The sequence below is a fragment of the Drosophila serrata genome, unplaced genomic scaffold (assembly GCF_035046125.1).
Source record: "Drosophila serrata isolate PLE 108 unplaced genomic scaffold, ASM3504612v1 contig_240, whole genome shotgun sequence".
NCBI classification, from domain to species: domain Eukaryota; kingdom Metazoa; phylum Arthropoda; class Insecta; order Diptera; family Drosophilidae; genus Drosophila; species Drosophila serrata.
This window is the reverse complement of record NW_028257138.1, coordinates 7,426,758-7,570,936: the sequence shown is the minus strand read 5'-3', so window position 1 is coordinate 7,570,936 and position 144,179 is coordinate 7,426,758. Positions and strand designations below refer to the sequence as shown.

General features: G+C 36.3%; 10 protein-coding genes and 2 long non-coding RNA genes across 20 annotated transcripts; 5 read left to right on the top strand and 7 right to left on the bottom strand.

Moving 5' to 3' along the window:
* The first annotated feature begins 14,480 nt into the window (after window positions 1-14,480).
* On the top strand, window positions 14,481-18,729 carry LOC110183129 (beta-1,4-glucuronyltransferase 1). The gene is made up of 5 exons (XM_086831002.1): window positions 14,481-14,754; window positions 14,813-15,705; window positions 15,764-15,960; window positions 16,022-16,134; window positions 16,193-18,729. The coding sequence occupies exons 1-5, from the start codon at window positions 14,485-14,487 to the stop codon at window positions 16,388-16,390; spliced, it is 1,671 nt and encodes a 556-aa protein (XP_086687128.1). The 5' UTR covers window positions 14,481-14,484; the 3' UTR covers window positions 16,391-18,729.
* A 440-nt stretch (window positions 18,730-19,169) lies between these two features.
* Window positions 19,170-23,267, top strand: obst-E (obstructor-E). Of its 2 annotated transcripts, none has more exons than XM_020951310.2 (2): window positions 19,170-19,639; window positions 22,443-23,267. In XM_020951310.2, the coding sequence occupies exons 1-2, from the start codon at window positions 19,585-19,587 to the stop codon at window positions 23,117-23,119; spliced, it is 732 nt and encodes a 243-aa protein (XP_020806969.2). In that variant the 5' UTR covers window positions 19,170-19,584; the 3' UTR covers window positions 23,120-23,267. The 2 variants fall into 2 exon arrangements, with proteins under 2 accessions (XP_020806969.2, XP_020806970.2); XM_020951311.2 differs by lacking the exon at window positions 22,443-23,267 and adding an exon at window positions 21,525-22,349 and having other exon boundaries at window positions 19,265-19,639.
* Window positions 23,268-49,881: 26,614 nt separating this feature from the next.
* LOC110183122 (neuroguidin) lies at window positions 49,882-99,567 on the bottom strand. Its single transcript, XM_020951313.2, has 5 exons — window positions 99,513-99,567; window positions 98,594-99,360; window positions 50,563-51,251; window positions 50,310-50,497; window positions 49,882-50,243 (listed from the first exon to the last, which is right to left on the bottom strand). Exons 2-5 carry the CDS (start codon window positions 98,600-98,602, stop codon window positions 50,101-50,103), a joined length of 1,029 nt encoding a protein of 342 aa, XP_020806972.2. The 5' UTR covers window positions 98,603-99,360; window positions 99,513-99,567; the 3' UTR covers window positions 49,882-50,100.
* LOC110183081 (phospholipase B1, membrane-associated) lies at window positions 69,008-74,177 on the bottom strand. Its single transcript, XM_086831000.1, has one exon. The coding sequence runs from the start codon at window positions 70,798-70,800 to the stop codon at window positions 69,469-69,471; it is 1,332 nt and encodes a 443-aa protein (XP_086687126.1). The 5' UTR covers window positions 70,801-74,177; the 3' UTR covers window positions 69,008-69,468.
* On the top strand, window positions 79,946-88,408 carry LOC110183121 (ABC transporter G family member 20). The gene is made up of 10 exons (XM_020951312.2): window positions 79,946-80,252; window positions 85,044-85,161; window positions 85,241-85,663; window positions 85,726-85,819; window positions 85,887-86,233; window positions 86,297-86,712; window positions 86,771-86,957; window positions 87,180-87,445; window positions 87,505-87,591; window positions 87,658-88,408. Exons 2-10 carry the CDS (start codon window positions 85,058-85,060, stop codon window positions 87,867-87,869), a joined length of 2,136 nt encoding a protein of 711 aa, XP_020806971.1. The 5' UTR covers window positions 79,946-80,252; window positions 85,044-85,057; the 3' UTR covers window positions 87,870-88,408.
* Window positions 99,568-100,243: 676 nt separating the features above from the next.
* On the bottom strand, window positions 100,244-107,998 carry Cul3 (cullin 3). 7 transcript variants are annotated; one of them, XM_020951309.2, is made up of 11 exons: window positions 107,790-107,998; window positions 106,696-107,021; window positions 103,705-104,088; window positions 102,886-103,647; window positions 102,653-102,823; window positions 102,417-102,587; window positions 102,232-102,346; window positions 102,025-102,167; window positions 101,739-101,962; window positions 101,534-101,672; window positions 100,244-101,469 (listed from the first exon to the last, which is right to left on the bottom strand). In XM_020951309.2, the coding sequence occupies exons 2-11, from the start codon at window positions 106,753-106,755 to the stop codon at window positions 101,317-101,319; spliced, it is 2,322 nt and encodes a 773-aa protein (XP_020806968.1). In that variant the 5' UTR covers window positions 106,756-107,021; window positions 107,790-107,998; the 3' UTR covers window positions 100,244-101,316. The 7 variants fall into 7 exon arrangements, with proteins under 7 accessions (XP_020806968.1, XP_086687122.1, XP_086687120.1 ...); XM_086830996.1 differs by lacking the exon at window positions 107,790-107,998 and adding an exon at window positions 107,589-107,751; XM_086830994.1 differs by lacking the exon at window positions 107,790-107,998 and adding an exon at window positions 107,478-107,747.
* Window positions 107,999-110,519: 2,521 nt separating this feature from the next.
* On the bottom strand, window positions 110,520-112,530 carry UK114 (reactive intermediate imine deaminase A homolog UK114). The gene is made up of 3 exons (XM_020951324.2): window positions 111,495-112,530; window positions 111,193-111,422; window positions 110,520-110,721 (listed from the first exon to the last, which is right to left on the bottom strand). The coding sequence occupies exons 1-3, from the start codon at window positions 111,557-111,559 to the stop codon at window positions 110,600-110,602; spliced, it is 417 nt and encodes a 138-aa protein (XP_020806983.1). The 5' UTR covers window positions 111,560-112,530; the 3' UTR covers window positions 110,520-110,599.
* A 1,793-nt stretch (window positions 112,531-114,323) lies between these two features.
* On the bottom strand, window positions 114,324-140,197 carry LOC147644024 (uncharacterized). Of its 2 annotated transcripts, none has more exons than XR_015271238.1 (5): window positions 140,060-140,197; window positions 121,011-121,303; window positions 120,757-120,918; window positions 115,392-115,606; window positions 114,324-115,026 (listed from the first exon to the last, which is right to left on the bottom strand). It is a non-coding gene; the product is annotated as an uncharacterized LOC147644024 (long non-coding RNA). The 2 variants fall into 2 exon arrangements; XR_015271239.1 differs by lacking the exon at window positions 140,060-140,197 and adding an exon at window positions 124,007-124,428.
* LOC110183123 (uncharacterized) lies at window positions 127,153-128,145 on the top strand. The gene has a single exon (XM_020951314.2). It carries the CDS (start codon window positions 127,173-127,175, stop codon window positions 128,049-128,051), a length of 879 nt encoding a protein of 292 aa, XP_020806973.2. The 5' UTR covers window positions 127,153-127,172; the 3' UTR covers window positions 128,052-128,145.
* LOC147644025 (uncharacterized) lies at window positions 136,460-138,082 on the bottom strand. Its single transcript, XM_086831169.1, has one exon. The coding sequence runs from the start codon at window positions 137,199-137,201 to the stop codon at window positions 136,716-136,718; it is 486 nt and encodes a 161-aa protein (XP_086687295.1). The 5' UTR covers window positions 137,202-138,082; the 3' UTR covers window positions 136,460-136,715.
* Window positions 140,198-140,307: 110 nt separating the features above from the next.
* Window positions 140,308-140,842, bottom strand: LOC147644023 (uncharacterized). The gene is made up of 3 exons (XR_015271240.1): window positions 140,815-140,842; window positions 140,444-140,758; window positions 140,308-140,376 (listed from the first exon to the last, which is right to left on the bottom strand). It is a non-coding gene; the product is annotated as an uncharacterized LOC147644023 (long non-coding RNA).
* Window positions 140,843-141,402: 560 nt separating this feature from the next.
* LOC110183135 (uncharacterized) lies at window positions 141,403-143,393 on the top strand. Its single transcript, XM_020951325.2, has one exon. It carries the CDS (start codon window positions 141,911-141,913, stop codon window positions 143,261-143,263), a length of 1,353 nt encoding a protein of 450 aa, XP_020806984.2. The 5' UTR covers window positions 141,403-141,910; the 3' UTR covers window positions 143,264-143,393.
* Window positions 143,394-144,179: the final 786 nt, after the last annotated feature.

The following is a 144,179-nucleotide window of genomic DNA, read 5'->3' as shown; positions in this document are numbered from 1 at the left end:
CTTATCGCATAGCTGCTGCTGCTTCTGCGTCTGCTTCTGCTTTTGCTACTTCTGCTTCTGCTTTTGCTACTTCTGCTTCGGTGGCTGCCACTTCAGCGGCGGCTGCTTGGAGCTCGGTTTCCATTTGGGAAATGGGCAAACAATGGCCACTGATAAAGGCCAGCGAAAGAGTAGAAGCTATTGCTATGGCTCTACAAATGTGAGCCAGTCGTCTGTGAAATGAAAGTAGCTGGGACAAAAAACACCACCACAACCACCAGCAGCAGACTGTAAGTCGACAATGCCCAGTTACAAGCTGCACTGCATCCATGCCAGCTTATGCGTCTGCTTCTGCGTCTAGGTCTGGGTTTGGATCCGAGTCTGGAGTCTGAGTCTGGGGATTTCTTTTCTTTTATCATCGGCTGTCAGACGGGCGGTGTGACAAGCGAATCGAAACTGCTTTCAAGAGTTTTCTACTTGGAAAATATATGTAACTATTACGTTTCCTGCTGCAAAAGCGGCTGACTTTTGTTGTTTTGAATTTATGGCAAACAAGTCAATTGTTTCCATTATGTTTATGTAATTGCAAACGAAAGACAAGGTTAGCTTTACACTTGAAGAATGTATGATACTTCCGGTGAGAGAAGCTATTGTGAATATAAAGAGCAAGGGAAATACCTTTTCTTGTAGTAACTTTATTTATATTAATTATTATTATAACTGTTTTTTATAATGAAATACAAATTGATGTATTTAATTAGGAGAATATGTATACCAGTTAACTATATTCAATTGGAAACCTAAATGAGCTTCTTTTATAACCCTGATGTTTAAAGGTAGATCATAAGTAGGCTTAAAATAGTAATAATATTTATATAATTTCTTTGACAAATCCAAGCTTAAAAATAGCATAACTAGGCCATAAAAGCATTAATTTTTTATCTGAAACCTTTCCTATGATCGCTTTTATTAGATTAGATCGACTCGTCTGTTGATGCTGATCAATAATATATATTATTTATAGGGTCGGAAATGAATCCTTCACTGGTTTATAAGCTCATGACTTAAATTAAAATTATAAATCTTTAAATATTACAGTAAAGTACGTTTAAGGTAAATATACTTCGTTTTGTGCATCTTTCTTGTTTTCCTGAAAGTGTATTTAACCGCATAGTGCATCCACTGGCATGGAAGTCTTGGCATTAAGACTCCTTGAGCTCTGCGAGATGCTGCCGTGGATTAGATGACAGATTAGTTAAATGCGCATGAAATGAGGAGCCAGAGTCCGGAGTTGTAGTTCTCGCCTCCTGCAGAATGCTTCCTACTTGGACCATGTGGAGGCTGGGAGGCGTGGCAATAATGTCTTTATTCCATAATCAGGCGCTCGCGCAAATTGCCTCTATTAATAGGCGTTGTAATTGTCAGGTGCATGCAGGTGATTATCTAATGACTCGGACCCCAGGGTCAGGTTGCCGAATTAAGATGCATCATCAAGAGTGGATCTCTCCTGGGGACTAACGTGTTGATGGATATTAAATTTAAAAGTGACAGCCGCATTAATGAGCTCATGAATTAACGCACTTAAGGGTCGTTAAAGTTCAACTCACACTCTAGACCTAATTTTTAACAAGCCTAAGGCTTTGTAATGCCACTGATATGTGTTAAAGGTGACCTCTGCCCGTCCTTGAACTAGTTGGTAATGACTTCTGGCACATAAATTTATTATAATGAGTGTCGGGGGTCCATTATTGGTCAACCCTAGGGGTCATAATCGCCCAATCACAACCACAAAAGGCATTCCATAAACAACTTCCTGGTTTGGTTCGGTTCATTTTCCAACCGCAAAGAAATTCGAGAAACCTCTGGAATTTGCTAGAAAGAAATTGCAATAATTGCAATCCCCAACCAACTTCAGATGGAAGTGCCAATTGAATTGTATTTTCATTCGGATTACTCTTTGTGAGAATTTTCACAGCCAACATGGTCTGCATCTCACGCATCGTCTGCTTTCGAGGCTATTTCGAGATACAAACAGAGATTCTTTTATGAAAATATGACTAGAAATATTTCAAAGAATAAAGCAGATCTTCTCTTTGTATTTTTATTATCAAAAAAGTAGATAAATTAGCTAATGGTTCCTAGTTTTCCTTTGTCTCTTTAGTTACTAGCCTAGAATTAACGCCTTGCCATATTTTTCCATAACAATGGCAAGCCCTATAAATATATTTATCTATCTCTTAATGCGATTTCTTTACATTTCATTACCTTCGAATGATCATAAAGCAAGCTTTTCACGCAAATATTTGTGCATAAACTACTTGCTGAAAGGTTGTGAAAGATGTGGAGAAACCCTCCCATTGATTCCACTTCATTGAATTGGCCTATTCCCTCTACTATTATTTGCCTTTCTGTGCTGAAGTCCTTGCTGATAGGATTAATACACCCACCGCATGTGCACACACGACAAAATACATTCGAAATGCAAACCAAAAACCAAATCCGCAACAAAATGAAATGAAAGAATGCTGAAACACATAAAAATGTTTTACTTGCTACCCGCCGCCCACTTTAGTGCACACACCTTTCCCCACCCAAAAAGTATCCTGTATCCAGGAGAGAAGGGTAGAGGACAAGGAGCAAACAGGACGAACAATGGGCACACCAAAATGTTATACAAATATGCTACAAGCGACTTGAATACTTGAACACTAGGGGTTCTTGTTTCGTTTTGTTTGTGGATTGGTTTTATGCGAAAGCCGAAATGCGGTGCCGTGACTGTGTTTATATAGAAAGAATCACAACAGTTCGTTTCACTAAAAGTGCGCTACAAAAACAAAAAAAAGTAGAGTTCAATGGCCACTTGAACTTCTAATACAGTTCAGATCGATTTATATCGAGTTTATTTGAGAAAATCAAAGCATTGTTTAGGAATTGCATTTAATGGGGTAAAATATCCTGCAATTTTTGAACAAAGAGTTTGTAAATATGATTCTGGATTAGAAATTTGTATACATCTACTATCTAACCAAACATATTTTAATCCTCTTTTAGCAGAGAACTTTTCTAAACAGTTTTCATATGTTAGAAGCGAACCTGCTGCACTCTCTCCTCTAAAAGAAAGCAATCTGTGTATGATCTACTATATAATCATGTCTCGATTTATGTATTCAATCAAACTGATTAAACTTAAAGTTAGAAAAACTCCCTCAACAATGATCTAAAAAGTTTAGCTTCTCTATTGTTTTCATTATAATCAACATGTGAGATAAACAGCTTTATAAAAGTGGCTCCTCCGCAACCGTAAAGTTTTCATTTATTCCAAACTCAACTTGGACTGGGAAAACTCAACTCCTACCTCCTCCTACCACAAAGAGATATTAAATGTAGATATTTAAGGAGCAGATTCTACACCCTCTCCCCCCACCACATCCACATATTTTCCACCTGGTAATTTCAGTGCAGTTCAGTGAGTGGGAGTGAAGGTGAAGCATACGGAAAGCCCAAAGACAAGGAAAATGTTGAACGCGCTTTTTGCACGTGCTGCTGCCATTTGCCATTTGGCTTTCCCGTCCGCATAAATAAATAAAAGTGCGCAGAGTGCGTCTGTGTGTTTAGTTTTGTATCTATAAACAGACAGGAAAACTAAATGATTTTAGGGAAATTAATTAAATGGAAATATAATGAAGGGAAATGTGAAATAACTCATTTCTACAACTGGAAATTTGCGCTTGAAAGTTAAAGTCTTATAGGTTTTATAATAAGTAAAGTTTTTGACTTTTTTTCCAAGTATTTCAATGCTTTAAAATATAACTTAATGCTTATTAAATCCAGATTTTTTTTAAATTAATATTTTTCATGATTTATCTTACTTTCTTTAAGTGTATCACTGTTTCTGGTTGTCTGCTTGTAGCTGCTCCTGTTCTTACTTCTGTTGCCTACTTAAAGGCGCTTTCCTGCGTCAGCCTCGGGCTTTCACGCTTTCCACGTTTTTCACATCTTCCGGCTCATCCTGTACCCCTGCCCGCTCCTCCTCCCCTCCCCGCTGCCATCGTGACACTGTTGCGGAAACGCACTTACTTTTTACATCTCATATTATATTCATGCCGCGTGTGCAGGACGTAACGAAAATTGTTTTTACTCCTTTCTGCTGCCAGAAGGTAATGCGCCAAGTCCATCAAAGGTAAACCTCTGTTGTTATTATTGTTATTGTTGTTGTCCTCCCCTCTCCATGAAGCACTTGCTAATTAGCTCTCACTGAGTGCTAATCATGTAAGTCAACAATTGAATGCGGACAATGCCAGTACGTAGATACATTTTCCCCCTTTCGAAGCCTATAGAGCAACCTGCCGGCTTTTCGATAGCGGCGTCACTTTTAGCTGCAAACCCACACACCGAGCCCCCTCGGACCAATCAATTAGTCGTGGGGAAAATCACATAATGCATGTAAACGATAATGAAAATGACATTAGTACGGGCCACACGCAAAACGTCAAACGGGGTAGCAGGGCAACAACAACAGTGGCAAGAACCTCAGAGATGCAGATACATTCCGCATTCCCAAGAGGCGGAAAAAATAAGGGAAATAATGTGGCTTTGTCAAGCTGAAGTTTGTATACTCTTGCCTGGGAAGTATTGTGAAGTTTAGGTAATAGAAAATTAATTTATTACTCGTTTTACAAGCTATAAAATTAAGAGAGTATTTAAATATCGGAAATATCGAATTTCGGGTACATATACATAATATTTCACTTTAATTTTAGGAAGTAGCTTACTTTTTGTATAGATTAACAACTTTTCCTGCTGTTTTAACATGATTCAACTCAGTTATATCGTTTTTGAAGACTCTTTGTTTGAATTCTTATTACAAATCCTTACACCAAATTCACATACTCTCTGTAAGGGTATAAAACTGAGCGAACAGGGCGACTAGGGAACGTAATTAATGAAATTAAGCTGACAAACTGCGAGCGTGCTTTTTGTGTGCCTGAGCCTGTGAATGTATCTGTATCTGTGCGTGCAAAATGTATCTATGTGAATTGGTTTGGCTTTGCGTGAGGGCCGGGGCAACGCATATCGCGTCAAGTTTTTCAGCTCAATTTTTCCGCCACAACTACTCCTCTTTCACCGCCCCGACCCCATGACCTCCCACCACAAGATACAAATTATAATCGATCCGAGCGGCACCTGCGATGGAGGGGCGCCAACTGTCTTTCATTATGCGCATTAATGTCACGCATTTGCATTCGTATAAAACCCCCACCAATGACCCCTACCCTCCCCCGAAAAGGAAAACCAGCAGACAAAAGCTTTGAAAATGGTCAGATACAATTAAATTGATGATAGAGGAGTGGGGTCTAGGCCCACGAACAATGAGAGCATATTAGTTGGGAGGCTGGCTGAATCTAATGGCATATAATTGGGCGCTTGTCTCGTCTGAGGCTGTCAAGAGACTATTCGCATTTGACCCAGAAGCTAGAAGAGTAGTTGGAGGGAAAATTATTTTGTTGGCCAACTGAATACCAAATCACAGAAGGGGCGTCTTTTGAGATATTCAAAGAGCCTTTAACGTATTTACTATGTATGATTAAAGGCACAGACACTGAGGATACTGAATGAACTGTATTGAATAATACAATTTCAGGCCCATTTTTACTAGTCTTATGACCTTTTCAAGCTTAAAATATTAAACGCATTTAAGACTAAGTTGTATTATATATGGAAAATAAGTAAAGATATATAAAGGTGCTTCAGAAATTAGAAAAAAAAACCACTTGAAAAGGTATACAAAATTATGTTTGTACATCCCTAAAAAAGATCAAATTTACACTAAATGGGGCACAAAATAAGACGTAATTTTACAAGTTTCAAAATTCCTGGTGAGTTCTAGAGAATATTTTTAATATACAAAAGTACTAGTCATCCCAAAACTATACTAATTTTCAATCTATTTCAATATTTGTGTCATCCTAGAGCAATCCTACTGTTATCTTGAAAGCAATATAAATTATTAATGACATCATAAAGGACAAACTAACTATTGGTTTGCTTTGCCATTCAATAACTGCCGAATTTTGTTTTATCAAAGTTTTTAATAAACCAAAAAATCATCTGTATTTCAGAGTTCTATCTAGACTTTATTATCATTTGGTTTGCTCTCCATTTTTCTTTCTTTTTTTGTGGGTGTTGTGCGAATTTATTGGTTTTTGGTTCATAACTTTAGTTTTTTATATTTCGGTCGCGTGATACATGCGCGCCGCTAAATAGGCAAAACAGTACAAAAAAGAACACAAAATAGTAAAAAATGGCTGGGTCAATATACATACATACAAACATAGAACGTGGCTCTGTCTGGGTCGAAATCGGTGGTATATAATATATATAACTATATATATATGGGGTGCACACACCCACAAAGACTTCGACTACGGCTTGTGGCGTGTTTGTTTGCCTTTCGCTTTCGCTGCGTCTTTCTTTCGACGGTCTCTTTTTGGCCAAAAGTGTCATTAGTGCCAATGCACTCCACGGCGTTGACGTTGTCGCCGGCTCTTGGCTGTTGGCAGTTGGTTCCGAATTGTGTTACGCGTCTATGAGGTCAAAACCAATCGATTTTTTTCTCGCCTGTTTTTCTTCTTTTTTATGCTTTTCATTTTCCTGTTTTTTTTTCCTCTCCCCCCATTTTCCTCATTTTCCTCATTTCCACACATTTCCTCTTTCTATATTGGCCGAGCACTCTCACGTGCTGCTGCCGATAATGGCTTGCATGTGAGATGGCCCCAAAAATGGTGTTATTCCGGGCATACGTTGCGTATGAGCATTGTTTCTTTGAAGTCTCTGAAGTCGCAACTTGTGTCATTGGAAGTGCACTCTGTTTATTTATTTATTTTGTTTTTTTTTTAAGCTCTAGCCACTTTTGGGGGAATTTGGTAGTGACATAACAAGTTTAGTATCTTCTTGCTTAAGAAATGCTTTTAATGGCTATAGAAAAAGAGTGAGTTTAGAAAAGTAAAAGAGTGTTACGCTTCATACTGCAAGTTTTTAATATAGTTTCAGCTGATATATAAAAGATTTTATTGTAAAATATAAAAAAGGAGTCCCAAAGCATCATAAGACTATTTAAAGAATTTAATAAAAAATAAAAAAAGACTTAAAGTAACTTTTAAATTCATTAAATTATGAAATAAAACATGAATTCAAAATTAATTCCTAATAAAACCCCACAGATCCACTTCCCCCTTTTGAACTTTAATAAATTTCGAAATAAGCTTATTACCAGGAATATATCTATGTATATAGCCTTACAAAAGATGAAAAGTAAGCTTGATTAGATATTTCCGTGACCATTGTCATTATATCTATGTGGTCACAATAATTGCCTTATAGTATGGGCTTTTTTACAGAGCCTTGACAAATAATTATCGCTGTAAATATAACAATAAAGCGTGATATGGAATGATATATTGATGAATTAGTAGAGCCATGTGCAACTAATAGACCAATAATTTACTCATAGAAAAACTACAAGCCACTTAAAATCGATATGCTCTATTTCTAGGTTTAGTTTCTTTCCCTGTCATTTATATTTAAGGACCGCAACTAGTTTATTGCTCAGTTGCATCGCAATTACCATTTCTAAGTTTGTTTCGTGTTTTTTTGTATTTTGTTTGTGGCGTGAGGATTGTTGTTGGTCAACCTGACCTATTTTTGGTTTTCCCATTTTCCCCTATAAAACTAGTTTCCTTTTTTACTTTGGTATTTTATTTATGACATTGAACAATTTTGTGATACATTAAACATACTAACTTTATAGTTGTACTCTTTAAAGGCACTTAATAATATTATTAAAAAGCATAGGAATAATAAGGAACCTAATTTGTATTTTGTACTTAACTCAATACCTTCTTGGATTTGTTTTCCATTCTTTCCTGGTCTTATTATATCTTAAAACATGACTAAAAAAATAATGAAACTAAGTTATTAAAGAGATATCTAATTGAAGATATTTAAAAACCAATACAAACATTGTTCCGTTCTGTCTTAAATAAACATTTCTTAATGTTTTAACGTTTAGCGTTTTGCTGTTAAAATACCTGTTCTATAAAAAACTCTATTTGCTATGAGAAAAAGTATTTATGGCTTAAAGCCATCACAGTTCGATCACTTGGACAAATTTTTACTACTGGCGATACCTGGAGATTGATGGGCCTAATTAAGATTCAAGAAAATTTAAGCACGTTCTGTACGGTAGTTTAATCTTTGGCTTGATATTCCTTAACTCTCTATTTTTAGCACCCAATTGGCATTGCTAATGAAACAACACTGTCTTGTTTCTTGGCCGAGTGCCGTTAGGGGAGATAAATTTTGCAGGAAAGTTGAGTTTTTTTTTACGAGGCGGCATAAAATCCGCAAAGGGAACCCTCAACGAACCTTAACCACAGAATCGAGCGTCTCTAATATCCGCAAAAAAAGGGAAAGAAAGAAAACACCTTCCTTGGCTATAACTCATTTCGGTGTCGTTTCCGCTGTCCAACGGAATGAACTAATATAAATTGAATATTTTATGGCTATGTTTGTGTATCTTCTTCCTTTGGCAAACACATCGTGACAGGTATTTTTGGACATTCATCACTTCGCAGGTGACAGCCTGTAGAGTATCCACTCATCTTGAGTCCCTTGAGTCCCTCCTTCTGAGTGAAACTTATTATATTTTGGTCATCGAAGGTATCATCATTAAATGCACATAAAAAACTCTTGCCACTCTTGGCTATCTGACTTGGCTTTCACCTGGATGGAATTTATTAATGCGCAATTATCGATAATTATCTGTTTATCTATTGACTGAACACGCTCTGGGTGGTTCTTGTATATGTACATATATGTATCTACCTTCCGTTTATGTCATGTATTGTGTTGATTTTTCCCGAGTAAATTGCCAATTTAAATGTAATTTATTTGTAATTAGTCAAGGGGAGAGGTAATGTCTCTCTAACACTTAATACCTTAAAAAATATTAAAATAATAGCAATGAGTTAAGGGACCATGTCATAGATTCTAGAAAAGCTGTAGTTATAACTACTTAGGTATTTAAAGTAAGGAGGAATTACAAAATAAGAGAGGAAACTAAATTCTCGAAGCTGAAGCTTAGATACTTTTGGAGTTCGCAATTGAATTATAGGATCAAATTGGAAACCGATCTTAGCTCAACTCTACATACTCGCGTTTTTTAAACGATAGTTTTATATGCCAATTTTTGTGACAAATCAATAATGGTATAATATTGGATTAGGTTTAAGCTGATAGTTCCTTTTACCATTAATGCCTTTTCATTATGGGTTTTTAATATGCAGATTATATTATTGATTTTTTGCCTTAAAAGGCTTTCCAAAGTCAAATATATATCGTTCCAGCTAGTTTTAAATATAAATGATGTTCAGTTTTGCAAAGCTTTTGCAAATGAACTGAATCTCACCCACAATTCGATGGGGCCTCGAATTAACCCCACTCTCCAGCAGATGCCAGCTAGCCCAATCACTTCATAAACTTCCTCGCCAAAAATAACCAAGGAAAAAATACGAGAGGTAGAGCAGGGCAAAGAAACAAACAACGTTTTCATAAACGATTCTTCGCCGGGGCCCTGGCGTCAAAGAAATTTTCTTGAAAGAGGCAAAACACGAAAACGGAAAATAATAAGACATTCCATTGCTCAGTGCCTCAGTCAGTCCTCGGGTACTGGTCACTGGGTGCTCTGTGCTCTGGGTACTTGGTGCTCTGTGCTCTGTGCTCCCAAACCAGCTGGAAATACTCAGCGACGGGCCAGCGCAATCTAATTAGACATAATAAGGCAAACAGCCGGTGGAGGGAGAGTAGGGGGAACCTTTTGGGGCCATCGAATTTGACCAGGGAGTTTTGGTTTTGTCAGCCTCAGACTCTGACTCTGACTCTGGCTCCATCACTGTTGCCAGGCGATGGTAACCGGTAACTGGTTACTGACCAAACGACCCAGCGAAACGATGCCTCCGAACGGACTAACGAGTATGGTCGAGATCGTAGTCCGGACTTTTCCGGCCATACTGTGCTTGGTGCTCTGTGCTCTCTGTGCTATTAAAATATATTACAGCAGCAATTTCATCCGACTTTATTTTTGCGCTTTAGTTGCTAGTTGCGAGCCGCAGCGTTCTCCTTGGTGTATATAACTTAATTTTTATGGTCATGCAAGTCAATTGCAGTTTGGCATTTCTTCGATGGATTTTTCGCTCCATGGAATCGCCATCCTGACCGTCGCCATCATCTTCGTCATCATCATAGTCGCCTCCGTCATCATCTGTTCATGTTTTGGAGTTGCGATTGCTAAGGTTACGCTTAGAAAAATCTTACTAAAAACTAACATAATTTATTATTATTTAAACTAGATTTTGGTAAATGTAGAGACTTTTATTAAGAGGATCTAAAAACAAAATTTGTAGAAGAAAAAAATACAATATTGTGTTACTAGAAGTTTTCCATTTATTTGGGTTAATAGATTTGTTATCTTAGTAATGAATGTTAATTGATTTTAGGTCGAGATTTGATTTAATCTCTTTATTTAATCCCTTATTTAATTCTTGATCTATTCCTAAATACATAATAATACATAATACATTGAGACTCGATTTTAGCATGACAGATCATTATAAAGATTTATCGATAAAACCACAAATATCTCCTCAGTATATAACAAGACGTGAAGTTTTTTACTATTTAACTTATAGTGTTACCTATCCCATAAATATTTACAATTACTTGCTAATTTTAGTTTCGAGTGTAGACTAGAAAAGTCGTAAAATGAGACGCAGCACAAAATTGTTTGCTCAAATGGCAAATGACTGTGAGTCCAGGCAAAAGTCGCACCCGGATGGCATAGGAAGCTATTATTTCACTTTGGCTATGGATATGGGAGCTCTCTAACAAAAAGATTGTAATAGTCAAAAAGTCAATAAGTAACTCGATTCTTAACAATACCAAAACCAAGTAAGCATATAAGCTTGAAATCGAGTTTAATTTTTAGGTTCAGACTTTAAGGAATAAGAACATTTTAAATGAATTTATAAATATTTAATTAAAATCCTCAATTATACTATAGTTCCCCTAATCTCATAGTCAAAAAATGATCCCAAAAACGGATTAATCTCGATGTAGCTGGCTGCCCACATTCATTGTGGGTTTCAAGCTCATTGTTACCAACGAAACGTGTGTCGCACTTCGTCTTAATTTATTTGTTTGTCACAATTTCAGTTGGCAAATTGGAAACTCGTAAAAATTCTCACGTTTTGCTCCAAATTTTGTACGTCAGACTGCTTTTCAGCTTTTCTGTTTTGCATAATCACCATAGCCGCCACAAGTCACACAACCAACACACACGCCTCAGCCAGCAAAATCAGAAACAAAGCCGGGACGAAACACAAAAAAAGTATATATAGATATAGAAAAAGAACCCACAAAAATCATAAAAACATAGCAAACTGTCAGTCGTCGAAGCTGTAGTTGGTAGACACGATTATGATGCCAAATGTGATCGTAAAAGCGAACTGAAGCCCAGACTTGTTGCCGAGCAGTGTTTCTCCAGTGGGCTTTAGGTTTTTTGTACCCTAGGATTGAAAAAGGCAAGGGGTAGTCTTGAAATTTATCATTATTATAATATATAATATCAAATAATTGATATATAGTAGGAATAGCATCGACGTTAAACATAAATAACCTCAATAACCTTTTATTCAGAAGCTTAAAACACAATGGAGGAGTCATTCCCGACCCTATAAATCATATATATTCTTGATCAGCATCAACAGCTGAGTCGATCTAGGCAAGTCTGGAAGAAATCTAAATTTTTTAAAATATTCCCAATTAAAATTGTCAAAATTTGTCAAAAAATTCAATTTTCTAAAATTTAAATTGAGTATGCAGGTTTATTAACTTTACTAGAACTTGCATTGGAACGGATTCCGAATAGAATTGAATGGATTTTTGACTGAGTTATGGTGATTTCAAATGCGGTCTCCAGATCAATTTGCAAATTTCAAGAGTATTACAAACTTTGGCTTCCCGAAGTTAGCTTTCCTTCTGGTTTTGAATCATATGAATAATATATGTGTATATATATTAAAATTAGATGTAATGTTTGTATATCAAACTAAGATCTTTCCCTCTTAGACTTTCTGTTAAAAGAACTACTGGTCTCTAAGTAAAGGGTATTTCATGGTCAAGACTTTTGCAACCTTAGCATTCATTCTTGTTTCTGCTTTTATCAAATTGCCCGCCGGCCAGACCGCAGATTGTGATGCTGTTTGTTGTTTTTGACGGTGGGTCGCCGGTTGTTTCGGTGTTCAGTTGTTCAGCCAGAGAAGTGGTTGTAGTTGCTATTCCCTGGCGGGAACACACAGTTTCCTGTGTGCGTGGAGTGCGGATTACTATTACTTGGGGGACTTCTCTTGGAGCCACCATTGCTGGTGCCGCTGGGGGCTATGCAAATTCATCATCCAGCAATGCCCTAGAAACACACAAAACCGGTGGCTGTTATTGTTACCCTCCTCTAGGATGGATGGATCATACGATCCATACATCCATCCATCCATCTATCCATCTATCCACTTGTCGATGGTGCAATGAACCCAAACTCGGCCCAATCCAATGGATAGTTTTGAAAATTCGGCGCTCGTGTGGACCCCCAAGGTGAGCTGAGTTCGCTAATGAATGAATCCGTCATCTCCAGAAGCTGCCCATGAATTTTGTATTTATAAGAAAAAAGATCTGTACACTTAACGATCACTTCGATGAGGTTCCAACCTAATTGGAACCTCTGCGAAAATGTGAAGTGACACGAACAAAAGGCTTTATAAAGATGCTTGGTGCGTGGAAACATTATTCTTGAAATGATTTTTTAAACAAATTTGGCACACAAGTTTACGTACTCATGCCTGAGCCTTAAATGGAGGAAAGTTTCTCTGGAAATTGGGTTGGTGATAGAAGCAAAAATAGTTTTTAAAATACTCCCAGTAAATCAGAATATTTATATGAAATATTTCCCTAATATATTCCCTGCCTCCTCTGACTAATGCTAATGATATTTTTCCGCTGCCAAAAGTCATTGCACTTTTGCAAAAATTTTAATTCCGGGAGACAGCACGCAAATTTATGACGAAACCCGTTCTCCAGCTCACCTCGTTGTTGGGTGCTGGTTAGTAATTTTTAAATGCCATTTAACAACCGAAAAATAAAAATAAAAAATTTAATTGCGTCTGGGGTAAACAAAAAAACATGTACACATATATTTGCAGTGGAGAAGGTACGTAGCAGCCACTTCCTGTGCGACATTTTATTTTGTTAATTACGCTAAATGATAACTAATCATGGAAATTAGATAACGCTATGCAAACAAACACTCTACGTAAGTGGAGACATAGAACAAAAATATTACTCGAAATGTAGGGGAAAATCAGCCAGAGAATTACTAATTCAAACAGTCTCACTCGAAGGGTCCAACACTTTGGACTTTCAGCTCGGAAATGGAGTCTGCAAAAAGGCAAGAACTTAAGATACAGATTCTAAATCAAATTTAAATCAGAAGATAAATAAAAGCATAGTAATTATTGCATTAAGTAATTGTTAAATTCTACAAAAAGGAAGTGTATGTTGTTTTTTGCGAACGGAAGAGAAAAATTAATTAAAATAATAACAGTAATGAATTACTTACCAATTTAAGAGCTTATTAATGAAAAGTTTGAAAAGTGTTCAACTGCTTAAATTCCAGTGAGTGTTTTATGCATGAAATATCTGCTCTAAAATTATTTAAACCGATTAAAACTGATTAAGATATAAAGTAGTTCTATAAAACTATATAGTTCCGGTTGTGATAATAAAGTTTGCCCCAATTATTTGAGGGCAATGAGTGTTTAACGACTAGTTAAAGCAAACAAGAAAATATGAAAAAAGAAAAAAAAGAAAGAAAGAAAACTCGAAATATGAAAATGTATGCGAAAATCTAATTTTTAAAAAATCATAACAAAGCCAAAAATGCATTAATTTCAATTCGGAAACCTTTCCTATGCTAGTTTTTATTTGGTTAATAAATGTGCATACTCAATTTAAAATTAAAAAAAAAAATTAAATTTTTGCCAATTTGTAACCCTTTTTATTTGCAAAAATTTGCTGCCCAATAATTCTAGAAAATATATAAATAAAATAAAGAATAAACCTTTCTTTATTATAAATGTGACTTCAATAGCTCTAAAACTTTAGTTGGTGAACTAGTGCCATCTATCGTTATGTTAGCAGACTTGAGTTGTTGGACTATGCCGCCAGGTGTCGCGTTTTGTGATAACGTTTAGAATGCAAAATAAGTGTTAAATTTAAAAATGAATTACTTACAAGCTAGTTTCTGGCTCAAATAATAACCAATTTCCTTAAATATTATATATATAAATAAATAAATGTATAATTAATCAATTTCCTTATTTTTTTAATTGCAGCTACAACATGCGTTTTGAGCCCTTGGGCCAGAAAATGTTCACCCGCCGAAACTGGTTGCTGCGATGCAGCATCCTCATCAACGTGGCGGTAATCTTGTATATAGGCAGCCAATTAATGATTGGCGGTGGCAATAACTTTACAAACGGCGGAGGATTCATGCTGCAGGATCAACAGCCAGTGCAGGCGATGCTGCAGGTGAATGGAGCCCTAGCGGCGTCACAGGTGCAGCAACAGTCGCAGGCGCAACAACAGCCGACGCCCAAGAATCCCCCAAATGTAAGTTTCAAATTTGCTTCTTTAAACGTTACAATTAACAAAACATTTTTACTTTCAGCAGGTTGGCGAGGTCTTCGAATCGGAGGAGAAGCTACAGGTCAATGCTGTCGATTCTCCAGTGGCTGCTGCAGGGGCGGCGGCTGCACCTGCTCAAGCTCCTGATGCCGCCGCCGCAGCTCCTCCAGCTGTGGCCAATGAGAGTGGCAACGGTGGCAGTGATCCCTCTCAGGTCATTGGCAACATTGGTGCCGGCGGCATAGGCCTCCCAGCCGAGGTGAACAACACCCAAGCGGAGGGTTACATTGTCACCGGTGACGAAAAGGAGCTAGAGGAGCGAGTGCGTTCGCTAATAAACTGCTTCGACCATGACTATCACCAGCAGACGCTGCAACGCGGCGACTTCTGGGTGCTCCAGAACTATGTCCGAGCAGAACATGGTGAAATCAAGTGCCACGAATCCATTACGTACACCACGCATGCGGATTACACCTTTCTGGACAATCTAGTGCCGCTGCTGGAGCGCTGGAATGCCCCCGTAAGCATTGCCATGCATGCTCCCGGCACGGATTTTCAGCCCACACTGGACTCCATCCGTTACCTGCGTGAATGCCTTCCCGGCAGCCACCTGGTTAGGGCCTATACCACCTTCCACATCTACTTTGGCACCAAGCACATACCCAAATCGGTGCCCAAGCCTCACGATGTCTTCAAAACCGGCTATAATTGCTCCCTGCCGGCTCCGTACTTTAATGTCAGCTCGGGTCACCTGTACAAGGCGCAGAAGAAGCTGCTGTATCCAGTCAATGTGGGACGTAACATAGCTCGCGATGCGGCGCTAACCCACTTTATACTGGCCTCCGACATTGAGCTGTATCCCAATCCTGGTCTGGTCAAGAAATTCCTGGAGATGATAGCCCGCAATGAGCAGTATTTGCGACGCAAGGCGCCCAGGTACATCTTGTTATCTTTACTATATAGATTCCTAACTAAACATTATCCTATTTTTTAGAGTATTTCCTTTGGCCATCTTCGAGGTGGAGGAGAACTCACCTGTGCCGCATGACAAAACCGAGCTGCAGGAGTTCCTGCGCAGCGGCAAGGCCATACCCTTTCACAAGCGAGTCTGTGCCAGCTGCCATGGAGTGCCCAAGTCCAAGGAATGGATGTCTGCCAATGAAACGGACGAGCTGAGCGTGTTTCACATAGGTATTTAGCGTATTCCCTGAATGAAATCAAAAATCTAAAGCTATATACTCCCTCTCCACAGGCAAGCGAACGGGTTACTATGTCCACTGGGAGCCCATCTATATTGGCACACATGCAGATCCGCATTACGATGAGCGGCTCAGTTGGGAGGGCAAAAGCGACAAGATGCCACAGGTTAGTCTACGCTTCAATAAATGCAAACATTGGTTAACTTTGTAACTTCTTTTTCTAGGGCTATGCTCTGTGCGTTTTGGACTACGAGTTCCATATACTGGACAATGCCTTCCTCGTGCACAAGCCTGGCATCAAAGTGCTGAAAAAGGACAACCGGCGGGCCATGCTCTCGGGGAAAACGAATCAACTGATACGAAAGATCATCTATCCGGAGCTTAAGATCATGTACGGCATGCGCAAGGGCTGTGCGATATAGTAACTAATTCTGAGACCGAGCTGAGCTCAGCCAGATGACTTGGACTTGGCGCAGGCGAAAAGACTACAACCAACAACACTATTACTATTTGCAATGCTATAGATCGAAGGGAACACCTCAATGGCATTGGATGCGCACTGCAAGTGTGTGTGTTTTACGATTAGCTAAAGATAGAGAGAGAGTTAGCTTAGCCCTAGGTTTAAATAGAGCCTTACGTAGCTAGTTAGGCTTAGCGCGATAGCGATCAGGTTATGAGTGTGTGTGACGTCGTCAGGTAGACCTGCTGTTGGTCAGGATATTCCCATTGACGTAGTTAGAAGAGGAGGCTTTCTCCAACTCAAGATGGAAACTACTTCCAAAAGCTTCCTGTAAATATTATATACATCAAACACACAAATGATTTTGACAACTTGAAGTCACTACTTCCCTTCCTCTGCTCTCGGCTCTCGAGTGTTGAGCCGAGTTTCCACTACTCATAGGCAGTCATTATCAGTTACTTTTAGTCCTAGCCATTAAATTAAGTTTATCGTTTAGTTAGCTGAATTCTCTTTCCATACACATCCATTCACGAGAGTTGAATCTGTTGGTTTTTATATGCTTTTGCTTATCGAAATACTCAAACCGAGTCTAACCATTTTAATGTGTTTTCATATTTGCCATAGTTTAAAACACACACACACTCCTTTCCTTGGGCAATGTAGACTTACTGCAGAGACCAAAACGTAGACTAGACCTTTTTGCCGGGCCAAAACAACAAGTTTCGACTTGGGGGGGAAGCGCGTTGAATTGCTACGTATTACATAGACTTTGAGAGTTAAATCGTAATAGAGTTAATGATACAATTAGAAGGCTAAAGACATGTTTCAACCGACAAACAACAAAAAACCACAATTAATATTACAATTTATACACACACAACACTCTGAGAATTGATTTGTTCAGGCAAAGCAATTATGGCAAATGAAACTTGCGATTTCGATGAAACTAAAAAAACAGGAGACGCAAGTAAACCGTGATATTTGTACTAGTAAAGCGAAGGCAGAGTTTGGAGATGTTAAACCTAATTAGTAAGGAGTAAGAGGCAGAGACCCGTATGCATTAAACCTAACCGTAACATTAGTTTTGTATATGTTTTTTATTAGTGTTATTGGATATTAAGTCAGACTTGTGCACATATAAATGTTAAAAACATATTTGTGAAATCGAATCCGCGATTCGGTTCCGAGGAGTGAAATGCTGAAGGTTTTTGTTGAGTAGGCCTTATCGATATATAAATATATATATAGTATGAGCGTAGTGTTTAAGCGAGTTTTAGGAATAGTACTTAGCTGAGAAACAGCAGATTTTGCGTATGTTGTTGAACATTAAACACACAAACAGAAACACAAAACAAAAATTGACTTGGGAACAACATGCAACACAGCAATTGGTGTATTTGTATTTATTTGTCATGGGGTTTGGTTTAGCTAGAAACCCCCCTTTCGGCTGATCCAACTCTTAGTTAGTTTTATTCGCTCAACAAATTTACGTAGAACCTTGACTTTATACTTTCACCTAGTAAGACTTAAATATCACTAAACCTAAACCTAAAATAAAGTTGTTACAGCAGAGTAGCCAAGAGCAGGAATAACAAAAACACGAATAGAATAAACAATTTGAAGTACATTTGTATGAATTATAAAGTGTAAAAGTGCCTTAGACAAAACGAAGAATATGGAATATGATATATGTATTATGAAATATAAAATATGAGAATTGAAATATTTATATGAACCCCAGCTGGATCCCGAGTTTCCCTTTTTCAAATTGGCAACGTCGTTTTGTGTTTGCAAGAGAGCATATTTTTGTATGTACATAAACGGAACGGAATAATGTATTAAACTATATATTTGTACATAGATAGTAAATCAAAGTGGTTTATTTTTTATATATATACCTATCTTCGAGTCGCTGTCAGTTGAAGTATTTGTATTCCTACTTAATGAGTCTTCTTAATGATGAGGATGCCCAGCCTGCCAATTGTTTAATTCCTTTTAGTTCTTAGTCCTTAGTTTATCCTTTGTCTTTGATCGCAGCATTTCGACATATATAGTGGATATATATAAATATATATTTTTCAAATACGAAAATACGCATACATATGTCTATAGATATATACGTACATGTATGTATATTTTTTGTAAGAGTTAAGTGCAAATCTGCTGAGCATGGACTACTAGCTAAAATCTAAGGAAAAGCTACACAAACACAAAAAGAAATAATAAATTAAAAACGAAGACAACTGATGGAAGTATACATATAAAAATGTCAAAATAAAGAGAACTAATTTAAAAATGAAACAGAAACGTGTATTTATCTATCAAAGATACGCTGATTAAATGATAAACATTTGCGTAAGCCAAGAATTTTGCCAAAAAAAATAAAGAAGTAATATACCTGTTTTTCCAGCTCATGACATTTGCTGCATCTTTCGTCATTACTTAATTTAAGGTATTCAAACACGCTTTTTGAGTTCTTTTGAAAATCCTAAAACCAAGATCATTGTCAGATTTGTCGTGATTGGTACGGCCTCCCTCAGGGGCGCAGTCGGCCTTGACTTTAAGTTGGATTTTCTGGTTTCTTTTGATTTTGGTGATTTTTTTTCGTTCGACGAAAACAAAAGTGCGAAATATGCAAATCGAAAAAAAGTGGCTGCCATATTAACATAAATTAAATACAACTTTAGTTACTTTTGATTAATATTTAAGACAGTTGCTAGCTGAGAAACCGAGAGCAGAACTTGCTGGGCTCTTCAACTGACTCATCTGAAGCTTTTTTTCCACTGAAATTTATGCCATCTGATCTGGCTTCGTTATTTATTGACATGTTTGCTTTTATTGCAGTGGAGACTAAGGCTGAGACTGAGACTGAGACTGAGTCTGAGACGGAGGCAAAAGCTGTTGCGAATCCATCCAAAAAAAACCGCTTGAGGAAGATCAGAGACAAGCTCCCGGGCCTCGTCTCAGCTCATCTTGTGGAAGCTTCGGCTGAGTCTGTCGCTTGCCATTTTACCAGTTAATATCTGCGTTGCGTTTCTAGCGCAAAACAGTCGAAATTGTCAGCTCGTTGGCAGAGCATCGCGTCAGCAGCTCTCCTTTATTTTGAATTTAAGTGCCCACAGGGATCAAAAGGATATATACACACTCACACTCAAAATGGCCAAAACATTTATCAGTGCTTTCCTGTGTCTAGCCATGTTTGGCTCAATGGGTTAGTACCTTATATAAATTATACAATAACAAAAGACTTTGGTCACAAACTTTTGCACATTCAAAACGGTTGTGGAGCAATAATATATAAGTTGTGTAGAAATGCCAAGGGGTGACAAAAATATATAGTATTTGCTGGCAAAAAACAGTGTAAAATTGAGCAATAAACCTACTTAACAGGTTTATTTATTTCAAGTGTGAATATTTAGAGATGTGAAGTAATAAATTATCAACTTTAAGACCAATTTGAGCTGTTGACTCTATTAAAAGTTAGGCATAACATTATTAAACCTTAAAAGCTTTGGGATATAAAATCCATAATATAAAGTCTAGACCTTTCAATGACCAGTTTAATTGATAGACTTTAATTACACCTGAGTTAGGCGCCGCTTTTAAAATTAAAGGTAGACACTGCACCCACTTGGAGAATAGAAACCCCACAATGACATCAATGACACCGATATATTCCCACACTTATTTTACATAATCTTCAATTACACACATAGCGCACTCGATCGAGCAACGTCATTGTGCCATTAGGCAACTTTCAGTTGGGAGATTGTGCTATATTCATCCAGTTCACAAAAATATTTCCCCACAATACCAGGAAATCTCACGAATGCGAAAGAGCATTGCTCGTAAGTAATGCGGAATGGAAAACGAATCACTAAAGTTGTAAAGAAGTACCTCCCTCTGACATTTCTTTGAATATTTCAAGGTCAGGCCATGCAGTAATTTCCCAAAATTTAATTCACACGCTTCGGAGGCTGTGAGGGAGAAACAAAAATCAATATTGCATAACCTTTGGATGTCGCATTGTTTGATTCGGTGGCCAAGAAACGGGTTTATCCGGCGGATAGCGGTCAGACATGTTAAAGGGGGGACGGAGCAGAGCCAGAGGCGACACATCATCATCGATCTCAATGCGTGCACAGCCGGTTGTTGTGACCTTTAAGAGCCTCTTAGTGTTTTTTTTCTTTTAGGGGAAGCTCTTTGAATTCAGTTCAACATCTTCAACATCTTTAGCAGCAGCAGAAGATGCTGGAAGTTGTGAAGAATTTACGAGTTTGTGTGCAATATTAGAGCTATGTAAATGCATGGGAAAATATTTTGGAATATACATTTATAATCAGACTATTACTCTGATTAGTTTACTACAGAGTCATTGTAAATAAAATAGCAATCACAAAAATATAAATTAAAGGAAATAGGGGATAGTATGAATTGGTTGGAATATTCCTAAAGGAAATATAAAATAATATAATACTGGGCATTATAAAGCACATAAATCTATGTTTTTATATGACCATTTTTTTACAAGGTTCTGACTAAAATTATAATACAGTTCCTTTATCTTAAGGCTAAGTTTTTGCACCAAAACCTAGAGATCCTAAGATCAGTACAACTTAAATAACATGTATCAAATTATGTAGATATAATATTTAATTAACTTAAAATACTACTTCCTCTTTAATACTACAATTAAGCACACAAAAAACCCCTCATTCAATTAGTATTATTATTCATAAGAAGCACAAAAATAAACAAATCCCCGGCACTAGTAATCATAGTTTGTAGTAATCCCATTAAAAGCACTAAAAACGTAATTAACATTTCGCGTACAATTCGCATGGGTTCAACAATCGGGGTGTGAACCGTGCGATTCATTTAAAGATTCAAGAGCCGCGTCTGTAATAACGAGAGGAGAGCCATTGTCATGTTGGGTGTTGCCCCACGACCAGCCAACCCTCTCACAGTTAAATGCAAAAATATATCGAATAGATAACGAAAATAAAGGCAGTCTCATCATATAAATCATTAGAGGTAAGCTCGTCATCCTCGCCTCCGATTAAGCCGCATTAACCATCATCTGTTGTATCTTACAGCCGCCGCAGCAGGTGGTGCATGCCGTGAGGCCAATGGAACTGCTCCTGTCTCTGGATCCTGCGATGCCTACATCGAGTGCAAGAATGGTGTGGCCGAGGAGAAGCTCTGTCCCGATGGTCTGCTGTACAATGAGAAGTCCACCGGTTATCCCTGCGGCTATCCCATCGATGTGGAGTGCACCCAGGGTCAGGCCCGTCTGCAGGCTGCCCAGCCCACGGAGGATTGCCCCCATCAGTTTGGTTACTATCGCATGGGTGACTCTAGCCACTGCGGTCAGTTCATGAACTGTGCTGCCGGAAAAGGATTCGTCTTCGACTGCCCCGAGGGTCTGGCCTGGAATCCGGCCACCTACAAGTGCGATTGGCCCGATCAGGTCGAGGATTGCGATGCCGAGGCTTTCCTGGGCTTCAGCTGCCCGGCTCCTGCTCCTAAATCAGAGTTGCTGGGCGAGCAGGAGGAGGACTATACCTTCCATCCCTCGCAGGACAATTGCCAGGTTTACTTCATCTGCATTGAGGGACGACCACGTCGCATTGGTTGTGGCGAGGATCAGGCCTTTAATCAGGAGCTGAAGCAATGCGATGATATTGACAATGTGCCCAACTGCAGCAGTGCCATTAGAGAGAAGGGTGCCCAGATCAAGGCTGCCCGTCAGCATGCCAAGAGGAACTGAGTCCCACGAACTAAATAACCAAGAACATGCCATATATATAGACATTTATATAGGCAACAGGTTGCTCGAGTTTTCTAGTCTGTAGTTAAAGATCTTGGCAAAAATTGATTGCTTGTCACAAATAATAAACAAAAAATCGTTGAAACAAAAAGGAAACTATAGAATATGTTATACTAGGGGGTTGGGTTATTCTTTATGAAACAATATCCTACAATTTTAACCCCTGAATTCTTTATAATTACAGTTCTTGCCTCACCCGAGTGCCCCACTCCCAATGGAAGATTCGCCTCTGGCGATCAATGCGATGCCTATACAGAATGCCAGGATGATGTCCCGGTGGCCAAACTGTGTCCCGATGGTCTGCTTTTCCATCAGCGGACCAAGGCCACCGGAGAATGCACATACGCCCCGTATTCCACCTGCAAGGAAAGGGCACGTCTGCAGCCTGCTAATGGCACGGACGAGTGTCCTCGCCAGTTTGGTTTCTATCCCAATGGAGATGAGACCAAGTGCGGAGTCTATCGCAACTGTGCCCATGGTGTGGCCAGTCTGACCAAGTGCCCTGAGGGATTGGCCTTCAATGAGGAGACCTATCAATGCGATTGGCCAGATCTTGTGGCCAATTGCAATGCCGAGGCCTTCTTGGGCTTCAACTGTCCTGCTGCTGATCCCGTCGATGGCATTGCTCCCGAAGTGGATGTCAGTCCGGAGGGAGAGCTTCGTTACTACCGTCACCCGCAGACCTGCAAGAAGTACTTTGTGTGCGTCAATGGACATCCGCGTCTCTACAATTGCGGCAAGTATCTGGCCTTCAACTCGGAGTCCAAGCTGTGTGACTTCTACAACAAGGTCCCCGAATGCTATGCCCTGCTCAAGGAGAAGCAGCGACTCAAGGCGGAGAAGCAGCAGGTGCAGGTCTAGGACTTGGGAGGACTTCCGTTGAATTCCCAAAGGCGTCACAGAGGCTGCAAGCTCAACACATATTCCTGTGCAATAATAATCATCTTGTAAATATATAACTACTTGTTGTTTGTGGTTGGAATAAATGAATAAAATATGTATGAGTAAATTTTATTTGTTTACTTTGGGTATAATTAGATACGGTTGATTTCTTCGGTATACCAGGCTATAAACAGGAGCTATCAGGTAAGTATATATACAATATACAGCAGACCTAAACACATTTATAAAATAACATTTTAGCAAAACAATAACAAAAAAAATAGTGTCAAGCGTGTAGTGTTAGTGTAAAAATAAATAAATAAAGCTGAGAGACTTAAATGAGCGTTTTGTGGAGTAGGAATGTATAAATAACATAAGAAAGAAAAATAACATTTGCCATCCAACGTTAATATATCCTTTCAGTTTGCAATTAAATTATAGGATCTAATTAGGAAACCATCATAACAAAGCTTAACATATAAGCATTCACTGAATCTATATTTTTATGCCAATTTTTCCTAAAAATCAAATTGACTCGTAACTCGTAACTAAGCCAAAAATGCATTGATTTCAATTCGGAAAGCGTTCCTATGCTAGTTTTTATTGGGCTAATAAATCTGCATACTCAGTTTTTAATTTTAGAAAATTGAATTTTTTGCCAATTTTTGACAATTTTAATGATGTAACCCCTTATCAGTTTTTGCAAAAATGGAAATATTTTTAAAATGTTCGATTTCTTCCAGACATGCCTAGATCGATTCAGCTGTTGATGCTGATCAAGAATATATATGATTTATAGGGTCGGAAATGACTCCTTCACTGCTTTACAAGCTTCGGACTAAAGTTATAATACCATATTTTATCTATTTTACGCCAATTTTTGCTAAAAATCAAATTTTAAAAAATTCATAGCAAAGCGAAAAAAGGGTTTATTTTAATTCGGAAAGCTGTTCCGTGCTAGTTTTTATCACGTTAACAAATTTGCATACTCAAAGAAAAATGTTTGTAAATGGAAATGACTAAAATTATAATCCCATTCTTTGAGTAGGTATTTTTTATATTTTTATGCCAATTTTTCCTAAAAATCAAATTGAAAAAAGCCTGTAACTAAGCCAAAAATGCATTGATGTCAATTCGGAAAGCGTTCCTATGCTAGTTTTATTGGGCTAATAAATCTGCATACTCAGTTTTTAATTTTAGAAAATTGAATTTTTTGCCAATTTTTGACAATTTTAATGATGTAACCCCTTATCATTTTTTGCAAAAATGGAAATATTTTTAAAATGTTCGATTTCTTCCAGACATGCATAGATCGATTCAGCTGTTGATGCTGATCAAGAATATATATGATTTATAGGGTCGGAAATGACTCCTTCACTGCTTTACAAGCTTCGGACTAAAGTTATAATACCATATTTTATCTATTTTACGCCAATTTGTGCTAAAAATCAAATTTTAAAAAATTCATAGCAAAGCGAAAAAAGGGTTTATTTTAATTCGGCAAGCTGTCCCGTGCTAGTTTTTATCACGTTAACAAATCTGCATACTCAAAGAAAAATGTTTGTAAATGGAAATGACTAAAATTATAATCCCATTCTTTGAGTAGGTATTTTTTATATTTTTATGCCAATTTTTCCTAAAAATCAAATTGAAAAAAGCCCGTAACTACGCCAAAAATGCATTGATTTCAATTCGGAAAGCGTTCCTATGCTAGTTTTTATTGGGCTAATAAATCTGCATACTCAGTTAGAAAATTGAATTTTTTGCCAATTTTTGACAATTTTAATGATGTAACCCCTTATCATTTTTTGCAAAAATGGAAATATTTTTAAAATGTTCGATTTCTTCCAGACATGCCTAGATCGATTCAGCTGTTGATGCTGATCAAGAATATATATGATTTATAGGGTCGGAAATGACTCCTTCACTGCTTTACAAGCTTCGGACTAAAGTTATAATACCATATTTTATCTATTTTACGCCAATTTTTGCTAAAAATCAAATTTTAAAAAATTCATAGCAAAGCGAAAAAAGGGTTTATTTTAATTCGGAAAGCTGTTCCGTGCTAGTTTTTATCACGTTAACAAATCTGCATACTCAAAGAAAAATGTTTGTAAATGGAAATGACTAAAATTATAATCCCATTCTTTGAGTAGGTATTTTTTATATTTTTATGCCAATTTTTCCTAAAAATCAAATTGAAAAAAGCCCGTAACTACGCCAAAAATGCATTCATTTCAATTCGGAAAGCGTTCCTATGCTAGTTTTTATTGGGCTAATAAATCTGCATACTCAGTTTTTAATTTTAGAAAATTGAATTTTTTGCCAATTTTTGACAATTTTAATGATGTAACCCCTTATCATTTTTTGCAAAAATGGAAATATTTTTAAAATGTTCGATTTCTTCCAGACATGCCTAGATCGATTCAGCTGTTGATGCTGATCAAGAATATATATGATTTATAGGGTCGGAAATGACTCCTTCACTGCTTTACAAGCTTCGGACTAAAGTTATAATACCATATTTTATCTATTTTACGCCAATTTGTGCTAAAAATCAAATTTTAAAAAATTCATAGCAAAGCGAAAAAAGGGTTTATTTTAATTCGGCAAGCTGTCCCGTGCTAGTTTTTATCACGTTAACAAATCTGCATACTCAAAGAAAAATGTTTGTAAATGGAAATGACTAAAATTATAATCCCATTCTTTGAGTAGGTATTTTTTATATTTTTATGCCAATTTTTCCTAAAAATCAAATTGAAAAAAGCCCGTAACTACGCCAAAAATGCATTGATTTCAATTCGGAAAGCGTTCCTATGCTAGTTTTTATTGGGCTAATAAATCTGCATACTCAGTTAGAAAATTGAATTTTTTGCCAATTTTTGACAATTTTAATGATGTAACCCCTTATCATTTTTTGCAAAAATGGAAATATTTTTAAAATGTTCGATTTCTTCCAGACATGCCTAGATCGATTCAGCTGTTGATGCTGATCAAGAATATATATGATTTATAGGGTCGGAAATGACTCCTTCACTGCTTTACAAGCTTCGGACTAAAGTTATAATACCATATTTTATCTATTTTACGCCAATTTTTGCTAAAAATCAAATTTTAAAAAATTCATAGCAAAGCGAAAAAAGGGTTTATTTTAATTCGGAAAGCTGTTCCGTGCTAGTTTTTATCACGTTAACAAATCTGCATACTCAAAGAAAAATGTTTGTAAATGGAAATGACTAAAATTATAATCCCATTCTTTGAGTAGGTATTTTTTATATTTTTATGCCAATTTTTCCTAAAAATCAAATTGAAAAAAGCCCGTAACTACGCCAAAAATGCATTCATTTCAATTCGGAAAGCGTTCCTATGCTAGTTTTTATTGGGCTAATAAATCTGCATACTCAGTTTTTAATTTTAGAAAATTGAATTTTTTGCCAATTTTTGACAATTTTAATGATGTAACCCCTTATCATTTTTTGCAAAAATGGAAATATTTTTAAAATGTTCGATTTCTTCCAGACATGCCTAGATCGATTCAGCTGTTGATGCTGATCAAGAATATATATGATTTATAGGGTCGGAAATGACTCCTTCACTGCTTTACAAGCTTCGGACTAAAGTTATAATACCATATTTTATCTATTTTACGCCAATTTTTGCTAAAAATCAAATTTTAAAAAATTCATAGCAAAGCGAAAAAAGGGTTTATTTTAATTCGGCAAGCTGTCCCGTGCTAGTTTTTATCACGTTAACAAATCTGCATACTCAAAGAAAAATGTTTGTAAATGGAAATGACTAAAATTATAATCCCATTCTTTGAGTTGGTATTTTTTATATTTTTATGCCAATTTTTCCTAAAAATCAAATTGAAAACAGCCCGTAACTAAGCCAAAAATGCATTGATTTCAATTCGGAAAGCGTTCCTATGCTAGTTTTTATTGGGCTAATAAATCTGCATACTCAGTTTTTAATTTTAGAAAATTGAATTTTTTGCCAATTTTTGACAATTTTAATGATGTAACCCCTTATCATTTTTTGCAAAAATGGAAATATTTTTAAAATGTTCGATTTTTTCCAGACATGCCTAGATCGATTCAGCTGTTGATGCTGATCAAGAATATATATGATTTATAGGGTCGGAAATGACTCCTTCACTGCTTTACAAGCTTCGGACTAAAGTTATAATACCATATTTTATCTATTTTTACGCCAATTTTTGCTAAAAATCAAATTTTAAAAAATTCATAGCAAAGCGAAACAAGGGTTTATTTTAATTCGGAAAGCTGTTCCGTGCTAGTTTTTATCACGTTAACAAATCTGCATACTCAAAGAAAAATGTTTGTAAATGGAAATGACTAAAATTATAATCCCATTCTTTGAGTAGGTATTTTTTATATTTTTATGCCAATTTTTCCTAAAAATCAAATTGAAAAAAGCCCGTAACTACGCCAAAAATGCATTCATTTCAATTCGGAAAGCGTTCCTATGCTAGTTTTTATTGGGCTAATAAATCTGCATACTCAGTTTTTAATTTTAGAAAATTGAATTTTTTGCCAATTTTTGACAATTTTAATGATGTAACCCCTTATCATTTTTTGCAAAAATGGAAATATTTTTAAAATGTTCGATTTTTTCCAGACATGCCTAGATCGATTCAGCTGTTGATGCTGATCAAGAATATATATGATTTATAGGGTCGGAAATGACTCCTTCACTGCTTTACAAGCTTCGGACTAAAGTTATAATACCATATTTTATCTATTTTACGCCAATTTTTGCTAAAAATCAAATTTTAAAAAATTCATAGCAAAGCGAAACAAGGGTTTATTTTAATTCGGAAAGCTGTTCCGTGCTAGTTTTTATCACGTTAACAAATCTGCATACTCAAAGAAAAATGTTTGTAAATGGAAATGACTAAAATTATAATCCCATTCTTTGAGTAGGTATTTTTTATATTTTTATGCCAATTTTTCCTAAAAATCAAATTGAAAACAGCCCGTAACTAAGCCAAAAATGCATTGATTTCAATTCGGAAAGCGTTCCTATGCTAGTTTTTATTGGGCTAATAAATCTGCATACTCAGTTAGAAAATTGAATTTTTTGCCAATTTTTGACAATTTTAATGATGTAACCCCTTATCATTTTTTGCAAAAATGGAAATATTTTTAAAATGTTCGATTTCTTCCAGACATGCCTAGATCGATTCAGCTGTTGATGCTGATCAAGAATATATATGATTTATAGGGTCGGAAATGACTCCTTCACTGCTTTACAAGCTTCGGACTAAAGTTATAATACCATATTTTATCTATTTTACGCCAATTTGTGCTAAAAATCAAATTTTAAAAAATTCATAGCAAAGCGAAAAAAGGGTTTATTTTAATTCGGCAAGCTGTCCCGTGCTAGTTTTTATCACGTTAACAAATCTGCATACTCAAAGAAAAATGTTTGTAAATGGAAATGACTAAAATTATAATCCCATTCTTTGAGTAGGTATTTTTTATATTTTTATGCCAATTTTTCCTAAAAATCAAATTGAAAACAGCCCGTAACTAAGCCAAAAATGCATTGATTTCAATTCGGAAAGCGTTCCTATGCTAGTTTTTATTGGGCTAATAAATCTGGATACTCAGTTTTTAATTTTAGAAAATTGAATTTTTTGCCAATTTTTGACAATTTTAATGATGTAACCCCTTATCATTTTTTGCAAAAATGGAAATATTTTTAAAATGTTCGATTTCTTCCAGACATGCCTAGATCGATTCAGCTGTTGATGCTGATCAAGAATATATATGATTTATAGGGTCGGAAATGACTCCTTCACTGCTTTACAAGCTTCGGACTAAAGTTATAATACCATATTTTATCTATTTTACGCCAATTTTTGCTAAAAATCAAATTTTAAAAAATTCATAGCAAAGCGAAAAAAGGGTTTATTTTAATTCGGCAAGCTGTCCCGTGCTAGTTTTTATCACGTTAACAAATCTGCATACTCAAAGAAAAATGTTTGTAAATGGAAATGACTAAAATTATAATCCCATTCTTTGAGTTGGTATTTTTTATATTTTTATGCCAATTTTTCCTAAAAATCAAATTGAAAACAGCCCGTAACTAAGCCAAAAATGCATTGATTTCAATTCGGAAAGCGTTCTTATGCTAGTTTTTATTGGGCTAATAAATCTGCATACTCAGTTTTTAATTTTAGAAAATTGAATTTTTTGCCAATTTTTGACAATTTTAATGATGTAACCCCTTATCATTTTTTGCAAAAATGGAAATATTTTTAAAATGTTCGATTTCTTCCAGACATGCCTAGATCGATTCAGCTGTTGATGCTGATCAAGAATATATATGATTTATAGGGTCGGAAATGACTCCTTCACTGCTTTACAAGCTTCGGACTAAAGTTATAATACCATATTTTATCTATTTTACGCCAATTTGTGCTAAAAATCAAATTTTAAAAAATTCATAGCAAAGCGAAAAAAGGGTTTATTTTAATTCGGAAAGCTGTTCCGTGCTAGTTTTTATCACGTTAACAAATCTGCATACTCAAAGAAAAATGTTTGTAAATGGAAATGACTAAAATTATAATCCCATTCTTTGAGTAGGTATTTTTTATATTTTTATGCCAATTTTTCCTAAAAATCAAATTGAAAACAGCCCGTAACTAAGCCAAAAATGCATTGATTTCAATTCGGAAAGCGTTCCTATGCTAGTTTTTATTGGGCTAATAAATCTGCATACTCAGTTTTTAATTTTAGAAAATTGAATTTTTTGCCAATTTTTGACAATTTTAATGATGTAACCCCTTATCATTTTTTGCAAAAATGGAAATATTTTTAAAATGTTCGATTTCTTCCAGACATGCCTAGATCGATTCAGCTGTTGATGCTGATCAAGAATATATATGATTTATAGGGTCGGAAATGACTCCTTCACTGCTTTACAAGCTTCGGACTAAAGTTATAATACCATATTTTATCTATTTTACGCCAATTTGTGCTAAAAATCAAATTTTCGCTAGTTTTTATCACGTTAACAAATCTGCATACTCAAAGAAAAATGTTTGTAAATGGAAATGACTAAAATTATAATCCCATTCTTTGAGTAGGTATTTTTTATATTTTTATGCCAATTTTTCCTAAAAATCAAATTGAAAACAGCCCGTAACTAAGCCAAAAATGCATTGATTTCAATTCGGAAAGCGTTCCTATGCTAGTTTTTATTGGGCTAATAAATCTGCATACTCAGTTTTTAATTTTAGAAAATTGAATTTTTTGCCAATTTTTGACAATTTTAATGATGTAACCCCTTATCATTTTTTGCAAAAATGGAAATATTTTTAAAATGTTCGATTTCTTCCAGACATGCCTAGATCGATTCAGCTGTTGATGCTGATCAAGAATATATATGATTTATAGGGTCGGAAATGACTCCTTCACTGCTTTACAAGCTTCGGACTAAAGTTATAATACCATATTTTATCTATTTTACGCCAATTTTTGCTAAAAATCAAATTTTAAAAAATTCATAGCAAAGCGAAAAAAGGGTTTATTTTAATTCGGCAAGCTGTCCCGTGCTAGTTTTTATCACGTTAACAAATCTGCATACTCAAAGAAAAATGTTTGTAAATGGAAATGACTAAAATTATAATCCCATTCTTTGAGTTGGTATTTTTTATATTTTTATGCCAATTTTTCCTAAAAATCAAATTGAAAACAGCCCGTAACTAAGCCAAAAATGCATTGATTTCAATTCGGAAAGCGTTCTTATGCTAGTTTTTATTGGGCTAATAAATCTGCATACTCAGTTTTTAATTTTAGAAAATTGAATTTTTTGCCAATTTTTGACAATTTTAATGATGTAACCCCTTATCATTTTTTGCAAAAATGGAAATATTTTTAAAATGTTCGATTTCTTCCAGACATGCCTAGATCGATTCAGCTGTTGATGCTGATCAAGAATATATATGATTTATAGGGTCGGAAATGACTCCTTCACTGCTTTACAAGCTTCGGACTAAAGTTATAATACCATATTTTATCTATTTTACGCCAATTTTTGCTAAAAATCAAATTTTAAAAAATTCATAGCAAAGCGAAAAAAGGGTTTATTTTAATTCGGAAAGCTGTTCCGTGCTAGTTTTTATCACGTTAACAAATCTGCATACTCAAAGAAAAATGTTTGTAAATGGAAATGACTAAAATTATAATCCCATTCTTTGAGTTGGTATTTTTTATATTTTTATGCCAATTTTTCCTAAAAATCAAATTGAAAACAGCCCGTAACTAAGCCAAAAATGCATTGATTTCAATTCGGAAAGCGTTCTTATGCTAGTTTTTATTGGGCTAATAAATCTGCATACTCAGTTTTTAATTTTAGAAAATTGAATTTTTTGCCAATTTTTGACAATTTTAATGATGTAACCCCTTATCATTTTTTGCAAAAATGGAAATATTTTTAAAATGTTCGATTTCTTCCAGACATGCCTAGATCGATTCAGCTGTTGATGCTGATCAAGAATATATATGATTTATAGGGTCGGAAATGACTCCTTCACTGCTTTACAAGCTTCGGACTAAAGTTATAATACCATATTTTATCTATTTTACGCCAATTTTTGCTAAAAATCAAATTTTAAAAAATTCATAGCAAAGCGAAAAAAGGGTTTATTTTAATTCGGAAAGCTGTTCCGTGCTAGTTTTTATCACGTTAACAAATCTGCATACTCAAAGAAAAATGTTTGTAAATGGAAATGACTAAAATTATAATCCCATTCTTTGAGTAGGTATTTTTTATATTTTTATGCCAATTTTTCCTAAAAATCAAATTGAAAAAAGCCCGTAACTACGCCAAAAATGCATTCATTTCAATTCGGAAAGCGTTCCTATGCTAGTTTTTATTGGGCTAATAAATCTGCATACTCAGTTAGAAAATTGAATTTTTTGCCAATTTTTGACAATTTTAATGATGTAACCCCTTATCATTTTTTGCAAAAATGGAAATATTTTTAAAAATTTCGATTTCTTCCAGACATGCCTAGATCGATTCAGCTGTTGATGCTGATCAAGAATATATATGATTTATAGGGTCGGAAATGACTCCTTCACTGCTTTACAAGCTTCGGACTAAAGTTATAATACCATATTTTATCTATTTTACGCCAATTTTTGCTAAAAATCAAATTTTAAAAAATTCATAGCAAAGCGAAAAAAGGGTTTATTTTAATTCGGAAAGCTGTTCCGTGCTAGTTTTTATCACGTTAACAAATCTGCATACTCAAAGAAAAATGTTTGTAAATGGAAATGACTAAAATTATAATCCCATTCTTTGAGTTGGTATTTTTTATATTTTTATGCCAATTTTTCCTAAAAATCAAATTGAAAACAGCCCGTAACTAAGCCAAAAATGCATTGATTTCAATTCGGAAAGCGTTCCTATGCTAGTTTTTATTGGGCTAATAAATCTGCATACTCAGTTTTTAATTTTAGAAAATTGAATTTTTTGCCAATTTTTGACAATTTTAATGATGTAACCCCTTATCATTTTTTGCAAAAATGGAAATATTTTTAAAATGTTCGATTTCTTCCAGACATGCCTAGATCGATTCAGCTGTTGATGCTGATCAAGAATATATATGATTTATAGGGTCGGAAATGACTCCTTCACTGCTTTACAAGCTTCGGACTAAAGTTATAATACCATATTTTACCTATTTTACGCCAATTTGTGCTAAAAATCAAATTTTAAAAAATTCATAGCAAAGCGAAAAAAGGGTTTATTTTAATTCGGCAAGCTGTCCCGTGCTAGTTTTTATCACGTTAACAAATCTGCATACTCAAAGAAAAATGTTTGTAAATGGAAATGACTAAAATTATAATCCCATTCTTTGAGTTGGTATTTTTTATATTTTTATGCCAATTTTTCCTAAAATTTCAATTTCAATTCGGAAAGCGTTCCTATGCTAGTTTTTATTGGGCTAATAAATCTGCATACTCAGTTTTTAATTTTAGAAAATTGAATTTTTTGCCAATTTTTGACAATTTTAATGATGTAACCCCTTATCATTTTTTGCAAAAATGGAAATATTTTTAAAATGTTCGATTTCTTCCAGACATGCCTAGATCGATTCAGCTGTTGATGCTGATCAAGAATATATATGATTTATAGGGTCGGAAATGACTCCTTCACTGCTTTACAAGCTTCGGACTAAAGTTATAATACCATATTTTATCTATTTTACGCCAATTTTTGCTAAAAATCAAATTTTAAAAAATTCATAGCAAAGCGAAAAAAGGGTTTATTTTAATTCGGCAAGCTGTCCCGTGCTAGTTTTTATCACGTTAACAAATCTGCATACTCAAAGAAAAATGTTTGTAAATGGAAATGACTAAAATTATAATCCCATTCTTTGAGTTGGTATTTTTTATATTTTTATGCCAATTTTTCCTAAAAATCAAATTGAAAACAGCCCGTAACTAAGCCAAAAATGCATTGATTTCAATTCGGAAAGCGTTCCTATGCTAGTTTTTATTGGGCTAATAAATCTGCATACTCAGTTTTTAATTTTAGAAAATTGAATTTTTTGCCAATTTTTGACAATTTTAATGATGTAACCCCTTATCATTTTTTGCAAAAATGGAAATATTTTTAAAATGTTCGATTTCTTCCAGACATGCCTAGATCGATTCAGCTGTTGATGCTGATCAAGAATATATATGATTTATAGGGTCGGAAATGACTCCTTCACTGCTTTACAAGCTTCGGACTAAAGTTATAATACCATATTTTACCTATTTTACGCCAATTTGTGCTAAAAATCAAATTTTAAAAAATTCATAGCAAAGCGAAAAAAGGGTTTATTTTAATTCGGCAAGCTGTCCCGTGCTAGTTTTTATCACGTTAACAAATCTGCATACTCAAAGAAAAATGTTTGTAAATGGAAATGACTAAAATTATAATCCCATTCTTTGAGTTGGTATTTTTTATATTTTTATGCCAATTTTTCCTAAAAATCAAATTGAAAACAGCCCGTAACTAAGCCAAAAATGCATTGATTTCAATTCGGAAAGCGTTCCTATGCTAGTTTTTATTGGGCTAATAAATCTGCATACTCAGTTTTTAATTTTAGAAAATTGAATTTTTTGCCAATTTTTGACAATTTTAATGATGTAACCCCTTATCATTTTTTGCAAAAATGGAAATATTTTTAAAAATTTCGATTTCTTCCAGACATGCCTAGATCGATTCAGCTGTTGATGCTGATCAAGAATATATATGATTTATAGGGTCGGAAATGACTCCTTCACTGCTTTACAAGCTTCGGACTAAAGTTATAATACCATATTTTATCTATTTTACGCCAATTTTTGCTAAAAATCAAATTTTAAAAAATTCATAGCAAAGCGAAAAAAGGGTTTATTTTAATTCGGAAAGCTGTTCCGTGCTAGTTTTTATCACGTTAACAAATCTGCATACTCAAAGAAAAATGTTTGTAAATGGAAATGACTAAAATTATAATCCCATTCTTTGAGTAGGTATTTTTTATATTTTTATGCGAATTTTTCCTAAAAATCAAATTGAAAAAAGCCCGTAACTAAGCCAAAAATGCATTCATTTCAATTCGGAAAGCGTTCCTATGCTAGTTTTTATTGGGCTAATAAATCTGCATACTCAGTTTTTAATTTTAGAAAATTGAATTTTTTGCCAATTTTTGACAATTTTAATGATGTAACCCCTTATCATTTTTTGCAAAAATGGAAATATTTTTAAAATGTTCGATTTCTTCCAGACATGCCTAGATCGATTCAGCTGTTGATGCTGATCAAGAATATATATGATTTATAGGGTCGGAAATGACTCCTTCACTGCTTTACAAGCTTCGGACTAAAGTTATAATACCATATTTTACCTATTTTACGCCAATTTGTGCTAAAAATCAAATTTTAAAAAATTCATAGCAAAGCGAAAAAAGGGTTTATTTTAATTCGGCAAGCTGTCCCGTGCTAGTTTTTATCACGTTAACAAATCTGCATACTCAAAGAAAAATGTTTGTAAATGGAAATGACTAAAATTATAATCCCATTCTTTGAGTTGGTATTTTTTATATTTTTATGCCAATTTTTCCTAAAAATCAAATTGAAAACAGCCCGTAACTAAGCCAAAAATGCATTGATTTCAATTCGGAAAGCGTTCCTATGCTAGTTTTTATTGGGCTAATAAATCTGCATACTCAGTTTTTAATTTTAGAAAATTGAATTTTTTGCCAATTTTTGACAATTTTAATGATGTAACCCCTTATCATTTTTTGCAAAAATGGAAATATTTTTAAAAATTTCGATTTCTTCCAGACATGCCTAGATCGATTCAGCTGTTGATGCTGATCAAGAATATATATGATTTATAGGGTCGGAAATGACTCCTTCACTGCTTTACAAGCTTCGGACTAAAGTTATAATACCATATTTTATCTATTTTACGCCAATTTTTGCTAAAAATCAAATTTTAAAAAATTCATAGCAAAGCGAAAAAAGGGTTTATTTTAATTCGGAAAGCTGTTCCGTGCTAGTTTTTATCACGTTAACAAATCTGCATACTCAAAGAAAAATGTTTGTAAATGGAAATGACTAAAATTATAATCCCATTCTTTGAGTAGGTATTTTTTATATTTTTATGCGAATTTTTCCTAAAAATCAAATTGAAAAAAGCCCGTAACTAAGCCAAAAATGCATTCATTTCAATTCGGAAAGCGTTCCTATGTTAGTTTTTATTGGGCTAATAAATCTGCATACTCAGTTTTTAATTTTAGAAAATTGAATTTTTTGCCAATTTTTGACAATTTTAATGATGTAACCCCTTATCATTTTTTGCAAAAATGGAAATATTTTTAAAATGTTCGATTTCTTCCAGACATGCCTAGATCGATTCAGCTGTTGATGCTGATCAAGAATATATATGATTTATAGGGTCGGAAATGACTCCTTCACTGCTTTACAAGCTTCGGACTAAAGTTATAATACCATATTTTATCTATTTTACGCCAATTTTTGCTAAAAATCAAATTTTAAAAAATTCATAGCAAAGCGAAACAAGGGTTTATTTTAATTCGGAAAGCTGTTCCGTGCTAGTTTTTATCACGTTAACAAATCTGCATACTCAAAGAAAAATGTTTGTAAATGGAAATGACTAAAATTATAATCCCATTCTTTGAGTAGGTATTTTTTATATTTTTATGCCAATTTTTCCTAAAAATCAAATTGAAAAAAGCCCGTAACTAAGCCAAAAATGCATTGATTTCAATTCGGAAAGCGTTCCTATGCTAGTTTTTATTGGGCTAATAAATCTGCATACTCAGTTTTTAATTTTAGAAAATTGAATTTTTTGCCAATTTTTGACAATTTTAATGATGTAACCCCTTATCATTTTTTGCAAAAATGGAAATATTTTTAAAATGTTCGATTTCTTCCAGACATGCCTAGATCGATTCAGCTGTTGATGCTGATCAAGAATATATATGATTTATAGGGTCGGAAATGACTCCTTCACTGCTTTACAAGCTTCGGACTAAAGTTATAATACCATATTTTATCTATTTTACGCCAATTTTTGCTAAAAATCAAATTTTAAAAAATTCATAGCAAAGCGAAAAAAGGGTTTATTTTAATTCGGTAAGCTGTCCCGTGCTAGTTTTTATCACGTTAACAAATCTGCATACTCAAAGAAAAATGTTTGTAAATGGAAATGACTAAAATTATAATCCCATTCTTTGAGTTGGTATTTTTTATATTTTTATGCCAATTTTTCCTAAAAATCAAATTGAAAACAGCCCGTAACTAAGCCAAAAATGCATTGATTTCAATTCGGAAAGCGTTCCTATGCTAGTTTTTATTGGGCTAATAAATCTGCATACTCAGTTTTTAATTTTAGAAAATTGAATTTTTTTGCCAATTTTTGACAATTTTAATGATGTAACCCCTTATCATTTTTTGCAAAAATGGAAATATTTTTAAAATGTTCGATTTCTTCCAGACATGCCTAGATCGATTCAGCTGTTGATGCTGATCAAGAATATATATGATTTATAGGGTCGGAAATGACTCCTTCACTGCTTTACAAGCTTCGGACTAAAGTTATAATACCATATTTTATCTATTTTACGCCAATTTTTGCTAAAAATCAAATTTTAAAAAATTCATAGCAAAGCGAAAAAAGGGTTTATTTTAATTCGGAAAGCTGTTCCGTGCTAGTTTTTATCACGTTAACAAATCTGCATACTCAAAGAAAAATGTTTGTAAATGGAAATGACTAAAATTATAATCCCATTCTTTGAGTTGGTATTTTTTATATTTTTATGCCAATTTTTCCTAAAAATCAAATTGAAAAAGCCCGTAACTAAGCCAAAAATGCATTGATTTCAATTCCGAAAGCGTTCCTATGCTAGTTTTTATTGGGCTAATAAATCTGCATACTCAGTTTTTAATTTTAGAAAATTGAATTTTTTGCCAATTTTTGACAATTTTAATGATGTAACCCCTTATCATTTTTTGCAAAAATGGAAATATTTTTAAAATGTTCGATTTCTGCCAGACATGCCTAGATCGATTCAGCTGTTGATGCTGATCAAGAATATATATGATTTATAGGGTCGGAAATGACTCCTTCACTGCTTTACAAGCTTCGGACTAAAGTTATAATACCATATTTTACCTATTTTACGCCAATTTGTGCTAAAAATCAAATTTTAAAAAATTCATAGCAAAGCGAAAAAAGGGTTTATTTTAATTCGGCAAGCTGTCCCGTGCTAGTTTTTATCACGTTAACAAATCTGCATACTCAAAGAAAAATGTTTGTAAATGGAAATGACTAAAATTATAATCCCATTCTTTGAGTTGGTATTTTTTATATTTTTATGCCAATTTTTCCTAAAAATCAAATTGAAAACAGCCCGTAACTAAGCCAAAAATGCATTGATTTCAATTCGGAAAGCGTTCCTATGCTAGTTTTTATTGGGCTAATAAATCTGCATACTCAGTTTTTAATTTTAGAAAATTGAATTTTTTGCCAATTTTTGACAATTTTAATGATGTAACCCCTTATCATTTTTTGCAAAAATGGAAATATTTTTCAAAATTTCGATTTCTTCCAGACATGCCTAGATCGATTCAGCTGTTGATGCTGATCAAGAATATATATGATTTATAGGGTCGGAAATGACTCCTTCACTGCTTTACAAGCTTCGGACTAAAGTTATAATACCATATTTTATCTATTTTACGCCAATTTTTGCTAAAAATCAAATTTTAAAAAATTCATAGCAAAGCGAAAAAAGGGTTTATTTTAATTCGGAAAGCTGTTCCGTGCTAGTTTTTATCACGTTAACAAATCTGCATACTCAAAGAAAAATGTTTGTAAATGGAAATGACTAAAATTATAATCCCATTCTTTGAGTAGGTATTTTTTATATTTTTATGCCAATTTTTCCTAAAAATCAAATTGAAAAAAGCCCGTAACTAAGCCAAAAATGCATTCATTTCAATTCGGAAAGCGTTCCTATGCTAGTTTTTATTGGGCTAATAAATCTGCATACTCAGTTTTTAATTTTAGAAAATTGAATTTTTTGCCAATTTTTGACAATTTTAATGATGTAACCCCTTATCATTTTTTGCAAAAATGGAAATATTTTTAAAATGTTCGATTTCTTCCAGACATGCCTAGATCGATTCAGCTGTTGATGCTGATCAAGAATATATATGATTTATAGGGTCGGAAATGACTCCTTCACTGCTTTACAAGCTTCGGACTAAAGTTATAATACCATATTTTATCTATTTTACGCCAATTTTTGCTAAAAATCAAATTTTAAAAAATTCATAGCAAAGCGAAAAAAGGGTTTATTTTAATTCGGAAAGCTGTCCCGTGTTAGTTTTAATCACGTTAACAAATCTGCATACTCAAAGAAAAATGTTTGTAAATGGAAATGACTAAAATTATAATCCCATTCTTTGAGTAGGTATTTTTTATATTTTTATGCCAATTTTTCCTAAAAGTCAAATTGAGAAAAACCCATAACTAAGCCAAAAATGCATTGATTTCAATTCGGAAAGCGTTCCTATGCTAGTTTTTATTGGGCTAATAAATCTGCATACTCAGTTTTTAATTTTAGAAAATTGAATTTTTTGCCAATTTTTGACAATTTTAATGATGTAACCCCTTATCATTTTTTGCAAAAATGGAAATATTTTTAAAATGTTCGATTTCTTCCAGACATGCCTAGATCGATTCAGCTGTTGATGCTGATCAAGAATATATATGATTTATAGGGTCGGAAATGACTCCTTCACTGCTTTACAAGCTTCGGACTAAAGTTATAATACCATATTTTATCTATTTTACGCCAATTTTTGCTAAAAATCAAATTTTAAAAAATTCATAGCAAAGCGAAACAAGGGTTTATTTTAATTCGGAAAGCTGTTCCGTGCTAGTTTTTATCACGTTAACAAATCTGCATACTCAAAGAAAAATGTTTGTAAATGGAAATGACTAAAATTATAATCCCATTCTTTGAGTAGGTATTTTTTATATTTTTATGCCAATTTTTCCTAAAACTCAAATTGAAAAAAGCCCGTAACTACGCCAAAAATGCATTCATTTCAATTCGGAAAGCGCTCCTATGCTAGTTTTTATTGGGCTAATAAATCTGCATACTCAGTTTTTAATTTTAGAAAATTGAATTTTTTGCCAATTTTTGACAATTTTAATGATGTAACCCCTTATCATTTTTTGCAAAAATGGAAATATTTTTAAAATGTTCGATTTCTTCCAGACATGCCTAGATCGATTCAGCTGTTGATGCTGATCAAGAATATATATGATTTATAGGGTCGGAAATGACTCCTTCACTGCTTTACAAGCTTCGGACTAAAGTTATAATACCATATTTTATCTATTTTACGCCAATTTTTGCTAAAAATCAAATTTTAAAAAATTCATAGCAAAGCGAAAAAAGTGTTTATTTTAATTCGGAAAGCTGTTCCGTGCTAGTTTTTATCACGTTAACAAATCTGCATACTCAAAGAAAAATGTTTGTAAATGTAAATGACTAAAATTATAATCCCATTCTTTGAGTAGGTATTTTTTATATTTCTATGCCAATTTTTCCTAAAAATCAAATTGAAAAAAGCCCGTAACTAAGCCAAAAATGCATTGATTTCAATTCGGAAAGCGTTCCTATGCTAGTTTTTATTGGGCTAATAAATCTGCATACTCAGTTTTTAATTTTAGAAAATTGAATTTTTTGCCAATTTTTGACAATTTTAATGATGTAACCCCTTATCATTTTTTGCAAAAATGGAAATATTTTTAAAATGTTCGATTTCTTCCAGACATGCCTAGATCGATTCAGCTGTTGATGCTGATCAAGAATATATATGATTTATAGGGTCGGAAATGACTCCTTCACTGCTTTACAAGCTTCGGACTAAAGTTATAATACCATATTTTATCTATTTTACGCCAATTTTTGCTAAAAATCAAATTTTAAAAAATTCATAGCAAAGCGAAAAAAGGGTTTATTTTAATTCGGAAAGCTGTTCCGTGCTACTTTTTATCACGTTAACAAATCTGCATACTCAAAGAAAAATGTTTGTAAATGGAAATGACTAAAATTATAATCCCATTCTTTGAGTAGGTATTTTTTATATTTTTATGCCAATTTTTCCTAAAAATCAAATTGAAAAAAGCCCGTAACTAAGCCAAAAATGCATTGATTTCAATTCGGAAAGCGTTCCTATGCTAGTTTTTATTGGGCTAATAAATCTGCATACTCAGTTTTTAATTTTAGAAAATTGATTTTTTTTGCCAATTTTTGACAATTTTAATGATGTAACCCCTTATCATTTTTTGCAAAAATGGAAATATTTTTAAAAAAGGGTTTATTTTAATTCGGAAAGCTGTCCCGTGCTAGTTTTTATCACGTTAACAAATCTGCATACTCAAAGAAAAATGTTTGTAAATGGAAATGACTAAAATTATAATCCCATTCTTTGAGTAGGTATTTTTTATATTTTTATGCCAATTTTTCCTAAAAATCAAATTGAAAAAAGCCCGTAACTACGCCAAAAATGCATTGATTTCAATTCGGAAAGCGTTCCTATGCTAGTTTTTATTGGGCTAATAAATCTGCATACTCAGTTTTTAATTTTAGAAAATTGAATTTTTTGCCAATTTTTGACAATTTTAATGATGTAACCCCTTATCATTTTTTGCAAAAATGGAAATATTTTTAAAATGTTCGATTTCTTCCAGACATGCCTAGATCGATTCAGCTGTTGATGCTGATCAAGAATATATATGATTTATAGGGTCGGAAATGACTCCTTCACTGCTTTACAAGCTTCGGACTAAAGTTATAATACCATATTTTATCTATTTTACGCGAATTTTGCTAAAATTCAAATTATAAAAAATTCATAACAAAGCGAAAAAAGGGTTTATTTTAATTCGGCAAGCTGTCCCGTGCTAGTTTTTATCACGTGAACAAATCTGCATACTCAAAGAAAAATGTTTGTAAATGGAAATGACTAAAATTATAATCCCATTCTTTGAGTTGGTATTTTTTATATTTTTATGCCAATTTTTCCTAAAAATCAAATTGAAAAAAGCCCGTAACTAGGCCAAAAATGCATTGATTTCGATTCGGAAAGCGTTCCTATGCTAGTTTTTATTGGGCTAATAAATCTGCATACTCAGTTTTTAATTTTAGAAAATTGATTTTTTTGCCAATTTTTGACAATTTTAATGATGTAACCCCTTATCATTTTTTGCAAAAATGGAAATATTTTTAAAAAAGGGTTTATTTTAATTCGGCAAGCTGTCCCGTGCTAGTTTTTATCACGTTAACAAATCTGCATACTCAAAGAAAAATGTTTGTAAATGGAAATGACTAAAATTATAATCCCATTCTTTGAGTTGGTATTTTTTATAATTTTATGCCAATTCTTCCTAAAAATCAAATTGAAAACAGCCCGTAACTAAGCCAAAAATGCATTGATTTCAATTCGGAAAGCGTTCCTATGCTAGTTTTTATTGGGCTAATAAATCTGCATACTCAGTTTTTAATTTTAGAAAATTGAATTTTTTGCCAATTTTTGACAATTTTAATGATGTAACCCCTTATCATTTTTTGCAAAAATGGAAATATTTTTAAAAATTTCGATTTCTTCCAGACATGCCTAGATCGATTCAGCTGTTGATGCTGATCAAGAATATATATGATTTATAGGGTCGGAAATGACTCCTTCACTGCTTTACAAGCTTCGGACTAAAGTTATAATACCATATTTTATCTATTTTACGCGAATTTTGCTAAAATTCAAATTATAAAAAATTCATAACAAAGCGAAAAAAGGGTTTATTTTAATTCGGCAAGCTGTCCCGTGCTAGTTTTTATCACGTTAACAAATCTGCATACTCAAAGAAAAATGTTTGTAAATGGAAATGACTAAAATTATAATCCCATTCTTTGAGTTGGTATTTTTTATATTTTTATGCCAATTTTTCCTAAAAATCAAATTGAAAAAAGCCCGTAACTAGGCCAAAAATGCATTGATTTCGATTCGGAAAGCGTTCCTATGCTAGTTTTTATTGGGCTAATAAATCTGCATACTCAGTTTTTAATTTTAGAAAATTGATTTTTTTGCCAATTTTTGACAATTTTAATGATGTAACCCCTTATCATTTTTTGCAAAAATGGAAATATTTTTAAAAAAGGGTTTATTTTAATTCGGCAAGCTGTCCCGTGCTAGTTTTTATCACGTTAACAAATCTGCATACTCAAAGAAAAATGTTTGTAAATGGAAATGACTAAAATTATAATCCCATTCTTTGAGTTGGTATTTTTTATATTTTTATGCCAATTCTTCCTAAAAATCAAATTGAAAACAGCCCGTAACTAAGCCAAAAATGCATTGATTTCAATTCGGAAAGCGTTCCTATGCTAGTTTTTATTGGGCTAATAAATCTGCATACTCAGTTTTTAATTTTAGAAAATTGAATTTTTTGCCAATTTTTGACAATTTTAATGATGTAACCCCTTATCATTTTTTGCAAAAATGGAAATATTTTTAAAAGTTTCTATTTCTTCCAGACATGCCTAGATCGATTCAGCTGTTGATGCTGATCAAGAATATATATGATTTATAGGGTCGGAAATGACTCATTCACTGCTTTACAAGCTTCGGACTAAAGTTATAATACCATATTTTATCTATTTTACGCCAATTTTTGCTAAAAATCAAATTTTAAAAAATTCATAGCAAAGCGAAAAAAGGGTTTATTTTAATTCGGAAAGCTGTTCCGTGCTAGTTTTTATCACGTTAACAAATCTGCATACTCAAAGAAAAATGTTTGTAAATGTAAATGACTAAAATTATAATCCCATTCTTTGAGTAGGTATTTTTTATATTTTTATGCCAATTTTTCCTAAAAATCAAATTGAAAAAAGCCCGTAACTAAGCCAAAAATGCATTGATTTCAATTCGGAAAGCGTTCCTATGCTAGTTTTTATTGGGCTAATAAATCTGCATACTCAGTTTTTAATTTTAGAAAATTGAATTTTTTGCCAATTTTAATGATGTAACCCCTTATCATTTTTTGCAAAAATGGAAATATTTTTAAAAATTTCGATTTCTTCCAGACATGCCTAGATCGATTCAGCTGTTGATGCTGATCAAGAATATATATGATTTATAGGGTCGGAAATGACTCCTTCACTGCTTTACAAGCTTCGGACTAAAGTTATAATACCATATTTTATCTATTTTACGCCAATTTTTGCTAAAAATCAAATTTTAAAAAATTCATAGCAAAGCGAAAAAAGGGTTTATTTTAATTCGGAAAGCTGTTCCGTGCTAGTTTTTATCACGTTAACAAATCTGCATACTCAAAGAAAAATGTTTGTAAATGGAAATGACTAAAATTATAATCCCATTCTTTGAGTAGGTATTTTTTATATTTTTATGCCAATTTTTCCTAAAAATCAAATTGAAAAAAGCCCGTAACTAAGCCAAAAATGCATTGATTTCAATTCGGAAAGCGTTCCTATGCTAGTTTTTATTGGGCTAATAAATCTGCATACTCAGTTTTTAATTTTAGAAAATTGAATTTTTTGCCAATCTTTGACAATTTTAATGATGTAACCCCTTATCATTTTTTGCAAAAATGGAAATATTTTTAAAAATTTCGATTTCTTCCAGACATGCCTAGATCGATTCAGCTGTTGATGCTGATCAAGAATATATATGATTTATAGGGTCGGAAATGACTCCTTCACTGCTTTACAAGCTTCGGACTAAAGTTATAATACCATATTTTATCTATTTTACGCCAATTTTTGCTAAAAATCAAATTTTAAAAAATTCATAGCAAAGCGAAACAAGGGTTTATTTTAATTCGGAAAGCTGTTCCGTGCTAGTTTTTATCACGTTAACAAATCTGCATACTCAAAGAAAAATGTTTGTAAATGGAAATGACTAAAATTATAATCCCATTCTTTGAGTAGGTATTTTTTATATTTTCATGCCAATTTTTCCTAAAAATCAATTTGAAAAAAGCCCGTAACTAAGCCAAAAATGCATTGATTTCAATTCGGAAAGCGTTCCTATGCTAGTTTTTATTGGGCTAATAAATCTGCATACTCAATTAGAAAATTGAATTTTTTGCCAATTTTTGACAATTTTAATGATGTAACCCCTTATCATTTTTTGCAAAAATGGAAATATTTTTAAAATGTTCGATTTCTTCCAGACATGCCTAGATCGATTCAGCTGTTGATGCTGATCAAGAATATATATGATTTATAGGGTCGGAAATGACTCCTTCACTGATTTACAAGCTTCGGACTAAAGTTATAATACCATATTTTATCTATTTTACGCCAATTTTTGCTAAAAATCAAATTTTAAAAAATTCATAGCAAAGCGAAAAAAGGGTTTATTTTAATTCGGAAAGCTGTCCCGTGCTAGTTTTTATCACGTTAACAAATCTGCATACTCAAAGAAAAATGTTTGTAAATGGAAATGACTAAAATTATAATCCCATTCTTTGAGTAGGTATTTTTTATATATTTATGCCAATTTTTCCTAAAAATCAAATTGAAAAAAGCCCGTAACTAAGCCAAAAATGCATTGATTTCAATTCGGAAAGCGTTCCTATGCTAGTTTTTATTGGGCTAATAAATCTGCATACTCAGTTTTTAATTTTAGAAAATTGAATTTTTTGCCAATTTTTGACAATTTTAATGATGTAACCCCTTATCATTTTTTGCAAAAATGGAAATATTTTTAAAATGTTCGATTTCTTCCAGACATGCATAGATCGATTCAGCTGTTGATGCTGATCAAGAATATATATGATTTATAGGGTCGGAAATGACTCCTTCACTGCTTTACAAGCTTCGGACTAAAGTTATAATACCATATTTTATCTATTTTACGCCAATTTTTGCTAAAATTCAAATTTAAAAAAATTCATAGCAAAGCGAAAAAAGGGTTTATTTTAATTCGGAAAGCTGTAAATTATAATCCCATTCTTTGAGTAGGTATTTTTTATATTTTTATGCCAATTTTTCCTAAAAGTCAAATTGAGAAAAACCCATAACTAAGCCAAAAATGCATTGATTTCAATTCGGAAAGCGTTCCTATGCTAGTTTTTATTGGGCTAATAAATCTGCATACTCAGTTTTTAATTTTAGAAAATTGAATTTTTTGCCAATTTTTGACAATTTTAATGATGTAACCCCTTATCATTTTTTGCAAAAATGGAAATATTTTTAAAATGTTCGATTTTTTCCAGACATGCCTAGATCGATTCAGCTGTTGATGCTGATCAAGAATATATATGATTTATAGGGTCGGAAATGACTCCTTCACTGCTTTACAAGCTTCGGACTAAAGTTATAATACCATATTTTATCTATTTTACGCCAATTTTTGCTAAAAATCAAATTTTAAAAAATTCATAGCAAAGCGAAAAAAGGGTTTATTTTAATTCGGAAAGCTGTCCCGTGTTAGTTTTAATCACGTTAACAAATCTGCATACTCAAAGAAAAATGTTTGTAAATGGAAATGACTAAAATTATAATCCCATTCTTTGAGTAGGTATTTTTTATATTTTTATGCCAATTTTTCCTAAAACTCAAATTGAACAAAGCCCGTAACTACGCCAAAAATGCATTCATTTCAATTCGGAAAGCGTTCCTATGCTAGTTTTTATTGGGCTAATAAATCTGCATACTCAGTTTTTAATTTTAGAAAATTGAATTTTTTGCCAATTTTTGACAATTTTAATGATGTAACCCCTTATCATTTTTTGCAAAAATGGAAATATTTTTAAAATGTTCGATTTCTTCCAGACATGCCTAGATCGATTCAGCTGTTGATGCTGATCAAGAATATATATGATTTATAGGGTCGGAAATGACTCCTTCACTGCTTTACAAGCTTCGGACTAAAGTTATAATACCATATTTTATCTATTTTACGCCAATTTTTGCTAAAAATCAAATTTTAAAAAATTCATAGCAAAGCGAAACAAGGGTTTATTTTAATTCGGAAAGCTGTTCCGTGCTAGTTTTTATCACGTTAACAAATCTGCATACTCAAAGAAAAATGTTTGTAAATGGAAATGACTAAAATTATAATCCCATTCTTTGAGTAGGTATTTTTTATATTTTTATGCCAATTTTTCCTAAAAATCAAATTGAAAAAAGCCCGTAACTAAGCCAAAAATGCATTGATGCTATGCTATGTTTTTATTGGGCTAATAAATCTGCATACTCAGTTTTTAATTTTAGAAAATTGAATTTTTTGCCAATTTTCGACTATTTTAACGTGTAACCTTATCTATTTTCAATTTAAAATAAATATTGTTTGCTAATTTTCATTCCTCTAACTTAAGAATGTCGTTAATAAAAAGAATAATTCCGTTCCCTGGTAAAAAAATAATTAAACACATTTCGTTATTTCGTTTTTTTCTGTTTTGTTTTTAATTTGTAATTTATCATCAGTTTCAGAGTTTTTTTGGGTTTTCGAAATTGAGTGTGTTAGTGTTAATAATAGTTTGCTTATCAGTAATTGGTATTAATTAATTTTAAATTAAACTTAGATCCATTTTACATATATGTCTGATGGCCAACCACTGACCAGCATTTAAAGATTGCATCGTAAACACACATTTATCATGCTCGTCCTCATCCCGCCCCTCCTACTGATCCTCAATTCAATATCAATTTTTACAAAGTTTTTCCTTTTAGTTTCTTTTAAAAGAAAACAAATTTGAGAACCAATGTTTTGTGTTTTGTTTTGTTTTTTGAAATAATTTAAGCTCGAATTTCGTATTGTGTTGATTTAAAAACATTCACTTCTGTATCTCTGGGTATTTATCACTAAGTAACCAATTAATTTCGCACAGAACTGCATAGAGTTTGCTTAAGAACTAAATCCCTTTCCGTTGATCCAATCCTCTGATTCGGTTTCCCCTTCTTTGGCTATAAAAATTAAATTACATTTAGGTTATATGCTTTTTGAACTTTTGCACTATTTTGTTGTAGATGTTTTTTTGTTTTTCATTGTTTTCTTTTATTTGTTTGTAATTTGTTTTATCCTTTTACTGCTGCTGCTGCTGTGTGAGTTTCGATTTGTTGTTCGTTACATTAAATTACAACAAATAATTGGTAGTTAAGATTAGTGTTTTGTTTGGTTTTACAAATTTTAGTTTCACTTCGATTCGTATCGTTTCATTTTTTTTTGCTTTGTGGTGCTTGGCTAAGGCGACTTTTGTTCGGTTGCTTTCACTTTGTTGTTTTAGTTGTCTTTACATTTTGCAATATATTTAACTTTTTGTATCTGTCCGTGTTCATGCGTTTTCCGTCTTCCGCTTTTCACATTGTCATGTAATACGTACACACAAAAAAATGGGAACAATTTGCACTTGAATGGAAATCGTAATGGTAAAAAATATAAATGTAAATATATTTCAAACCGAAGAGAACAAAGTCTAGATCATGTTTTTGGTCAGAAAAAAGACATGGAACAAAGGACAAAACGAAAATACACATTTTAGTCGTTCTTTAAAAATTTGTGCTAGAAATTCGGCTATTAAAATTATTTAAGTTCGTACATACACTTGGAGAAAAAGTACACATCGTCGCTTCGTTTCATCGTTTTGTTTTTCTTTCTTTCTTTCGTTACATTTTGGTTTTCACTTTAACATATTCAGTCTTTCAGCTTTCAACATAAATAAATTAATTAAATTAATTTATTTGATTACATTTAAAAACATCTTGTGTTGCTTGTTGGATTGCTGCCTGTAAATAATTTCGAGTTCTATTGCATTTATGTGGTAATTTCTCGCTTGTCTGCCTTATACGCTTGCGTTGTCTTTAAAATTTATAGCCAAAAAGTTGTTTCAAGAGAATTTTGAAAAAATTTCACATACCGGTCAAAGTTGGTTGTAAAAGCCAAAAGTTTGCTTTGCTTGTTTCCATTGCTGCCTTACTTAACTTAATTGCTACGCTTTCTGTATTTATCATTTACATTTAGTTGTAGTAATTATTATATATTTTGTAATATAGTTTTTCGATCTCAATCCCTTCCTTCCCTCCTTCCCTCACGTAAACTGCCTTCGGTTTGGGTTTTACTTTTCATCAATTTAAAATCTTTTCACGTGGACGTAGCATCTATTCGTTCTCCAAAATGGTTTTGCTTAACCTTAATTTAATCGTTATATATATATAAGAAATATATAAAATTTTGTGTCTAAATTCAGTTGTTTTTAGGAGTTTTTTGTTTTTTGTTTGAAACTAAAACCACTTTCCGTTACATTTCGTCTGAAAGCTTTCTCAAATATCGTTTCAATTTGTATTTATTTGGTTTTCTATGTTTTGTTTTTTTGGGTGGGGCTTACGTTATCGTAGTTCTATATAGTCTTTATTGCGATCATTGCTTTTATATACGCCAACTGAAAGTTTGTTGTCTAAATTGTTTCTCATTTCGTACGTTTCTTACTGTGTAAACCGGTCTCTTGTTAAGGCATCTGCTTTTTGTCACTGAAGTGGTAGGTTTTTGTTTCGTTTTTAGTTTTGGTTTTGCATTTTTTGGGGTTTTATTTTCAATATCTTTTCAGCTGCATTGGAATTTTGGATTAATTTCTATTTCAACTTAGGATTTTTCGTATAATTTAAAGACTCCGAAAGTTGATTTTATATTTGCCCAAACGTTCTTTTTTAGATTTGACTCCTAAAAACAACGAAATACATTTGTTATTCATTAGTGAATAATTTTGCTGTGCCTTAAGTTACAATTTTAATTTGAAAAGTGTTTCGTTCTTTCGCTTTTGGTTTTTGCGTTGTAATATAGTTACTAGACAAAGTTTCTCGATTTAAATTCAATTTAGAATTTAGAATTTCGATTTTTCATATTTTTGGGGATTTCTTAATTTAGATTCTCCTCGCATATATCTCTTACTAAACTTAAATTTGCATTACTGTTCGGCCTAAAATTGTATGCAGTTTACAATGCGTATTTGTTATTCTTTCTTTTTTTTTATAGATTACTTTGAATATTAATTATTTTTACGCATATAATGCCCTTGCTGGATACGGCTTCCTAATTGTTAACCTGAAAACTTAAAATAAACTAAAATACAAGTCTTATGATTAAATACAAAATAAATAAAAACACATGTTTATGTTGCAAAATCAAAGAAAAGTTTAATTTCAATTAAAAAACTTAACATTATACAATGAAATATCAACCGAGGTTTCTTTTGAACACAAAAAATATATATAAAAAAGCATAAATTTTTCAAACAAATCTTAAGGAATATATATTCATGTTTTTATATTGTTATATTCCTTTTGTAAACTAAATCTTTTTGTCACTATATTTAGTGGTGGCTTGCGATTAATGGAACTTTCGCTTTTTGCCACCACGCTGCTTCTTGCCCTTGCCCTTGCCCTTCTTGGCCAGTTTACGCTTTTTGCTGCCATCACCACGCATCGCGGATTCCCGACTGATTTCCCCAAGAATTTCATCGCCAAGTGTGCCTGTGAATAGAATTAAAGTATCCTTAATTAGTAAAGATCAGTTAAAGTACTATATTAATCACTTACCCAACGTGGTCAGCTTGCGTTGCCGATGCTTCTCCGCCTTGGTCACCGGCAGACGCATCAAATAGGTCTCCTCGTACTCCTGCTTCTCCTTTTGCGCATGGGAAAGAATCTGTTGAGCCCGGGAGCCAGATGATATCTCTGTGGGGGCATCCAAATACTCTTCCTTCAGATCTTGCAGCATGGAGGAACTAAGGGGAAATAATTAATAATAATAATTACTATTAGCTCCACTAGAAACTCTTAACAAACTCACGTGATGGCCCGCTTCTTGGCCCTCTCAAGAGCCTTCTTCTCCTTGTCCGCATCACGCTCATCGCCATCGTAGTACACAGGCTTAATGCGTGGCGGCACATAGACTCCAGATTTTCCAGCTGTGGCTGCCTTTCGAGGCTTTTTCGCTGGTCCTGCCCCATCCTCGTCCTCCTCATCCTCATCCTCATCACTGTCGCTGCCTGCCTCCGCCTCATCCTCATCGTCATCGTCATGGGCACCATCCCGGCCTGCTCCAGCCGCACTGCTCATCATATCATCCGGATTTGGTTTATAGAGTATGGGATCTGTACTGCTCGACACTCCAGTGGTGGCTGTCTTAACCAGCTTATCGATCTGATAGCGTAGCTTGTGATCTATGGGTCGAATCTTCTCCAGCACTGTGCGTATTTCGATAAGTCTTTCGATGGAGGGATCACCCTCAATGGTCTCGCCAGAGCATTTGCGGAGCACCACATAGGTCAGGTTAATCAAGTAGTCGAGCAGCATGTGATACTTTACTTCAAGGAAACTCAATCCATATTCTGTGGTAAGTTCCCCGCGTTTCACCCGCTGCAACATGCCTTCCACAAGATCTGTGACCTGTTTTACATTGCTATTCATCTCTCCCAGCAGCTGAATGGCCTGGGGAATGTCCTGCTGACCCTGAACCTCGCAATCGTAGTCGAGTGCCTTTAAAGAAACATTTTGAGACATGAAATTAATCTGTAATTTAGTTTAAATACAAATGTAGAAAGCAATAATGAGCTTACCATGCTGTTGCTCAGATATTTTCTATGCAACTAAATATAATGTGTGATATTTTGGTTTATACAGCATGCACTTGTTCAGATCTGCTCAGCATTCCACCAAACAAAATAGAAGGAGTTTGGGTATTATACACATGACACTCCCCATTCGGTTATGTGTCGCGAAACTCATTTGCATATTTTATTGGTTGCCATTTAATTATTTGCATTTTACAACATTTTTGGCCACACACTCCAGTCACTCCCCCTTCGTTCAACCCAATTCCCAACCCCATTTGGGGGGCAGCTGCTCTTTGACCCGGCTTATGCTGCATTTATTTTCAATTAATATTAATAAAGCAGGCGACGCAGGACCCTGGGTTCAGTCGGGGGATTTGTCTATTTTAGAGATTAATTGCAAAATAGCATGGATCGCACAATTTTTTTTTGTACTTTGTTTGGTTTGATTTTGTCATTGGTGGTCTGTGAATTTTGTCTGCAGTTTACAAAGCAATTTACCAAATAATTATTTTGATAGCAAAATTGCTGGTCGAGTGCAGAGCAGCCCGCAGGTTTTATGGCACTTTTTGCCTTGAAATTTGCATATTATTATTGGCAAATTATTTTAATTGCATTTTGTGGCCAGGCATCTATATATATATACATATATATATATGTATATACATGCATAAAACAATGTGAATTCCTTTTAAAATGTGGCTAAAATGGAAAATGGACGGCTGAGGCTCTCAATTTCCATACATATTATATAATCAGCAGTACAGTTGATTCAAAAGGCGGGTCTAATTAAATGTGAAAATAACAAATGGTATTCATTTGCAGTTGGGAACAAATATGAAATTTTATTTATAATATATTGAAGGAATAATAATTTGTGTATGAAAATGTAAGAAGAAAACAGTGGTTAGCACGAGCCTCTGGAATTGATCTCGAGATCTCCAGCTCGCAGATCTGAAGATTTGCCTTTGCACCACATTTATCCTTGAATTAATTTGATTGAAGTGGCTTTATAATGCCTTGGGAATATGCAGACTTTTTTGGTAATAAAGTACAAAATTTTGTTTTCAGGGATCATCTTTAATTAGAAATGAAGCCCTCGCTACCAAAAATAATAATGACAATGGAGACAACTCTACAGGTAGAAGAAGCTTTATTTTAAGCGCTCTTCACCTGAAACTCTCTTAGGAAACAAAGAAGATATATATAAAATTTTAATTCCCAAATCATCAAAAATGTTAAATAATCTACATTTCCTTAAAATCATTTAACTATACCACAATATATGATTTAACCTTACTTAGACTATCCTACGTAAGACATAAATAATAAAATAATAATAAATATATACTGAAACCTGAGCTAAAGACCTAGCTTAGCTATTTTTCCTATTTGTTAGCTCTTTATAAATAAATTAAAATTTAAATCGTCTTAAAATCAAAATGTTATAATTTGAAATAAACAGTATAGAAATAAATAAAAGATTGCCAAGATATAATTAAAATCACCCCAAGAATGTAAAACTAAACAGAAACATGGCCTTTTAGTCGCTTTTCCCATTTATTCTAAACTGAATTAATATATTTGCATATGTTTTCATTAATCCCTATAAATTTTAATGATTCTACAAGCCTCAAAAAATGCAACATTGCATTTCAAATTCCCTAATCACTTGGCATTTGACATCGAACGGAGTGTAAGCCTGTAATGCTAACAATATAAACGTAATTACACCCTGTGACACGCACTTGACTAACGTGGAAAATAGTCAAACCTTCCGGGTTTTTGGGCAGCAACAACAACAAAAGCGTTGAATAAAACGCGGGCATATTTTAGCAGCAAAAACAGCCAATTGCAGTTAGGATGCATTCCAACTGGCTGCCATTTCGATATAGATCCCAATCCAGGACCAGGGGTCCGAAATGACCCGAAATGAGATGAGATGGGGCAGCATAACGAGGCCTCCCCATTAAAAACACCAGCAATAACAACCAAAACGGGGGGAGGAGGAGCAGGAGGAGGAGGAACCAACAACATGGTCCTGGGACCTGCCAAAAGCAATTACAACAAAATGGCAAACTATAGTTTTTGGATCCTACACATTACCCTAACCAAAACTGGACTCTGCACACACACACACCCCATCCCTTTGCGTAGCGAAATGATTTAAAATTCGACGGGCTTTTTGTGTAATTTTCGAATGGGGAAAACAACAACAAAAACGACAGCAAACAATGCAATTGTTGTTAATGTTTGTTGTAGTTGCAATTGCAATTGCAGTCGCAGTTGCAGCATTAACCGTTATTTAGCAATGGATTTTATATGTGTGCGAGTGTGTGTTTGAGGGTCTGGAAATGCGCCAGTAAGTAGGCAATGCAAATGCAATTGAATGCATTTCTGGGTGGCAAAAGGGACACCTCCCTTTTGGTTTTTACATATATACACATGCGCTGTACGTGCTGTCAACACTATATATATATATGTAGATATATATTTATATATATATATATAGAGGTATATATGTGTATATACATATATGACCATCCGCAGAATGCGAATAAACAAACAATTTTTCCCTGGCATTTTTGCCAGCGCATGAATAAAATATAAAATGCAATTTCTGTTTGTTTGCCTGGCCAGGTTATAGGGTTCCCCCTCTTTCTCTCTGCCAACACACACCACACTCACACACCCTCACACCCCAAAATCGCAGAATTTAATGACAGCATTTGATGGCGTCTGACTGCCTCTTTTGACCATTACCATTCTCATTCCCATTCCCCCCTGCCTCTACTCTGGTCCAGAGTGCATCTGCATTCGCCGCGTCTGGAATTATCATGGTTGGAATTTTTGGTATCCAATTTATTTTTATTTTATTTTATGCATTAATGTCATAAATAAATGTCGGTGTGTATTTGTGTGTGGTTTGAAATGGCGTCTGAGATAATTGCGTAAATCCCTTGCATATTTATAGGCTGCTCTCAAATTGGCATTGCGTGCATAATTTCTGACAGACGGCAGACGATAATATGAAATTGAGGGTCCTTTTGAGGGATTGGGTTTGAGTTTTCCGCCAATTTTCGTCAGCAAAATGATTGGGAAATAAGTAGCAGTTTGATGTTGGAATATTTATTAGTAGAAATATTACAATTTCACAAAGTTAATAACGTGAACTACTAGGAAAATACTTGTAAGAACTTATATTCAAAGCATTTTAGGAAGCTAACTATCCTGCAAGGGTATAAAGCAGATTATTAAGATCTTTTTCACATTTTGTTTTAGTTAGCTTAATTTTTTTTTAGAGAAAATTGCTAGTTTTACCCCTTTCGGATATTGTTATTTCAGTCAGAAGCTTATAAAGCAGTGAAGGAATCATTTCCGACCCTATAAATCATATATATTCTTGATCAGCATCAACAGCTGAGTCGATCTAGGCATGTCTGGAAGAAATCGAAATTTTTAAAAATATTTCCATTTTGCAAAAAATGATAAGGGTCATTAAAATTGTCGAAAATTGTCTAAAAATGCAATTTCCATTTAGATATGTATTATTTGAGAAGCTGTAATAATTTTTGTTGAACCCTAAATGTCTATAAAACATTTTAATAATAATTTTATTAATAGCTTCTTGCATAAAGTGAAAAATTCTTATGACAAATGGATATGTCATAACATGAAGTCTTTTTAACGCACTCTCTAATGTCCAAAATCAATCCACCGAGATACTACCTGTATTCCTTACTTTATTTTCTTCATATTTCGAAAGGAATTATATGTATTATCCCAAATTTATCCCAAAACCTGCCCCTAAGCAATCCAAACTTGAGTACAAACCCCACCCAGAACCCATAATCAAACCCAAAAAAGAAACCTCCCTTTAAGCACAACCACACACCAAAGACACACTAATGCCACCCTGACATTTAGCAAATCACAGGCACCAAGCACTTGGCATCGATTTGATGGCTGGAGTTGTGAAGGGTACCAAGCGGACAGGATCACTTGTTTCAATTAGAAGCCTTCCAAATTGGAAGGACACCCTCGAAAATTTCAGCCACGTTGCGAGGCATGCACGGTGACGCCCATTAGAAATCGATTGACATAACTCAAAAATTGTGCAAATTAACGTTAAACCAGCGAGCCAAACGACAATATGGGCGTAGGAGTGGGCCTGGACCCCGCATAAATAACGGCGGTTCGGGTCAGAGCCAGAAATATGACCTGGCAGTGGGTGGGGTGGAGAGCGGACCACGGACAGTGTTTGGCGGCTGGCTGATGAAATACGCGCAGGCTGGCGCCTAACCGCAGTGAGCCACCCAACCACATGGTCATCCTAGCTCCGCGGCGTGAAATATCCTCGCCTCCTCGCTCCTCGCTCCTCCACACACCACCCAAAAAACAGGACATCAAAATTTATGCAACGTTTCGTGCTACGTGTGTCGCTGTCTTTGTTGCCACCGCAGTTGTTGCTGTTGCTGCCATGTCCTGGGTCCTTGCATTGCCAATATCCGAAATATTGATTGGAGTTTATGGGGAGAGAGTGCTAGGAACGCAGAGCTTAGCCAGCTTTTTGGTTAGTTCGACCCCCTTGCCACCAGCGACCAGGCCATGAGAGCCACTTGCTAATAAAATAAAACCACACCAAAATCGAGCAGCGAAACTAGTAGTGTTCCTATAAAGAAATTCTCCCGATAAAAACATTGATTAAAAGTTTTGTATAAGATTATGAGATCCTTAAAGTGTCGGGATAGGAATATGTCTTCAGCTGGAATTTTTCTAAAGCATTAAACTTTAATTTCAGGTGACCTTAAGGGTATCTACGCTGTTTTTTTTTTCTAATAACTTTTGTGATATTAGGATAAACTCTAAGCTTATCTTATTTTTAAATATTAAATACATATTAGTAATGGAAGAAACAAAATCCTTTAAAAGTTTCCCCATAATTAGCTGCATAAAGGTTCTTTTAAAATTTAAACAATTATAATATAGGATGCTCCGGAAAGCATTTTGAGTTTAAAGACCTGTTAAAAGGTATTTAAAAGTAAAAACTATCTATACCCCCAGAAGGGAATTATAATTTTAGTCAGAAGCTGCGTCGAACTAGGCAAAATTTCCATTTTTGCTAAAATAGATAAAGGGTTACACGTAAAATTTTTTATTTTTATTAACCTAAAAAAAAACTAGCATACGAAATCTTTCCGAACTGAAATTAATGCATTTTTGGCTTAGTTATGAGTTTTTTAAACTTTGATTCTTCACAAAAATGTCATATAAAACTATCAAATCAAGGACTGCGAATATTTTAAGCTTAGTTATGTTCGATTTACTATGATATCCTATTCTTTATATACTTTGGCTTTCCAAAGGTATTTTCCTTTCATGTTGATTACTAAATTCATAAAAAATATTTTTTTTTTTTCCCTGATATCCACAAAACCCTCGAACCCAAAATTGTATGCTAACAAAAATGGCTGACATTTGACGCTGTTTTATGTCATTATATTTTGCTGCGGTTATGATGTTTGTTGGATTTTCCATCCCAATGGGTGGGTTTCGTTGGGGGGAAAATGGGATGGGATGCTGATGGCGGGGGAGGAGGTTCGAAATTGAACAAAAACGGGAAATGAAACTTTCTGCGGTGAAGCGGCAATGCAAATGTGAATATCCCTAAATGTACAGACACTTTTGCATATGCGTGTGATTTGCATTGTAGCAACCACTATGTGTACATAAAGGTTTATATACGCGATGGGCCAGGCCACTCATATATGCGAATGCCCAATAAATAATTGCATATTTTATACTGCATTGCACACACACACCCAGGGAGAGGAGGAACCACCGCCATTTGCCGCTTCAATTGGCATTTGGCAATTTTCAATTTTGGTTTTTTTTTTTGTATTCATTTCGCCTAACGATTCAGCAATCTATTATTTATTTAAATAATTGGCAAAAACAGAAATAAAAAAAATTAAATTAAATACAAAATCCACGAACACGAAGGTTGGGGGCTGGCTGGGAAAAACAAATTGATGGCAGCCCACAAAACGGTCTTTTCCCGTGAAAATAATTGAAATGTAAATAAAAGATGTTTTTCCCCCATTCGATTGTGCAATTCAATTTAAGGGAAAAATGGTTTTATATATATTTTACAGATAGTAATCACGAAACCTAAGCACATACCTTTGTAAAACAACACTTTCTGAAGAAGAACATAATCTAAAACCCCTCTTTAAATGTTTTAAAAATGTATTAAGAGTTTCCTTAATCTCACTTGGGGATTTCTCTTAAATTTCCAAATAAAAAAACCTCTTATGACATAAATATGAAACATATTTCCACAGATTTTATGCTGAAAACGTTTCAAAAAAACTGAGTAACAAGACAGACATGAGTACTGCAAACACAAACATGCACCAATTTTCCTACAAAAAAAAAAAAGAGAGGAAGAACTCTGACAAAGCGAATTCATCGTCGCAGGATCCTGATGATACGAGCTGCAAAACCGGAGGACAGGCAAGTCAAACAGGCTGAGCAATTTTTTTCGGAAAAACTGTTTATCCTTTTGACCGGAGGCTGGCAGCTCACACGTTGCTTATACGACGCGTGGTCAACGTTGATACACCATTTTCGCATACGCTTTTCTTTTTTTTTTTTTTCTTACCCTAAACAGGCAACAAAGTGCCACACACACACCCTTTGGCGGAGGCGTCGTCAATGGTCAAATGTCGCGCTGGAAAAGCAATTTCCATTGAAAGGACCAGGGCTAAGGATCGTGGGTTTACAAATCAAAAGAGCAAACAAGGTTAACACGATTTAACTTGGGGTACAGAAAAAAAACAAAAAAGGAGGAAAATGGAACAATTGGTGTCAAAGTTTGGGGGTTAATTTTATAAATTTATTGAATTAAGGGACAGTGTATATTTATTAATTTGCTTAAAACCTTGAAGAAATTACGAAATGGATAAATAAACTTATAAGTATAACTGGAATTTTTAAAATAAAGCACTATATAGCTTTTTTAATATTCAAATCAATGCTATAAATGATGATAAAATTCGATGTTCCTTTCAAAATATGTAGCACATTCTACCACCCTTTTAATAAGACTCAAGTTAGTTAGATCTTCTTCCTGTAAATGATCTAGTTAGATACATTCTTACCACCTCAATATATTTTATTGATCGTAGAAATAATTCAAATTCAGTTAGCAATAAAATTAAAGAATTAAATCACTAAAGAAAATTCCATTTCACACTCTAGTGTACCCTTCCGATTTCATCTGAATAAAAACCCCCTATGCTTCCTGCACTCTTTCTCTCTATATAGGAATATATTCCATTACCATTCACCCCGCCCATTCCATACAGTTCGTTATTATTTAAAAAATGCAAATATACCAGGCACATACACAAACACACAGCGGACAGAAGATGGCAGAAACACACAACAACAGCCACAAAAAAAAAGAAAACCAAAAAGCAGAAACGCGCAGCCAGGAACAAAAAAGGAACGACATTGCTATGAAATATTGCCAATCAGAAATGAAACCGAAAATAAATCGATTGTTTCAACAAACGCACATAAGCAACAACAGGACCTGAAAAAAAAGGAAAATAGAAAAGAAAAGCAGAGCAACAACCATATGTCGATGCTGCAGATCGACAGAGAGAGCGAAAGAGCGAGAGACAGCCTGGCTTTGTCCTTTTCCCCGAAAATTCTGCGTTACGCGAAAAAAATTGGGTGGTCGAATGGGTCGAGTTGGGTTGGGTGGTTCGATGGGTTGGGTTGGGTGGTGGGTGGTATGCCCACGAGTGGGCGGTGGGTCGGTTGTGGTGCGAGTGCAGTGGGTCGGCTGAGTGATTGCCGCGTCTATGTGTGGGTGCAAATTGAAACAGAGTTGAGAGCCGTCCTGATCCCCCGAAACCGTTCGCCCGAGGCCTGTCCAGTTGGAACAACCATAGACACTGAGAAAAATATATCGAGACAAGATTTATTCAAGATTTTTGGGTGTGGGAGTACATATAGACAATAAATTTTCTGTATTTTATCTGGAGATTCGAATAATCTTGGGAAGGATAAACAATGTTGGTTTATAGACTTTTGGGATGCTTTTTAATGTTATATTAAAACGTACCCAAAAATTAATGTTTTTTTGTATAAATAGGTATTATATGGATAAAAGGATGAATTGATGGATGGATATTTAAATAAATGGATATATAGATGGATATAAAAATGGATTGATAGATGAATAGATAGAAGCATTGATTGATGGATGTATATATGGATAAATAAATGGATTGATAGATAGATGTATAAATACATGGATATAAGGATAGATCTATCTATAGATAGATAGTTTTATAGATCGATAGATGGACAAATAGATTGATAGAAATATAGATAGATAGACAAATAGATAGTTAGATAGATGGATAGATACATACATAGATAGATAGATAGATAGTTAAATACATATATACACAAAAAGATAGATATTGATAGATGCATAACCCTTTTAGGCTTTTCAAGTGGCTTCTTGATAAGTTTATCTTTTAATTTATATTATCCAGACTCCATTTAAAAAAAAATTTAAATAAAAACCCCTCACATCTCATAGAATTTTTCTCACAGTGCATAGATTCGTGCAGCCCCTGGACACGTTATGCCAGCCATGTGTCGTTTGCTCGTTGGTCGTTTGGGCCTGGTTCGTGTCGCTTTGCCGCTTCTGGCCAAAAAAGCCTCGCGGGCCCAACAAGCGCGTCGAGTGATTGGGTGGAGGAAGAGATGGTCGAAGGAGGAGGAGTTGGTGGGCGGGTTCTGGGATCTAGGGCTGGGAATGAAGCTGAAGCTGGAGAGTTGTATGGATTCCGTTGCAGCACGTTGCATTTGCATGTGTGAGGCATAATTGGACGGCACGGAACGTGAACGTGAGCAGGCCCAGAGACGCATTGAATGGCAGCCACAGGGAGAGAGAGATACAGTGCTCCTCTCGTTTTCTCCTGCTCCTGCTCCTGCTCCACCGACCAGACCAGGCCTTTGCATATTGATGATGTTGCTGGAGGATGCCGCTTCCCTGTCCTTTTGCCCAGTTATTGTTGCCGCCTGCCTTTTGCCAACGAATAGTCAAAGGTTTCGGTTAGGCAAGGTTCAGACTTTAAAAAGGCCCGAGCTCTTGGAATTGGGACAACATGTGATTGAGCAAAAAGGAATGAGCAGCAGGGAAAAGGAATTGTAGGTCCTAATTAATTGAAAAATCATTTTATTGCGGTTAGAGGGATGGGATTTAATCTTTTTTCAACTCGTCTCAATGATTTTAACAGTCATTGTACTTCAAGCCAAGTTCCCCAAATAGGATGCTATCATGGAAGAGGTAGAATATTCTTTAAGTTTATTTTTTTAAGCGTCAAAAAATAACACATTTCTCTACAAAATAGTGATGTCAGAACCTTCCATAACCCCGCATTTATAACATTCCCATTTTCTTTCACAAATAAAGTCCACCTGGCTCAACTCTTCTTTATTGGAAACAACCTAGTCATACCTGTGTATATTCCCGCTTCATTCTTTCTGGGTGTGTCCATATTTTTGCACGTTGAACAAAAATTATTTATAAAATACACAAAACACAATTGTATACATACAATATATGTGAATTTATATATATATAAAGTGCAGAAAAGCGACGCTCTCTCTCACTCACATAAATTTACGTGCCAATAAAATAAACAAGCGTCGAGTTTTTGGTGATTCGCCGGCACATGGTAAAAGGCCGGGGAAAAAGTGGGGGAAAAGTGGAAAGGTGGACAGGATCTGGCGGCACAGGAAGAGGCAGCGACAGAGAGGCTTTATGCCATTTATACAGGCTCCAGCTTCAACATCCTTTCCCCGCATTTCTCCATGCATGCATAAATCGCGCGAATTTTTAACGTTGATTGTAGTACGAGAGGAATAACCGTGTGCCACCCAACCATCCAACCATCCTGTCGGGACACACACAGACGTTGTCACAACAAATGCCTCGCGAATTTTATATAAATTTTAAATACAATTTGCTATTGAGCCTGCGACGCCACCCCGAGTATAAAAACAACAGAAAATGGCAAACAAAGCTTCGAACGAACCGGGCGGATATGGATTTTCCCAAAAGTGGGGTGGAAAGGGTTAGACACTCCGCGAATATATAACAATTTTTCAGAGAGAGCGAGGGGAAGGAGGGGAAGTGGACAAACTGTCGCGTAATTGGAAATTGTGTATTGTTTCTTAGAGAGAGGTACGAACACAGCACAGATAGACCAATGTTTTCTTTTTTATTTCTCTCTCTTATTTTTTTGGGTGGCAAAATATTTGTGTACATGTCCGTTGGAGATAAGGAAAAACAGGCAGCATGGAATAGGATTAGCAATTGTTGCAAATATTGGAAATCACTATGGATAGTGTGAGGGCTTTATGAAATATCAACGATTTAAGTGGTAATCTTGGAAAATGGGAATTACTTTTGTCTTTAAAGTGTTTTTTATAAAAGAAATATAAACTCACGGGACTTATATTAACCCCTATGCTATCAAAATGAATAGGGTTTTAATCATTCCTAAAATAGTATCCAAAATTAAGCTACAAACAAGTTTATATCATCAAAACTGTACCTAAAGATGATGATTTCACACTTTTAGACACATTTAAACACTTATTCATTTCTGTTTTAACCTAGTTAGCTTTTTTATTATTTTATAATTTCTTATATAATTTATTGTTCACTTTCTCTACCTAAATAAAAAGTCACAGAATTAAATACATTTACCACCAGCACACAATTAACGCAATTACCTCCTGTCACCCACCATTGAAGCTACTTAGCAGAGAAATCCATTTGCGGCAGACAGGATCCCACACCCAAAAAAAAAAGTCCCAGGAAATCCACTCACGCATTGTCCTGGCTCTGAGACCCGTTTATGAACTGGATGGATGAATGAGAATGGACACAACTCCAGACCCAGCTAAGAAGAAACGCGTCTAATCTATTAAAAAACCCGCACAAAAACAAATCCAGTTGAGGGGAAAAAAATGTACCAAAATTTTAACCGAAAACGGGATAGAAAGGACACAGTCACAGACACAACAAGGATACGGTTAAGGACAAGGAAAGGGGACAGACTGCCAACTAAGTTGCGAGTGATGAATGAACGAGTGCATTTTCCGCAGGTTATACAACTTGACAACCGCAATTCGGGGCTGTGCTTAAAAATATACACACAGCTTCCCCTTGCTGATACGAGTCACAGATAAATTTCATAAATTAAATAGACAAACATATATGCTCAGAGAGCATATGACCGGAAAATTGCTGGGCAACCCTTCCGAACAAGAAAAATGTACGAAAAAAATCTACCCGAAAACAGAAAATCTCATTACAATTTCAACGCGATCAGACAAAGCAGCATCAGCATCAGCAGGAAGGCGGCGAACGGCGGAAACCCGTGATGATGAAATGGATTTTTATCCCAAAACTGGACACAGCGAATGCAAGAAGTATGAAAAGTATGAAAAGGATGATAACAAGAAGGGAATTATGGGGGAAAAAAATCAGGAAGACCCTCAACAAAATCGCCCACAATAGAAGCTTGGTTCAGGTAGCTTAAGATCGACTAGTGGATACCTATTACTCTGGCATTAAATGGTGATAGATATTTGTCAAAGAAAGATTTAATCAAGAGGAAGATTAAGAAAAAATAATGAAAAATAACACCATGATAAACAAATAAATATAAATGTTCCAACTCCTGTATTGTTTTTTTATACAGAAGCTTGTGATACGCAGTGAAGAAATCATTATACATCATATATATTCTTGATCAGCATCAACAGATGAGTCGATCTAGGTATGTCCGGAAGAAATTATAATTTTTGAAAATTTTTGCATTTTTGTAAAAAATGATAAGGGGTTACATCATTAAAATTGTCAAAAATGGACAAAAAAAATTAATTTTCTAAAATTTTAAATTGATTATGCAGATAGCATAGGAATGGTTTCCGAATTCAAATTACTGCCTTTTTGGTTTAGTTATGAGTTTTTTTTTAATTGAATAAATCAAAAAAATTGTCTTATCAATAAATATTGAAGCAAAAAAATGCTTATATTCTAAGCTTAGTTGTAATCGATTTCCGAATCGATCTTTTAATTTAAAGGCAATCTGTAAGTATATTATATAAACTTTTCTTCCCAAAATTAATATCCTTCTCTTTTGTTTAAGATGTATTAACGAAGCTACATTTACATTGAAAAATTCCGTATACTTCATCAAAATAAAAACTTAAAATTTACTTAGATTACTTAAAGTTCATAACGTTTGTCCTTCAGAGGGTATGCAACAAAAGCAGAAAAAAAATGAAATGAAATCACAGCATCAGCAAAAGTGGAAACCATTGCTCGCTCCGCCGGACAACCGACCAACACCACCGCCAACAACAAACAAGGCCATGGACGGAGGGAGGAAGGAGGGGAGAAGGTGGTCCTCTCAGCGCGTAAAAAATGCAAATCCCAAGTCAAAGCTTAGCGCCGTAGTAGCCCCCGTACGTGGCAACCTGGCAACATACGTGCCACCATGCCCCACACACACTTGTGCATGGAAAATGGGTATAAAAAAATCGTACGCAGGAATGGAATTTCAAAACGTATGCCCCAGCATAATGCAACACACTCCAGAGACGGGACGAGCGGGTTAGCCGGGATCTCCGTTTGGATCTCTGGAGAGGAGTTTGGGGAAAATTCAATAAAAAATGAAAATATAAAAAAACCTTGCTCTCTGCATCGTCTGCCGGGTTTCGAATTGGAGGCCAACTCCGGCTGCACAGGACTCGGAAAAAAAAACAGGAAGAGTAGGTCCTTCTCCAGTTTCCCCCCGGAGTCCTTGGATCATTGACGAGAGTGCGTTGAAGTGTAGGGCAAACAATGGCAAAATGGCATAAGCAAATGCTTCACAGGATATTTCTTCATATGGTTGGGGTAAAGGAAGAATCCAAATAAAAAAGGATTCACATTATTCTGCATGAGATGATGTATATAATATCAAATGATAAGTAATACTTTAGCTTGTGTTTAAATAAACATTTCTTTGCTAAAACTTTTAACACAAAGAGCCTCAAGAAGTAATTTAAGAACTTAGTGATGAATGGAATAAGTTTGATAATATGGATTTAGACAATCTAAACTCTAGTTACCTCTAAAATCATCTTAAATTTCTTTCCCAACCCTTTGGATTCCCATATATCCCCCTCGTGTAGACACCAACTCAATCTTCTCCAAATCGAATTGGCGCAAAAAACCTGTCGCTAGATGACTTCGATGGCAAAGAGGCCTCTTTCCCACTGGTTTTCCCACAAAACCTGTCAGTTTTCATTGCCACGAAGCGCTGATTAAAAGACGCTTCCGTTGCTTCCAAAAAGCAGACGCATCAGGAGACACATATCTACCGCAGAGGAAGCTCTGGCTGGATTCCTCGAATCCTCCTTTGCCTTTCTCCAGCAGCCATTAGCCTTCGCGTTGGCCCAAAGGACCTCGGCCAAAGGACCAACTAAACAGACGTCAAAATCATTGCCATTACGCGGAGGAGTGGAGGCGCAAGAGTTGGATTTTCCAGCTAACAATGAAACGACGCCCCCGCTGTCCCCTGTCACAGTGAGTGTCCTCCCTAGGACTTTCCTTGTCCCTGTCCCTGTCCCTGTCCCGGTTCTATCCTATCCTGTCCAGTCCAGTCCAGACCCTTCTCCTTCTCTGTTGGCCGTGGCGTGGTGGTCAACTGTCCCGCCTTAACCCGTCATCCGCATGCCTGGTCGCGGAAAAAAATACCAGAAAATGGTATGGCTGTTTCGGTGGGAAATGTGAAAAGCGTCGCCGGTTCAAGCTCAAGTAGCTTGTGTGCCATTTTTCCCATTTTTTTTTTTTGCACCCCCCTCATCCACCCATTTCTCGCTCCTCCTCGTTTTTCACGATTTTTGTTTGGGGGAAACTTTTGCTCTATTTCCGCCAACATCGCCTCGCCGTCTGGCTGACGTTTTAGCGCGGCTCGTTAGCGGTGGTGCTGGATGGCGGAGGTCTAGGGACCAGGATGCTGGATGCTGGAACCAGGATCCTGGGATCCGGTGGAGTTAGGAGTGGAGTCCTGGAGTGGGGCCCATGCGGTTGTCAGTCGCTTTATGAGACGCCTCCGCTGGTCCGTCCATGTCCTTCCTGGTCCTTTGTGTCGGCATTCTGCATGCAAAGCGAAAATGTTGTCGCTGTTTAATGTCAAACGTTGGGTTTCTTTTTTTTTTTGCTTTCTTTTTGGAACGCGAACTTTCCAAGGACTATTGTTGGTGAAATCCCCCAGGGACCACCCACACTAAATATCGAGAGTCGCAGACATTTTTGGGTGGCGCTGTGTTGATGGATTTGTCGGCATAAGCCTTCAATTGGTGGTCACCCAAAAGGACAAGGCTCTGGCATAGTGGGAAATCCAGTTGAAATTATGGGATTAAGATTGTGGTAAGATTTGAACTGATGATGTGATAAGTTTCTTAAATATATTTAGGAAATTTTTGTGGAATTACTTACTTCATTTGGTGAAGGAATAAATTTATAACTTTAGTACTTTTTATAATTGTTGAAAAGACATTGGAAAATGGTTCTAGGTTTGTACATATATTTTTTGATCAATTTTAATATATTTACAAAAATTTATCTATTCATTTGTTTACATTTTCTCAAATCTACCATTCGATTCAAAGCAAATTGGTACAGATCGTGGATTTCCAAGTTGATCTATTGCAGTTAATAGTTGCCCTGTATCGACCAGGTCTCAGCCGTGAATTATATTTATATGTTAGATGCAATAGAAATGGATCAAACAAAATTTTAGTATGTTAAAACGTATACAAAAATAATAAAAAAAAAATAATAAAAAAAAAATAATAAAAAAAAAAATAATAAAAAAAAAATTAAAAAAAAATAATAAAAAAAAATAATAAAAAAAATAATAAAAATAAAGAGTTAATTAGGAATTACATGGTCTTCAAAGTTATATATAATATTAATAGATTAAATGCTCAAAAATAAACCTACACCTGCCACATTTAGACATTTTTGTTTCATTTCATCAATATTTCGAATATGTGCAGTAAATTGATATAAAATCTTATTGTTTTGACTTTCTAACCAACTGCTACAAAAATCGTTATATTTTAAATTTATCAAACTTGGTTGCCAAATTCCGCGGTCAAAGTAAGAAGTGCTCCGAGAGGCCTTTTAAATAAAAACAAAATATATTATAAAAATATATTATTCTTCTTAAAGGTTATATGTATATTCAACCTGAACGGAATCTGTGAGATCGTTATCCCATAGGCTAGTTATGTAGCCGGATACATTTAATCCGCCTTCTACCAAGGTAAATGTCGCATTTTAAAAATCCCAAATTTTTATTGATACCAAAATATCCCGAGAGCTTTTTGTGACACTCCGTAAATATAGAGTCGTCCTCGAATATAAATTCGTATTTCGTTGCCACCGAATATTTGACCAAATTTAGCATAAGAATTATTATTATCACGTCGCGGTACATTTTCAATTTTCGATTTTAGTTTAAAACTAATTATGAAGAGTGGCATCTCTTTTATAGCATACCTTTTTAATACGGGAATAATGATAGTAATTAATATTGTAATTATAATCAGATTCTCTATGATTAATGGTACAATTTTTATACCCAATCTTGTACAAAGCTCTTTAGTAACTTGTAATTACTGATGTGAAAACTAAAATTAATGACAATTAGTTAAATATAAATTATATATATCAGGTATTTTGCTTTCCCACAAGAGAGAGAACAAATTCATAGCATTTATATAATATAGTATATCATTCGTCTATCTATATCCTGGGTTTATTCTTTTTGTGTATCCTTCGAGGACTCATTTTCAGGTTTTGCAGAAGCTAATGCTCTCGTTTGGGTTAATCAAGGCTTGAGATTTTTTAATTTTATTTATCTTTGCCGAGTGTCGTTCGTTGGGTTTGTTTGGTCTCTCATTTTGGGTTATTTGTATAGCAAACCCACTTTTCCGGCCACCCAAAAAAATAAAAAATAAAAACGCATATTTTTCAAAACGGGACAGTTTCGTTAAATGTTTAAATATGTACGTTATATCATAGGTATACATATAAACCCACACACATATTTGTATACACAGGAGGTGTATATATCAACGCCATGGCACAAACCCAGCCCCGTTAAAAAAAACTTGTACTTTATTATTACTTTTTTTCGTTTTTTGTTTTTTGTTTTTTGTGGCCACGTGTGGTTCGTGTGAGTATTTGCATGTGTGTCTGGTTGTGCTAACGCCCTTTTCGGACAGTGCATTTTTAATATAATTTTTACAACCCCATTTCTCCATTCCATTCCCCCCCTTTAGTCGCAATTTTTAACCATTTTTTTTTCGCAATTTGGTTGTTGTTCTTATTGCCCCACGTCCCCATTCTGATGATCCCATGGACAGCCTTGTTTGCAGTGGGCGTGTGTTTGTACATACATATATGTACATTTTATCCCATTTTTTTACACTTTTTGAATTTTTTTTGTGATATACTTTTTTTGTTTTATTATTTGGTGTGCTGTTTTTCATATGTGTCCGGAATCGGATTCTTTTGGGGGTTGCTCTCCGCCCATTGGCAACTGTCCGGTTTGCAGGTGGCCCTCCCGCTGCATATGCGGGAAATGTGAAAGCGCGTTGCCTTGCTTTCCTTTTTTTTATTCTTTTTTTTATTTTTTATATATATATATTAATTTCTGCATTTGTGGTGGGTAGGAGGGAATGTAATAAGCAGGAAACGTTGTCACGCGGTGGGTCAGGAGAGAGAGGAGGAGGTGTTTACTGTGAGCCGGAAAAAATATTCTTTCGCCGGATAAGCAAAAAGTATTTTAATGAATTTTTATAACGAACGGAAGGAGGGCGACTCTGGTATTGTTTTTTAGTGTTTTTTAATTAATTAAAAATATAAATTAAAAATTGCATAATATTATGTATAATTGAAACGGAGGCGGGGCAGAAGAGCAGGAAGGAAGAGAAGGGTTTAAAAGCAGACACTGAGCGGGGGAAAAAGATTTCAAACCGAAATGGGAAAATAACTTTTCTGTTTACAGATGAAATTGTAAAATAGGTCCCCTTATTTTAAATACAATTGAATAATAAATTTGAGACTTTTAAGACAATCTAGTTTATGCAACATCTACCACCGACATGTTTTCAGAAAATTTTTTCAAAAAAAGATAAGATTGTCAAAAAATTACAAAAAATTCAATTAAAATTGAAAGTGAAGGAGTCATTTCCGACCCAATAAATCATATATTTTCTTGATCGGCATCAACAGCTGAGTCGATCTAGGCATGACCGGAAGAATTTTATATCTTTGATATTTTTTTATTTTTGCAAAAAAAAAGATAAGGGGTTACATCATTCAAATTGTCAAAAATTGGCAACAAATATTTGAATTTTTGAAAATTTTAAATTGAGTATGTACATTTATTAACCTAATAAAAACTAGCATAAAAACGCTTTTCGAATTAAAATTGATTCGATTTTGGCTTAGCTATGAGTTTTTCTAACTTTAGTTTTTCGAAGAAAATGGTCATATAAAATATTCTATAAAAATATCGGTTTAAAGGCATTCTTTATTTTTTAATCTTAGTTATGATCGTCTTCTGATTCGTTCCAATAATTCAATTGCAAACTGCAAAAGGTACATATATAAACTTTTATTTACCTTACAAATTATAGAGACCGAGATTTATTTTTACAAATAGCTTACACTGTGGTTTTTTTGTTGTTATGTTTAAAGTAATATTACATAAAAGTTTTGTTGAAATCTGTCCTCAAACTAGACAAACTCGCATTTCCACTTTGGTAAACCCCTTAATATAAACACAATTCTTAATTTTTAATGTAAATAAATACAATCTGCAACATCCTACAGATATCCTATATATAATCCTTATTTTTGTGTCCCCTTAATGTTAAATAAACTACCAGTCCTTTTTGCTTAAGCTCTATACAATTTTTCCCCCGTGTGCCTCTCAAAAAAAAAACAGGTAACCTAACCCGCCTGCTGACCTTCAACTGGGCCTGACCACAAAGAAGGGATGCTCTTGGCTGGGACAGACGATCTGCTCAAGCACCTCGGGCACCTTGGAAGATTGCGGCTTGAGTTCATCGGGCAGCAACATGCTGTTCCAGAGCAAATTCGCCAGGATCGCATGTCCTCGTTGGCTAAAATGGAAACAGTCGTGGGAGAAGAGACGCCAATCAGTGCCACCGTCCGGTAACTTGGGAGCCGTAATATTAGTGATCAATGGATGAGCCACAATGGCAAAGTCATCGCGATGGAACTCGGGCAGTCGGGCAACCTCCAAATCCAGTTGCTGCCACCGGAGTACCGTCTGCTGGCGCTCTTTCAACTGACTGGAGCTCAAACGATCATCCACCAGGCAGTGACATCCAATGCGATGCACCACAAAACACTGCAACGGCAACTGGGTCATGCTGGACAGCACATCCTGAATCTTGGGTACCACAATCAGGTTGATCAGCAGACGAGGCACATGATCTCTCAGCAATCGAAAGGCCTGACGCATATCGGCGGCATGCTGCTCCAAGAACGACTCCGGCTTGTCCCAGTGACACAGATCCGAGCAGATATCATTGTTGCCCACATACACAGTCAGAAGTTTCCAGTGACGTTTCATGTCCACATTGGGATCCCGACGCAATCGATCAATAAAGACTCGAGCCTGGAAGGGCAGGTCACGGGACATGACCATTGGCTCGGCAATATTCAGCCGGGAATGGCGATAATTGGCCACCAAACTGTTGCTCACCGAGAAGCCATATAGCTTTGGATTGAAGACCTTCAGGATGTTGGGCAGCGTCAAGAAGCGTCTCCAGTCTGCCATCCCGCCGCCAGAGAAGGTTAAACCACGAAATTCATTGATCATATCGATGGCATTGTTGGAAAGGATACCATTGCCCGCTGACAGGGAATCCCCAAAAGCAGCTATAATGTCTATATCTCCAGGACGTAGTTGCTCTATCGAGGTGGGTGGATTTACAGAACGTGTGTTGTTTGTGGGACAAGGAAATGGCACCTTCTTGGATATCCTTTTCTGAATCTTTCCCTCACGCCTTCCACGGCTGCTCAGTGCCTCAATGTGGCTCAGGGCCCAGCCCAGAGTGAGCTGTCGGGTGCCCAGGAAAAGATGTCGCAGATTACGATCAATATAAGTATATTGCTGGATGCCATTCTCCAGGGCTCGGGGATTCCAGGACTGAGGACGTACTCCTATATCCGCCAGCAACTGATGGGAGCGATCCTGTCGCCGAATGCGACGATTTGCAGAGACAAGTAGCAGCATTAAAAACAGGCACAAGATGTGAGTGATACAAGTCATTTTAAATGATTCTTTAACTCATTTAAAACTCTGAAACTCTCAATTTTAAAAACCGTTTTCAGTTTTCACTTTCGCAAGCTCACGATCGCCGAACTTCTGAACGCGTTCTCAGCCAAAAGGCGAATGCGTCGAGCGTTTTTAATGCCCGCCACAAATACCATATATGAACTGCTTTGCCTCGAGCAATTATGGGCCGGATTCACTCATAGCTTGCCAATGGCTCACAACTCGCACTCCAACTCATTTCTTTCCATTAAAGCCAGAAACAACCATACACACACGATCGTTGGAGCCCAGAACTTGACTTAAAAGCGTTGACCGAGACATTACCCATCATAAAAATGACAGAGCGGTCTGATAGCAGCACCAGCCTCTGCTACAAAAATTAAATACAACAAAAAATATATATACATATATATTTATAAATAAAAACACACGCACAAAACAGGGCCCTGGGTTCAAAGATGTTGGCAACGAAACGAGAGAAAAACCTAAACAGAATACAACATACAGAATATAGTTTAATGTGCGACATAATTACCTTGTGGCAAAACATTATGAATGCTACCAAAACATGGCACATTTTGTTGTTTAAGACTAATAAAACAATAAATAAATATAAATAAATTGGAGTCAGAAGTGGCTTAATCAGGGGCGTAGACTTTGATATATGGGGTTGTAAACCCTTCTAGGTTATTCGGTCATAGCTTTATGGGGGATTATTTAGACCTATCAAGTGGTGAAAGCACTTAACAATTCTTGACCTTTAGGCTTTATTCGAGGTATTTAGTCATCTTTAGGAGGTGGTTCCCAAACAGCATTATTTCACTAATTAACTAATTAAATACTTTAATTTATGTATATTACATATTATGATTTTAGAGTTAAAGTTAAAACCCCAAATACTCCACACCACTGTTTAAAATTTTAGTTTTGTATAGCTAGCTCTCAGATGTCGATCTCTCCATTTCATGCCTGATTTTAAACAAAGAAAATAAGCACATAAAGATCTCAAAATATTTGCACATTAAGCTTAAGTAAGTTTGTAATGTAATTGTTGCTCAAATGCTTGAAATGTTAATAGCTAATTGTTTGCTTAGATCTCCCGCCAAGAGTCTTGAGTCTCTTGAGTGCTATGTATGCAAAAACACATCCGTTTTTTGGTCGAACTTGATAGCGGTTATTGCCCACACCGTGGAGTTAATTGAAATAAAATATAATTTATAAAGTAAGTGATCTATAAATATATATGGAGCTGACTCAGGTCGGGTCTTGTTTTCTTCTGTTTTTTTTTTTTTCGAGGCGTGTCGTCTGAAGGCTGTAAACTCAGCCTGCGGCTATATCTGTGGACGGACAGAGGGGCCTGAACGTGATGGAATTTTACGCTAAAGATTTATCAACTTCCGCTGGATCCCCCTTCCTGATACCTGATACCCCTTAACGGCTTCTGGGAAGCGGTCCCAGATGGTTGGGGTAGATCAAGATCAAGGATGGGCGTGGAGATCGATCTTAAAGGTACTTTAAACTGTTCCGCCTACTTAAAAGATGCGAAAACAAAGTAGAGCCTGAAGATTATATGGTTTTATTGAGTTTTATATTTAAGATCGCACAAATATTATGGTTTTTAAAACGAAAATAAAGACCAATTAAAGTTAGGCACTTGTTTATATTATATACTATATACATACATAATGTATCATAGAAATTTACGAGTCAGATCATTGCACTACAAAGTACATTTTTTATAGTTATAACACCTTTCTTCATGATATTTCTATAAATATATTATATCTATAGTCATAAGCCTCTACAGATTGTATTATTTATAGTGTGACATTTAATTGTTCTTTTAATTTGCAATTAGCTATATAAACTTTAATCCCACAATGAGAACCAAAATGTTTAGGTTCACTTAAAATCTCAATATGAGAGTTCAATTTTTAGTGGTTACCTTTAAACCGGGAAGTCTGTCTAATATTTCCGCTGCCAAAGACTAAAAACCTCTATATTTGCACAATATTTAAGGCTGTTTGTCTAACTAGAAACTACGCTTAGTAAACACTTCTAAGCAGTGTTTAGTTTTTCGTAAACATTCCATAACAGCAAGGTTTTTGTTACAAAAAGAAAGTATTATTTACAACATAGAGTTTATTTTTAGTTAATTTATTTAATAATTATCATTAAATCATAACTGAGGATTCTTTGATTCGTTATGTCAATATTTTTATATGACAATTTTTCCAAAATTTTTTTTTTTAACTCATAACTAAGCCAAATAAGCATTATTTTCAATTCGGAAAGCTTTCCTATACTAGTTTTTATTAGGTTAATAAATCGGCATACTCCATTTTTCACGATATGGAATTTTTATAGGGTCGGAAATGATTCCTTCACTTAGTTATAAGCTTCTGATTAAAATTATAGTACCATGCAAGGGTATAATAGACAAAATTAAATTAAAATTGATACAGAAATTAAATAACTACTATCTTGCGAGTAATAAACTCGTCCAACTAGTTAGTACAAGACAATTAGCACTTAAATACCGTATTGGAATTTTTTAATAAATCAATTTGTAATATATTTTAAGAGACAGCTCTTTCTAAGAAGTTCATCTATATTCAATTACCCATTAAATAAAATTATAGTTTACGTAAGCACTCAAAGATCTCTGACCTGTGAATGGTGGTTCTGGTAATAATGGTTTAATAGCTCTGTGAGCCCTTAGACTACATTTCATTTTGCACATTCCTGATCCCCCTTTTTGATGACAAATGAATCTCAATTAGATAAATACTTCTCGGTTGGAGCTATTTGTTGCTCTGCCCTCAGTCTACGATGTCGATCAAAATGCCGCAGCTTCATTTCATTTAAACTAATTGAGGCTCATTAAGTATTGTTATTAAGTGTTGTTATAGTTTGCTGTTTCAGCAACATTTCGCAGATACATTGTTGCTCAGCTTTTTTCCAGCTTAAATGCGGATAAATGGATTTTATGTTAATTGAGACTAATTTGTAAACAAGATGATATTGCTGGCTGAGCTTCTGTTGGGCTTATCCGTGTTTATGGAAAAAATCAACAACGTTTTTAAGCCAGGTTAAGAGAGTTTTTGTGGTAAGAGCTTTAAAGAGCGGCAAAAGCTTATGTTTAAAAATATTTAATTAAGTTTTAAAAGAGCTTTAAAGTGCTGCCAGATTTTTTAAAGTAAATATTGAACTTTTAAAAACTTAATTTTATAAAATTTAATCCGTACTGCAAATAGATGAAGATAATACTCAACGTATCTAAAAAGATCTATGTTATGTAATATTTTTCTTGCAAAAATCTTTTAAAACTGTATTGCATATTCCCACTATTTTTGGAAATGAAACCCAGTTCCCAGTTATAAAAGCACAACCTTGAACCACACTAATGTCAACCATAAAATATTTTCGAAATTTAACCTGTACAACAACAGTTTGTTGTCATTGTTGAAAGCCTGAATGGTTGACTATTATCACTAAGCAAGAAACACATAGAGGTGTCAAACAGTACCAAAAAGTACTATCACAAAAACGGCTGAGCCTGGAACCCCAGAGCACCCGAACGATATGTCTAGAACCCCAGGGTGCCTTCGGCTTTTTCGAGTTCGAAGCAGTCGTTCGAAACCGAGCACAACAAGAATTCACTTTTCAGTGGCAGATCGGCTGTGGAAGGATGAGCAGGGGTGCGTTTCTTTGCGCTGTGCTCTCGTTTCTTTGTATATGTGTATATGTGTACAAGCGCTCACACGTTTGTATGCGTGTGCAAATTTCTGTTCGCAGAGTCTTTTTCATAGGTTTCGGACGGCCAAAGCCAGTGGGCCCAAGCGGCGGCTCACTTGCTTATGACGTCACAGCAATACTTAGCGGCTAGCGCTTGCATTGGGGGACACATTATTTAAGTTATTTCACTATAATTACTACTTATTTTAATTTAAGTTTCTTTTTTGACTATATTTCCCAAAAGGCATTTTGTTGATGAATCATCGATGAATTGTTCATGAATTTGTTGATGAATTGTTGATGAATCATCGATGAATTGTTCATGAATTTGTTGATGAATTGTTGATGAATCATCGATGAGTTGTTGATAAATGATCGATGAATTGTTGATGAATCATCGATGAATTGTTAATGCATTCTTATTTAAGTATTTATTTATTTAATTTAATTTTTTTCATTTGCTAAGCAACAACAAAAAAGTGCGTACATATGTACATACATACATAGATATTGACATATGTATGTATGTAAGCATAATTAAAACAAATCAAAGAATCTTAGAAAATCAAAACAAAACAAAAAGTGACACGCGCAAATCACTTGCATAGACAACAACAACATACCCTGCAGTACCTGTCATCAGTAATTCATCAACAGTCAAGGGGGTGCTTTTGATGATTCATCGATGACAGGCTATACAAACTGTTGATGAATTTAACATGGGCATGTCATAGGCTGTCATCAATGAAAATTCATTACCAATTCATCGATGATTCATCAACAATTCATCGATCATTTATCAACAATTCATCGATGATTCATCAACAAATTCATGAACAATTCATCGATCATTCATCAACAATTCATCGATGATTCATCAACAAAATGACTTTTGGGAAATATATTGTCAGGAAAAACAAAAATTAAATTAAAATAAGTGTTAATTATAGTTAGATAACTTAAATAATTTGTCCCCCAATGCAAGCGCTAGCCGCTAAGTATTGCTGTGACGTCATAAGCAAGTGAGCCGCCGCTTGGGCCCACTGGCTGTGGCCGTCCGAAACCTAGGAAAAAGACTCTGCGAACAGAAATTTGCACACGCATACAAACGTGTGAGCGCTTGTACACATATACACATATACAAAGAAACGAGAGCACAGCGCAAAGAAACGCACCCCTGCTCATCCTTCCACGGTCGATCTGCCACTGAAAAGTGAATTCTTGTTGTGCTCGGTTTCGAACGACTGCTTCGAACTCGAAAAAGCCGAAGGCACTCTGGGGTTCTAGACATATCGTTCGGGTGCTCTGGGGTTCCAGGCTCAGCCGTTTTTGTGATAGTACTTTTTGGTACTGTTTGACACCTCTATGTGTTTCTTGCTTAGTGCTATTATCCATTTATTTAGCAACGGTTTTAATTGTAGCTTAATTATTGTAATACCCGATTTATATCGCAGGTAATTAAATGAGTGTCGGTATATCCAAGGGAATTATTTTATTGCTATTCTTTGGTTTACCATTGTTGTATTCTTTAACGGCAAATTCAGTTGGCAAAGGTGGAGCGCAATTATTATTTATTTGCTTAAATAATGCAGTTAATTGAAATACCTCAATTTTTTTTTTAAAAATGCTTTATTTAGTGAGCTGAATTTTATTATTGTACAATTACTGTAGTATAGCAACTTTTTTACAATAGTGAGGGGAGAAGTTCAATGGAAAATGGAAGGAAGGTCCGGGGGTGACCATGCTACTTACTACCGGGACTCGAACCCGGACCGGTAGTGCTACGGGTTCCAGTGTTTGTCGTCTCAACCCTTTGAGCTACCACCGGCGGCAAAAAATACCTCAATGGACACCACGAATTCATAAATATTACAAAACTCTTTAACCTCGCTGCAATTGCCAAGAGAGCTTTGCAGAGAGAGAAAAAATATTTAAATGGTATCAGAGAGAAATAGAGAGAGCTGGGGAATTTTAAGAGAATTAAGCTATAACTTGCATATTCACTAAATACTATTAACAAAAAAAATACACTATAAAATGAATATATATATTTTTTTTTATTATACAGGAAAAGAGGAAATTGTTGTACCTATTTAATTTTATTAACAATGTTAAGAGTATTCAAAGACGTTAAAAAAATCAATTAATATAAAAATACACAGTTTAATTATTTATGTTTTAATATGTAGTGATCATTTCCAAAACCAAATATTAAGCATTAAAGAGTAGAAAACAAATGAAAAATAATCTCTCCTGTCTCATACTGATTTATAAAATTAATGAAATCCTAGAAAGGGAATATTCAAAATACCCTAAGCTAATATTCAGACGCTCTGCAAAGGCGTGTAGAGGGTGGGGAACTAGTTAACAATTGCACAATCTCAACAATAATAACAAAAGTTTGCGACATTTTTGTCTCGGTTCGACGTTTAAGCTGAAAAATTACAAGTCGGTGGCTAAACGTTGCCATTTGCCCGCCCTGATCAATAACCCGATCGAGCGAAGAGCGAGAAGCGAAAAAAAAGAGGGAACTGATGGCAGGTGAGCGAGCGAGCGAGGGAACAGGTGAGCTGGCAAAGCAGGTGAGCCATCTCAGCAGTGGCGCGTTCAACACACCCTAAGTGGGTTAATTTGTCGGCTGACCGACTGCCTTGCTCTCTGTGATAACAAACCTCTGCACGACCACGGCGTGCCAACTGCAGAGCCACCGAAAATCATTCCAGACACTGAGAGAAATTAAATGTTACATTTATATATTTTGTAGCTTGAAAAATAAATATTATATATTTCTAACTTAAGCATATATTTTTTTGTTAAAAGAAATCCCCAAAACTATAGCCAATTTAAATATGATTAATATAAAAGAAAGCCAGAAATAACAGATAACTTTAAATAAAGAGAAATCGAAATACCATAATATTCTGTAAAATATTCCCTAAATTTTTTCTCTAAACCCAAAGGCTTAGGGACACTAGTGTGGAATAAGTAAAATAAAGAACTTTCCCCATCTGAGCATGTCCAAAAATATTTGCAATGAAGTCTTTAAAAATTCTCAAGTTTGTATTTTGAGATCTGAAGAGATTTGGATAAGGGCTTTTAGATAATCCTACCTATAATGATATGTGTGTGATCTAGACATCAAGTCTGGAATTATGTATAAAATATTAGGTCGAACTAGACTAGAGATTTAGCAGAAAATCCTAAACAATAAAACCTTAAAATTAGGAAATATATAGCTAAAACATAAATCAATACTTGAAAGATTTATTTTCATCATGAAAATTAATTACTTTTCCATTAATTATATTTTTTTGTGAACTTTTCATTATATTTCTTATATAAAAAAGAAACATTTTTTAAACGACTCAAGCTAGGAGCTTTTTTTTCTCAGTGTAAGCCCCTCCAGGCAAAGAGCGAGTGCCAAGCGCGCTTGCGCAGTCACCGCTGCCGCCGCCGACGAAGTCGAAGTCGAAGCCGCAGCTTCAAGGTCGCCTATTGTAAAAGAAAGCGCCAGCGCATGGCCTTGAACACGACAAGAAAAAAAAATAAATATGTTAAAAGCCAATGGCTGGGACTAGAGGACGGAGCATGTGCCAGATAAGAGATGAGTCCGGGATGCGGAGGAGACTTGAACTTTGGCTTTGCTCTCTTTTGTTTTGCATGGAAACGAATGTTTCAAACGCAGAAGAAAAAAACCTATACGAAATGTGAGCAAACAAGCCTGTTTTGAGTGCCATAAAGTTTATGCTTGAGTAAGACAATGGACAAAGCCCAGCAGTGCTACGAACCAATTTTTATACTCCTATATATACTTGTTACTATTTTGTCTATAGTTTTTTGCAAACTTGTGCAAGATAGCGAAGCAGCCAGAAAGCGAAAACCAGCATCTCGAAAACCCAAACTGTGATAAATTGGGGTTAAATGGTTAGCAAATGGGTTAATTGTATGTAGATTGAATCGAAAATGTGTGGAAATTGCTTGCGAATTGGCCAAATTGAGTGTTACATTTCGATAAGCAGCAGGGATATTGTAAAATTGAATAAACTATTAATAAATAGGCATTATGAGGGATATAATATGGCTTGGGTTTATGATTTTCACAAGTTTTCTTTGCATATAAAAGAACAAGATACACAAGTCTTTCATAATTCCTATTTCTATATAATATATTAACCTTTGTCTAAGTTTAGTTGCTTTCAAAAGTAAATCATATTCTGAACTTTGTTACTTTTGTTTGTGTTTCTAAGCCATTTAGCTTTTATGTTCAGTCATTACTATTTTTGCGAGACAACTTTTAGATTAAGATAATATAATTAAACCCTACATTTTGGCTTGTGTCGGGTATAAAACTCTTTAGTTCTAAATTTCCGCAGAATAGAGTTTATTGGACTTTTATATAAACCTGTCCAAAGGTTGGGGCGGATATGAATTAAAACTTTTTAAATTAGTTTAATGAATCTTCGTGAGAAATATGCAGACTACAATTTTTATTTCAATTAACACGATATAATGTCAGAAGCTGAACAAAAATCTTGATAATACGACATGCAATGATTAATATAAAAACACAGTTTTTATACAGGAAACAAGGAAATGCACTGCATATATCTCAAACTCTCATTTAAATTCATCGATTTTTACTATATTTCTTATATAATATTATGGAATATTAAAACATAAGAAATATAGAATTGAGAATATACAAGGAAAGCTCAATCAATTAAACCAAATATACCAACTTTAATGCGCAATTACTTGACATATTTAAAATTGAACTCACCACAGAATAATAATTCTTAAAAGTCTGGTTTCTAAGCAATAATTACATACCTGCAATTAAAAAGAGAGAATAATTAGATTTGTCAAGAGTAGAAGGTTGATTAGATTGTAGTTACATACTATAAAACCCTTTTGAATAAATTAATAAATTTATTACTAGAACTACCAGGGAGCTAAAGTCATTAACAAGTATAGGAATTTATATACAAAAAGTCATTCAAGTGACTTTATATGGACTAAAGAGAGAGCTTTAACTTAAAGTTATGGTTTGTAGAATAAATCGTTTCCATTTACATTATCTTAAAGTCAAAAATATATATACCTTATTCCATAATATATTTATATTTAAATCAACCGGCATACAGTCAGCTTAAAAAAATCCACCAGACACAAAAAAAACTACTTGTATAGCTAGAAAAAAAGTGCTGTGTTGTGCTGCATTAATAATTTTATTTCAAGCAATCTATCTTTACTTTTTTCATACACTTATTTTTTGCCAAGGAAGCGGCAAAAATAAAAAAATTCGCATACATTTAAAACTCTATTTTTTCATATACATTTTTCTGTACCGCTTCCAAAGCCTCGCTGCCGCCGCTAAAAGCTGAGAGCGGAGCTGGGCTGGGCTTGGGATTGGGATCGGCTTTTGGGTTTTGAGCTTGCGAGTACGCGATCTGGCACTTGCTGGGCTCAGTCGACAAACGGAGCTCGCAAGCGACACTTGGGGCCAGCGGAGCGATACTACAGTCGAGACCGCGAAAAACGGAAAAACAGCCACTCTTCAAAATCGGCGAAAAGCAAAAGAAAAACGAAGAAAAAAAAAAACAAAACAGCAGCAGGTCACAACAAAAATTGCAACACCGAAAGCGCGCGTGCGCAATACGATAAGTTAGAAGAGAGGAAAAATCGAGGAAAATCACACAGTGAATACGGTACGATTAAGGAGTTTTTTCCAATTAATATAAATAAAGTGTTTGTGAGAATATATATACATCCCAGTTTCCGCATTTCTTGTGAACTATTACAAAAAGGAAAAAATTAATTTCGTTTTCATTTTACCCATTCCATACAACATTTATTGTATGGAGGAAAATACACACACACACACACACAATTCAAGCGAAAAGCAAAAGGAAAACGAAAGACTTAAGACACAAACTTGAGCGGACTGCCGCCAAGCATGACCACATGTGTGTTTTTCTTGCCTCAAATTTAAGTGTGCGTGAATTTCGGGCTGTGTTTTTGTAAATAATATTAAAAAATCAAATCAAAGTAAACACAAGAAGCTCTTTATTAACGAAAATCGAAGAAAAAAGTGTGACAAATAAAATAAATAAAGTAACAACCTAACCGGCAGCCTAACACTATTTTTAAATTATTATGTTTTGTTGGCTTTTCCCTCCCTCCGAGCCAAAGAGAAAAAATTGATGTGTGTAAAAAGCATAAAGCTGAACAAGACCTGAACTGTCTGTCGGTTAAGCAATGCAAAATATTGCAACAGTTTCCCTCCACTATTTTTTATCTCTTTCCGTCTGGTCTGTCTCTCAAATGATTTCTGCTTATTTTCGGTATCTCCCAGTGGGAGTTGGGAAAGCGAAATCAAATTGATTTAGCCAGGTGCATGGGTAATACCTGAGAGTTGCATCTCAGTGATGCGCATTTATTTCCCCCTCTGTCTCGCTTTACATAACTCACTTAGTTTTTCACACTCCTCCTAGCATTGGCACAATAATATCGCAAGAAAATGGCTAAAATTATCCAATGACCGGGTACAAAATGATTACAAAAAGTTGGCTATTGTGTGACACACAAAACTGCAATAGGGAGATAGACAGAGGTAAAAGCAAAAGCCCGCTTAACTGTCTGGGTATAAACACAAAACGACTAGGACAAGGCGCATATAATGAAAAGTACAAAAATTATAATCAAGCCCGTGCAATGAGCTAACGAAAATTAGCAACAGCAGCAAAAAATAACCAAACAACAATCATAAAACTATATGGACAAGACGAGTTATGCTTAATCATTCAACAAGTGTCGTAAAGAAAATGTAATTAAAAATAATAGAATATGCGGATACTTTTATAAGTTTAATAATGCTTAATCATTTAGCAAGTGTGGTTAAGAAAATGTAATTGAAAATTATGTCTTTGGTTTATTGGTAAAGTTCTGCAAATAGTTGCATAGAGATATTTATTTAACCAAAGCTAAACTGATTTAAATTTTGGGAAATTAGGAACTTATACTAACTTCCTTAAACTTGTATTAAATTGCATTTAAAACTTAAACTGCTGACTCTGTCTAAAAGTGAATGATGTAAACACAGTCTATACAAACTGAGGCAGACAGCTGTTGCAGATATATGTTGCTGCTGCTGCTGCAGTTGCTGTTGCTGCTGTTGCTGCCGTTGCAGTTTGACCGAAATGATTGTTGTGGCATTATATAAGAAGTGGCCATGCCACAAAAACGATAAAAGGAGAAAGAAGAAAACCGTAAAAGAGTCGGCGGCAAATGAGAAGGAAGCAGTTGGCAGGCTGGCTACTACCAACTCTCTCTCTCTCTGTCTGTCTCTAGTTGCTGCTGCAACATGTTGCACGATCTAAATACCCACTAACAGTGCGATGAGCGTTGGGTCTGGGGTCTCAGTGCTACCTAGTTTGTTAGCTTTAGCCGCTTAAATAAGCCGTTAAACTGCATCAAGGCAACGACAACGACAACGAAACTTGTTGGCCATTTGGCACTCAAAAAGTGGTCAGAGGGGCGGATCTCGTTGGTGGTAATAATAATTTACCCCATTGGCCATGCCCGCTGGCTGTTCTTGGCGCTGAGAAAGCAATTTGGCGGTCTGTCGCTCTTTTCTAAGCGGCTCATGGCCATCATGGCTCAATTGCAAACATTGCAAAACATTGGCAAATAAACTGCGACTGCATATACAAGAGGCCAGCTTCGGCTGGCGACGCGACATCGATAAACCATTAAGACACTAATTTTTTGGAATCCCTCGCAGCAATTGTGTTACAACGTCAGCAGCGGTTACCCGTTAACCAGTTGGTGCAACCTTGATGCTTGTTGTTTCACCGCTTCTCGGTTTATATTATTTTATATAGTTTTTTTTTGTTGTGTTTTGTTAATTTTGGGTTTTTTTTCATATCTTTAATGGCAGGTGTTGGTCGAGGGAATCAACTAAGATATCGTCCGATATCTGCCAAAGGGAATTTTTCATGCTAATCGCAGAGGAAATGTTACGTTTGCTTTGTAAAATGTATAAAATATATGAGAGATTTAATACTATATATAATTATTCCATTATTTAATATATATAAATTAGGTATAGACTATATCAGAAGACAAATGCAGCAGGTTGTTTAAGGAGTTCATTTTAATTTCCGTTTAAAAACTCTTTCACAACATTTTTTACTGATCGAACTTTAACATTACGTTCTTAAAAAATTTTGAATTTAAGAATTATTTGTAATATTTCTCCAGTTTTTTGGTTAGAATTTTGCATAAAAATGGCTAAAGATCGGTTATTTTTACCAAATTTCAAAATATACTAGGGTTGTGCCTGTGCGAATAAATATTTCATGTTAAAAGCTATTTGATATATCTAAATTCCTAGAAGAAATTTAGGAAGATTCTCTGGATTGCGCTTTGCTTTCATTTTATAAAGAGATGCTAATTTTAATAGAATAAAAATAGTTAAAAAAAAAGGATTATTTAAGATATACTTTATTTTATAATCACTCAATATTTATGTTATAAAATTCAGCATAGCAAGCAAGGTCTCACTGGGTCAAAGGTCTTGAATTATACACAACCTGTGTGCCACACTTGTTCACGCCTGTCGTTCGACTTGGCCCGAAAAAAAGTGTTAAAATATATATATATATACCCGAAAAAATAACATGCTGAAATTGTTGTCCTTTGCGTCATCTGCTGCAATGTTAAGCAAACAACAACAATGAAAAACACAGCAGAAACAACCTCAAAAACAAGGCATCAAGTTATGACCACGACTGTGTGTTACTAACCTTACTCAATTTAATTTTTTGGGTAAGCGTTTATTTTTTATTTATTTTATTTCATTTTGGGCTTTACTTTCGAACTCTTTATGGGTGCTTTTCGTTTGGGGTTTTATTTTTTCTCCCCTCTTTTATCATTGGATGTTGTATATATAAATGATATACATATGCCAAGATAGATACATAAGCCAGAGAGATAAATAGATGCGATTGCAATGAAGTAACTAGTTTATTTTTGGCTCTAGACTAAAGCATGAGTTGGCACTCAAAGTGGGTCAAAGTCTGATTAGCGAGGTCACATGCTACACACGGTTATAGGTAAAAATATATCTGTATCTGTATATATAACATATATTTGCGAAAGGAATTTCTAGTGGCTTTGGGAATGAAAAGAAGAAAACCGGTAATAAAATATATATAATTACCATTTTCAAATAACAGACTTTAGCAAAACAAAAGCATTTATACTTGGCAGAACTCAATTTAAATTATTATTACCAACTGCCCTGGGATTGTAGAATGTACAATTTGTGAATAATTGCTGGAATTTCCGAAAACTAAAAGAGGTCACACAATGGGTAAACATTTGCTTTGCTTAAATTTATACACTCAAGTTTCTACTGATACCCGTGAATACATCTATTTGTCATGCTTCACACGCTTTTGCCTCGTCGCGCGATGTGTATCTGTAAGATACATTTTCAACCTGTGCCCCCTTGGACCCCTTTCTCATTTCATATATACTTTTGTGCTTTTACAGTCCAGTTTTGCAGAACATTTGTTTATTCTAAATGCATTTGCACCCGACGTTGATCCGCAGGTGTGTGTATATATATATAGTAAATATATTGTTATTCAAGACGTTTCTGTGACTCTTCAACTGAAAGGTTTTGTTCCGTGTAAGTCGGCGCCTTGTGACTTTGCTCAGATTGACTAAAGTGTGTGAGACTCTTTCCCTTATTAACACAATATTGTATCGCAATATCTGTCAAGTCAGATATTTTCATCACAAGTACCTGTCACTGCGACTGCAGTTAAAACGTAGAAATACATTTTCCAAGTAATTTCCAAGTGTTTTCTTTTGTTGAACTTGAACTGAGAGTTTGTTTTGTGACTCATATTCCATTCAGAACATTTACATTATATATTTTTCATAATTTAGGTTAGGTAATAATCAATTGTTTGCTAGTTGAACTTTGATTTATAACTCTGTATAGTTTAAGTTATATTTCAAGAGTTCATTGAACCAAAATTCTTGGCTTAGTTGGCACATAGAATTCACAGATTTTATTTCATCTTCAGTGAAGCGTCAAAGTTGTCTAATTAGCAAGTACTTAGAATACATATAGCAAACCCGAAATAAATTATGGATCTGGCAAGTGCTTTGAGCAACTCGGCACGTGCATGTCATAAAGGCAGGCGAATCAATAAAATACATAAAACCAAATTGAGAAAATGCGGTTTGTTGACGCAAATCATTTTGGATAATCCTAGGCAGATAGATACACATTATATTCAATTGACGGATAATTATAAAACAAGTTTAACTACTTTGTGATAGATATTAAAAGGGAATTTACATTTAATACTGTCTCACTTTAATGACTCACTTAATCAATTGATTGAGTACAATTATAAACCTTTGTTGACACTTAATTTATGCCAGAACGTTTCTATAATTAATATTATATATTCCCCCAGCTCACAACTCAAAGATGGCTGCCGTTGAAGTGAGGAATGGCTATAAGTATTATGGCTCCAAATCGAATCCCAAGATTGTGCTCAACCAGCTGAATATGAACGTGATGCGTGGCTCCATGTGAGTGGCATTCGAAATGAGAGTTTATTCCCCAATCCCCATCTCTATAACTTTCTTCATTGCCTTGCCCCCTCTTTAGTTATGGTTTGCTTGGTGCCTCTGGTTGTGGCAAGACTACCCTGCTCTCCTGCATCGTTGGCCAAAGGTGTCTCAATGGCGGCGAAGTCTCTGTGCTGGGTGTTAAGCCAGGAGAACCTGGCAGTGGTGTGCCCGGTTCAAGGGTGGGCTTTATGCCCCAGGAGATTGCCCTCGTGGAGGAGATGACGGTCAAGGAGACCATCTTCTATTTTGGTCGCATCTATGGCCTGGATGATGATCGCATCCGGGAGAAGTTTAAGCTGCTCAAGGAGCTTCTCCAGCTGCCGCCAGCCACACAGATGATCAAGCAGTGTAGCGGTGGCCAGCAGCGTCGGTTGTCCTTTGCCTGCGCCATGATCCATGATCCCGAGCTCCTGATCCTAGATGAGCCCACTGTGGGACTGGATCCCATGTTGAGGGAGAAGTAAGTGTTTGGTGCTATGTAATTCCAACGGAATACATTTAACTTTATTCATGACCCTACAGAATCTGGGATTTCCTTGTGGAGACCACCAGAAATAGCAAATTGGCTGTGATCATTACCACCCATTATATAGAAGAGGCCAAGCAGGCCAATTGCGTAAGTCTAAGTCTAGGATTTTTTAAGAATATAAATTAAATTTTTAACCTTCTCTACTATTATACAGATTGGCTTAATGCGCAATGGCGTACTCCTGGCGGAGGATACACCCACCAATATTATGATCAAGTTTGGCACTCAATCCATTGAAGATGCCTTTCTTATTCTGAGTCAGCGTCAAGGGAATGAGGATGAGCTGGCTCAGATCATGGATCGTAATAAGAACCAGGCCTTGCCCACGGCTATACTGCCGCCTGAAGTTATAGACACTCATGAATTGACAACACCCGAAAAGCCACCAATACCCTTTGAAGAGCCACCAAATGAGAATCGTAAGAAGGTGTTCTTTACCACCAAGGGCAGGGTCAAGGCTCTGATGACCAAGAACTTTGTGCAATTATTCAGGCAGCCATCGTAAGTTAATGTTTAGAATTAAGCTATAAATTATCTCTATCTAATGAACCTTTTCTTTTTCAGTGGCATTATCTTCATGTTATTGTTTCCCATCATCCAATTGACTTGCTTTTATCTTGCCATTGGCAAGACGCCTACAAATCTAGAGATTGGAGTTTACTCCGGCGAAGTGCAGAGCTATGGGGAGTGTTTTAATGATAGTCTAATCACAGTTTACCACGACGAGGACACCGAACTCTGTCAGTTCCACAAGCTATCCTGCAGATACATCCGAGAACTGGGCGATGATGTGGCCACACGAAAGTACTATTCCAGTGAGGCGGATGCCATTAGTGATGCCAAAAAGGCCATGACTGTGGGTTATTTATATTTTGCCCAGAACTTTAGTGATTCGATATCGACGGTCCTCGAAGATGGCATTCATGCCACCGATGGTGCCGTGGATTTTGCCGAACTAAGCATTCACATTGACATGACAGGTAAGAATCTGGGGCCTGGGGCCCAAAGTATATTGAAATCTATCTAGATTTTCCGCAGATCAACAAGTGGCTTACTTTATGCAACGCAAGCTGAGGGACAAGTTCACAACCTTTATGCGCAGCGTTGTCCGGGATTGTAATGTATCCTCAGCCATTGTGGATTTGCCTGTGCAGTTCCAGGATCCCATCTTTGGCAGCACGGAGATTGAATTTCAGCAATATTGTGCTCCTGGTGTGGTAATGACGTGAGTACAGTATCCTTGAGGATAATACAGTATAAATACTCATGCTTTTCATTTTATGAGCTAATGTTTTCTATCCTATTTTTTGGTTCTCCTACGATTCGGAAAAAGCTCTCTACACCATGTTCATCATTTCCAAATAATGACTTTTAAATCTGCTTTACTTCTTTTAGTTTTAAGTTTTGAGTTTGACTGCAAATTAACTCCATTTTGATTGTCTTGTAGCATGGTCTTCTTCTTGGCCACTTTGATGACAGCTGCGGTGTTTATTTCGGAGCGAATGGATGGCATTTGGGATCGAACTCTATTGGCTGGTGTTTCGGCCACGGAAATGCTTTGGGCTCATCTTCTGACTCAATTGATTATTATGGCCCTGCAGTCCTTTGAGGTGATCATGTACATTGGCTTGGTCTTTGATACCTACAACAATGGGGATACCCTAACACTCATTGGATTGCTCACACTGACTGCCTTTTGTGGCATGCTGTTTGGTAATATGTTTAATATTGTATTTAAGATGTTTATAATAACAAGAAATTGCTTTTACTAGGTCTCTTCATATCCGTCTTTTGTAAATCGCATACGGAGGCCAATTTTGTGGCCACTGGCGCCTTCTATCCCATGATTATTCTCTGTGGTAAGTTAAACTAAGACCAGAATATATATTAATATAATATAATATTTTGATTAATCCGCTTTTCAGGACTTCTTTGGCCCCTGGAGAGCATGCCGCAGCTCCTGCAGGACCTGGTAATGGTCCTACCCTTCACCATACCCTCCATATCCGCCAGAAATGTGATCGAAAAGGGTTGGGGCATCACCAATGCCAAGGTCTACAATGGTTTCCTGGTCATGACCGCCTGGACGATCATCTTCTTTGTGCTCTGCCTGATTGGCATTAGGCGCAAGGCGTAGGATATTCTTTATTTAACGGGGGCATTTCATAAAACACACACACACACAAAACACACACCTAGTTGTAGTTGTATTAGCATTTTAAATAGGCGATTTTACGTGCATATATCGTTGTAATTTAATAATTAATCGGAAGCATATCACTCGCATTTTGTAGACTCTCATCATACACACACACACAGAAAGAAAAAAAGGGAAATCACATTCATACCAACGAATCATAAGTCAGTCCTTAAGGATTGTACTTAAGAATGCATAAGGTCTTAAGGGTGTCTCACAAAAAATATTTATAATACACACAGCACAGCAGCATATAATCGTACTCATTGACAAAAAACCCAACAAAATTTCTTATTTAAAAACAAAGATGATACTAATCTAAGTTCAACATTTATACCCACATTCTATGCTAAGGTAATCCGTGGGAGAAAAAATGGTAAAACTTGGAACAAGTCTTGTATACTAAAATGTGAAATTCTTAGAGCGAAATTTTAAATCAACCAAAAATATCAATTTAAATAAAATGTGTTTAAAAGCAAGTGTGTGTTTATTCTTAATCTGACTTTAATTCTTTATATTATTTACCAAGAGAAAACTGCAGACTGTCAACAAGTTACTCAATATTTGTCTTTCTGGTAAATTCAAAGCAGCGCCAACTAAAGTGAAAGTTCGTTACCCATTCTACCCCTTAATATTTATATATAGATATATATATATATATATATGTTGCCTTTAGATATATATATAAAATCGTCTATGCTGGTGTGTGTGTGTGTGTGGGCCAAGGACAAGGACACGTTCACGACGAGGACGTGGCAAAGTTGCTGACACACTTCGGGCTCGAAAGTGCTAGACAGAAAGTCTGCCTCGACTGGATGGCTTCCACCTCCTCATCCTGCTCTGAACCCTGACCCTCCTGTGCATCCCTCTGCCTCTGACTGGTGTCTGCCGGCAGACATTTTTATTACAAAACTTTATCTTTGCCAAATACGAAAACGACAACGACGACGAGAAGGAGAAAAATATAAAAAGCCAACTCTCGGGGCATCCTGGCACTTCGTCCTGTGTTTGTCCTCGTCTATCCTGCTCCTTGCTGCTTGTGGGTGGTTTAGTTTGGCATTTTATATAACTTGCATAAAATGTGCAAGCCGGAAATCGTTTGCCAGACGATGTGTTTGTGTGTTTTGCGTATCAGCCAAAGGGAGAACTTGTTGCCTGAACAAGTTGGTCTTGGGATTGAGAATGAGGATTTGCAATGAATCCTGGTTATCTTTATACTACACAAGGTCATTTACATTGCAAATAAAATTACATTTGATTAAAGGTCTACCAACTAACTTGGTAACATGTAAATGATTTAAGTGTATAAGAAATAACAAAACAATAAAGAAAATTAAATTTGAATTACAACATTATTAAATTGAATTACAACATTAAAGCATAGATTAGGGAATTATTAAATCTCATTTCATTGCCCGAGAATTAAAATTAATGACCAAGAATTATCCTAATTAATATTGCATTCAAAGTATGAGTAAAATAATCTTGATTAATGAATTATAAACAAGTAAGTTTATTTATAAATTTGTTCTGAAAGGTTATCTAATTCTTTCTTTAGTTGAAAACATTTATCAGCGATTCTAAATATTTTAGTAAATTACGGTTAAACAATCTCCTTTAAAACATAATTACAGATGTATAGTTAAACACATTTCTTCGAGACACTAAATAGTGTACCAAATAACTTTTAAACAATCTCATGGAAAGCATACATTAAACCAATAAATTAAGTTTAATTTGTGGTCCTTTGTCTAGCCTCGAAACAGACGAAACTATCTCTGGGAAATCCCCCTCTTTGCTGACTCTGGAAAAGCCCCAACTTTTTGGGCAGCAAACAAACTCTGGTTGACTGGGTCAAGTTGCCTGAAAGTAGGCAAACTGAAAAGTTTCCTCGAAACGACGAGTATAAAAACAAATTTTGTGGCCAAAAAGCGAAATTGTTTGACCTTCAACAAATTGCAAACAATATCCACAAAACTGTGAGACTGTGGAGCCCCCCCCCAAAATCCTCACCCTCAACAAAGTAAAACAAAAAATATACAGAACAAATCCTTTCTCCTAGACTGGCCCAAATGTTGTTACAACTTTTGCTCCATTTCATGCATATATATAACATTTTTCGGCTTTAAATGTGACCAGGAATGGGGGTTAAAGAGGTGGCCCGTTTGCAAAGTTGGTCTAAAGCTGTGGCTTGCTCTCGTAATTTGACCTCCAAAACACAAGTTGAACAAACTCAGGGAAAGACAAAACGAATGTCGAGGGAAAAAGGAGTAATATTTAAACCTAATTTTAATGAAGGTAAAAGTGTTTTGTTTACATTTTGTCTTTACTTTGCGGCTTTCCCCAAAAACAGCTGCAAATGTGTGCTTTATTTCTTTGTTTGTGTGTGCGAGTGTGTGTGTCTGCAAGGACTCGCCTTTGTGTTTGCATAGACTCTGGCATCCTGTTTCATCAGCCATCCCCCTCCTAGCTTTAACAACAATTTCCATTTCGGGTTCATTGACTAAAGGTGTGCGCAATGCCTAAAAAGGCAGGTGGAGTGCCAGGTTCTGGATGCAGAAAGACGCAGTCAATGAGTTGGAAACAAAAGGATACGTAAATCGATTAATTAAAGACCCAAAAAGTCAAGGTTTGTGTTTAAATTCTAAGCCAAAAGTTAAGTAAACAAAGGAATTTATTAAGTTACTTCATACCTTTAATAAGTTTTAAGGATCATTTTGTACTGAGAAAGGAAGGTTTGGAACAAGAAATGTTATAGTTTTGATTTTAAATATAGGTAAGGAGTATAGTAAACTATTTCTACTTTAATAAAACTAAATGAGAGAGAGGCAACTAATGTTAATTTCCAAAGAGTTTAGAATTAGCTGCTAAATATAAATTCTAACCAATCTTTTGGTAATTAAACTACAGTTTATATAGATCTTTATCCCTAACAGCTTTCCTTTTCTTTCTAAATATTTATTAAAAACATTATCCCCTCAAAATCAAAAGTCAAGTCAATCCTCCTTAACCCAAAGTCAACAAATATATTTGTTCAAGTAAATCAATGATCATAAAACTCACTGCTCCCCCCATAATATCCATCAGTTTTCCACATCAAATGAGGGGCAATATTTTGAGAAAACTAAAAACCATCAGGCAGTGAAAATGAAAGATGACACAATAGACACTGGGACTGGGGACTGGGAACCCAAATCATTGCCGACTTTTGCATTTCATTGACCCTTTAAATGGCTAAGATACACACAGATGGCACCGCCTACATATGACTCTGTGGATGCTGCTCCAGCTCCTGGTGCTGATTCTGGTCCTGTTTCTGGTTCTGCTCCTGCATCATGTCAGTCAAAGTTCTTTCTCTCGGCAAAATGGAGAAAAATTTGATTTGAGAGTTTATTCAATTTGCTGCATCTGTGTGTGTGTGGGAGGCACATCCTCCAGATACACACACACACTCTGGCATTTAAGTGCACGCTGAACTGATGTCTGATGGACAACCAGAGTTATGGGGCAGGTGGGGGCGGCATGGTCCAGGCAGGTGAGGGGTGTTGAGGGGGATGTGGGCTCTGAACTCTGCCAATATAATACAATCAACGTTAGAGTTCGATTCCATGCGCATTCGATGCGTTTGAGGTAGCCACCAGTCCAGCTACCGATGCGTAGGTCCACCCCTCAACACGGCAAGTGCACCACCACCCTCGCCCCACATCATCATCCAGATCTCCATCTCCTTCCATCCCTAGTACCATCTCCTCCTGCCATATCCCAGCCATGTTCCAACACACACTCGCACACACACTCGTTGGCTTGGTTTTTGCCCCCATGTGCAGTGGTAGCCTGCATATATATAGGCTCGTTTCATTCACTCGCCCGAGCATTTTGTTCGATTTTTAGTATCCTTCTCGCTCGCTCCCTATGTACCATGTCCTGTGTCCTGTGTGCCCCGTGCTCCTGAGCTCCTCTGCTGTGTAGTAGTGCTGCACATAGGAGCGAGGCACAGCAGAGCAGAGCACGGGGAGGCAGCTGGGATCCTGGCCACACATGCGTTTGGCCTTTTGCCTGGCACACATAGCAGCAGCAACAGCAGCAGCAGGAGGAGCAGCAGGAGCAGGAGCAGCAGGAGCAAGAGCAGGAGCAGGAGCAGGAGCAACAGCAACAGTGGCAATGGCAGCAGCAGTGTCGCGCTGTGTTCCAATCGTTTCATATGGCCCAACTGCTGATTGGGTTTGCACAGTGGTTATGGTAATTCATTTAAGGGTATTTAAATATACTTAAAATTTTCTATAAAAAAATCATATGTAAAATTGGTCATTCATTACAGCTTTATATGAAAGTAAATTTAAGATTTTTATATTCGGTATCAATATCGTCAGACGAATCAATATCTAATAAATCTTGTCCGTCATTTTTTAAATTTATCAAAATCGAGTTAAGCTGACGATCAACTTTATGTATATCTTAAACATTTGCAACATTAACGTGCTTCTAACTACATTTGTATTGTTGTTATTATTAGTATAGAATCGAATCGGAAATTTATCATGAATAGATTAAAATATTCACATTCCTTGAAATTTATTAATATTTTATTGATATTTATTATATTACAAATTGCTCGACAAATCAAAGACTAAAAATCTCATAACTAAGCTAAAAATGAGTTAATTTTAATTCGGAAAGCTTTCCTATGCTAGTTTTTATTAGATTTATAAATCTCCATACTCAATATAAAATGTTAAAAAATTAAAATTTTTATCGATTTTTTATAAATTTTAACCCCTTATCTTTTTTTGAACAAAATTCCAAAAATATAGATTTCTTCCGGACATGCCTAGATCGACTCAGCTGTTGATGCTGATCAAGAATATATATGATTTATAGGGTCGGAAATGACTCCTTCACTGCTTTATAAGCTTCGGACTAAAGTTATAATACCATATATTACCTATTTTTAAAATTTTTGCAAAAAATCAAATTTTAAAAAATTCATAACAAAGCCAAAAAAGCGTTTATTTTAATTCTGAAAGCTGTCCCGTGCTAGTTTTTATTACGTTAATAATTCTCAAAGACTCAAAGAAAAATGTTTGTAAATGGAAATGACTGAAATTATAATCCCATTATTTGAGTAGGTATTTTTTATATTTTTATGCCATTTTTTCCTAAAAATCAAATTGGAAAAAACCCGTTACTAAACCAAAAATGCATTGATTTCAATTCGGAAAGCGTTCCTATGCTAGTTTTTATTAGGTTAATAAATCTGCATACTCAATTTTTTATTTAAAAAAATGAGATTTTTTGCAAATTTTTTAGCAATTTAAAATACAATTTTAGCTCAAAAAATTTTGAAAAAAAATTAAAAATTTGTTTGTCTGCCTGAGATGGCTAGATTGACTCAGCCGATGCTGATCAAGAATATATATGATTTATAGGGTCGGAAATAATTCCTTAAATGCATTTAAACCCTGGAAGTGAATAAAAAATACCTCTTAATAGAAAAAAAGCTGGAAAGGATATTTTTATTTTTCTTATTTATATATTTAAATATTTTTTTATAATCCCACTGTGCACAAAAGGCAGTGCAAAAATTGCGCACAGCCAATGCAGCGACCGAAAAAACAACAAGGACAGAGGCAGAGAGCGCGGCAGCAATACATGCGTTGGTCGTGGGGATGGGGAGGGGGAAGGTGGGAGGAAAACTCCGGGGGAAAAGGCGCGATTGGAGTGGAGTGGGTGGGACCATTGGGGAGGCTTCGTTGCGTCACACTTGTGGATGGGAATGGAAATGGAAGTGGACCATAGAGTGGGGGGGAGTGGGTGGTCTTTTTGGAAAAACGTGGACATGAACGCTGGCGAAAATGGTGGCAGCGACGCAGCCTATTTCGCTGGCCAGGAAAAATAAGCAGGAGGCGTGGACGCGGCTGCAGAGGGACAAGTACGCAGCAGACGACGCACAAAATGCAATACTCCCGGGGGGAGGTGGGTGTATGGCAACCCAACACACACACACACACACACACACAGGAAAATGCAGTCGGGGAAAAACCAGGAGGCACACGAGAACCTGCACACACCAGTGCACTTGGGGACTATATGCGAGAGCTTGGATGTCATGTATGTATTGCCATTGACCAGGCTCCAAAGGCTTCCCTCTCGCTCTGGCTCTCGCTTGGGCTTATATCCTTCTGGCCTGCTCGCTTGTTTGCCAATTTATTTTGCGCACAATACGAAACACGGAAAATGCATGAGGCCGCCCAGCAACCACCCACTTTTGGCCGAAAAAAAACAAAAAAATGAAAACTGAAACGAACGCAATGATAGCCACACAGCAGAGCTGGCCAAAAGCAACATCAAAAGCAGGGGGGAAAAAACGGAAAGAAAAAATTGCACAAATTCCAGTTCGATTTTTGGCCATAATGCAAAAGGCTTGCTCTCTCTATCTCCCTCTCCAATGTATATGCTGTCTCTGTTGCTTTTTGCATTCTGTGGCTGCCACTGCTGCTCCTTGCTGCTCCTGCTCCTGTTCATGTTTGTTGTTATTTTCCGTTTGCCACTTTGTGCGTGGATTTTCCCTTTTTCCTTAGTTTCCTATCTCTCTCTTCTTGCTTTTCCCGGCTTTTTTCTAGACTTTCCTCAACTTTTCAATTTTTTTGTGCCGCGACTTCCACTTTGATGAAACGAGCGTCGCGTTTTATTTTGTTCCTGCTTCTTTGTTGCCCCTGACTTTTGGGAAAACAAGAAAAATCACAAAAAAAAAAGGAAAATACTAACGGGTTCAGCGGTAGTACACACTCGTAGTAGCTTTTTATGGCCAACGTAGTAGTTGGAACCAAGTCATCAGCCCTACGCACTGGGCTTAGATATAAAACAAGTAAAAAAGTTTGAAAGAAATGGAACGAACGAGAAAGGAAATAGGAATAGCGACGAAGGATTGAAGGAAAATGTGGCACAAAGGAGCCAAATGTCCTAAAGAAAAAAAAAGTCAATTGGAAAAAGGAAGCTGAGAATGCCAGAGAGACACAATTTTCGTAGGCAAACAGTTCTTCTTCTCCTTTTTTTTTTTGCATCTGTGGAATGACAGTATCTTGAAGACATATTGCTGCAAATTTCAACATCAAAGTTGACTCACTGAGCATCCAATTTCAATTCAGTTGAGATACAATATAAACAAAAGTACTGAACTCGATATTATTGCCAGAGATATATATCAAAAAGAACACACAATAAACGGCAAAGATATTAAAAAAGTCTATATTCTGGTTAAATAATTTAAGGAACTTGATAGTTTTAGAAACAAAAAAGAAAGTCTAGGTGCTGAATCAAAGGTGAATATATATTTATGTCTTTATAACTTACTCTAGATTTTCTCAACTCAATAATATAATGTTTACAATAGATTCGACTTTGTTTTTCCCACTTTAAGTTCAGGCTGCTAAAGCTGATTAAGATTCTGAAACACTTTCTCCTAAATAAATAAACAAATTATAATATTATTTTCTTTTCAAACTACCTATCCATAAATTCTCTTAAGTCACAACAATCCCAAGTATCTCCTAATCATAAGAATTCCCAACCTAAGTCACACTTCTCTTCATGAAACGAACCTTTTCAATTTAAATCCAGCTCCTGCTTCCTTTAAGATCACTTCGATTTGAGATAAAGTTCAATGTACATGAGGATAGCAAAGAAAACACAACATCAGGCTAGGAAAACTGCAGCCATCGATGGAGTATTCCATTTCAGCAGAAGGAAACCGCTCAAGGCGCAGGCCAGGGAAAAGCAAAAGATGCTGGACCAGAGCATTCGAAACGGAAGCCAAGGGAGGCGGAATTGAGAATCTAACATTTGCCGTGGATAAGTGCAGGTGGTGCCCATTGGGCGGTGGATTGTGGTTAGCGATGAGTGGGAGTTGGGAGTCAACAAAGTGATTCAGAAGCAGGAAAATGTTTAGGCAAAAGCTGCACCCAGTAAAATTCAAAACAATCCAGGACATGCAAATGAGGATATGAAGAAGAAAGTCTTAATATCAATGAATTTTAACATTAGAAAGCGTTTTTCAAACTAAGAAAATGATATGCTTTACAAATATAATTAGTGAATATTGTGAAGATGATAAAAAACATAGATCTAGAAATTTAATAATTAAATAAAGATGAAATAGAAATACATATGTATCTTTGACTTAACAAACTTTGATGAAATTTTAAAAATATATAGTATTATTGCTATATTTCCTTATCGACTTGTTTTTTGTTTTTATCCCAATGAAGTCTTTATGGTATGGCAGATGCATCCATCCTGCTATTAAGTTAATTGTCCTGATTAGCATGCCTCCATGTCTGTTAGCCTCGTTGAAATTTTTTGTGCTTTTGACATTCGTTTGAACATGGAGTTACAGAATAAGAGAGACTTCCCTCGTACGCGAGGCCACAGCCCGAGCATGGAGCATAGAATGGGGCCTAGAATGGATCTTTAGAATGGGGCATAAATGTGCCCATTACTCCCCCACCAGTTTGCCATTAGCAACAGGAGAGCGGCGGAGAGCTGCATTTTGCAGTTGCAGCTGCAGCTGCAGTTGCAGCAACTAGAAACAACAGCAACAAAGTTCGGTCAAACGTCAGAAATGTTCATTCGTTCGCTTTTGCTATTGAACGCAGGCCAAAAGCGGCCTGTTAAAACACAGGGAACCACCCTCTTGGCCACCACCCGGCACTACCCACCACCCCCGAGGAGGCGAGGAGCATGCGGCAGGACGATGTGCAGGCCCGGGCATCGGGCAAAATGCAAATGCAAATGGGCAAAATGCGCTTTGACGACGACCATGTGGATGGAGGCGATTGCGTGGACGGTGCTGGAGGAATGGAGAAGGTGGTGCGGTGGTTCGGTGGTGCGGTGGACTCTGGGCGGACAGGACAGTTGGACGGGGCAGGCGCAAAACGCATTTCAAATCGAAAAGTGGAACTTCACTCATTTGGCGCGGGGAAATGGCGACAGGTAAATAACCAGAGTTCGTTTCTCCACATAAGCCTGATTACAGGGTAGCAAACAAGGGGTGTTTTAATAGTGGGTTGGTTGCTTTAATGAATTTAACTACATTATTATATTTAAAAGAAATATTATTGATAACAGCTTTCCAAACTTATAAGATATTTATTTAGAAAGCATTGTAAGCTAAAAATATCTATAATTGGCATTCTTCAAAACATTTATTAACTCTCATCATGTATGAACTTTTAGTAATTAATCTGGAATATATATAGTAATATCCTTTAAGTTCCCTATTTTGTAGTGAAAATTCATCATCCTAAAGTATCCCTGCATATTTCTAATTAAAGCCTAAAGCAGGGTATCAATGAGTCGAAGCTTTGATAACCTAATTTTCAGTTTTTGCTTTTTTAGCTCGTCTTGGTGGATGGAAAATTGACTAAATGCAACGTTTTCGTGTTCATTACGCTCAGAGAGGATCCCCGAGTTCTGTCGATATCGAAACACGGCCCAGCCATCTCTAATGGCCAATTTTCCCTCTAAACTCTCGATGCCAATTGGGAGTTTTTCATATCGGCGCAGTATGTTTTCCTTTTTTTCGGATTTTCAGGCTTTGGTGGTTGATTCCCGCTTGGGACAGTGCAACCCGGGGGGCGGGGTTGGGCTTGGGTTTGAATTTTGGGTTTTAGGTTTTTGGGTGGGTTAAGGTTGGGGTGGTGAGGCGCGAATCGACGACTCGGGGTGGTCGCTAAAAAGTGCATTTCCAGTTCTATATAGTGTCCCGTTCGGGGATTATGGGGTTGTGCACGGTTGCGTCAAAAGGTCAGCGACTATTCCACAGGGTGGATTATGACTGACGGTCTGATAAAGCAAGGAATCTGAACATTTTTTTTTTTTATTTTCACAATATACGAACAGAAACCGTTTGTAAAACTTGACTTTAACGGGTTTTATGGTACAATTGATATGATTATCAATTAAGATTTCAGTTTTCGAAAGGATTTTAATATGGTCTAGTTGTTGAACAATGGCCACTTCTGTCTTAAAACGAGATAAACATCTAATAACCGTAATAAGAATAACTAAACCCATATTTGAGAGAAATTTACATTTATTAAAAACAGATTTATACCCTTTTTATGTTTCTTTCAATTATTCTTTAAACCTTTCATTAATCATTTGTAAAAACTTGATTTTTCGAAATTTCCCAGGTTAACAAAATTGTGTTATCTTAATAATTAAGCATCGAATTATCTTATTTTATTTCTTTTTTATGCTGTACATATTCATGGTTCAATGATAAAAAGTCTCAATAATTTAAATTAATGTATTTTTTAAGAAATAATAGACTATTTCCAAATTTAATATGAAGTAAAAAAGCAGCATATTTCTTTTTTCGATTTTTTTTAGCATAAGAGAGTCAATTAGTTGCCTATTTTAAAGTAAAAAGTATTTATTTTTGTGCTTTTGTTTTGACCAAAACAATTATAAAATATAGCTAAAGCTGAAAAAAAGCTACCGCACCTTTAAATTGAGTACTTATTATTTTTAACGTTCTTAAAAGTTCTTGAATTAATTTATTTTAGAATCCATATAAACCACTTAAAAACCTTAAAAACTTCAAGAATAGCAATTTCCTTTATCTTTCATCTGTTTTCTTATTGCAAAGTTTCCATATTACTGACCTGCACCATGTTGATGTTTTTGTGTGGGTGTACCGGGTAACGGAGATCCTAATCCAACGGTAAATGACGTTTCACTTGCACTACTAAATTCACCGGATGCCGGCAACGGTAAATCGACGTCTTTCGCGAGCGGGACAGCAATGAGATACGCGCGTGAGAGCGAGGGAGAACGACTACGCCAGCAAAACAAACGCAAAAGCAGCTACAGCAACAATTTAACACAAACGCACGTGGGAATTTCACTTTTGTTTTAGTTCCAGCGCCTTAATTGAAGTTCTTATCCAATTCATTTAATCCACGCACACACACCTGCATTTTGGGGAAAGACGTAGGAGCGCGACAAAAAGGGAATTAAAAAACACGCGGTTGCCGATTTTAATTTTGCGTTCAATTTGTTGTTGTCCAGGCGTGTTTTCTAGCAATTGCACTTCACTTGGCGGCTAGTGCATCGGTTCACTTGGCTGCGCAGCCTCGCGGGTACTCTGGGCTTCCACGATTTTCCGGGAAAACGAACCGTTCGCGTTCTTGGTCAGTTTTTTTCTATTCTTTGCTGTTTTCTTTTTCCCGTTTTCCGACGCGCAGTCAGCTGTTTGCGATATTTTGTGCTGTTATTTAACATTTTACGTCTTACATGTTAAGTGACGAGTTTATACTTTTACAGATATATGGAGTCGAAGTCTCACTGTTGGTGTAGAACTTTCTACATGGGGTCGAATTCTAGTAGGATTCGCACTCGTGTGCTATCGGTTGGAGGTGGTTTTAGGTTGCTGAAAATATATAAAAATACCATTAAATCAATATATGTTTTTCGTATTTGTTGCTATTTTTTCCGGTCACTCTGAATCCCTGAAGCTGTTATTTAACATTTTACACATCTAGATAACATCTTACATGTAGACATTAAAATACACTAACAGACCTGCTCTCATTAACAGAATTCTCTCTCGTTGGCTGTCTGGTGGATGTTAATTAACATAACATTTCCGGGTGCTGTCGAGTGTCGGGTCGTTGTTGGCTGCTTAAAACATATCAAAATACCAATATATCGATATTTTTCGTGGTATATTTTGATATATTTTATTTGGTTACTCTAAATTCCGGAGCTGTTATTTAACATTTATACGTCTGAATAACCAAAAAAAACTACAAACTTAACAGACTTAACAGAATTTTGCGGTTAAATTTAAAAAGACAGAGTTAACAAAATGTTGGGCTGAATTCAGAAAAATGAGAGAGGTTAACAGATTTATAAGCATGAATTAAAATAGTTAGGGATGTTTAGCTGTTTTTTAACATTTTATATCTTACATATCTAGTACGCCATTTTACATGTTTACATACAGTAACTATGCGTCCGTAACAAAGAACCCAATTTGATCAAGCAGTGAAATGGTCGGTAATATGTACCACAATTAGACAAAGCAGTTCTGAATGGATTCAGTGTTACAGCTTTTATTTTATTAGTAACTATTTTTTAAATATGACTATATTCATATTTCCCAATTAAAATAATTCCTTCTTCTGAAGCAAAAAACAATTATTTTTGTAGATAAAAATTGTTATCAAATAAGTTTTATTTTACAGGCGAAAAATAGCATTCCATTAAAAGAGGTTTCACGTTCTATTTTAAAAAGATAGACAACAACTGTGTTAAGTGTTAACGCTTATATACGTTTTATTTTTATATCAATTTTTCATAGGTAAGAACAGAAATGTAATGTATTTACAGTGTTAAGATCGATCGCTCTCCTCTTGTTGCTCAGCGTTTAAATGTTTTTATTTTTTTTTATATTAAAAATGAATTCTTTCGTGTCCTACTTAATTCAAATCCATTACAGAACTGCTGCATATATGTGTATGTGTGTACTTGGAATCGATTCCACAATATCAACTAAATAGATAAAACAACTTTTCATATATAGATTACCATAATCATAATCACTGCAGGTCGCAAAACTAAAGATAGGAATATATATATTCACGACAATCTTCACATGAATCTCAAATCTCAATCTTGCAGAGGGGATGATGCAGGTTATGCAGGGGGTATGCCTTGGCTTGTGGACTCTTGTACATCAAATACGCTCACTAAAATTAATAATTCATTTATAAATTTATTACTTTAGCTATATTTATAGTTATGAATATTCCGTTTCGCTTAAATTTCTGCTGCTGCATCTTTACCTTTACTCATTTGCTTACAATTAGGGCTTGCATTATGCGTAATTCTACTCTTATGCATGCTTCGCGTACGATTCCTATCATGGGTGGATTTTGGATGTATTCTTGTGTGGCTGCTGATGTGTGTGTGTTTGTTGGATGTGTGGTGTGGATTTGGGCTTACTGCTATACAACTTGAGGGCGAAAAATTAGTGTCCGGAAGAAACAAAAAATGATTAGAGAATTAAGAATTATATTAGAGGGATAATATGTATGTTACTGTGAGGCGGAGTATCGCCCTATCTATCCAATAGCATTTTAAACTGTTCAATTTTGAATGGCATTCTCGGATAAATTGTGGCTTGCAAAAGTGAATTTTACATTTCTGGCGGGCGCTCCTGCATTGGTTAACACTATCTTTCGGGCTTGTTGTCTGGAGAGAGAGGTCATCCACAAAATCTTGGTCAAAAAAAATGTTATTGCTGCACTGCTGTCCGTCCGCTGCCGTTGCCGTTGCGTTTTTTGGAGATGAGTTCGTTCCAGATCCCATGCGCTTGCGCCGCTTAGGCCAAGTAGTTGTACACCTTGCGATCCTCGGGCGATCGTTGCAGATACTCGCGCTCGATGAGGCCCTCGATCCGCTTCTTGATGAACACAGGCGAGGGCAAGAAGCGCGACTTGAGCTGCGACGTGACGTCCGAGACCAGCAAATTGTGCTGTAATATTTAAAATTTAAAGTTAAAATAAGAGGAATTACTTAATGTGCAAGCAAATACTCACCGCCATACGCTTGCGCGCCTTCATGATGCGCACAATTGCCGCCTCGATCTCATGCTTTCGATCCTCATCGACCTTGCCGCGCGTCTCCTTACGCTCCGGCTCCGATTCGCCCTTCGCAGCCACCGTCTGAATCTTTACCCTGTAAGATTTACCCCAAAAAGGCATTGGCATAAGTTATATAATTGGTAATTTAGCTATATCTTACCTGTGGAACTTTGAGACAAAGGCATCGTTCACATAGAACTCATCCGTCGGCTCAATGTCCTTGGTTTTCGTCTTGGAATTGCGCACCAGCAAGCGCTGAGCTGGCTTGCCCATGGACAGCGACTGGAGGGCTCGAACCAGCTCTCGCTCCGGTATATCCGTCTCCTGATGGATGTCATCGTAGGTGAGCACATCGCGGTTGTTAAACAGCAGCAGCACGCACATCTGCAATGGAAGTAGGATTTAAAATTATCTCGAATGGTCAAAGAGACCCTCTTCAATCTCACCTGGTATGTGGACACCTGCAGTATGTGCTTGCGTGTTGTGGTGGGCACTGGACACCCACTCGAACTGGAGCTGGGTGCATCCTTATCCTTGTCACTGTCGGCTGCTTTCCGGCCATAAAACACAGCGTTTATATAGGCAGTGCCTGTGCATAATAAAAATTGAATTAAAAATGGGAATTTCTAAAAGAATCTTCTCCTTTAGCTCACCCATTTGAGGCTGTAACGTTAGCTGACGTCCTGAGTGCTTGTTTAGATAAAAGTTTTTGAAAATATCAAAGGCTTCGCGGGGTGCGGCGGGTATGTTGCAATTGGGAGTCGCTGTCTGTTGAGGCAAAAAAACCAAACACATTTAGAACTTCTCTTAGAATATAAGATATAAAAGATAAACTCACCTGTGTTGGCCAGAATCCAGTGGTTAGTATGCGTACCGTTAGCTCAACACCGCCCAGGGATAAATTGTTATTATTTACATAGTTCTTGAACTCATCCATGATCGTATTGGAGACGGACATGTCCTTAAACATGCCCTCTAGCTTCGAGGTGAATTGACAGCCGCATTCAGTCTGCAATCAAAGATATTATAACCATAAATATTAAACTATAATTAAATATATAATGCAGGGGTCACCTTTAGTTTGGATATCATGTTCTTCTCGAAATCATCAGAGACTGATTTGTTTAGCAGCAGTCGCTTGGCTAAATGCGTCTTGTAATAGCGCTCAAAGACATCCTTCTCCAACAGGAAACGGAAGAGAACCATGGTCTTATCCAGTATGGACTCGATCTCTTGCTCACTCATCTGTAAGCAAAAACAGAGTTAGTCTATAACATCTAAAGTAACCAATAACATGAAACACTCACTCCCTTGCCGCCCTTTTTCAGTTTGTCGTCGATGAAGAGTGACAGATACTCTGGGGATTTGTTGTTCAAATTCAAGAAATGCTCAAAGTCCGACGAGATGACATTCTTGAAGATGCGATCGTTGGCGAATGAGTGGACCAGAAACTGATCGAAGCGATCCTTGAGATCTAGCAGGTTCTGCACGAATGTAATGGGGTTCGTGTTGCCGTTTTCCTCCTCCTTGACCAGCATGCGTCCCTGCTCTCGCAAATACGCCGACATGGTGTCCGCTATCACCTTGAGGCCCTCCTCCTTGAGGCGCGAGAAGAGCTTGTATGTGCAGGCCAGATCCTCGGTCTTTGAGTTCTTGATCATATACACAACGCCCGAGTTTTCCATTTCGACAATGGGACGCATATGTTTCTTGATCAGCTCCTCCTCGACGACGCGCACAATTCGCGGCTCGGTGTCCTTGTCCAGATAGAGCGCTGCCCTTGACGATTCCTCCGTGATGCGGGCCTCTACTTTCTTGATATAAACGCCAGCGTTGTTCTCGGCAAGAAAGTTCTGCGACTCGAATTTGTAAAAGGCCGCCGACTGGGCAAGGAACGGCTTCTCAAAATCCTCCTCGTAGACGGTGCGAGAGTTGATGCCCAATGTGATTAGCATACTGCAGGCGTTCTTAATTGCCAAATGGTTAATGGCCTCGCCATGTCGCTCCTCCATAACCATGCCCAGCAGCTTCTCCCGCAGGGCCTTTTGGATTTCGCCATATCGAACCACCTGGTAAAGATACAAATTAGAATCGAACTACAAAGATTCATAGGTTTCTCTCCTTACCTGATCCTTGAATAAAATTAATCCCAGATTGTACACATTGTCCACCTCACGCTGCTGCACATAGACTCTGTCCATGTACATGAGAATGTCGCGTATCATCACCATAGAGGTCTGATGATCCGTCCAGGCCTGGTTCAATTTGGGCAGGAAGTTGCTGTGCAGACTCTCCAGGACCTCCGCTCTAACCTTATGCTCCAGATGCTCGGAAACAACCTCTCTCAGCCCGTAGTATAGTCTGTTGCCGTGCTTGTGCAGCACCATGTTGTAGGCATTTCTATAGAGCTGTTCGAATGACAGCCCGGAATTGTTCTTTTTCTGTATCTCCTGGATAGCGTTCTTCAGGCTGGCCCAAATCGTCTCCACGTACTTTTCGTCCATGGAGGCCTGCAAGGGAGAGAGAAAAGAAAGATTAATTCGTTTGAATACATTAGGATTTAAGGAATAACATAGATTGGGTCTTAAGTTTTACAAGTTCCTGACTATACAATCCTATCTATAATCTTTGTAAAGTATTCAAGTGCTAACATTGAAGGCCTTTCGCTTGTATTCGGGCAGCCACAGCGGGTACTTGCGTACGATGTCCTTTGGACGTGGGCCCTCCGCAATATCCTTGATATCACGACCGTTGGCTTTCGCGATTGTGCTGTCAATGGAAGCGGGAGCAGCAGCGGGAGGCGGCGCTGTAACTGGGTTGGGCGTGGGCGTAGGAGAAAGTCCTGTTGCCGAACTATTCTCCGCTCTCGCCCGACCCGTTCTGGCGACATGGTGGCGCCTCTCAAATGTATTCTGCCAAGGCGTTGGCAGTGACTGATGTTGTTGTTGTTGATGGTGATGCTGATGCTGCTGCTGCTGCTGCTGCTGCTGTTGTTGCGATTGAAAGGAAGTATTGCCCTGTAGTACAGAGTGCCTGGGCATACGCAAGGCACCGCTCGAGGCTCCGGTGTCGGCAGTTTCCCTGTTGACGTTGCCACTTCCACTGCCTATCGGATGAAAGTTATTGGATCCAGCCACAATGCGACTGTAACGGTTGCCATTGACGTTAAGATTGTTTAGGGGTTCCGGCTGCTGCTGGCGGGGATTGCGACCTTGCATATGGTAACGATACTGCTGGTCCAGTTCTCGTTCCCTTTCCCTATCTCGCTCCCGTTCACGATCCCGCTCCAGTTCCCGCTCTAGATCCCGCTCCAGCTCCCGCTCACGCTCCCGCCCCCTGTTCCGCTGCTGTTGCTGCTGCTGCTGCTGCTGTTGGATCCTCTGCTGATCCTCGCTCAGCGCCAGCGAGCGGCGAGCGGTGGCCTGATGTGGGCCCGCTGCCGTGCGGGACCGACTTGGGTTTGTCGACCTAATGGTGCCGGCTTCCTTTCCACATTCGCTAAGCAGTGCCTTCAGTTGTCCGCCGCTGCTCCTCCTCCTCCTGCTGCTCCTGTGCTCCGTGCTCGGGCAAAAGTTATTTGCTCGTTGTTCACCCTGCTCCCTTCATACAGGTCTGCACAGGCTCTCTTTGTGTGCTGGCGGGAACAATAATTTCTCGAAAACAACGATTGAATTGGATGTAACTTAAAAACTAAAATGTGTTTGAATTTTCACCCAGCCCCAGGTTGTTGTTTTGATGTTTTCTTCAAATTCAAATTTTTTCATTCATTTTTGGGATTTTTCTTTCAAAATTGATTGATTTTTAAAACGAATCGGACGGACGAAGGTGGTTGGATATATAACATGTACATATGTGTTTTAGGGGATAACCAATTGCAGGGGCATTTTGTAACATTCCTCTGGCCGGGGGCAAAGTCCTCGGGGGGAACTATCTTATCGGAAAATTGTGCAATTTCATGCTGCGATCAGCGGATTCTGATTTCAGGTAAATTATAAATTTCACAACTTGTGACACTAGAATAGCACTGGGCAGGGATATACATATATTTGTATATTCAAAGGTCTTTACATTACCTTTGGAATATTTGTTTACTTGCAAATAAAAGTTCCTAATCGTTCCTTTTACTTAAAAATACATTTACTATTTTATACCGAAATTCGACACTTCTCTCGTGCAAAGTAAATAAAATGGATTTAAAGCCCATTAAAGAAGCATAAGTAGGCGAACAATATATATATAGACAATTATAAATGCTAAGTAAAAATTATAACAAACAAAAACAAATAGCTTTGAATAAAAATATAGATAATTAACTATTAAAAAGTTTAGATTAAGCCACAAAATAACAATATAAGCAATAAAAAGACTTATTTCGGTCGAAGTTAAGAAATATAGAATCGAATCGGAAATCGATGAAACTTAGTTTAAAAATGTTCACATTCTTTGAACCGATATTTATCAACTTTTTTTTTCGAAAAATTCTATATTTAAAAGCACATAACTAAGCCAAAAAAGCATTAATTTCCATTCGGAAAGCTGTCCTATGCTAGTTTTTATTAGCTTAACAAATCTGCATACTCAAATTAAATTTTAGACAAAATAAATTTCTTTTTCAATTTTTCACATTTTTAATTTATTAATTTTACCGCTTAAAAAATTTCGAAAAAAAATTATAAATTTTTCTGCCGGAGATATGTAGGTCGATTCGGCTGTTGATGTTGATCGAGAATATATATGATTTGTAGGGTCGAAAATGATTCCTTCACTGATTTATAAGCTTCAGACTAAAATTATAATACCCTTTAAGGTATAAACAATTACTGGTTCAGTGTTTGGATTCTGTGTTGTGAATATCAAGAAATGTTAATGATTTTATTAACATTTAGTTATCAGCTACCTCTTTACTTATAAAACCCTTAATAATAAAGTTAAGTTCTGATTAAGAAAGCCACGTTAAATCGTTATTTTACTTTCTCTTTAACAAACATATGAACCTCTGACAAGACCGCCTATCTATAGCACCTCTTCTGATTATCATTTCAGAAAGGTAATAATAAAATAATCAATTTGGATAAGGTTGGGTAAGGATAACTAAGGAATTTCCCTATAACTCTTACCGGAAAGGCACGTATACGCATTTTGCCCTCCTTCTTTGGAGGATTTCCCCGTAGATTCATATTGTTGAGGCGTCGGCACTGCTCCTCCACTTTATTGGTGATCCAGACGCCGAAGCGGGGGAGCTGCAGGCGCAGATGCAGATGCAGATGCAGGTGCTCGTTGCGCTCAGCGCTCAGCGATTTTCCCCCCGATTTTGTTGCGACTCCCTCTTATGACTGTTGTTCTCGTCTCGATTTTCCGTTGACTCTGGAGATGGCGGCTGTGGGTGTGTTTGCGAACGTAAACAAAGTCCTCAGAAGGCACGATTCTCAGTCTTCGGGCAGTTCTGTAAAGTAATAAGCGAGGTTTTAATTACTTTGTTCATATTTCATGATGGTCATGTTAAGTGGCGACTTCTTGGGATTAATTTTCTCCTTTCCTTTTTTTTTTATTTTATTTTATGCAAACATTCCACTCGAAATGTTAGGGTGTCAATCGCGATATATACACATACACACACACACACAAACACACATGCATATATACATATCTATTTGGGGAAGCGGCAACGGCGGCGGTTTTTATATCGCGAATAGTTCGCAATTGCAAATTTTTGGTGGGTTTGTGTGTGGGCATCCAGGGGGTAATCTCCTCGAAGATCGTCTACTGCGCCGCCACTTCCTTTGTCCCCGGGAGTCCATGGAATGGACCGATTTTATCGGCTATATATACATATTATATCGCGCTGGCTCTGCAGATCTCTCCGCGTAAAAGAAACAGAAGGAGAAAAAAAAAAACTCACACGGCGACAAAATAATTGTTATGTACATATGTGCGTGCGTGCAGTGCATGCAATTAAAACAAAAGTCACTGGGATATGCACTCGCGATCGGGAATAGATTCTGCCAAATACCAAAAGGTAGTCGTGTACACTTTATTTTTCCATTTGTTGCTGCTCGCTGGCTTTATTTTCAATAGTTATTTTTCTATTTCACTTTGTCATGGGGGAAAAAGACTGGTGGTAGGGTTACATGTGTGCGTGTGTGTCTGTGCGTATGCGAGAGTGGTCGTTTCTCTGTCTGCGTTTTGCGCTTGTGGGTGTATGTTTTTGTACCTTTGCTCATCAAGCGGCTCTCGCGTACGCTTCTTTCCTCGATTCGCGCTTTCCCAATCAATTTTCACTCTTGCAATCGCTTCTGTATCTCTGCATCTACTATTTTGTTCGATTTGTTGCTATTTTTTACTTTTACTTGCATTGCTTTGCAATTGTATTGATTGTAATTCGTAATAGAGATGGACGATAGTCGCGTACCTTTAACTTTCTAGTCACAGTTATTCGCTTAGGTAGCGACTCGTGATTTGCGTTGGTTTTAGTTTGCAATTGGTTTTTGCTAAATGGAGGCTAATGTTGGTTACTTTTGGTTTACATTTAGCTTATTTATTAATAAATCGTAAATTGGTAATGGCTTAAATAATTGAAAACAATATAAACACAAATATTATTATTGTGACGTGACTAATAATCGAAAGTTTTTCCATCTCTAGCTGGCAGTGTTGAGCAATGCCAGTCTCTTAAAACATATGGCAGCTCTTCGTCATATGGTGCTGTGAAGCGATGAATTCAGTTTCTTATTTGTAACAGCCCTAAAAGTATGCCGCGAAGTTTCGGAGGGCGCGCAAAATTCATATTTGAAATGTTAAAAGAAAAATTTATTGAGTATTATGTTTTAATCAGTGTTTTTTGCTTTTTTGGTAAGTTTATATAAGTATTTGTTCGGATTAAGATGTTTTTACTTCTAAAAAAAACTGTTAGGTTATATTTTAAACACTATTTCTAGTGTGTTAAAAATATTTTGTTCAATAAAACTAGTTACCGCGGTATAAAATTGATATTGAGCCTCATGGCTTAAGGAAATGTGGTTAAAAACATTAATTTTTTATCAATATAAACAACAAATTAGAGGAATTTCAAGTAGAATGATTCCAAACACCTGCTCAGCTCAAATAATCACCGCTCAGCTATAAGATTCCCTGATTACAATGTTGTTTTCGCCCGGAAATCGTATCCCCTCAGGCAAGTGAAAGCTCGTTTTAGCAACTAATTACCCTGTGGCAAGGTCTCGCCAGGCGAATAATATTTTAATTATGACAACTGGCCGCCGCTGGGCCAAAAAACAGCAGAAAAAAATGAGACGTAAACGGATATGCGGCAATGGCTACCGCATGTGGCTTTCTTAATTGGCCAACGAGACGCGCCCATGGCCCACACTGATAAGCAAATTTGGGAAACAAAAATGTACAACAAAATTGCGAGTTTAATTTGGCGAATAACCCCGTCAGTGTCGACACACTTTCACCGCCTCCTTTGGCATCCCTTTTTGGCCACATTTGTCGTGCGTCGAAATTAATTAGCCGCACTTCAGGCCACCTCCTCAGCTGCGTAGGTGCATTGAGGTGTCCGCCGTTGTCATCAATTCATGCGTATTTATTACCATTTATCCACGACTGTCGGCCGATGCGCCTCGCGAATTAATTACACGCCGCCGCCGACGAGGGGCACATCAACATAAATGTTGCACGCCGCGGGTGCAACAATATAACACAACAATAACTATGTATATAAGCTATAGTAACTGCCGCACGGGAAAGTGCAGCATAAAATGAATGGTGCTCGACCATGGGGGGAAATAGTCGATGCCACATATAAACCATATAATCGTGCCGCATCGCAACCACTCATATTCACACCAGGCGCACTTTGGCTACCAACAAGGACAATAAATCATCCGACAGGCAGTCGGAGTGCAGACAAATTCACTGAAATTTAAATAAAAATCAAAACAAATGCCTAGACAAAACACGAGACCGGGAGTCCAGGAGACCGTAAAAGGCGAAAAAAAATATATAAACGGAGCCTGAAAGGCAGCCGCATCAATATGGAGCATACACTGAGAGAAAATTTTAATATTTTATAGGTGAAATTTAAGTCAAGTATTTTTAATTCATAATTAAAAGCCTACTTTAATAAAATTTTAGTTGATAAAATTAAAGGTTGTTGATTACCTAGGATGAAAACGAAGGTAAAAATGAAGGTTTATCATAAATTTAATGATATTTTCCTATAAAACTGTCTTTTAAAAATGAAAATAACATTTAATTTCTATAAAGCTAATGCGTAAAATGCATAAATCTTAGATTTTAAAAGGAATCTGATAACCTATGGGAGCAACTATCCTAAGTAGAGGTATTTATAATTAATTTAATAATCTTTTTTTTACCAAAATTCTTTGTAGACCTTGAATTAATATTTTATTCCTGTAAATGCAATATTTTAAATGCATAATTTCAGCTTTTTAAGTGAAAAAATTACCCCCATTTGTCTTTAAATATTTTATAATATTATATTATAATACTATATTTTTCACTGTAGCCATAAGTTCAGTAGTTGCAACAACAACAACAACTCCTTGGCGGCATTATGAATAACTTTTAAATTTGAATGTGAAATAAACGCTTTGTCTAAGCTCTGGCTACCGTTAGCAACATGCTGCTCTGGCGATTGTTGTTGCTGCTGCTGCTGCTGTTACCGGTGATTTATGCAGCAACATTTGATGAAATATAATACAAAAGGCGCACAGCAGCCGCGGCAGCAACAACAAAGATAAATTGCCGCACGCTAAATTGTAAACTATATAAGGTTTAAATGCAAAGTGTGTTTTGTCGGTTGTTGTTGCATGTTGCATGTAGCCATGCCGGCAAAATGTTTACATAACGGTCATAGCAACAAATGTTGCTAAACTTTCATGGCTTCATTTTTTCAGCAACACTTTTTGTATTTCAAATATTTTGTTCTATATAGATGGATATATGTATATTTATTGACCAATCACCTTTATTTTGTCACAATTTACTGGACATTAATTGCTATTGCACAGTTTGTGTGTCAACGCATCCGGTCAAGGCGATGCACTCGATCTCCACCAGAGCGTCCATTGGTAACTTGGCCACCTGGAAACAACTGCGGGCCGGGAAATCCTTATTGAACACTGAAAGAGAAAAGATAAGCCAAGCATTTAGTATTTTCGAATTTAGGGGAAAATAACATCAAAAATGGATGTCATAAAATGTTTACAGTAAACAATAAACACGGCGATAAGCGATGCCGATTGCCTTATCAGGTGCCGGCAGTGCCGGTATACAGTAATATTAAAACAAAAACAACATAATTGTTAATATAAGTTAGAGAACAATTTTAGATTAAATATTGGCATTATTACACAATAGAAGTCTTATACATTATAATGGATTATAAGTATCTTGAAGATTTAAAGTAGGGAATAATGTATGGAAATTTGAAGTTTGTCTCCAAAATTTAGACACTTTCATATATATTTCTTAGTTTAAAGAGACCAAATACAGTAACTAACATTATTTGTGCTTTTTTAATCCTTAAATTAAATTAGTTTTAACCTTACTAAGAAGTTTTCCATATAATTTTATACTATCCCTACACTCACCCTTCTTGTAGACTTCGTTGACGGCTCCAAAATCATTGAGATCCTTCAGGAAGACGGTATTCTTGACCACTTTATCCACGCCGGAATCGGCAGCCTTGAGAATAGCCTCGAGATTTTCGAGAGCCTTCTCCGTTTGCTCTGTGGGTCCTCCGGGAACCAGCTTCATGGTGTCCTTATCCAAACCCAGACAACCTGACACATACACCGTGCGATCGGCCACCACAGCTTGGCTATGTAATTATTGAAACACATTTTAATTAACCAAATATTTATGACTTAATTAAAGTAACTAATTAACTCACTTGTAGGGAGCCACTGGCTTGGCGGCATTTGCAGTGCTGATTAGTTTCCTCACAATCGTTGACATTTTGAACTTGGTTTGATGTGTTTTGTTTATTGCAAATTGTTGTGTCGATTGCAGCAGCTGGAAGGGAACTGATGGAAAGCTTTAGTTTTGGTTCAACAAGTGCCTTTTTTCATTATCAGCATTTGCCTTTTACAAGCTCTTTCGTTTTTCTGTCTCTATTTCGAGGTTTCTCTCGCGTGCCAACAGGTGCTCTCAGCTGTTAAGTTAAACAGAGTCAGCTGTTAGAACTGTTAATTTAAATTACAGTTATGGGAAAGGTAGAATATGTTCTGTTAGAAATGTAAAAAATATTTTAAATAACTCTATGTTATTTATTTAAAAATTTATTATTATTGTGACTAATTAATTCCGTGCAAGGAATTATATTTAAGGAATTTTTAAAGATATACAGAAGCTTCATTAATTTTGATTTAATGTTTACAAATGATAATGCAAATAATTTAAATTAAAAAGCTTTAAAGGTTTTTAACATGCTCACAAAACTATCATAAAATCTCAATACAAATATTTTAAAATGATTTAGTAAAGGAAAAATTATTATTAATCGAAACCTGATACTAGAAAGTTATCAAAATTCAAATAAATATAGTAATCATAACATTGAATAATAGTATATCAAGCTTCAAAGATTATTTACTTTAAAATGTCAACAAATTATACCATAAATATTAAACAAATTATATAAGTCAAGCATAATTTATATTTAATTAACACCTGATGGCTGCCACTAATCAAAAATGTAAATAATAATAATTATAGTAATCAAAATATTCCACTGCATATCAGTCTTAATAACTTAATTAACATTTTTCTGCACAAATAAATTAATATTCCGATTCCGAAATTTGGGTCGGCACTCGCTTTCTCTAGCTAAAGGGATATATACATATATATTCGTATATATGTATATATTCTTCCACCGATATTTGATTTAACGCCATGAAAAATGCAAGCCACGTCACTTAGCCACGCCCCCTGCGCCGCCCTGACTAATTATTTATTATTTGGCAATTGCTGTCTGTCAGTCGCTGTCATGGCCCAAAAAATAACAAAATAAAAAGCCAGAAAGAAAGAAAGCCCAGGCGATCCCGTTTCAGAATCTTTACGCATGCCAAAAAGAGGAGAATCACTCTGTAATTATGCGAAGAAGATGAGGCAGAGCATCCTGAAATGTGGCAAAGGGTCTTAATCCCGGGACTGAGAGCTGGAAGCTGAGGCACCAATGAAGCCAATGAAGCCAATGAAGCCGGTGCTGCACCCAACTGCAGCCATCCAGCGTAGGTGCAACCTCAGAGCAAAGAGAACACGCCCTGCGAAACGCCGCCTCAAGATTGATTGTAGATGCTTTCGTTGTTGCTGTTGCAGGTGCACTGAAAAAAATTAAAGAATTATTATAAAAATTAAATATTAATAGGGTTTATATTAATAGTTTCGAAGTTGAACTCCAGTAGTAGTAATAGAAATCGATAAATGACTTATCTTGATGATCCTTATGAATTTGCATTGGCTGCTCTTTTCTTCTTCCTAAAAAAAGAAATTAATTAAAAATTATACATTTTAAGCTATATATTATGAGAAAATCTTACCTGAATAATATTACGAAGAAGATAAGCCCTAAAACTTAACAAAAAGAAGTTTAGAAAGACTATATATCTATAAGAAAATTGTAATATGATATATAAACAAAATATGGGGCTCATTTTCATATAGAAAATATTATAATCTTTAGTATAACGAATTTTAAAAAATTTTAAATAATCACATTTAACGTTTAAATATTATTATAATCAAAAATACCTGAAATATTATATTTCGTGTTATAATAAATTCTAAATTATTGGCTTTTATATCATATGGAATATTAATTGTACTTCTTTAAAAAAAAATCAATTCACTATCCATATAATTATATTTTATAACATGCCAAAATTTTAAGAACTTTCAATATTTTAATAAAGAATATTAAAACAATTTTGTGTTGCATTGAAATTACCAATATTTCAGTTATAAAAATCTTTAGAAAACAATAATTCTCATCTTTACAAGCTTAAAAAATTAATTTAAATGTAGTAACTATTTTCTTCAGTGCTTTTTTAGCCAACCCACGACGATGAAAATGCTCAAAAGAAATTTCTTTTGGCTGCCTTCTGTGCCCCAAGCATTTTGATGTCGCATTTTGGTGCATTAATTACTTTATGATCCACTTTATGGTGCATAAAATATGCAAGTTGCAAGTTGCAAGGATCGGGAAAAGCAATTTCACGAGTCAACGTGGTGGGTGTTTGGCAAGGGGAAGATGCTGGTATCTGGAATCTGGAATCTGGGATCCGGCTGGAAACTCAACAAAATCAACATTGATATTAATTAGCCACGGCCAGCGTATTGATTTATACACACAATTTACTTTGTTTAATGATGGCCCCTGGTCCCTGGTCTGGTCAAACAATTTTACATTAAATGCTTTAATAAATAAAGCTCTAAATAAGCCAAACGGCAAAAAAAAAAAAAATAAAACAAGGAGATGCCATATAATTACTTGGCAAATAACAAATTGCCTCCGTTGCAATGCCAGAGAAGGTGTGCATTAAGAAAGGGTCGAGGAGCCCGATCCCTTTGATATGGTTAAGGAACCCCCCCTAAAGGGTCTCAGAATATACTGAAGTTATGGTGGCTTCTTGTCTGATATTTATGGCACTTGTTTGGAGGTGTATCAAAGGTGTATCAGTGATTTCATGTCCCAGACTCAACAGGTGTGGACTGTAAGAATAAAAGAGTAAATGCAATATTATTAATATCAAACTTGTTAGTTTTATAGCAATGATTGTGGCTATCCTCTTAGGAATCCATTTAACTTTATGGCTCATAACTACCTAGTGATCATCATTTGTTTTGATCCTCTATCCCAGACTTGGTCCAACTTTCCCTTTCCGCTTGACATACTCCTGGGGGATGGCTCTCCCCATCATCATTTTGCGGATGCCATTTTTTATTGACTCAAATAACTTCATTTGTTTAAGGCTTTATTGGAGCGCCGCTGGCTGTGAGGAGGACCCAGGACCAAGTCTCTCTCTCCATGGCGCAAATTACAACAATTTCTCAGGCGAGCAGCAAAGGAGGAAACGATGGCCACTTGCTTTGGCCGATCTGGTTATTGGATACTCTATAATTTGCATGTGATTTTTATGGCTCGCTCGATTTTCATGCTAAGTTATTTGATTTTAATTTGCTGCGTAATTGCTGGCGGAGCTCAAGAAGGAGGAGGAGCTCAGTTTAACTGGTAGCCAGGTTGTCTAGATCCACCTTCCTGCCCATTAACCGGTAGATTTATGTTTATGGCACTATTGACGCGACTAATCCCAAACACGATACTACACAGAAGTGCAGAATGCAGCAAAAGACCAAGATTTAACCCCAAAAAGGGGGTGGACCGAAGCGAAACTCAAGGACGATCCGTGAAGAAACGTAAACTGCAATTAGGTAAAGATAATGACTAGAGCCACTAAAAGATAAAATATATGATCTGCCGGTTAGGCTGTAATTTAAATTGGTCTTAGGGTTTATTATTGAAGGGAAAATTGGATTGTTTTGGTTTCGATTTAAGGTATTTATTGGATTTTTTAAAGGGTTTGTTATACATCTAATTAACTAAGAAATGTGTTTATTGAACATAAAAAGGGTTTTAAAAGACTACAACTTTTATGCACATAAAAAAAAGAAAATGAAAAAAAAAATAAAGTCTCTAGCATTTATTATAATTTAACTATCAAAATAAAATAAAACTAAAAATTTAATAAAAGAATTCTACATGATAATGGTCATGGTTAAGACTTACCGCTATCCTGTTTCATCATTACTTAATTTCTTCCAGTAAAGAGTTCTATTCTTGGTGACTTGAATTAGGCGTTTCATCGCTTCCTCTAGGTTATCCAGACATTTTGCAAGTTAGGTGCCATATTTGGGATCGAAGGGAAATCACTATCACTATCACCATAGATGTTAACAGAGGGAAGGCCACGTACAGACTGAGGGTAGAGCGGCAGCCGATGCCTGTATTTATAGTCCCCGAGTGAAGAGAACAGAGAATGTGAGAAGAGCGAGAGAAAGCGTGAGAGAGAAGAGCGAGAGAGTAAGGTATATCCCTAGACATAGGCTGAGCTACGCATAGGGAGGGATAGAGAGAAAGAGGCATCTCTGAGAAACATTGAGATAGTCATACCAAAAACCGAGAGGGGAGAGAGAGAGAGCGTCAAAGAGACAGAGGGACCTAGAGATAGAGACAGGTAGAAAGCAAGTGAGAGAAAGCTATTCTTAGCTATTCCTAACTTGTAAATAATTAAATATTCCTTATTAATTACTTCTTAGTACTAAATACTTTTTATATTTACTTTAGACAATTTACTATTTTCTATTTACTACATACTATTTATTATTAAATAAATTAAATATATACATATGTATTTCCTTCAAAGTAAATTTAGTTATTTATTTCAGGAATATGTTATTCCTCAAAAAATCGTTATTTTTAAGTCAGCCTAATTAAAATGTATCTCTAGGATACGTATACTATTAATATATTAAATCATACAATAAAAAAAGGTACTGCAAAAACCCAACTAAATAATTCTTATATTTATATTAGACAGTTTACTATTTTCTATTTACTACATACTATTTATTATCAAATAAATTAAATATATACATATTTATTTCCTGCTAAAGTTCAAGGTAAATTTAATTATTTATTTCAGGAATATGTTATTCCTCAAAAAATGTTTATTTATTTATTGCTTTATAAGCCTTTTTAAAATGTATCTCAAGAAACGTATATTATATATTATCTATTATCTATTGTATCTATTAAATCATACAATAAAAAAAAGGTACTACAAAAACCCAACTAATAACTTATTCCCGATTGAAATGACACTGCTCTTCTCTTCTTGAATGGAGAAATTGTCCAGCCCAGTTTGCTACCTTTCCATTGGCAGGTCTCGAAGCCACAAAACAACGCCCACCTTCGTATCTGTCAGAGTGGCTTTAATTGCCGCGGCCACAACTCCGCCCCCTCCAAAAAGAAAAGAAAATGCACCACATAATACCCTCCACTCTACCCTAAATTCAAACTCCCAGGGCGACTCCACAGGACATGGAAGAAACGGAGTTGACATGCAACTGCCAAAACGATGTTCGGGAAAATGTTACAGTCGCGCAAGTGAAAATTGCACATTTAGTGTGTGTGTGTGCTTTATTTTTCGTTAATTTGCAATGCAAAATAGCTGCACGATCCCGATCCAGATCCACTGAGCACACGCCCTAAACGCCACAAATGAAAACTAATGATTTTCACTTTATAACTTTGGCCACAAAAGGGAGGCGAAACGAAGGAGGCCTAAACTCAAGGCTCAAAGACTCAAAACTCAAGACTCACGCAAAAGTCGCCGCACGGAAGCGAATGGGATTGCATTGCGGGCTGAGTCTGCTCTGGGCTTGCATGGAAAATTTGAAATTTAATCGCTGGCAATTAATTTGGTCCAAATGCAGTGAAAAGCGCTTGGAAAAGCGCAAGGGTAAGGCAAGAGGAGGAGGAGGAGGAGGAGCGGGAATTGGGTGGGGCTAGGACTGGCGCCCCCACAGTTGCAGCAGCTGCACCGCCCGCTGAGCGTTGAGGTGGGTCAGTCGCATGTCCACCTGTATCGATTGGGAGCAGCAGCCGCCACGGGAGCAGTTACACTGCACGAAAATATTAATTTGAAAATTTTTAAATTATTTTGAATAGGTTTTGGATTGATTCTTATGTACATCATTAAAAGTAATCAATTAATTTTAGTCAGAGAAGCTTAAATCATTGACTCCTTAAGACAGAGATCACTAATAATATTGTATGTTTATTTTTATTAGGAAAAGCTTCTAAATTTCTTTACTTTCCTAAGGTATGCGTATTGTTTAGTTAATAATTTGTTTAAATCTATATTTTGACTTAAAATATATCTTCGAGTACTTTTAAACAAAAGCTTAAAATATTTCTTTAGGTACTTTTAGTCGATTTTTATATACTTCCTGGGTATTATAATTTTAGTCAGAAACTTGTTACTATGTAAAGGAATCATTTCCGACCCTATAAATCATATATATTCTTGATCTGCATCAACAGGGGAATCAAACTAACCATGCCTGGAAAAAATTTTTTTTCGATTTTTTTCACAATTTTTTCATCGTTAAAATTGTAAAAAAAATTTGAAAAAACTTTAGTTTTTAATAAAATTTAATGAAGTTTGCAGATTTATTAACCTAATAAAAACTAGCATAGGAACGCTTTCCGAATTGAAATCAATGCATTTTTAACTTAGTTACGGGGTTTTTCCAATTTGATTTTTAGGAAAAATTGGCATAAAAATATACAAAATACCTACTCAAGGAATCGGATTATAATTTTAGTCATTTCCATTTACAAAATGATGTCTTTGAGTATGCAGATTTGTTAACGTGTTAAAAACTAGCACGGGACAGCTTTCCGAATTAAAATAAACGCTTTTTTGTCTTTGTTATGAATTTTTTAAAATTTGATTGTTAGCAAAAATTGTCGAAAAATTGATAAAATATGGTATTATAACTTTAGTCAGAAGCTTAGAAAGCAAGGAAGGAATCATTTCAGACCCTATAAATCATATATATTCTTGATCAGTATCAACAGGCGAATGGATCTAGCTATCTCCGGCTGAAAAAAAATATTACCAATTTTTTTCAAATTTTATATGGGGTTTCATGGTTAAAATTGTCAAAAAAAAATTTGGAAAAAAATTAAATTTTGTAAAATCGTTTATGAACTATGCAGACTTATTACATTAATAAATACTAACATGGGACAGCTTTCCAAATTAAAATTAAACCTTATTTGGCCAAGTTATGAGATTTTTGAATATTGATTAGTCAAAAAAAGTATCTTGCAAAAATATCGATAAATATCGATTCAAAGAATGCAATATTTTGTTACACGTTTTTTTAAACACCTTTTGAAGGGAATTTAAAAACAATTTTGATATCTGCGGCACTAGAACTCTTATAATAAAATATTTAAAGCTAATTTAACCCAGGAAAAATCTTGGAAAATATGATAACTAAACTTAGTGATTTTATTTAATTAATTTCTAATTATTATTCTTAATTTAATTTCCCTTAATACACCTTCTTTCCCCTCAGTGCATTCCAGCCCAGTTGGAGCAATGTCTGTGTGGTCCAAGGGGTCCATCCAGTCGCAAGTCTCCCCGGCTCGATGACAAACGAACGTTCAGCATTCGGCAGCGAACATTCAACATTCAACATTCAGCATTCGACATTTGGCAAGTGGTCAACCGCTCAACGTCGCAGTCGGTGGGCAGGAAAATTGAAAAATTAACAAGTATGAAATGTGCAATTAAAGTGGGCTACCTCCACCTCGACCATCCATTCCATACCGAGTCTCCCGAGTGGGGTAATCCGAGTACCAAGGCTAGGAAAGTGAGGATGACAACGACATCGACAATGTTGTCTACACCTGAGCTGGGCTAGGAGATCCCAAGAGGAAGGCGAATTATTAATCTACTTTTAATTGCAGCCAAGCAGGCAGGAGCCCCCTAAGGAGCTGCCCCACTACTTAGGTACTTGTTGTGGCACTCACCCTGCCCCATTTGATTAATGTGCGCCAATTGTGAAATAAATGTTTTGCTGCCCCAGAGTCCTGCCTCCTCGGCAGCCTCTCTCTCTCTCTGGCTACCCCCTAATTGAATTATTGGCAGGGGCAAATTTGTGGCAGACACATATTCATATACGTAAAAGGGGCGTGGCAGTTGCCTTATTGATCGTTGTTTGCTCAAAGGCGGAGTGGCAAGAAGTTAAGATGCTCTTTAGAGGCAAGAATCAGCAGCAGCAGGGAGATGCGCGTGCGAGATGCAATATCTTGAAAATATTGTTAATAGCTGGCACAATTTTTCAAGAATTTTTAAGGATATTAATGATATTAAGTTAAGTTAAGGGTAGACCTACTAAAGGAATTTGTTTTAGCTTCTTAACTCCTTTGCAAACCCAAACAGATTGCATCACTTGACCCAAATTCGTTCATAATTTTTTTCACAACACAAATATTGACTTGGGTTTTCACCCACTTTGCCTTTGGCCTCGACATGATCTCGGCAAGTAAAGTGGCACACTTGGAGCTGAAGTTGGCCAATTGCAGCAAATTGGCCAGTAACAACAACAACAACAACAACTACAGTGGTCAGGAAAGAAGGCGGCCAACAAGGTACAACGGGGTCAGTCTAGGGCGATGGCGTCGCTGTCGATGGGTCCATGGGATGCGAATGGAGACTGTTTGCTGTTTGCTGCAGTTCCTCTTGGCCATGTTCTCCCTAATGTCAACTCATATTGCCCAAAAGGCGGTTGCCCAAGGGGGGCAAGGGGTAAGGGTGCTGGCCTACATAGAGGAGAAAATAAGTCAAGTGCACTGAGGGATATTTGTTAGTAGTTTGAAACTAAGAACGGAAAGTAATTTAGTATTACTAAATTAACTACTTAAAATAACATTAGGTATACTTAAATGATTAGATAGTAATATTAATACATACTTCTATAATATCATTGGAAATCCTTTGAAATTATGACACTATATAAGTGAAATAAATAATTCTTAATAGATATTTCTATAACATCTTTAAATATCATGTAAAGTTATGACACTATATGAGTAAAATAAATAATTCTTAATAAATATTTCTTTAATATCATTAAATATGCTGTAAAACTATGACACTATATAATTAAAATAATACTTTAAAAAATATTCATACATATTTCTATAATATCTCATTAAAAACCCTGTGAAATTATGAGACTATATAAGTAAAATAAATAATTCTTAAACAAGAAATAATAGTTCTAGAGTCCCTATAGCTCTTTTGACTTAAGAGGAGTTAATCATCAGAATTCATTTAATAAGCTTCAGTGGAATCTTATTTAAAATTGTTTAATAAAACAAGAAGTTAAAGTAATTTGTACAAAATAACCATATTTCTACTAAATAAAATGTAAATAAATACAGAGAACTGTCTTTTTTTTTTAAAACATGAAATACTACAAAATGTATAATATTTGCTTTGCTTAAAAAATCGATGGCTTTTTCTAATGTCATTGATAATATATGTATTTATGGTTTAATTAAAACTTACCATTAGAATTCCTCTTTCTAGAGGCAGTCACAAGAAGATCCATAAATAATTAATAAAGGCATCCTCACGAAGTTTATGTAAAAATCTCCATAAATTTGTTAAAGTGTAATAACATCTACAACAACAGCCGCCCACATTTCGCATGGTTGGAGGTGGTGTCACCTGGAAAACAGACACGAACTTTGCATTTGGCTCTCTTCTTCTCAATTTGGCCGTCTTGGCCAAAAAAAAAGAAACAAAAATTGGTTACAAACCTGACCATAAACACAACAATTGAATGGCTTACAATTGAGGGACAGAACAAATGCATATTCCGACGAATGGATGCGCATATTTAGGGCGTTGTCTGGTCGTTGTAGGTCCCCTGGGTGTGGGCTAGCTTCTCTCCCTCCCTTCTTTTCCCCAGTTAGGTAACTCCCCCTCGATGTCCGATTGATAACACCCGGAATAAAGGGAAACCATTGGGGCTATCCAGGCGACAAGCATCCGCAGTTGTCCTCCTTCGAGAGAGCTGCTCCTGCTGGCCCCTTGTAGCTGTCACTGGGCGCTGAAAAAGAAAACGGTGGAAAAAATTCATTAAATTGAAAAAAAGGGTACCAAGTGCAAAAGGTTACAGGTAGAGCCAACACATAAAAAAATACAACAACAAAAAAATAAGAAAACGAAACGAACTGAACTGAAGAAAGGTATAAGAAATAAAAATCACAATAAAACAAATGAAGTAAGCGAGAAAATTGTAGGTTTCTTTTGGGGATTGTTGTGATACTCTGCCAAAAGGGGAAAAGTTTTCAAATAATTGGAAATTATTTGTTACTTAAAACTAAATTTAAAATTAAAGAAAATCTTTAATTTTAGACAATTAATATGTTAGGAAACTTTAAAACATACATGCATAAAATACTTTCTTAAAGGGAAATATTCGAACATACTAACATTACCCAAAATTATTTAAAAAGAGATTTAGTTGTCATTTTCTGTCAATGAAATATTTAAAATAATGTGCAATTATTTGTGAATTTAATTTTAATACAAAAAAAAAACACCAGGGGGTATACTCAAATAATTTTAAACAAAGTACTTTAACTTAGAATTCGTAAAAAGAAACATAATTAAATCAGACTTACATTTTACAAAATTATTTCAAAAAGAATTTAGTTGATTATCTCGTCAAGAAAATATTATTAAATATAATTTGTAGCTTTTTTATAAGTTAAATTTAAATTAAGAAAGAAATCTTTAAGTTTTCTAACATAAGAAAGAAAGAAAGAAATTACTAATGTACATATAGAATTTTTAAAAATAAAATTGCTAACATATCACAATTAGTTGAATAAGAATTTTTTGTCTTTAAGGAATTTAAAATGCTCTGTTAATAGAAAATTATTTAAAATAATTTAAAACAATTATAGAAATGTTTAATACATAAATTTTTATTTAAAAATTATGATAACTAACTGGAAGCTAACATATTTCATTTTTAGAAAATATATAATATATATAAACCTTTACAAAACAGATTTAAAGGCATAAAATTGTATCAAAAAAATGTATTTAAACATTGAATTAAACCTAAAAACACCTTAAAAATTCGACTTTTAAATCAAAGTAAGTGTAATACCCTAACCAACTTGGCTAAAAAACAAAACCCCAACAACAAACACCGGCAGCGGAAAAGACAAAAAACCAAAAAGCAAGAAATAAATCTGACAAGAGTTTGTGCAGAGTCGCAGAGCTTTTGACTTTAGAATGGCCCGCAATGTCCGATGATGAAGTGATTTCCATGGGGCGGGGGCCGCAGCCAACTCTGGCGGGGATTGGATCGGATCGGATGGAGCGACTTCAATGCGCACGCGCTGCCTGCCACTTAACGAGCGGAGCGGCGTGGAGTGGAGTGGAGTGGCAAGGAGAGGGTTCAGTGCATCGAGTTGAAGGAAGTGGAGGCCACAAGGAAAGAAAGCTCCTGCTGCCTTCGAGGGCGTTGTAAGATCTCCTCGACGCCGCAACAAAAAAAGGGAAAAAAGAGGTGACAAAGTCACGAAATTCTTGTCAATTTTCAACTACAGACCAATTTGTTTGTCTTCTCCCAGTTGCAACAACAAAAAACCGAAACCGCAAAAGTAAGAAAAAAAAAATAAATAAAAAAAGGAAAAAAGCATCGTGACAAATCAAGCTACCAAAATTGGAAGCAAAACTCTGCAGCTAGAAGAAAACCCAAAGGAGAAGCTAGAGAAAAGCTGGCTAGAGCCTTCAGGCCAATCGACCCATATTAATAACTTTTTCCCAGCCCAATTCTTTCTCGTCTCGTCGTCTTTGCCTTAGTTTAGTTTTTCCGCAAAGCACACACAGTTTTCTCACACATCCACCGATTTTGGGCCGGCCATAAGGCCAAATGAAATCGTCTTAAGTGATTTCCCCAGTTACCAACCATATATAGTGGATTGATTGCTCCACTAAGCGACGATTCTTGCCCCAAGGCACTACAGATCTCTCCTCCGAGCTCCTCAGGAACTCCACAGATCTCCTCAGATCCTTGGATCTCCTCGGATCTCTTTAGATCTTTTCCTCGGCCATATCAAACAAACTAATTTGTGCAACACATACACACAATAAATTAAGTTTACAAACGTTTTAAGGCACTTTTACTGCCATCAGAATTTGATGTTTGCTGCTGCCAAATTGAGTTAACGGTGGGAGGTGTGAATGGGTATGGTTTTTTTCTTTTTTTTTTGCGACCAAATATGGCTTAAAAACCATGTTCAAAGACTTTGCCGTAGCCTCTAGTTGAGGTTTTGAGCCTCTGCTAGCATTACTCTTACGAAAAAAATGCTTGGAATATTTGAAACACATAGAAAAATATGGATTTACTTTGGAAATTTTGAGAATTTCAATAATTTAAAAACTATTTTAAAATTAAGCAATGATATTAAAGTATTTTTCTTTAAAATGGTATAAATATGTCATGATATTTAAATATTTTTCTTCAAAATGTTATGAAAATATTATTATATTTAATTGATTAATGATATTGATACACTATAAGACCATTTCTCTCTTGTAAAACCTCTACCTTTAACTCCTTTAATACCTTTTAATAAGCTAAGCTTCTTAATACTCCCTAAAAGTTCTTAATTTACAAGCTTAAACTTATTTTCTCTAAATAAAATCCCTATTTTTCCCGTGTACACCTGGCATTTTAGCGAAGATTGTGCAAAATACTAAACATATTTTTTAGAAAGTCCCCAAAACTGACCTCAGAGGAGCTCCACCACTTCGCTTGGGAACATGAAAAATCAATCATGTCAGGATCGGGAATAAGATGTTGACAACGTGCCAGATCAAAAGCGAAATCGGGAACATTATGGCCACATTGTGTGCTGGAAAATGCGTAACGAATTTATGGTCCCAGATGGGGGATGACAAATCCACAAAATCCCAAACCAATCCGATTGTGCGACCACACCCGGGATACCCGGGAGTCGGTCCACTTGATCCTGTAGATTGGAGCTATGGAAGCTGGATAGGTGGAACTGGAGCTGAAGCTGGAACTGAAGCTGGAGCTGAAGCAAGCGCCACATGTTCGTGCCTTGTTTTGATTTACTCTGGCGGCTGCTTTATTTATAGACGCCTGCGACAGGCACCCTGTTGCGTCATCTGGGGGCGGCGGTGGGTGGCTTTTGGACTCACAACTCTCGATCTCAAAGAAAAAACCCCCTCCTACCGTCGACTTCCCCGGAAAAACCTTCTTGGAGTCACTGTCGCTTTTTAATTTGGCAAATTTATACACACCACGCGGCCACAGAAGTTCGCCAGAGTCCAGGTTGTTCCTTGTCGGCAATTGGTTTATTGTGTCCAGCACAGTGGGGTTTACTTACAAAATAGTATTAAGAAAAATATTATGAATATAAATAATAAATATAAAATATAAACTAAGTAAATATAAATAAGGAATTAAAGATATATATTTTAAATAAAGATAAGTAAATGATTTCTATGGCTTAGCTTTGAATTAACTCTGTGTGCGCGGTGGGGTTTACCTAATAAATATTATTTTGAAATATATGTTGCACATAAATAATAAATATAAAATATATAAATAAATTAGAAATTAAGGATATATATCTTAAATAAAATGGCTAAGCTTTGAATTAACTCTGTTTATGTAATAAATTCATGAAAATTAATGCAGAGTTGCCAGACATACATGTGAAATAAGGTCACACTATTAGTAAGCTTACAAAAAAGAGGAGAGAAACAGGTCATACAGCCTTCCAGGGGCAAAAATTAAATGATTTAAGCAATAATTCAAAAAGATATATTTCCTTTTAACTACCTTTTTTTGTAAATTGGTCAGATTTTCATTCAGTTAATTTAAATTTCTTATATTTAAAAATTGGTGTTGCCACTTACTTTATACAAAGTGATGTTAGCTTCCCTACAAAGATTTATTAATAATAAAACTTATAATAAAACGTATAGAACCTAATTAAACTCATACATTTAAAAAAATTAGATTTAAAATATAATTAAAAACAAAGTAATCCTACCCCACAGTACCCTTCCAGTTGATTCATTCAGCTTCAACCTAAACAACGAAATAAAAATAAAAACATTTACCAATCCGGACCACCCACTGTCTTAAATTTCAGCAAAATCCATTCGGAAACCAAAGACCCCAGACTGTTATTTTTTTCTTTTGGCCAAAGAACTGGTCATATTTATCACAAGTTGCGCTGAGCAAGAGGGAAATCGCAACAGATGCTAAACAAATGTCGGCTTAATTAATAGATTTATTGGTTTTGTCTTGCATATTACAGCGGCGAAAAATTGTTAACGAATTAATCCTTTCAAGGCGTGCAAATTGCGCTGCATTACTCATACGCCCCGATGCGCCCTAATGAGCCAATGGCCCCTACCTTTTTGGGGTCAATAAAAATGGTTAAAAACTGCATTTCCCGGTAGAGCTGGTGGCTACCAAATATGGTAGCCCTGCTCCCAGGCGCATCTCTGGCGGATATTTAAAATTTATGTGAGCGCCCCCAAAAGGTTGTGCCAGTTCCAGTGAAGCAAAACAAAAACACACAAAAAGGCTGGCTAGCCTAGCATCTAGCCTGACCATGGACACCATGGACGAGGCTGTGGGTCGCTTTTCGCCTGGATCTTCGACAGGCAACACATGTTCAGGGGTGCCGGGGTGCCTCTGCTCCTCTCTCTGACTCTGACTCTGGCTCTACCTTTGCCCAGCTTGCGTTTATCATGCCACAGTTGGACATGATGATGATGGCAAGGATGATGCTGTGGCTGTGGCTAGCTAGGTTTGCTGCACTACACAAAAAACGATGAGAGTTTCTAGGATTAATACAGAAATATATACTTTATAAATGGGTTTAAATTGAAAGTTTGGATGCTGTATTTTGAGCAAGAACTCTATAAGCCTATGTGTTACCTTTAATTATATGTTACCTTATCAATTCAAAGTTTTAAGTACTGGAATTTCTCCCTGTTTATTTCCCCTTTGCTACTGTTTTTTTGGTTTTTTGTATTTTTTCTAGGGTCTGGCACTTCCACTTCAACTGCAACTGCTACTGTGCGCAAAACTGTCAAAAAACAAAAACAAAAAAAGGCGAGGGAACAACCAATGCTGGTCCCAAACTCCATGTGGGCTTGATTTAGTGCTACGTTCTCTGACTGCCAAGAGGGGTCCAAAGGATGAGGATCGGTTTTGGGATGAGGATGAGGATGAGATCGCTGAGTTATGACTTGAACTCGGGACGCCCTCTCTGCTTTTTTTAGAGGGCAAACCTTAGCTCCGGGTTACGGACCTTGATCCGAGTGGAATTTTTTTAGCCCAGTACTTTTGTGGGTCAATATTTGAGCCCTGAGCTAATGCCTCTAGATTGTGGCTTTCATAATAGTTAGAGTAAATAAATAAAAGCTTCCTTTTTAACTTGGCTTTTATCAGTGGAAAGAGCTCTTCAAAGGCTATACTTTAGGTTTAAGTCTTTGGTTTTAAAGTGTGGGTATTAAATGATATATTATATTTATTATTAAACACTGATTATTCAGCAAATTGGATAGAGATAAAGACACTGGCAATAAAAGAAACAGCTTTATATTATAAACTACTACAAGAATAGTTTATAATATATTAGTTCTAATAATATATTACTTTAAAACTTGTTTACTTAAACTCCCAGTTTCATAATCATAATTAATCAATTCCACCGAGTTGCCTATTGAGTTACCTCAGAATTCAGCCAATTGAGTTATCTCTTATCAATCAAAGAGGAAGGCGCAAGGCAAAATGCATTGTCTTTATCACTTTATCGCTTTATCACAAAAAAACACTCAATAAATCGATCACATATAAAATGAGGTGACTGTTCTGGACAAGACTCACAAGTCAATTCAAGTTCAACATGGGTGCATCTACGAAATTAACACTATTATTCCTAGTTAGTTTGGCTTTTCGCCTGACTAAAGTCCAGTCAGCACATCCAACTCCGGAAGAGGCCGAGAATGACATGGCCAGGTTCATGGAGGTTCTACACCAAGAGCAGGATTTAAAATCCACGCGTTTTAATGATATTCTAGGCAATGCCAGGACCATTATCCAATACCAGGATGCAGGATTCATTGGCGTTAGGGGCATCTTTCAGTGGATGGCCAGCGCAAATCCCCGCAACGATGGCATTTACAATTTTATGCAGTTTTATACCAGCGAATCGAGTGGCTATATAGGATTGCAGAACTGGGATAAGAGCTCCAAGTTCACGGTCCTGTTCTCCATTTGGGATGCTACGAGTGCCCAGCCTGGAGACGACTTCGATTGCAGTACCTTTGGTGGCGAGGGAATTGGTTACAAGTGCTTCAACTATGATTTCCCGCTGATCAGCAATGCCATTTACTACTTGGATGTGGAAATCAATGGCTCCGACTTTAGGGGTTACATCTCAGAGCCGCAGGAGGATCTTGACAATGTGAGCAGTAGGCAGGTGAAGCGTCACTTGATTGGTCAGATCACAACGCCGCACAACAACACCAATCTTATACCCTTTGCTTACTACAATGAGAACTACAGGGATAAGGACAGCTGTTTGGAGGCCTTTGAACTGGTCACAGTCAATCAGGCTCCTCATCAATATACGAATTATGGTCATGCCAGCACCTCCTTTACGGAAGCCTATTTGTACAATTCGGTATGTGAATCACAGAATATCCTGGTGGCCATCACGTCGGATAAGCAGAGCACTATATACTTTACCAGGCCCACTGCCTTGAATCTGGCTAGGAAATAGTCTGGAAATTAGAAGGAGATCATTTCTTTGTATACTAATTAAATAATAATAAGCAAGAACCTTATAATGTGAATAAACTGAAAACCAGCTTAAAGTCCGGAGACTTTCATATGTTAATAGATCAAGAACTAGCCCTTACATCTTCATAGATCTTATCAACAAGATGAGATCTCTGTTTAAGCTCAACTCCTGCTGCTTTTTATAGATCATCGCGTTTTAACATATACTATATGGGTATAAAAAAACAGGCTCACTTGGCTCGTTGTGCAGGAAACTTATCTCGACCAAAACTCCTTTTTTCCTAGTCCCATTTCAGCTCATTAAGGCTGAATCCCTGAACTGGATGCGTTTCCTTCTGTCCATGTCCTACGCAAAAGAGTACCGGGCACTAACTTTTTATTGTCTTCAACAGACTGCCAGAGGAGCGAACAAAACAAAAAATAAATGAACTGTCCCCATTGTCTTCTGGGATTAGGGCTACCGGTACAGCCTTCAGCCTGAGGAGCTCCTGCGCCGATGGTGGGTGATAAATGTCGGGAAGGAACACTGGCACAGGCACAGGCACACCAGACTCCATTGAAATTAGTTATTCACGCGGATCGTTTAAGGCAATCCAACACCAGAAGAGAAGTCTAAAGCCTGGTAGCTACCTTACAGTTGTTCTACTCTCGTATTTTGGATACCCTATAGGTGGAAAAAGAAGGAGGGTATATTCATTACATTAGGTAATATGTTTTAGAATTTATTTTGCTAAGTTTTAAGTTTCTTAGAGTGCTGTAAAGGCTACCTTAGGATAAGAACACACATGAAACTGATCAAATATGTGAGTATATACTTGAAAAACAATCTTAAAAGCCAGAAATCCTATTAGAAATCGTTGGAAATTATTGCAAAACCCAAGAGAACTGGAAAACTGTCAACTTTAAAGTCTTATTACTACAATCTTTAGCAATAATAATACCCCATATAAACCTCCTAAAACTACTTTCCACCTACCAAGTACCATAAAGTCGAGAGATCCTACATACTCCCCACTTTTTTTTCCTGACCATTGCTCCTCATGGTCATGGCTTGTCAGTGATGGCTCCTTGGCAACCGCTTTTGTTTTAATGATCGTGCCCGGGATGCTCATTTACCGCTGCAAAACAGAAAACGGCGCTGCAATGGAAGCGTTTGGCAAACGGGATGACTCCTTGGCTTTGTGTCTCTTATCAGTGCAACATTTTGCATGTTGGCCAGGAGGAGGAAAGCCACGTCCACCTCCTTGTGCTCACCAGCATTTGTCACAGTCCCTCCGCCCCCGCCTCCGTCCATCCTCCTACTCCTACTAATCCCTCCGCGCCGACACACTTAACATGTGTCTTTTTATGTATGCTTTTAGCCAGGTTTATCGCCGGCTTTTTGGCTTTTTGGCTACTGCGGCGGCGCTCCAGTGTCTCCTAAAAAAAACTTGGGCTTAAGCCAAAGCTAAGGTTTGCCCCTCCTCTAATGGCTCATTTCCTTGAGCGGGGAACCAACAACAACGGTAATTAACCTGTGCATGTTAATGAACTTCAAGCCAAGCACTCCTACTCCAAGGCACTGCGAGGAAAATTAGGAAAATGTATTAGAATAAATAACTAAATCAGCAAAGTTATTTATATAAATAAATTAATAAACAAAGGTTAAATTAAATTAATCATAGAAATATAGTCTCTTGATCTGTATAGCCTAAGGGTATTCTAATTTTAGTCAGAAGCTTATAAATCAGTGAAGGAATCATTTCCGACCCTATAAATCATATATATTCTTAATCAGCATCAACAGCTGAATCGATCTAGGCATGTCTGGAAGAAATCGAAAATTTAAAAATATTTCCATTTTTGCAAAAAATGATAAGGGGTTACATCATTAAAATTGTCAAAAATTGGCAAAAAATTCAATTTTCTAAAATTAAAAACTGAGTATGCAGATTTATTAGCCCAATAAAAACTAGCATAGGAACGCTTTCCGAATTGAAATCAATGCATTTTTGGCTTAGTTACGGGTTTTTTTTTCAATTTGATTTTTAGGAAAAATTGGCATAAAAATATAAAAAATACCTACTCAAAGAATGGGATTATAATTTTAGTCATTTCCAGTTACAAACATTTTTCTTTGAGTATGCAGTTTTGTTAACGTGATAAAAACTAGCACGGGACAGCTTTCCGAATTAAAATAAACACTTTTTTCGCTTTGTTATGAATTTTTTAAAATTTGATTTTTAGCAAAAATTGGCGTAAAATAGATAAAATATGGTATTATAACTTTAGTCCGAAGCTTGTAAAGCAGTGAAGGAATCATTTCCGACCCTATAAATCATATATATTATTGATCAGCATCAACAGCTGAATCGATCTAGGCATGTCTGGAAGAAATCCAAATTTTTAAAATTATTTCCATTTTTGCAAAAAATTATTACATCATTGAAATTGTCTAAAAATGGCAAAAAATTCAATTTTCTAAAATTAAAAACTGAGTATGCAGATTTATTAACCCAATAAAAACTAGCATAGGAACGCTTTTCGAATTGAAATCAATGCATTCTTGGCTTAGTTACGGGGTTTTGTCGATTTGATTTTTAGGAAAAATTGGCATAAAAATATAAAAAATACCTACTCAAAGAATGGGATTATAATTTCAGTCATTTTCATTTACAAACATTTTTCTTTGAGTATGCAGATTTGTTAACGTGATAGAAACTAGCACGGGACAGCTTTCCGAATTAAAATAAACCCCTTTTGCGCTTTGTTATGAATTTTTTAAAATTTGATTTTTAGCAAAAATTGGCGTAAAATAGATAAAATATGGTATTATAACTTTAGTCCGAAGCTTATAAAACAGTGAAGTAGTCATTTCCGACCCTATAAATCATATATATTCTTGATCAGCATCAACAGCTGAGTCGATCTAGGCATGTCTGGAAGAAATCCAAATTTTTAAAATTATTTCCATTTTTCCAATAAATGATAAGGGGTTACATCATTAAAATTGTCCAAAATTGGCAAAAAATTCAATTCAATTCAATTCAAAATTAAAAACTGAATATGCAGATTTATTAACCCAATAAAAACTAGCATAGGAACGCTTTCCGAATTGAAATCAATGCATTTTTGGCTTAGTTATGGGTTTTTTTCAATTTAATTTTCAGGAAAAGTTGGCATAAAAATATAAGAAATACCTACTCAAAGAATGGGATTATAATTTCAGTCATTTTCATTTACAAACATTTTTCTTTGAGTATGCAGATTTGTAAACGTGATAAAAACTAGCTCGGGGCAGCTTTTCGAACTAAAATTAACGTTTTTTTGGCTTTGTTATGAATTTTTTAAAATTTGATTTTTAGCAAAAATTTGAGTAAAAATAGATATAATATGGTATTATAATTTTAAGCAGAAGCTTATAAATCAGTAAAGGAGTCATTTCCGACCCTATAAATCATATATATTCTTGATCAGCATCAGCAGCCGAGTCAATCTAGCCATCTTTGGAAGAACATTTTTGAAACAATTTTTTTATCCAAATTTTTCATTCTTAAAATGTTAAAAAAATTACCAAAAATTTTATTTTTTTTACATTTTAAATTGAGTATGCAGATTTGTTAACCTAATAAAAACGATCATGGGAAAGCTTTCCGAATAAAAATTAATGCATTTTTTGCTTATTTATGAGTTTTTTAAACTTTGATAAATTATCATTATCAAAAAATTATCATATAAAAATATGGATTCAAAAATGCGAAATTTTAAGCTTAGTTATAATAGATTTTCGATTCGATTCTATAATTCAATTGCAACTGCAAATGTTTAAATATACTTTAGTTTCTCGTAATTAATTCCCTTTCTTTTTTTCATTCATTTTTATGAAAAATATTGACATTATGTATAAATTTTAAAATAGCTCATACGAACTAAGTATAATTATATCGATATATTATAAGTTGTATATTATATTGATTTATAAAAAAGTAACCTAAAAAAAAGGCACCAACTATATACTAAATCATGTTTTAAAACTTGAACAAAGAATTTAAATATTTTATATTAAATTTGTATCTCTTTAAGAATTTCTTTCCAGTGTTTCCTGTTGCAACTGTCCAAAGTTTATGCAGATTTTTGTCTTCTCTCCTCACGTTGGCGCTAATGCAAATGTGAAAAGGCATTTTGCAAAAGGCAAAATGAGGTTGTTGTCGTGCCGCTGACAATCTAATTAGAATACAAAATGCTTTTCCGAGGTAAATGCAACAAAGGCAACTCCTGCACCCGGGGTCCAGTCAAGTTCCCTGGGTTTCAAGTTCATGGTGTTGACATATGTACTCTGGCAGTTAAGTAACCCCAAACCACAGGGCAATCCCACACTGCCTCCTCCTCTAACAATATTTTCAGTTAAATAACAATTTTTTGACAGCACATTTGCTGAGATTTGACCAGGACCAGGACCAGGACATTATTGTGATGAGATTGGAAAGTCAGAGAGTCATTTGATGGCTGAGATTGTCAACTTACATTCATAATGAGTGGAAAGTTTTGAGCCAGGCCTAAAGAGAAGAAGTAATATTATGGCCAAGATTATCTATGGTCTTAATGGAAAATTAATGCAACTTGCTGGTGAGTTTTAGTTGCAATTTTGCCAAAGTTTGTGAGGCTTTGGCCTTTTGGATTGGGAAGTATTAAAGAGATTTGGCAAAGCTATAATCGTTTGGTTTAAGGAACATGTTATTTAATGGGATTCAATGAGAAAGTAAATGATTATGGAACTCATTTTAGGATTAATTAAGTAGACAGAGCTTTATAGATTTATGAAAATTGAATTATGTATATATGAAATCATATTTAAAATAAGAAACATCCTTTGCTGAAAGTACTTTAGTTCCCTGAAACCCATTCCCCTTTTCCTCTAACCATGCGTCACGTAGTCTTCCCCCTTTCCCCAAACCCACTCCTCCACCTTGTCCAACACACTTCAACTTTGAACTTCTCCAAAAACGATTCGATGTGCCCACTCATGCCTTCCCCGAGTGGTTTCTGGTACCAGGAACTGACATCACATCACATCACATGGAGGAGCAGTCAATGTCTGGCGGTGATCGGAGGGCGATCACAGCACGTGCACAGAGTCAACAAGGCGGAGCACACACATATATCGGGGCTAATTAAGCAGAGCTTCAAATGAAAGCCAACAAAAGAAGAGATTCGATCGTGGGCCAAGCGACACCACCTGGAGCTGAATCCAGACCTGGAGCTGGAGCTGCAGATGGAGATGGAGCACTGTAGCACCCACAGAGATCGAAGCGGAGCCCGACCATGGCACGCGATAATCAATCAAAAGCCATTAGAGCCAAGCGTTTCAAGCCAAAAAGACAAAAGCCAAGCGGTGCGGAGTAGAAAGCATTTCGCTGGAAAGAGGAAAAGTTAGGAGGGGAGGGAAACCTGGTGGCGGGTGTGGCAAAATCAAATATGCGTCAAGACAAGTTAAAGATCAAAATCAAGATCAAATAGAGCACGAGCTCTGAAGAGAAGAAACAGTTGCAGTTGCGGATGATTGACGGAATTAGAATAGAGGAGGAGATCGTGAGCGGTCCCCCTCCTAACGATTACGTTTATTTATTATTAAATGACCCAATTGTGGTTAAACGGTTTTTATTTTATTTTTTAGACCAAGAAAAGTGAAGGCATTTCTGGCTGGAATATAACATAGAGAAGAATGTCGCCTGTCTGGGCTTCGGTTTCAGTCCTCCTTCTCCTTCACTGGCCAAATGTCGCTCAGAGTTGGCAAATGCAAATTAAAGACCGCCACATCGACTTCCCAGTGCAACTTTCTAAATGAAATTCCAATCGCACTAGGTCCACCTTCTCTTTCCCCCATTTTCCGCTTCCCTCTCTCTCTCTCTAACTGTGTGTGAGTGTGTAAAAATTAAACAAATAATTTCGGGCAAAAATACAACAAACTGATTGTCACCTGGTGGCAGGACAAGAAGGCTTTAAAGCCTTGACTTGGGACACCTTTCTAATGCGTAACAGTTTATATACATTTTAAATTTTTATAGGGTATGTTATATATATTAAGTAGTTAATTTAAATTATTTAATTCTCTTTTTTATTAATCTAAAATGCATCATTTTTATTTGTTGTAAAGTTTTATACAAGTAGAAAACCGCATCACTACTTATTTAGTGACTTATTAAATCCTAACATTTTGCATGGATATACAGAATTTTTTTAACTTTAAGTTTCATTTATGCAACCTTTCTTGCATACATTAATAGTTTAAGTTTAGTTTTAATTCCCCATAAAAATGTATCAATATGTATTTAGTTTGTATATTATATTATACACAGCAATGTATTATAATTCTAGTCAAAATCTTGAAACATAGCGAAGGAATCATTTCCGACCCTATAAATCATATATGTATATTCTTGATCAGCATCAACAGGGGAATATTCCAGCCAAGTTTGGTTGAATAAAAAATTTTCGGAATTTTTTTCAATTTTCTAAATTATCAAAAATTTTGTTAAAAAATTAAGTTTTCTAAGTTTTAAAACTCAATACACAAATTTGTTAACCTTATAAAAACTAGCGCAGAACAGCTTTCTGAATTGAAATTAATGCATTTTTGGCTGAGTTATGATATTTGAAAATCTTTGATTTACCCAAAAAAATAGCATATAAAAATATTGATTAAATATACATAAAATACACATATTTTAGGATTTATTGTTGATTTAAAATAAGTATTAAATAAATACTTAATGGTTAGACATTCTTTGAGGCATTATAATAACCCAACATAAATATAAATGAAAGTTTAATTGTTTCTTCAGGCAAATAAGTCTAAAGAAAATGATCTATTATTACCTTAAAGAGGAAGTATTGGATCGCTTTTCACTCACTAAGTATTTGCTTTAAATCCAAGCTTTAAATCATTTCTAAAATACATGTAAAAATATACTTAATTTTTCCCCCAGTGTATAGTTTGTCAACTATTTTCCGCTCCCCTTCAAGTGGGCTCAATTAGAGACGCATTCGCAAATTGCCTTGCACTTTTATTGTCACCACTCCGGGGAAGACGCGTCCGTCCATGGATCGCGGATTTCGAGTGCGGTGGCATTTTGTCGCGACGCCTGGCAACGACAATGTCTGGGACCCATCATCAGTCACTCCTGGACGTCCCAAGACCCGGGTAATTGCCCCTGACAAGGCCCCTGCCCCCTCCAACCACATGTAGGCATTTTGTTTGACTTGGATTATCGCTAAGTGCATGGGTTTAACATTCCGCGGATGTCCAACTAAACGATGGGATTAAGCGGGACCACTTGTTGGGATGCTCTTGGTGCTCCCACTGACCTTGCAATTATTATTGGGATTATTTGGGAGATACATTTGCCACTAGAAATGATTGAGAAACTTGTTTTAAACCTGTAATACTCAGAAGTAAAGCAAAATCTTATTTTTTTAATAATAAATCCCCAGCTTTCCACAGCTTTTCATCACATTCTACTAGCGTAAAAGATAACTCATTCTATCTAACCTTTCTCTGCCGAAAGTTTTGAAAATTATGAACTGAACTGAATCTTTTTGTGCTCTCCTTTCCCGTTTAGGCAAAAATAATTCACCCACAGATCGGTTTGGCTGACCATTATATCCAGCACATTCACACTCATGAGTACCCGCATCCCATGCCAAGTGACCATTAAGCCGAATATATATAAATCACCATTAATTTGACAGTGGATTTTTACATAACTCAGGCCAACAGGTGAAAGCGAAATGCGCACAGCTGCCCCGGAGGACAGTTCGGCGATCGCTTCATGGTTAGAGATCATGGTGTGTCATGGTGGAAAAACTCGCCACTTGCACTCGTGGAAATTGACTGGTTTCCCCCTTTCCCTATACAGGCTGTGCATGCAAAATCGAATTGTGTGCTAATATTTGGCCAAAAAGGCAAAAGAGCCGACGGTTATAGCCGTACCACGAACATGACGAAGTGACTAGGGGTACCTAGCCATCAATGGCAGTAATAAAACTCATTGCATTCAAGACCCCCAAAATTGGGAAAATGCGAGGAAATTTAACCTGATCGACACATGCAATGTCAGTGAAATTACTGTCAAATGGGTAAAAGTCCAAGGTTTGCGCAGGGGAAAAGGTATGCTAGTGAACTTAGGAAATTTTTGGTTTTCAGAACTGAAAGATTCCACAAAAGAAAGCTCATACATGACAACTCTACAGACTCCACTTCGATTAATAGCTTTGGGGGAAAAAGTGTGGCGTGAAAAACACAGCTTTTGTTTTAGCAACCCTTTTGCCATGGACAAGATGATGTCCACAGTTAAAAGCTTTTCCCCCGAAAAAATTCCAAGCCCCCAAAACCCAGTGACAGGCACAAAATTTCTCAAATTTGTTTTAAAAATCTTTCACTTTCACTGACAACGCACATTCTTGGTGCCACGAAGCGGGTCAACTCTATGGGTTTGTCATGGATGAGTTCCCCTTTCCATGCCTCTTTTGTATACAGATGCCTCAATTAAGTCTTCAGATCCTTCTTGCATCTGCCAGATCTTTTGAGGAAGATCTAATTCCAAGACGGAGAAGGTTATAGGAAAAAGCCAAGCAGGGATTCATTTCCTTTAAAGATTTCTCATTTCTAGCACATGCTATCTATATTGGCCTCCAGGGTGAGCATTCGTTTTGTCAAGGCTTCCAAGCGACTCTCCAGCTCGGCGCTATCCATGCTGGGTGTCATCTTGTTTCCCAAACTGGGCTCAAGGACCTGTTTGGATGGCATTGACTGTATGTCCTCGTCTGGAGCAAACAAGAGTCTCATCCTTTGACGAAGTTTCTCTTTGTACAGAGGGTTCGTTTTGGATTCTGTTGTGAGAATACTCTTCTTTCGTTGTCCTTTGAAAAGGGAATGTGTTGGAACTGAAGCTGGTTCTGATCCTTCCTTCTTTCTGGTCTCTAGCTGTAAGGGCTGTACTGAGGGACCTGCATCCTTACTATCACCCCCACACTCAATGTGACTTTCAGGTGGAGTTTTAGGTACTCGAGTTCCCCGATCCAGGAACTCCTGGAACAAATCCGCCAAGAGGGGCGCCAGAGTTCCATTTCGGTTTCTATCAGCGGGAAACATTTTACTTAGAATTTAGAAAGAAATGACGACCTAAAAGATAAATATTACTATATGGTTTGAATAATTGATACAGAGAATGGCATAACCTTCATGGCCTACCTAATGTTATTTCATTTAAGGGATTTTTTAAACAGCAAACCTTAAAGACATTCGTTTTTCTTCTTTCCTGATCCCTAGCTACGACCCTGGACGAAGAGATCTTTGCTAAACCATCAGGAAGTGTAGTGCACCACTTCGATTACCCATTAACCTCGATCGCAGCATGGTGTAGCGGCATTTTGTGCCGCGATTAGGCAGAAAATTTATTGGTGAAAACCTTATGCAATCGGTGTCTTATGCATAAATCGTGGCCAATTGTCACCAGGCAATGGGATTTGGCCAACGATCCGTGGCGACCTGCGTTTAATTATCGCCCCGCCAGCGCCCGGCGAGCTACATGCGTGCTAATTGACCAGGCAGCAGCAGGCTGGCTACACCAACAGTTCCAATCCCCCTCAGTGTCCCCGTTCCAATCCCAATCCCAGTCCAAATGTCCAAATGATAACCGCAACGATGAAAACGCATGCTGAGCCAAATGAAAATTATGTGGCAATCGGTGAGCGTGTTGCCCGGCCTGGTCACTGAACCACTGTTCCAGTGCTCCATGGAATTACCACCAGCATCCATCCGCAGGCTTAATTAATTTCCTTGATTAATTGAAAGTGCGCTTCGAGCCGTTTTTTTTATGTGTTATTTTTTGGCAGTGCAAAGTTGAAGGCAATAAGAAAAATCGTCTGGGATTCGATTCGGTAGTACTTATGTGCTGGGCGTTGCCCTGGGCCAACCCTTGGCCATTACTCTTGGGCCCGAACCGCGCAGCTTTCCCTTTTCCTCTCGATTCGATTCGATTATGGCCAAAATTATGGTCAAAGTCCTGGAGGCTTTTGGGGTGGGATGATGTTGTGGCAATTAAAGATGCTCTCATTGCATTTAATTATTACATTTTATACATTTAAGTTTATAAATGTGGTTGCCAAGAGCTCTTAGCTATAACAACTTAATTATTTGCAAGTTATTTCAATGAAAATAAGTCTTCAAATATAGCCATACAATACCCATAGATCATTGATCAATCGCTACCATAATCTTTGACCTTGTCAATCCACTAACATACCCCAAAGCTAAGCAAGTACATCAAGATGAATTAAATCTCATGGCTAACATCAATCATTCGCAGTTTATGGCCACACAATAGAACCCCACTGCACTCATCTTTAGAGGACTGTCCATTGCGTTCACCGAATATTCACTGATTCCATAAAATATGATTATAAATGTCGCTTTCAGCATTTATAAGCAGTCTGGGATTTTAATACTTTATTGCTTATAACAGCAATAAGCGACATTAAATGCTCCATTCCTGCTTACAGAAACAAAAAGGCAATCTTGCATTGCAAGACAAAAAGCGAAAATAACGAGAAACCAAAAAAATGAATTGTCTTCATTTTGTAATTTAATGGTATTTTATTGAATTTTTGATGGGCATGGACACAGCCCCCATCCTTGGATCCGGATCCCTTCCCCCATTCGATGGGATATGATCCTCCTCCTGCTGCTACCTTTCCTCCTGTTGACATTTAAAATATGGCCGCGTGTCAATGCGACTGCCCTACGCCCATTTTTATGGCAAAAGCCCACCGAAAGTCAGGTTTACATTTCGATTTCGATTTCGGTTTCGATTTTTTTTTTTTTTTAATTCGAAGGAGATCCAGAGATCCCGGAATCTCAGAGTTAAATTCAATTTGAAGGTCTGTGCCAGTGCCAGTGACCAGAAAAATGTGCTTTCACTTGACCCGCAATGCAGCGTAAATAAATTTTATCGCTACGTTGACACGTGCGCGTAATATTTCATTAAATTTAAACTGTACAAGCTCACCGCCGGAGCCCACGTACAATGTATGAACAAAAAAATACAAAATAAATAATAAGAAATAAGAAATAAAATATAATTGCGTTCGGTTCAAAACGGCAGCATAAACAAATCTGCGATTGCATCGTAACTTCGTTTTCAATTTGGCAAGTTTGACACTTTGGCCAGTTAGTGGATGTCTTTCCCCTCAGCCACTGCATTCCATGTGGCAGTGTCCAGTGGCCAGTGTCCAGTATGCCACCTACGTTGGCTAACTTTAGTCCGTTTCCAACTCCAGATACCTCTACCTGTCGTGCCCATTACCGCCTGCCATTCACTTGCCGGCAGTGCGTGCCTGCTCCGGTTATGCTGCAGTTGCTCCCGTTTGGAGTCGCTGCACTGATTGCAAATGTCAATTGTTGTTGATCGAACAACAACAAAAAAATGTCTCATATTTTGTTTATGTTGCCCAAGGCAATAAAGAAAGTAGTTTGGAGAATTTAAATAAACTTAAATTAGGTATAACTAGTGCACATTTGATGCATTTGCAAAGAGAGATAGTATTTCCCTACCCTAGATCTTGCTTCTATTAACTACCAATTATAAATAAAAATCCAGCATAGAAACCACAAAACATATTTTAGTACAAGTCCCGACAAATGATGCAACTTTTGACAAGTTTTAGTGTTCCTAAAACTAAATTACAAGGCGCTCGTAAATAATCCAACAGAGAAAACAAAGGAAGGAAAATAAATCTGATGCAACCTTGACTTGACGAACGCCCACAAAGACATCCCCAAAGAGTGGTCTAGGTACGCCTCTTGTGAATAATTTTTAAGGCTGCCAAGAATCTCATAAACATATGGCCATTATGCTGAACGCTTAGGCTAATGGCCCGCTTGCCACTAAGCCCACTCAGGTGAGGTATATGTAAAGTTCCTGTGGCTGAGACTGAGCTCGTAAAACTCACCCCGCTCCTAGAGTTGCAGCTTTCGGTGCTTAGTGATGTCTTAGATGGCGGCTACAAGTGCTGCTCCCGCTGGTCATTAGGAGACAAGGCGGCACACGCACCCGGCGGAGCTCTAAGAGTTGAAGTCATTTGTTCCAGCGAATGGGGCGTCACTTAAGCTGATGCTAATTTCCATAATGCACGCCTTGATGGCAGCCGAACAGGTCTGCAAATAAACTTTAGGCGTTAAAAGAGAGACACTGTGTTGCAGAAAACTATAACATACTCTTTTAAATTACTAAATTTTTATCCCTGAGCAAGTGTGGGAGTAGAATTTCCTGAAATAAATATATAAAATGATTATTCCGCAATCAAATGAAGGCCAAAATCCAATTTAAACTCAACCTCTAGTTGACACCTTATGGCCTAGAGAAACCACTGGCTGGCTGGCTGGCCCTGGCGATTTAATGGCTCCACAATTGGCCTGACCCATCTTCTGCAGTCTGCCAAGCCAAGTGGCTGGATGGTGTGGACTACGTCTGAGAGTCTGGCGAAGAGCAGGCAAGGCTTTTGTCGCTGTCCCCGGGAAAACATGAGTATGATTTATTGTAGTTTATGCGGCCGGTGCAGCTTCTGCCCGCAGTTCGTGATGGTTGGCTTCGTTAGTTGGAATCCTGCTTTACTATACCCTGGCTTTATGGGTTACCTTCTTTACAGGATCTGGTTTATGAGGGAAGAGTATAAAGAGTATCTTTGTAAACTTAGTAAAGCCTTACTTACAACTGATTTAAGTGTAACTTATTCCCTACTTTTTCCAGCGTAGAATTGTACCTTCGTTGATTTCTTAGGGTGTTCCCTGCTTCGGTTTTGGAGAGTTATACATTTTCCTGTTGCAATTCCTGCACTTGGCCATGCTTATGTGTATCATTTTTCTTGGCCAGCGGCTGGGATTGTACATTATTGTATTTTCATATTATTTGTGCTTAATTTGCGGGGCCGCGTAGCGTGTGTAGCCGGGGAGATGCGACGGAGGAGCTTTGGTGGCAGCCATGCACCTGATTCCACGAGAGCTGTGACTTTTGTGGCCGGCGGACATGTTCGTTGATTTGCGGCAGGCAAATGACCAACTGCATCTCAACTTTTGTGGGCAGGAGCATTCGGGCTAATAGCCCAGGCCTGCTGCTCCTCCTCCTCCTCCTCTGTATTGTTGCGTTGCTTTTCTGTTGAGACTCCTTTGGCATTGCGACGCCTCCTTGAGCGGGTTGTTCCTTTGTCAATTTCCAGAGATATGGATTTGCCGGGCCAAAGAACAAGATTTATGTTAGTCGCGGTGTCATTTTAAGTTAATGGGCTATACTCCCCGACTAGTTTTGTTATAGATGACCATTTTTTTGTGCGTTTATTTTGCACTTTTTGCCACATTTCGTGGCTTTTTTCTCACTTTTGCTGGGCCAGCTGCAGGTGAATTTGCTTGAATTTATGGTTGCAGTTTAAATTGCTTCTTCCAGGCTGAGACCCAAAATACTGTCGCTAGTTTCTTTAATATTCACTAACTTTAACATTATTAAAGCTTAATTTATAGACTTTTTTGGCCATTTTAATGGTTATTAGCACACACTTTGCACTCTCTACTTTTGTAAGTTTGTTTCTAATACTTTTTTCTAATCTGGCAATGCCTTGGCTTTTTTTCTTACTGGCCATCAGTGTTGTGAAGCGTCTAAAGTCATTTTGGCGAGCAGTACTGTCAATGTGTGTACCAACACGTTTTTCCCCAGTGGCTCGCTTTCCGACATTTTTTTTTCCTGTGCTTTGCTTTTCTGGGCCGAAATTTCAGAATTCGATTTGTGTTTTATATAAAATCCCGAGTACACGATGAAACGCCAATACAATCCCAAGATCTCGGAGGAGCAGCAGCGCGAGAAGGATGATTCGACCACTCCGTCATCCCAATCGCCCACAAATTCTGCGCAATCTTCACCGGAATCGTCGACGCAGCCCAGCAACTACGCGATTTTGTATGTGGATGTGGTAAAGAATATGACCAAGCTGGTGATCTCACAGCCGCCACCGCCACCACCGTGTCCGGCACCAGAGTTTAGCATCTTTCGTGAGGATTTTCCCGCCCTGCCGGGCACGCGCCTCTCCTCCACCTCGTCTTCAATGGTTCCCGACGACTGGACAGCCATGTTAACGGACGACGAGGTAGATATCGACTCAAACGGTTGCCTGGGTGAGCTAACTGTCAGTGGTCCACCGTCTACTGTCAGCACCGAGGAGGAGGAGGACGACGAGGAGGAGGATGATTTCCCGAAGGAACCGAACCATCCACCGATCATCGGAACCGCAGCCGCCACTCCAGCCGCTTCGTCGTCATTGGCCACCGCTTTCAACTGCGAATTCCTGCCACAGCTCTTTGGTTACCTCAATAATCCGGCTCGCTTTAATGTTAGCCTGATTTTTGGCAAGCAATTCCTCCATGAGGGCGTTAGGCAGCGGGCTCAGATCAAATCCCTTGGCCGCCAAATGACATCGCCGTCAAGGGTCCAGGCACCGCCCGGATTTGAGAATACACCGCTCTATGCGCATCTCAATACCACTCCGAATGGTTCACCCTTTGGTGGCGTCTATTTCGACTCGGGATCAACTGGGCTGGAGGAGTTTTGCCAGGCGGATGGGGATTTTGTGGACGGCTGCTTTGGAATGCTAGGATTGGCCAGAAATCTGGGACTGGTGGGACGCAATCCTCAGTTTAAGGAACAATTCCTTGGAGAAGAAAGCGAACGTGATACCGAATTTAATTGCAAGCATCAACCGAAAAACATTCCCATTCCGGAGGGGATACCACCACGTGTGCCCAAGAACTATGTCATCGCTGGGAAAATTGATCTCCAGCAGCCGAAGATGGAACAGATGGAGGTGGAGCTGCTCTTCTATTTCTTTTACACCTTCACTGGCGACATGATGCAATTGCTGGCCGCTGCCGAGTTGGCAGAACGTGGCTGGCGTTTCCATAAGTTGGAGCATTTGTGGATCCTGCGGCAACCGGACAACCCGCACTACATATACCGAGGATTCCAGGAGTCGGGTGAATACAACTACTTCAACATGTACAAGTGGAGGATTTTGCCGCGTTTCTTTCAACTGGAACCCGATCATCTGGAGCGGACGGTGAGCAAGGATGAGCTGTACGAGCAGTACGGATACCATCCACAAATGGCCCGTTGAGAGGCGGTTCCTTGAAGAAGAGATATACCATCTTGGATTTGCTTTGTCGTTGTCAGACGTTTTATAAAACAAATGATTGTAAGCGGTTTTTTTTTGTAAATCCAAATAAGATATTTTTTTTCTGAAATAATTGTGCGACTGCATTATTGGGTTATAATGTGGTTATAGCAATGAAATTTTTGATTTTATTTTTATTGAAACATCATAAATAGGGATGAAGAAAATATTGATCTATCGATATTGTAACCCTAAAAGATAAATCCATATTCATTTTGTTTTGTATATAACTAATCAATCCTTTTTTGTCAATTTAAAATACATTTACATCTACATATTCCTAACCTTTTTCTAATCAAATCTATATTTTATAAATTTCCCACTCCATGGATTCCAACTCACATGCCACTTGGATGTACCTGTGATCAGTTCGGGAGAACACCAAGTAACGCTGTCACCTTGCAACTGACCCGTCGCCAAAAATTAAGCTAACCACACCCTCAAAAACCACACCAACTAAACCACATCTTGGCCAAGCCTGCCCGCTGGAACCACACACAAAAAACAAGCAATAGATACGAGGAAAATCGCAGCGCTCATTAGCAAAATGGAGCAGCGGCAGACGGACAGCTGGACAGTTGGAAACTTGGTCTTGAGACGCTTGGCCAGTTAGTTGTCCGCCCAGGCAAGCAGGCACGATCTCTTTGGCCAAGTGTCGCCGTCATTTAGACCGCTAATTGCCACGTAAATTTGCAACCATTTTTGGCAGCTCATTAAATTTATTATTAAAACAAAAGCCAGAGCCCAAGTTAATTGCCATCAAATTGACATGCGAGCTGCTCGGAGACGGACGACAACACCCGCCTGGAATGGCAGCTTGCGACTCGGAAACTGGAAACTGTGCGCATGCGTATTAATT

Bases quoted from the DNA above. Each gene is read 5' to 3' on its own strand.
- Cul3 (XM_020951308.2), bottom strand. From the start codon at position 104,796: ATGCAAGGTCGCAATCCCCGCCAGCAGCAGCCGGAACCCCTAAACAAT. The intron at 102,824-102,885 runs GTGAGTGTTTCA...TTTTGCTTACAG, and splicing joins TGAAAAAGGGCGGCAAGGGA to ATGAGTGAGCAAGAGATCGA. The intron at 101,963-102,024 runs GTGAGATTGAAG...CTTCCATTGCAG, and splicing joins TGCAGGTGTCCACATACCAG to ATGTGCGTGCTGCTGCTGTT.
- LOC110183129 (XM_086831002.1), top strand. From the start codon at position 14,485: ATGCGTTTTGAGCCCTTGGGCCAGAAAATGTTCACCCGCCGAAACTGG. The intron at 14,755-14,812 runs GTAAGTTTCAAA...TTTTACTTTCAG, and splicing joins CGCCCAAGAATCCCCCAAAT to CAGGTTGGCGAGGTCTTCGA. The intron at 16,135-16,192 runs GTTAGTCTACGC...TTCTTTTTCTAG, and splicing joins AAAGCGACAAGATGCCACAG to GGCTATGCTCTGTGCGTTTT.
- LOC110183081 (XM_086831000.1), bottom strand. From the start codon at position 70,800: ATGACTTGTATCACTCACATCTTGTGCCTGTTTTTAATGCTGCTACTT.
- UK114 (XM_020951324.2), bottom strand. From the start codon at position 111,559: ATGTCAACGATTGTGAGGAAACTAATCAGCACTGCAAATGCCGCCAAG. The intron at 111,423-111,494 runs GTGAGTTAATTA...ATAATTACATAG, and splicing joins AAGCCAGTGGCTCCCTACAA to CCAAGCTGTGGTGGCCGATC. The intron at 110,722-111,192 runs GTGAGTGTAGGG...TTTCTCTTTCAG, and splicing joins CAACGAAGTCTACAAGAAGG to TGTTCAATAAGGATTTCCCG.
- LOC147644025 (XM_086831169.1), bottom strand. From the start codon at position 137,201: ATGTTTCCCGCTGATAGAAACCGAAATGGAACTCTGGCGCCCCTCTTG.
- LOC110183121 (XM_020951312.2), top strand. From the start codon at position 85,058: ATGGCTGCCGTTGAAGTGAGGAATGGCTATAAGTATTATGGCTCCAAA. The intron at 85,820-85,886 runs GTAAGTCTAAGT...ACTATTATACAG, and splicing joins AGGCCAAGCAGGCCAATTGC to ATTGGCTTAATGCGCAATGG. The intron at 86,234-86,296 runs GTAAGTTAATGT...TTTCTTTTTCAG, and splicing joins CAATTATTCAGGCAGCCATC to TGGCATTATCTTCATGTTAT.
- LOC110183135 (XM_020951325.2), top strand. From the start codon at position 141,911: ATGAAACGCCAATACAATCCCAAGATCTCGGAGGAGCAGCAGCGCGAG.
- LOC110183122 (XM_020951313.2), bottom strand. The intron at 50,498-50,562 runs GTGAGTTTGTTA...ATTTCCCCTTAG, and splicing joins GCCAAGAAGCGGGCCATCAC to TTCCTCCATGCTGCAAGATC. The intron at 50,244-50,309 runs GTAAGTGATTAA...TTCTATTCACAG, and splicing joins ACGCAAGCTGACCACGTTGG to GCACACTTGGCGATGAAATT.
- obst-E (XM_020951310.2), top strand. From the start codon at position 19,585: ATGGCCAAAACATTTATCAGTGCTTTCCTGTGTCTAGCCATGTTTGGC. The intron at 19,640-22,442 runs GTTAGTACCTTA...TTATAATTACAG, and splicing joins AGCCATGTTTGGCTCAATGG to TTCTTGCCTCACCCGAGTGC.
- LOC110183123 (XM_020951314.2), top strand. From the start codon at position 127,173: ATGGGTGCATCTACGAAATTAACACTATTATTCCTAGTTAGTTTGGCT.